General features: G+C 52.2%; 6 protein-coding genes and 1 long non-coding RNA gene across 16 annotated transcripts; 5 read left to right on the forward strand and 2 right to left on the reverse strand.

Moving 5' to 3' along the window:
- Positions 1–4,838: 4,838 nt before the first annotated feature.
- Positions 4,839–14,676, reverse strand: ECEL1 (endothelin converting enzyme like 1). 2 transcript variants are annotated; one of them, XM_002812990.5, is made up of 18 exons: positions 14,561–14,676; positions 12,705–13,591; positions 12,032–12,100; positions 11,814–11,924; positions 11,634–11,726; positions 11,304–11,428; positions 10,833–11,055; positions 10,249–10,347; positions 9,943–10,017; positions 9,689–9,792; positions 9,388–9,446; positions 9,256–9,307; positions 8,619–8,686; positions 8,343–8,467; positions 7,929–7,994; positions 7,558–7,653; positions 7,240–7,316; positions 4,846–7,093 (listed from the first exon to the last, which is right to left on the reverse strand). In XM_002812990.5, exons 2-18 carry the CDS (start codon positions 13,488–13,490, stop codon positions 6,994–6,996), a joined length of 2,328 nt encoding a protein of 775 aa, XP_002813036.2. In that variant the 5' UTR covers positions 13,491–13,591; positions 14,561–14,676; the 3' UTR covers positions 4,846–6,993. The 2 variants fall into 2 exon arrangements, with proteins under 2 accessions (XP_054405967.1, XP_002813036.2); XM_054549992.2 differs by lacking the exon at positions 7,929–7,994 and having other exon boundaries at positions 4,839–7,093; positions 14,561–14,658.
- A 32,508-nt stretch (positions 14,677–47,184) lies between these two features.
- PRSS56 (serine protease 56) lies at positions 47,185–52,837 on the forward strand. Of its 2 annotated transcripts, none has more exons than XM_002812991.5 (13): positions 47,185–47,559; positions 48,187–48,294; positions 48,678–48,728; positions 48,833–49,022; positions 49,376–49,475; positions 49,563–49,722; positions 49,921–50,063; positions 50,268–50,430; positions 50,626–50,799; positions 50,893–51,057; positions 51,161–51,223; positions 51,592–51,698; positions 52,088–52,837. In XM_002812991.5, exons 1-13 carry the CDS (start codon positions 47,463–47,465, stop codon positions 52,376–52,378), a joined length of 1,812 nt encoding a protein of 603 aa, XP_002813037.3. In that variant the 5' UTR covers positions 47,185–47,462; the 3' UTR covers positions 52,379–52,837. The 2 variants fall into 2 exon arrangements, with proteins under 2 accessions (XP_002813037.3, XP_054405968.1); XM_054549993.2 differs by having other exon boundaries at positions 47,186–47,559; positions 50,623–50,799.
- A 33-nt stretch (positions 52,838–52,870) lies between these two features.
- On the forward strand, positions 52,871–63,935 carry CHRND (cholinergic receptor nicotinic delta subunit). 2 transcript variants are annotated; one of them, XM_024243172.3, is made up of 12 exons: positions 52,871–53,138; positions 53,402–53,547; positions 54,309–54,353; positions 55,195–55,304; positions 55,434–55,589; positions 55,795–55,904; positions 56,881–57,081; positions 58,258–58,369; positions 58,449–58,563; positions 61,148–61,352; positions 61,441–61,559; positions 62,345–63,926. In XM_024243172.3, exons 1-12 carry the CDS (start codon positions 53,087–53,089, stop codon positions 62,525–62,527), a joined length of 1,554 nt encoding a protein of 517 aa, XP_024098940.1. In that variant the 5' UTR covers positions 52,871–53,086; the 3' UTR covers positions 62,528–63,926. The 2 variants fall into 2 exon arrangements, with proteins under 2 accessions (XP_024098940.1, XP_024098942.1); XM_024243174.3 differs by lacking the exons at positions 52,871–53,138; positions 53,402–53,547; positions 54,309–54,353; positions 55,795–55,904; positions 56,881–57,081 and having other exon boundaries at positions 55,223–55,304; positions 62,345–63,935.
- Positions 63,936–66,942: 3,007 nt separating this feature from the next.
- On the forward strand, positions 66,943–72,939 carry CHRNG (cholinergic receptor nicotinic gamma subunit). Its single transcript, XM_024243175.2, has 12 exons — positions 66,943–66,997; positions 67,183–67,322; positions 67,572–67,616; positions 67,793–67,902; positions 68,603–68,758; positions 69,649–69,746; positions 70,107–70,307; positions 70,512–70,626; positions 70,820–70,934; positions 71,605–71,818; positions 72,010–72,140; positions 72,766–72,939. The coding sequence occupies exons 1-12, from the start codon at positions 66,943–66,945 to the stop codon at positions 72,937–72,939; spliced, it is 1,554 nt and encodes a 517-aa protein (XP_024098943.1).
- Positions 72,940–75,299: 2,360 nt separating this feature from the next.
- On the reverse strand, positions 75,300–77,114 carry TIGD1 (tigger transposable element derived 1). Its single transcript, XM_054549995.2, has one exon. It carries the CDS (start codon positions 77,112–77,114, stop codon positions 75,339–75,341), a length of 1,776 nt encoding a protein of 591 aa, XP_054405970.1. The 3' UTR covers positions 75,300–75,338.
- Positions 77,115–77,775: 661 nt separating this feature from the next.
- EIF4E2 (eukaryotic translation initiation factor 4E family member 2) lies at positions 77,776–110,462 on the forward strand. Of its 7 annotated transcripts, NM_001133485.1 has the most exon segments (8): positions 77,898–77,975; positions 83,658–83,772; positions 85,124–85,258; positions 91,014–91,118; positions 93,600–93,752; positions 93,849–93,985; positions 101,041–101,119; positions 107,652–110,460. In NM_001133485.1, coding segments are annotated over 7 exon segments (711 nt in total). In that variant the 5' UTR covers positions 77,898–77,955; the 3' UTR covers positions 101,087–101,119; positions 107,652–110,460.
- Positions 110,463–133,930: 23,468 nt separating this feature from the next.
- Positions 133,931–138,170, forward strand: LOC129058166 (uncharacterized). The gene is made up of 3 exons (XR_008523113.2): positions 133,931–134,131; positions 136,855–136,919; positions 137,906–138,170. It is a non-coding gene; the product is annotated as an uncharacterized LOC129058166 (long non-coding RNA).
- The last annotated feature ends 553 nt before the right edge of the window (positions 138,171–138,723 follow it).

A 138,723-nucleotide genomic window follows, 5' to 3' on the forward strand; every position in this document is an offset into this window, starting at 1 on the left:
CCCTAGAGCTTGCGATGTACTACATCATGTTAGTACCTAATATCAGTAAGATGGCAGCCAAACTCTCTAGATGTAGCTGGAAAGGTTGGGTGTTGGATATGTATTCCAGTTCCTTCTATCTTTACAGTGAAGCTGAGTGCAGGCATTTGTCTCCCACTTTCTCTGCATTAATCTGGGGATAAAATCTGTGGCAAATGCCTGTACAGGCATTTGTACAGGCTGCTGTCTTTGATCCTGGGGAGATAGCTGCTGACATTGGGCCCACCTCTTTGTTTTTTGTGGTCTAGGGCCATTCAAGAATGCAAAGCCCCATTGAGTCCCAGAGCTGGTAATTAAAAACACAGTCCCTTAGCTGGGAGCTATAGAAGTTCTGGCACTTGGCACTTGGCCAAACTCCTTTCATGAAGAATGGGTAAGCCTGGATTTATCACCAGGGTGAGCCCGAGGGAAGGCTTATGAAGCACCAAGCTCTGGTTCCAGCTGTCAAAGGGATCCCAGCTGTCGAAGGGCTCCTGTTCTGTTCCATTGCCCAGTTAGCTGCTTTATGCAAGTTCATTTAGAAGGCAGACCATCAAGTAGCCACTGGAAGTGTGTGCCGAGAGCCTCTTCTGGAGAGCGAACGGGAACTGCACATTCCTACCTCTTTCTGCACTGCTCCAAGGGGGTGTACCCCATGGAAGTGTTTACACACTCATCTAAAACCACCACTTTGTTCTGTGATCAAGGAGACTCACATATACCTGGTCCCTTCTGTTCACAGAGCTAGGAGGTTTAGGATGGAGTCCTTTGGGAGGTAGCTGTAAAAGTTGGGGAACTCAATTTTTGGTATAAACCCTTTCCAGGGACAAAGAGGGGGCTGTGTTTTTTTAAGCCCCTTCTCTGTGCTGCTCCTGGGGGATGAAGACCTTGGAATTGTTTGTTGCACCTGTATAAAAATGCTGCTTTCTTCCTGTGGTCTAGAGAGACACATTCATGCCAGTCCCGTTTGCCCCCAGAGCTAGGAGGTTTAGGATGCAGTCTTTCAAGTGGAAGCTGTAAAAGTTGGGGTGCTCTGAGGGAGAAACAGGGGGCTGTTCTTTTTAAGCCCCTTCTCTGTACCGTTCCCAGAGGATAAAGCCACTGGAAGTGCTTGTATGCCCGTATGAAACTGCTGCTTTGTTCCTGTAGTCTAGAGAGACTCATATGCGTCTAATCTCTGCTCCCAGAGCTGGCGAAATAAGAGCCAAACTGTGGGGAACTTTAGAGTTAGGGTGCTATATTTAAGGCCCAAACCCTCCTCTCCACAGGGAGAAGGAAGCTGGGGTGATTTCTCCCCAGCTGGGTGGTGAGGTGCCCGGGGCCATGCCCGAATATGCCTCCACTCTCCTAACCATTCAAAGTGACTTTCTCCATTGCTCAATGGGTAGGAGTCTCAACTGGTCTCTGACTTTCTCTTGAGGAAACTGACCTGTGAATAGACCTATCTGGTGCATTTCTGGGTTGGGGGAGATTCAGGAGCTTCCTATTCCACCATGCTGCTTGGGGTTGGTTTATTTCTGCTACAGCAGAGTGCACCAGCTGTCAGGGAGCAGGGTGGCCTGAGTCAGTGACACAGAGTAAAATAAGCCACACTTGATAGTGGGGGAGTAGGAATGGCCAGGCGAACATGTGGGACAGCACCTCTAAGATGGGCTGCAAACAAGTGAGGGCTGAGAACCCCCAACCCAAGCAGATGGAAAGGAGGCCCCAGAGAGAAGCCCCAACATGAGCCACAACCCATGTCACATGAACAGCAGTAGGGACAAAAAGGGGTATTTGGCTTGGACAAGAGAAGGAACCTGTGGCTCACCTTGGACCATATGAAGAGGAGTCACAGGGGCAGGACCACACAGGAGTCACACCAGGACACTAGGGTGTGGATTCCTGCTCATTCTAAGGACTCTGCAGGAAAGGCCAGGTCAGGACACAGCTAAGGTTGTCCCCAAGGGGAAGGGGTCTTGAGAAGTGGCAGTTCCTGCCCCTCATGGTTTTCCAGGCAAAGCTGAGTGACCGCCTGATGGAGGCTGCAGAGAAGAGCTGCTCTTCTCAGATGGGGATGAAGTGCACAGCTGCCAAGGGCTCAGTCAGTTATGTGCCATCCATCGTGGACTCCAAAATGCAGTGATAAGTGAGCTTATAGAGCAAGGGCTTCCTTGGGGTGCATGGGCTGAGTTTTCCATTGTCCTGAAACCTTCTATAAGCAATAGGAAGGAACTATAGATAGCATGATCGGTGGCCTCGTTCTTCTCCATAAAATCCTCCCAATGACAGCCTCTTATAGATCAATTGCTGTGCAGTGACTCAGACCCGGGAGGGCCAGCTGCTGACTCCAAAGCCTAAAGGGTCTCAGCTTCTCAAGAAGCCCCCTTTGGCCAGGCACAGTGGCTCATGCCATAATCCCAGCACTTTGGGAGGCCGAGGCAGGAGGATCACCTGAGGTCAGGAGTTCAAGACCAGCCTGGCTAACATGGTGAAACCCTGTTTCTACTAAAAATACAAAAAATTAGCCAGGGTGCTGGTGGTGTGCACCTGTAATCCCAGCTACTCAGGGGGGCTGAGACAGGAGAATCCCTTGAACCCGGGAGGCAGAGGTTGCAGTGAGCCGAGATCACACCATTGCACTCCAGCTTGGGCAACGAGAGTGAAACTCCATCTCAAAAAAAAAAAAAGCTTTTTTTTAGGGAGCTGATGGAAGTGTCCTGTGGCCCCTTGCAAGGGGAGCAGGAAGGGGAACATGCTAATTGAAACAAAAACAGATTATAGTGCCTTCTGCTTCTTAATGGATGGTAGACAGTGAAATTCATATCTATAAAAATAACCCTCTGCAGTCTCACTGGTACAGAGGCTGTGGGGATGGGAGAAGGAACGCTGGACTCTTGAGCCCTGTCCTGCCCTGTCCTGCTGCTAAATGTCCTTGAGAGCCCACCTATGGGGACAGAGACAGTGCTCAGCCTCTGGACAAGCCCGGAGCAGGCAGGGGGAAAGGGAAACTACTCTTTATAATCAATCCTGGGAAAGTGGATTCCTCCAACCAGCTTCAGGGAGAGGGGAGGAGCTCAGCATAGGGAGGGAGGAGAGAAAGAGATAGCAGATCTCAGCAGGTGATGGGCCACACCCCCTGTGGCACCCCGAAACTTCAGCAAAGGCTGTGACCCACCCAGGATTGTGTGGGTGGGACCTGGGGAAGAAATGAATTAGGGTGCTGCCCCCGTGGGGGGCACGGAGGTGGGGGGCATGGAGGTGGGCCCCGTGGGCCCCGTGGGGCCCACCCAAGGGGCCATGTGGAGAAACCCGATCTCCCCTCCAGAACCTGCCCCCAGAGCCATTCGCATATGAAGGACTCTGGGCTTCCATCCTATTTGGAAATTTAAAATTTCTCAGCCATTTAAACATACTGTATCTATGGCACTTACCAGCTGAGCCCCCCCAGGGCCCTGGACATCAGGGCCAGCATAGAACAACCATAGGGATGGTGGGAACTTAAATCTGGGCTCCCTGGAGCTAGTCAGAATGACCTGGGGCTCAGGGCTGTTCAGTGGCACCAGATGCCATGAGCCCCTTCCTGGGTATCCCAGAAATCCCAGGGCCACTAAGCTGGAGCTGGGCTCAGCCCCCACATTCACCAATGTTCCCTCTTTGGCCCTAAGATGGGAAGCTTGGGCACAAACCCACCTCTCTGCTGGCTTCAAATCCTTCCTGAATCTGTACAGAGGTGGCACCCATAGGGCCCCCAGGGCTGAGGGGCACCCCCAACATCCTAGACCCTGAGAACTCTGAGGCAAGCTCGCAGCCAAGGTGGGGGAGCTGTGCAGATCTGGGGAGGAAACAGGGGGGCAGGCGTGCCGAGTCTTCATCGTGGCAGCTGCAAGCCAGCGCTTGGGCACCCCTCACCTCTCATCTGCTGATGGCAACACTGGAGACCATAGAGGGCTCCTCCCTTGCCAAGGTCACCAGGCAGTAACCCCTGGGCTCAAGGCCTGCTCACAAAGCTGTGGATGGCAGAACCAGGACCTGGTGCAGAGGCTAGCCCCTGAGGATACTGATGGGGACAGCATCGCCTGCTGAACTTTGGTACACAGGTGGATACCTGGAAGATTTTTTTTTTCTCAGGTTTTTGTTTGTTTGTTTGTTTGTTTGTTTTTTGAGGCAGGGTCTCACTCTCACCCAAGCTGGAGTGCAGTAGCACGACCATGGCTCTCTGTAACCTCTGCCTCCCAAGCTCAAGTGATCCTCCCACCTCAGCCTCCCAAGTAGGTGGGTCTTCAGGGGCATGCCACCATGCCCAGCTAATTTTTGTATTTTTTTCAGAGATGCGGTTTTGCCCATATTGGCTAGGCTGGTATCTAACTCCTGGACTCAAGCGATCCACCTGCCTCAGCCTCCCAAAGTCCTGGGATTACAGGCCTGAGCCACCTCTCTCGGCTGGATGCCTGGAAGTTTAAGCACAGCTGTAAATCATCCCAACTCCTTTATTTCCCTGCTCTTAAGTGCTTGGCCGAAGATTACTTTCTGTCATCCCAGTGAGCTGTGCCCTCTGTGTGGGAGAACCTGCCCTCAGGGATGGATGGAGCCAGCCCAGCAACAACCCACCCCTCAGCCACTTCTAGAATCACCCAGGAAGGGCCTTCACAGCCAGGCTGATGTCCCCTCATTGAACACAAGGGCAACGGAGGCCAGGTGGGTAGCTATGCTGAGCTCATTCACATTCCTCGACCCCAGTAGAATCACAGTCATCGACAGCCCAATGCGGATCCTAGGACGGGGCCTGGTAGACAAAGAAATGGCTGGGACTATGCCGCGTGCCTGGTCTCCCAGCGGAACACGTGATGCACCCATGCTGACACCTGCTGACACCCGAGCTCCACAAGACCCTGACATGAGCAGTGTGGCCTTGGGGGGGCATGTGGCCCATCTGTTAAAGGGGCTCCTGCCACTCTGTTCATCTCACTGGGTTACGGTGGGGATGCTCCTAGGGCCTGTCTGAAAAAGCAGTTTGGGAACTAGCGGGTGACACACAGTGCTGCTGGGCATCAGGCCACTTGCTCTGGACCAGCCTGGAAGCCAGGAACCTCATGTCTTGTCCGAGGCACCTCCCTGCACCCGTCCTCACTGCATCCTCAGCAGGGCACAGAGAGAAGGGGCCTGGCCCCAGGAGTGTCCCAGCCTCATTGCGTTTCCTGAGCTGGGCAGAAGGGACCCCTGTCTGTTGGCTTTGCTGGCTGCTCACCCCACAGGCGCCCCTGATGCTGAGGCCTCCCCTAAGCCGGTGTGGACAGAGGAGGCATTGGTGGTGGGTAAAGCTGGGAAACTGCAGGAGCCCGGGGTGAGGGTAAGAGGGCTGGGCCTGCAGATCCCAGTTCCAACCAGAATCCCAGATCAGAGGGGCGGGGTGGGCCTCGGGGTATGGAGGGTCCCGGACACCAGGCCCCACCCAGGAGGGTGGCAGGAAGAGGACTGTTGTACTGCTCCAGCTGCCTAAGGGACATGTGTGTGCCCAACTCAGGATGAAAGGTCTGGAAACGGCACCTGCATGGGGCCTGGGGTCCTCCAAGGAGCACGCTGTGAAGGAGCCCTTGACAGGCAGCTCTGAGCTGGGCTCAGTGCCCCGGACTGAGCCTCTGCAGTCTTCCCTGACACCTCGGAACCCAGTGTCAGCTGCCTGCAGACTGGGAGGAAGGGCCCCGCCCCATCCCGGACTGGCCACTCCTGTGGGTATCCTTCTCAGTTCCAGCCTCCTCCACAGGGCCACGCATGGTTGTCCTGCCCAAGGCTCAGATAACAAGGACTTTTTAAAGGTCTCTCAAGGCTGGGGACAGGGTGCAGGCAGGCATTGTCTGAGCAGAACGACAAGAGCTGGGCTGGCAAGAGATTCGCCACTTCCATTCATGAGGTGGGGATGGCCACACCGGGCAGTGCCCAGGGAGGGGTTAACCCCTCTAGGCCACCCCCCAAGGAAGAAAAACAGACCTGGGAGGAAGGGCAGGTGCCTGCTGGTCCCCCTCAATGCAGACTCGGGATCCTGAGTGGGGCTGCCCAACAGAATAATCCCCCCTCCCCCTGCTGCCCCTCCATGATCGGGCAGGGCCAGCCGGCAGCCTCCAGCCTGGGCAGCACTCCCTGCCTCTGTCCACCCTCCTCATGCCAGGAGCCTACCATTCCTACCAGTCCTCTCCTTTCTGCACCCCAGGAGCCTGTCTCCACACTGGAGGAGAGGCCGAGATGTCCTGTGGGTCGGCCTCACCTCCATGGAAGTGTGGATCACTATCCCCTTCTCCAGGGAGGCTGAGGCCAAGGGTCAGGCTAAGACAAGGCAGAAGCTTCTCCTACTTCAGACTTGCAGGGGGCATAAGTCCCAGCATCAGCCTGGAATGCGGGTCACCAGACCATGAGGCTGAACTTGGGGTGCCCCAGAACTGGGCAAGAATCCCTGGGCAAGGCTTTGGGGGAGGGCGGCTGGTCCAGGGAAGTATTGTCGGTTGGTGGAAAAGATAGAAGAGTCCAGGAAGGCTGGACACAGGCGGCCAAGCCAGGGCGACCAGGAGACAAGAAGGTCCTCTCCAGGGTCCCAGTTGTGCTAAGCGCCCTAGCCTCCCTGCAGAGGGCTCTCTCCAGCTCCGCCTGCCCTGGGGACCCGTGAAGAGGCCAAGGCAACAGTACAGTATTTATTGACCAGACTTTGCAGCAAGAACACAGCGAAGGTGGGGCCCATACAATCCAGCCTGGCAGAGGGTCTGGCCCCCTTAGAGCAGAATCTGGGGACCCCAGCATATTTCCCTCACAGCCCCCCGAAGTCCAGCCTCACCCCTGCTCCAGGCCCCTCCTGAAGTGAGGGGCAGCAGGGGGACCGGGTCCTGGAGGCCCTGGAAGGCAGGTGGTGCCCAGAGCGGGGCTGGCACCGGGTGCATGCCTGCCCCGGTAGCCAGCAGGAGGTGATTCGTGCGGGGGCAGTGGGGGCGTGCAGGCGGGCAGCCAGGCTCACCACACGGAACACTTGTGGACAGGGTTCATGGGTGAGTCCTTGGGACAGTGGAAAGCCCGGCCGAACTCCTCAAACTGGGACACACTGCCCAGCACCCTGGGGTGGGGAGAGACCCACACAGTGTGGGGCCCTGCAGCCACTCGAACCCCAGCAACCAGGGGTGACTTTTATTCCTTCCCATGCCCCCTGAGCCCACCCCAAACACAAGGAGTGGACGAGGCCAAGCGGGCAGGTGGGCATACCTGTAGTGCTCAGGGGCATGCTTGTCGGTCAGCACCTGCAGGTAGATGGACTGCGACCGCCGCTTGATGCACCAGTTCTGGGTCCAGGAGCGGGGTGGAGGGGAGGAGGGGGAGATGAAGCCAGGCATCCACCCCCTTGCCCCCATCCAGCACACAAGGCCGTAGGCCCCCTCAGCACCACAGGACCATCACCTCTGAGGGGACAGGTGATGAGAGACAGGCTGTCCATGCGAGGCCTGGTCAAGGCTGGGCTGGGACTGACTCTGGATGCCGTGTCCCCACCTGAAGGCTCCCAGTCCAATCCCCCACCCGGCCCACCTGGGCAAAGGCAATGAAGAAGAGCTGGTCGTGTGTGTACTTGAGCCGGGGCAGTGGGTGCTCTGGGCCGTGCTCCCGCACCCACTTCTGATAGGCCTGGGGACAGAGAGCATGGACCTGCTATGCCTGCCCACCCTGGGCACTGCTTCCTCTCTGTCCTCCATCTAGGTAGCCCTCCCTGCTCTCCCTGTGAAGGGGGGCCCGTGAATCCTTCCTCTTCCAGTGGACCGTGTCCCCAGCACATGCCCTGCCCCACTCCAGGCCAGAACTCAGCAGGGCGGGCAGGGAGAGGCAGCTCTGTCCCTCATCCGGAGTCCTCATCAGCCCCCGTCCCTCCCGCGGCAGGGGTGGAGCGCAGGCAGGCAGCTCACGTGGTAGGCCAGCTTGAGGCCACCCATATCTGCGATGTTCTCCCCAAGCGTGTGTTTCCCGTTCACCTGCCGGGAAGGGAAGAGGCCAGAGAGCTGCTTGGGGCCCAGCTGGCCTCCCTCAGGCATTGATACCCTGGGCCCCAGCCCCTAATTCCTACCACCTCCTCCTTCTCTTGCCCAGAGAGTTTGAGGGGGGGCTCCAACCCTACTCTTTCCCCTCAACCCCCTTGTCTTCCGTAAGTCTGTGGACACTCATTATGTGTCCACGTGAGTGTGCGTGGGAACCGAGTGTGTGTGCAGGGACCTGGGCACAGGTTTTGTTTGGACATGTGCATGTGCGCAAGGGTGTGCGTGATGCTCCTGGCCCGTGCCCCACCAGGCCTGAGGGGCACAAGGGGCAGGTGCGGGTCTCACCCGCTGGTTGTAGACAGTGAAGTTGTCATAGAGACGGACGATGCACTCAGCCTTTCGCAGGAAGCGGCTGTAGGAGGCCTCCGTCCACCAGTGCAGCAGGTTCCCTGAGCGGTCATACTGGCCCCCTGCAGGCAGTACAGCAGGCTGAGACCCAGCCTCACCTGAGCCCCCTCCCCTCCCCACCCACCAGCCCCAGTTAGCCCATCCCCTACCCTGCCTCTCCACTGCCTGTCCTGCCCCCTCCCGGCCATCCCCTCAGGCCCCAAGAGGCCTCACCCCAGTCGTCGTAGCCGTGGGTCAGCTCATGTCCAATGATGGTGCCGATACCCCCGTAGTTGAGAGACCTGGGCCCACAGCAGCAGCATCAGGTCCTAGCCCTCACCACCCTCTGAGAGCCCCATGCTGCTACCCAGGCCCCAGATGTCCCCTGGCCAGGCCAGGAGGTGGCCCAGGGAGGCCACAGAGGCATCCGTGCGGTCCAGGGGCACTTGTGCCTCAGCTTCCTCATGGGCTATGTGAATGCCAGTGGAACCTATCCAGCTGCTTTTAGGAAATCACATCTAACAGAGCTGGCTGGGCCATGAAACAGGGCTGGAGGAGACAGGAGGGAAACGGAGGCACCCACGTAGGGGTTTCTCCTCCTACCTCATCGTTAGTGTTGTGCCACCTTTGAAACATCAAAATGAGCTTCAAACAAGTAAGGAAGACCCCAGGAAGTTACAAATAACAAACCTACACATTTTTCTGAATAACCAAGGAAGCAGTGGGGAGCCAGGGTCCACAGCTGTCCTGACTCCTGAACCCAGCTGGGTCTGGGGCAATTGGAGCCACAGTACGCCGACACACACCTGGTAGACAAGGTCTGCATGCCAGCCCTGCCCTCAGCCACAAACAGGGCAAGCTATGTACTCACTGTGGGAAGTCAGGGTCGTACAGGGTGGGCTGCAGGATGCCCGCGGGGAACACTACAAGAAGGGGGTGCTCAGTGGGAAACACATCCACTTTTGGACCCTGCCCCGCCCGGCGTAGGGACACATTCCCTTACCCATCTGGTTTTTGTTGGGTAGATAGTAGGCATTGAGCGCCTGTGGGGGGAGCAGCCACCTGTGGAGGGACGCTGGGGTGAATGGGGGGCACACACTCCCTCCCCCACTACCTTCACATCACAGCTTCCTCATCAGCCATCTCCTGACAGTCTGGGGGTCACCCTGCCGGCCCCCACCCCATGCCCTGTGCTGGCCTGTGTGCCCCCCATATGTGCATGGCTGTGAGATGATTTGTCCCACCAGCTCCTGCCCTTTCCCCACAACCCTTCCCTGACCCCCAGCTCTGGGCCAGGCACCCACGTGGACTTGTCCACCTCCTGCCGAATCTTCTTAACTGAGAGCTGGATGCTGAAGCGGATGCTGTTCAAGATGTTCTTGAAGTAGGTCTTCTCATGGACCTCAAACTACAGGAGGCACGGGCGGCACTCAGCGGCAGGCCAGGGCAGGGCTACCTGCAGACTGGGCAACAACCTAGCCGTGCAGGCCACCTGCCCTCCTGAGTGCTGTTAGTGGAGGGGCTGTGGACAGGCTGGGCAGGCAGGGTCAGGGCCCACCTCATACTCCTTGTCCACAGCATCGGGTTTCAGCAGGAAGTCCGGGTAGCCGACCATCACCATCATGTACTGGAGCTGCGGGCCGAGGGCAGGTGAAGGTGGCACGGGGCCTCGGGAGACAGCCCCCCGCCCCCCGCCCTACCCACCAAGGAAGGGAGCACTAGGCCAGCCTGGGAGTGGGCTTCACAGTGGGGGAGGCAGGCCTGGTCAACTCCACGAAGGCCTCTTTGTCCCTTTTGTTCTCTTTCGCTGGCACACAGGTGCTCAATGTATATGGGACCAACCAATGACACTGGGTCCCCTCACCTTGGCCCGAGCAGCAGCCCTGGTCTCGGCGTCCATCCAGTCCAGCTCCTCCAGGCGCTGGCCCAGGATGTACTTGATGTCTTCCACCAGCTGCTGTACCTGCAGGGTCAGGGGTCAGGGAGCAAGGGTCAACCCAGCAGCCTGGTCCATCACTCCTGGCAGGAGGGTACCCCTGTCTTTAAGCACCGCTTTCTAAGCCCAAACCTCATTTCTGAACACCAAGAGGATACTTTGGAGGTGGGGATCCAGGCCCTGCACCCCCGAGGGCTCACAAGATAGAAGAGGAAACTGCCCCAGCAATGACCACAGACATCCCTAAGGCCACGCCTCCCAAGCATGCCTGAGCAGGTGGGCTGGGGCCTGGCAGGGAGGTCCGCCTGCAGTTGATAGTCCACACAAGCTTCCTGGAGGAGGAGGTCTGCGGAGGAGCAGCCTGGAGCCTCAGAATTGGCTGAGTACTTAACAGGGCCTGGTCCCCCTGCCTGCAGGGGACATGTGGGGCTCCCCATGTTAGGACCATGGCCTCGGGAGGGCTCCACCCACAGTTCAGCACCATCCTCCCCACCAAAACAAGGGCAACCCACCTTGGCTTTGCTGGCAGCTGAGAAGTGCTCGTGTACAAAGAGGGCGCCAAGCGCCATGCCAAAGTGGCGATTGGCCTGGCCCAAGCAGACCCGGGCCAGCTCCTGTGGCTTGTCGCTGCCCTCCATCTCCCGTGCCAGCTCGTGCAGTGCCTCACGGAATGGCGGGGACAGGTGCTCACTCAGGACCACCACCACGCGCCACACCAGGTAGTTGTGCAGGACCCTGGGGGCCAGGTGAAGCCAGTGGGTGTCCAGACGGACACGCATGTGGGCCACCAAGGGCACCATCCCCACCTGTGCCCGCCAACCTGAGGCTGGACCCAGGACCCAGACAGCCCCACAAAGAAGGGACAGGGGGTCATCCCAGTTATGCAGAGCAGAAAACGTAAAGCCCACCCAGCAGACAGGTCCAGGGTGCAGGGGAAGGACCTAGTGGCCTCTGGGCAGAAAATGACAGATCTGCAGCCATACCGGTGGGGTGTGGAGCGGATGAGCTGGGACACCTGCTGCATGTAGTCTGTTGCCAGCAGCACCACCTCCTCTTCCTCTGAGAAGTCCTCCTGGAAGATCTGGTCTAGCAGCCACTTCCACCGCAACTGTGAGGCCAAGGACAGGGACAGTGAGGCTGGGGGTGGCAGGGGCCACAGAAGACAGGGAGAGGGGCAGAGAGAGGCAGCGAAGGGACATGAGAGTCCATGGCCAAGGAAGGGTTTGCCCATCTCTGGGGAAAGATGACCCTGTAGTCCCAGCAGCAGCATTGCCCCCAACCCTGCCTGCCCACGAGGACTGGGCCACACTCACGTGGGGGGTGATCTTCTGCAGCTGCCCCAGCGTCACCTTGTTGTACACGGAGCTGACATCTCGCCGTAGGTCGTCATACTCTGACACAGTGATCTGTGGGGAGAGATCACAGCTGACCCAGCCCTGCTCCATGATGCCCTCCCTCAAGTCCAGGGCAGCCGCCAGCCCCAGTCTGCTCACGTTGGCCAGCCGCTGCTCCACCTGCAGGATCTCTTGGGCCTTCTGTTCCACAGCGTCTGCACCCAGGAGGCTGAGCACTCGCTCCATGAACACCCTGTATGCTGCTAGGATCTGCACCAGGGGAGGGGGCTCACCCAGGGACAGGGACAGGCCTAGCCTGGATCCACCCCTCCTGGGGCCCCAGGCCTTCCCTGCCTCCCCATCCCATGCCCCAGCACCTTCTCACTCTCCTCATCCTGAGCGAGGTACAGGGTCCTCTCTGGCAGGGTGAGCCCATCCTGGTCAATCTGGGGAGGGAGACAGGGGCCAGAGGTCAGAGGCCCACACCTCAGGTTCCCTAAACAGAGGGAATTCCCACTCCAATGCCCAGAGAGCAACCAGACATCCATGAGTACAGCCCCAGAAGCACGCAGACTGGGCCCAGCCCCTCTTTCCACTCAGATGAGATGGCCAAAGCCCCATCCCTGACTGTCCCAGCCTGCGGACGCCCAATCTTACCCCTGTACATCTGCACTTTCCTTATCTGTCCGGGGCATTCGTAGATCCCCCACTGACAGTTGGGACCCCTAGCTTTGGGGCCAGCTCCAGCCCTCGCAGAGATGTCAACCCAGCCCGCCAGCGCGCCCCTCCCTCCTGGCCCTCACTGCCTGCCAGAGGGCTGGGAAATTGCGGCTCCCGTGGCTCCTCTAAACACCGCAATTACCCCAGGGAAATTACTTGCGCCCTCCTCCCGCGCTCTGCCGCTGTGCGCTCCCCTCCCCTCCCCTCTCCTGCTCGCCTCTTCCCTCCTCTCCTCTCACGCACCCGCCTCCCGCGCGCAGGGACCCCTGGGCAAGGCCACTGCGCCCCGGATCCGCGGCCGCTGTCAGGGCGCTCAGGGGGCGCACTCACGCGGATGACGTAGCGCGAGGAATTCCTGTCGTCCAGGCTGACCGTGAGCGAGAAGAGCGCGGCGGCGCTGTACACGCCCTGCGCCTTGTACAGCAACCGGTTGAGGTCCCATCCCGCCGCGACTCCCGGACGCTCCTCCGCGCCGCCCAGGTCCCAGCCCCCGCAGTCCTCGATGACCTCCAGCATGGGTCGCGGGCCCAGTCGCTCGATCTCGCGCATGTCGAGGCACGAGCGGAAGAAGGCGCGCACCTTGCGCTGGGCCGCGCCGCCGGGCCCACCCCCGGGCCGCGCCAGCAGGCGCCGTAGGCGCTCCTCGTTCTGCTCGCCGATGGCCGCGATGGTGCCATAGGTGAGCTTGTCGTCGGGGATGGCGTGGCGCCGCAGCCAGCCGCCGCAGGCGAACGAGTAGAAGTCCTGGCATGGGTCGATGCTGGCGTCCAGGTTGGCGGCCAGGAAGCGAGCGGCGCGCGCGAAGGCCTTGCGCTCAGGGCAGCCCTCGGGACAGGCGCCGCCGCCGGCCGCGACCGGGCCCAGGTACTTGAGGGCCAGCATAGCCGCCAGGATGGCGCAGAGGCCGGCGGCGAACACCAGCCCCGACAGCAGGCACACCTCGCGCCGGTTCCAGCGCGGCAGCCCGGACCGAGCCCCGGCGGCGCTGCGCGCAGCGCCCAACGGGAAGCCCGGGGGCAGGGAGGCCCCGCGCGCGCCCCCCGCGCCGCAGCGGCTCACGTACTTGACCTCTTGGAACTCATCGTAGTGCGCCGTCAGCGAATACGGGGACTCCATGGCGCCAAGGCCGCCGCGGTGCAGACCTGGGCACCCTGGGCTACGGGATGCGCGTGGCCGCCAGCCTCCTCGTGGGCCTCCGCATGGCCCCGGGGCCGCAGCTGCGGGAGGGGCAGAAGCAGGCTCAGGAGGCGTCGCAGCCGGATGGGGCTCAGGGGCACCACGAGGAGGGACACAGGCCTGGGTGCAGAGGCCCCAGCCGCGGGCCTCATTCACTGCGGAAACCAGGGACTATGAGGGCTCGGCGGGGCCACCACCCCCGCGTGCACAGTGGAGCCTTCTCCCCTGTCCCCTCCCTGCACACACTTGAGGGCCGCAGGGTTGGGAGGGCTCTTATTGGAAGCAAGAGGCGCCAGGCAAGGGGCCTGGCACGTAGTGGGCCTCCATTGAAAGGCTGTCCCTCTTCCCTTCGCCTTTCTTTTCCACGACCTGCCCCAGCCAAGGCCGGGTGGAGTGGGGGAAGGAGCGGAGGCTGGAGTGAGGAGGTGCGGTCAGGGGCGCGTCTATGCGACACTTTCAGCTCTCCGCGCTGGACCCAGACAGACGCTCCGCAAAGCGGCCAAAGAACCAAACTTTGTCCTCGCGGAAGTCCGCGGGATCGACCACGCCAACCCCGCTCGCTGACTCCTTCTACTCGGTGGCCCGACGGCCCACTCGCCCCTTCCCTAGGGGCGCGCACCAACGCCCCAGGGTGGCGGACACACAACCCACCCCCTGGGCGGCCCTGATGGAGAACCCGAGACGGATTCCCTCCCCCCACTCTCACCATCTCTGTCCCCGCCCCGAGCCATTCCCGGCTTCAACAGGTTCTCCCCAGAACCCAAACTTGGGCGAAGTTTCACCCCCGGCGGGGAGCGAGCTGGCTGGCGACCCCCGCGCCCCGGCGCCGTGCCGCGCAGTCCGCGGAGCCCGAGAGCCGAGCCCGGGAGCCGCAGCCGCAGCCGCAGCCGCAGCCGGAGCCGCAGCCGAGAGGACGCAGACAAAGCCGGGAGGCTCCGCGCAGTGGCGGCGGCGGCGACGGAAGTGGCCGCGATGGTGGCCTCAGCGGCAGGGACTCGGGCGCCACTTACCCGGCAGGTGCGCGCCCGAGCCGGCGGTGACCGAGCGGGTCGGGCCAGAGCGGGGGCCTGAGCCGGAGCGCAGCCGATTGGGAGTCCGGTGTCTCCCAGCGCCCGCCGCCTCCTCTGCCGCCGCGCCGAGCCCGCCGCGCCGCCCGCCTGCCGGCCCGAGGGAGGGGGCGCGCCGGCGGCTCCACCCTCCTCCGCCCGCCCCGCGCGCCCCTCCTTCCTCCTGCGTCTCTCGGGCCACCTGGCAGCGGGGCGGCAGCGCGGACGTGGGTCGGCGGCCGCGGAGACAGGCTCCCGGGGGTCGTGCGCGGGCTGCGGTCGGGGACTCCGGGTCCAGTCGCGTTCCGAGACGAGTGAGGGCAGCGAGTACTCCCGTGAAGGGTAGTACTCCCGTGAAGGGACACTCCGATCCAGTGTCCCCACTCCCAGCCGCCCACCAGCCGGCTGGAAAGGGGCTGGAGCTGGAGATGAGGAGCCGAGGACTCCTCCGAAGGGCTGGGGGCGGTGTCAGTAGTGCCTGTGTCTGCCGGCACACTCCCTGACGCAGAGCGCACCTTCACTAACCGGCTTCTTTGTCCTCCTTGGAACCCCTGCCCTGGATGGGCTCTCCACTAGGGCTTCTGGTTGGCTTCGCTCCCTTCACCTAGTCCCTGGTGAAGGGAGCTCAGTGGGGACTCCTGCAAGAAGAGGGCTTGCCGCCCCCTTCCCCATCCTCCCCAGCCTTGGCTGGCCCTGGCACCACGGCTCAGGGAGTCCCTGGCCCAGGTAGGAAGAAAAGGCCGAGAAGAATGAGCGAAGTCTCCCTGCTGGAGCCAGGGAAGGCTGGAGCCTGACCCCTCTGGCCAGCAGCCCTAGGCCTCAGACAGGCCCTGAACCTCAAGACCCTGGTATGTGGACTGATGGGAGGGCAGGCTGGGTGCAGGGACTCTGAATTTACCCACCCCCTGCCTTCTTCCAGGTGAACTGGCTTTTTAAATGTGGGGCATCCCCACTGTCTGGAGGCAGAGCCCTCTTCTACCTGCCTGCCTGCCTTGGCCAGACAGCCTGGCCCTAATGGGACACAGAGAACTTGGGGCTCCTTGGAAGACTGATACTGTTTCTGGAATCTCTGCTTTCTCTGCCCTACCCTACCTCTGGTGTCTCTAGCAGGAGACCCCACAAAGCACCAGCCCTCCCAGGTCTGCCGGCTCCAGCCCGTAGGATTGGCCTAAATAATGTGTGAGAGCCATGGAGCGCCATCTGATAAAAATCGCAACAAGGTAGGGACTCTGATAACCTACCCATCATCCTGTTCTCCTCCTCAGGGGCTGTGCATCTGCCCAGCTCCTGAGCCTTGGCCCTGAGTGCCGACCTCTGCCCCTGTCTTGCCTCTCCTCTGCCTGTTCATCTCTCTACCTCTAAGCCCCCACTCTGGATACCCTGCCTCCATCTCTGGCCACCCCGGGGTTGTCCTCTGCCCCATGCATCCTTCTTGGGTCCTGTTAATTCTAAGGAGGAAAAATGGAATTACTTATAATGTGGTGATTCCATGAAGGGGGGAGGGGAGGGCAGGGAGGTGGCAAAGTGGCTCTTTGTGCTTTTAATCCGCATTTTTCCCTCAATGTTCCCGTCTCCAGGAGGATAATTTTCCAGCCTTTTCAGGCCCTGATTGGTATCATTTCTCCAGCAATGACAGCTTTTATTTTCCCCGAAATGAATGCCGTGAAATTTCCAAGAAATGTAAAAATGGATATTGTCTCAGAGAGCCGACTCTTCCGACAGAAAGGCACAGAGGCAAACACACTTCCCTAGGGACTCTTCTGCTCCAGTCCCGGGTGTGGGGTGGGGGGCAGCCCCCAGGCCCTCAGTCTCTCCTCCCTCCTTTTGTGCTCCCTCGTCCCTTCCTCCTCCCTCCCGGGTCAGCTCTGGGACCCCCCTTCCAGCCACCCTCTCCCAGACTCAGCTGCTATTGATCTGCTCATGGGCCTCCCGACTCCCTGCCAGGCGACCTGCCTGGCTCCACCTCACCTTTTCTGTTCACATCTCATCCCCCAGCCCCGGGCTGAGAGCAGCAACCAGGGCCTACAGGAGTTGACTTAGAATTGGGCCCTCTGACCCCTCAGTCCTGGCCACCCCACACAGACTGCCAATAAAGAGAAGTCAGAGGCCCACCTCCTTGACTCTCCGGCGCCTTCTCTGTAAGGGAAGCTGGCGCTGTAGGGGAGTAGGGCACCAGTGGTCTGGCCTGTAGCTTGCTCTCTTTTGGGGGATCTCTTCGTATCCCTAATTACCAAGGTGACCCCATGACTCATGAGCAAGAGAATGACAGGCCACAGTGGTGCCCAGCTAAACCCAGCCAAGCCCTGAGTGAGGCAACTGGGTGCCCAGCTTCAGGGAGCAGTTGGGTGCTGCCAGAGCTGCCTTGGAAGAAAAGGCCCGAGGGGATGCAAGGGGCAGAGATGAGGGGTTCAGAACCTGACTCTCTGTCTCCTCCTTAACCAAGGGTAGATCCCAGCAACCCTGCCGAACAGGGCATCACTTGGTTTGGGTTCTGGACATAGAGCCCTCCCTGAGGACAGTGTGCTGTCACCAATAGCTTGCATCTGTTGCACATTCACCATGTGGGCTGCTAAGTGCCTTGCTCTGAGGTGGGGCTGCCCACCTAATGCCGGGCCTGGCCCTGACTGGAGCCCATTTGTGGTCAGACCCGCTTCTCTCCTGCGGCCTGTATGTGGGTGGGGATGAACCCCTTGCCCTGCCTCGGTGTGCTGCAGCAGGGTGTCAGCTCCAGAACGTGCCCCACCAGCCTCCACCCTGTCCAACCAGGCCCTACTCCTCCCCTGCAGATCTGTGGTATCTTCTGAGCCCTAAAAACACGCCCCCAGCCAGCTTCCTGTCCTCCACCCGGCCTCTCGGGGCTCATCCCATCTATTATTCACAGCACAAAATGGATTTTTAATTTGAGAAATGAAATGACTCTCCCAAGTGGCCGGGGTGGCAGGGAGGGGGTGGAGGAAGGCCGGAGCCGCCGTGGCCGCCACAGCCGCCACGGTGCTGACTCAGGTTCGTCTTGGAAATCTCAGGGCCCACAGCCTAACTGAGAGAACTCAAAGGCCCAGTACCCCACCACTCTGCCCCAGGCCTCCACTCCTCCCCACTGCTGTGACCAGGTGGGGTGACGGGTGCCTGTTGGTTCTGCCTGAGCCTCCAGTGGGGCCCACCTCTGGCAGGGCGGTGCGGGGGACAGCTGGATCTGTCCTCCACTGGCTTTCAGATTCCTGTGCCTCAAGGGCAGCCCTTGGGCTCCCTGGCCTGGCCTATCACCTCCCCACACTCCCCGGCCCTCCTGGCCTGGCTTCCTCCACCCTGTCCAGACCTCTGGCTGAGCTCCTTTGCTAGGTCCTGACCCCACACTAGGCCCACTCCAGCCTGGACTGCTGGACACCTGGCCTCCACGCCGGAACCCCTCCTCACCCCTCACGGTGGAGCTCAGGCACCTTAGTGTGGCCCACGAGGCAGGGCCTCTTTCTGGCTTTTCTCTGTCTTTGTCCCTGTCTGTGTCCCCACCCCCATACCTCCCTCTTTCCTCTGGTCACTCTGATCTATTTCCATTTTCCAGAACATGGCTGGCTCTGTCATCCCTCAGGCCTTAGTACTTGCTGTTCCGGGTGCCTGGAACACCCTTCCTTCATCCCCTCTTACAGTGGCCAATTGCCAACCATCCTTCAGGGCCACCTGGAAGTGGCCTCTCCCATCTGGTCAGGTGCTGCCTCCACAGGCCCCTACTCCACTGGATGCAAAGTCTCTCCTATGGCAGCCCCTGTTCTTCCCCTCCAGGTAGCCCGCGGCCCCTTCTGGAGCCCAGGACAGGGGACGCATATGATAAACTCAGGTGACGGCCGTGATCAGTTCATGGAGATGCCCTGCGTGAAGTATCTCTCAGCGCCAAGCCATACACCAGGCACAGCACCCAGGCAAACCTGCCCAGGGTCTCGGATCCTGAACACCTTTCCTTTGCTCTGGAACCCACCAGATGACAAAGAGGGGGCCATTTTTCCACCCTCCTGCACCCCTCCTCTCCACTCTGAACCCCGTGGTAGGCTTTGTCCTCGCCATGCACAGACTCCTCTTGGGGTCACCTCCCAACCTCTAGAGCAATGCTGTTTTTGTACAAGAAACATGTAAATATTCTCTTGTTTTAAAATATTGAAGCCACACAAGTTTGTAGAGGAGAAACATGAAAGTCCTCCTTCACGCAGCCCCAGCCCTCCCAAGGTAAGGCCAGGTAGGCTCTGCGACCACTGCAGGGTGAGCATCTAGGCCCACCTTGGTATCTCTTTATCGTATTTTTTGTTGTTGTTTTAGAGATGACGTCTCATTGTGTTTCCCGGAGAGAGTGCAGTGGTGCAGTCATACCTCCCTGCAGCCTGGATGTCCTAAGCTCAAGTGATCCTCCCACCTTGGCCTCCGAAGTAGCTGGGACTGCAGGTGTCCCACCACACCCAGCTAATTTTGTTTTATTGTGTAGAGACTGGAGTCTCGCTATGTTGCCCAGGCTGATCTTGAACTCTGGGTGAGCCGCCTATCTCGGCCTCTCAAAGTGCTGGGATTGCAAGTGTGGGCCACTGTGACCAGCCCTTATTGATTTATTTTTAATAAATAGGACACAATAGGATGGATGGTTGAGTGCCTCTCTTCCCCATGTGGCCTGTGCTAGTGTTTCCAAGCCAGAGGTCCTCGGGGTCACCCTCCGTGACTGAGGGACACTTAGGTTGTCTCACTCACCCCTGTCTGGTCTCCAAATCCTAAGGCCTTGGCCCAGCGTTTTGCCTCGCACTCTCCCTCTCTGCCTGACCTGTCCCACCTTCCCTGCCTCCTGGCCTTCCTCCATCCCCTGGATGCTGTGTCCAGGTATTTGGCTCTGGTCCCAGGTCTCACCCACACCTGCTGGCGCTGGAAACTCACTGCACTCCAAACCCAGCCTTGGAAAGATTTCTCACCTCCTCCTCTCATTCCTATCCCTTTCCTGTCTCCAGCTCTGGCCCCTCCTCCTCCCTTTCTTAGTGGAGAACGGGGTCTCTCCCTCCTTGCCTACCTGGGTGCTGCTGCAGTTCTGCCCATTCCCAGCCACAGCCTCTGTGTAGCCATGGCCATTGTGGCTTCTGAGGCCTCCTGGGTGTGGTCCCCTCATGCTCCCCTGAGTGTCCCTCCTCTACCAGCATGGCATACTCACAGCGCAGCCTTTGTTCGAGCTGTCCCCTCTGCCCAAGTTCTGTGTCCCCAGACCTGTGTACCTCCTTTAGGTCCATCTCAAGCTTCTGGGATCCCCCTGACAGGCCCCCACCTGAGGAAGCTGCCCAAGGGCCCCTGCCAGGGAGGGATGCATGCCCCCCAGTGCCCAGCCCGGAGCCTGGCACATGACCCCAGAGCAGGGGTGCCCAGAGCCTGGGCCAGGCTGAATGGAGCAAGGCCCCGGCTCCAACCTGGACAGGCCTGTCACTGTCACATGCGGAGCGGCTCCCAAGCGCCATGCTCTGCGCCAAGCCCTCTATCTCCTCCACACTGAGCCTCACGCTGAGTAAGCCCACGAGGGAGCACTGTCATTGTCTCCAGTTTACAGAGGAAGAAACTGGGGTGCATAGAAGGAAAGGAAGTTGCCCAGGTTCATGCAGAGACTTAGTACTGAAACGGAGACTTGACCCTGTGTCTGCTGCATGCAGAGGCTCGGGGCCATGCATACTGCGAGCTGGAAGATGGAAGAACAGCTCTGCAGAGGGCAGCAGGGTACTCAGGAACCCAAGTGACGGCAGCTTGGAGCCAGGGGCCCAGCCTGGGACCTCAGGCCCAAAAACTGCGTTGGAGGTGCCAAAGGTGGCTTTACTCAGCGACCTCAGGAGGCATCTCAGGTTCTGCAGCCCGGACCTTGGCCTCCTTTCCGATGTTGCCACCTCCACGGGCCCTTCCTGGATTTCCCTATCTGAAGAGACCAGGCCGTTTTCTGTCTGTGGCTCTGGGTACATCCCATACCGCATTTGTCCCTACCTGACGTTATCTTGTGACTCGCTATTTTCACGACACCCTCTCTTCCTCAGCTCTACTGGAACCCTAGATTTTCCTATTGCCTTGTCCTTCCTACCCAACCTTTAAGTGGCAAGGCCTTGGCCACAAGGCAGGGAGTCAGGAGTGGGGGGTCAGATTTGCAAAGTCAGATGGTGGCCATGGGGGACAGGAAGGAGGGGGCGGTGGAGAGTCTCTGGCCAGTGGTCTCTAGCGCTGACAAGCAGGTCCCTTGGGCTCCCCATCTGATGGCCAGGCCACGACAGGAGCTCAGCTCCTGCTGCAAGAGGGATGCAAATGAGGCTGCAGGGGCTGGGGACACCCCTTCCTGTCAGGGTCTTCACGGCATATTGCCTGGGACTGCAAGGAAGGGCGAGCCTGGGACAGGCAGAAAAGCCTGAATGGCCTGAAGGGCCTCTTCCTTGGCTGCCAGGGTCCTGGGCCTGCGGCCCCCTCCCCCAGCACTCCATCATCATTTCAAGTGATTGGAGCTGAAGGGGATCGTTAGCTAATTAAAGCTGAGGCCACTAATTGTCCCTTTTGGAGAGAGAGCAGGGCTGTGCAGGGGAGGAGACAGAGGGTCTGGGGAGGGGAATATTGGCAGGCGGGGGGCTGGGAACAGGGCCCTGGCCCCTGGTGGGGCCTCCTTCCAGATTGTGTGTTTGAGGGGGTCAGGCATTGTCAGAGGCTCCTTAAAGTGGCTAAAGGACTAGAGAAGCAGATTTGGCGCTCTCGTGATTCACCCTGCGTCACTGTGAATATCAGTGCCCACCTCTGCCCCACCTCTGCCCACTGCCACCCACCCTGGGGCTGTGGGCTGGACAGCACATGGCGAGGCCTCCCACAGGCCTCCTCCTCTGTTGTGGTGACAGGTCAGATTGGAGGACGGGCAACTGGGTACAAGGTTCCCCCAACTCCAGCACGGCCCGGAGCAGGAAGCCTGGGTGCCAAGTTTCTGCCTTCCCTTCCACCTGTGACAGCCTCTTAGGGAGGTGCTCAGGCCCGCCAGGAGTAGCCAGCAGCAAGGTGCATATCCACATGTCACCAGAGAGTGCCAGCTATGCCTGGGGCTGCCCCTCAGCCTGGCACCAAGCTCCCCTCTTGGCAAGAGGTCCCAGAGCCTGTGACAGAACTACCAAAGAGGGTTATTAGTTTTGTATTTCTGCAAAACAAAGTAGCACAAACATAGCTACTTACAACAGCACCCTTTTATGACCTCACAGTTTCTGTAGTCAGTGGTCCAGGCACGGCATGCGATTCTCTGCCCATGTCCCCACTGCACCAAATTGAGATGTCGGCTGGGGATGCTGCGCTCATCTGGAGTTCAGGGGCCTCCTCTAAGCTCAGGGTTTGTGGCAGAATTCAGTTCCTTGAAGTGCCAGAATCAAGGTGTCCACTTTGGGGTTCTGCTGTCAGCTCCCAGAGGCCCCCTCCATTTCCACAGCCAGCAATGGAGAATTCCCTCCAGTGGAATCTTCCACTTGCTTCAAGTTTCTGTTTTCCTCACATTGACCAGCCCAGGAAACTCTCTGCTTTTCTTTCTTTATTTTTTAAGAGACGGGGTCTCACTGTATTGTTCAGGCGGGTCTCAAACTCCTGGGCTCAAGCAATCCTCCCACCTTGGCATCCCAGACTGCTAGGATCACAAGCGTGAGCCACTGCACTTGGCAAAATTCTCTGATTTTGAAGGGCTCATGTGCTTAGGTCGGGCCCACCCCAATAATCTCCTTACCTTAAGGTCAAGTCATTTGGAAACTTAATCACATCTGCAAAATCCCTTCACACCAGTCCCCAGATTTGTGTTCAGCTGAATAGTGGTGGGATGCACATGTGTACACCGGCGGCCCGGAATCTTGGGGGCATCTTAGGATTCTGCCTACCACAAGGATGTGGGTCAGAGAACAAAGACAGCACTGAAGACAGAAGCAGCTGACTTCCAGGCCAGGCCCTAGGCTTTAGTGCTGAATTATCTCATTCACTCCTCAGGACAATCCTAGGAGTAGGTGCTACTATTATCCCATTTTACAGAGGAAGCAGCTGAGGCCCTGAGAGATTAAGTGACTTTCACAGTCACACAGCTGGTAAGTGGCCATGCTGAGAGATGAGGGGTATGTGGGGTCTGATCCAGCCCTGGCTATGTGTTCTTAGGAAAGTCATGTACCCGCTCTGGGCCTCTGGGAAATGGATGCTGAGGTCTGTTCCACATAGACAAGTGGGTGAGACTTGGGGCCATGTTGCAGGGACTCACCAGGCTAATCTGTGCCCCCACCACAGGTAGCTGGCATCTGTGACACCCAGTGAGCTGGGGTCCCTGCTGTCAGCCGTCCATTCACTGCCAGTCTGACTTTTTTTTTTTTTTTTTGAGACAGAGTCTCACTCTTGTCACGCAGGCTGGTGTGCAGTGGTGGGATCTAGGCTCACTGCAACATCTGCCTCCCGGGTTCAAGTGATTCTTCTGCCTTGGCCTCCTGAGTAGCTGGGATTACAGGCACCCGCCACCATGCCCGGCTAATTTTTGTACTTTCAGTAGAGACGGGGTTTCACCATGTTGGCCAGGATGGTCTCAAACTCTTGACCTCAGGTGATCCACCCTCCTCGGCCTCCCAAAGTGCTGGGATTGCAGGCATGAGCCACCTCACCTGGCCCAGTCTGACTTCTACAACCCAGTGATGATATTCCCTGACATTGAGGCTGGGAGGCTTCACAGTACAGGAACCCCAAGATTAATGGCCAGGAAACTGCTGCTCCTCCATGGGGGTTGGGCCCCTAGACAACTGAGTGGAGGCTTACAGACCTTTGCCCAGGGGTGGTCGTGCATGTCTGTGGGGCGGGTCCCTCCTACCCCTGGGGCCTGGCTCTCCCCACTCATCTGGCTGCAGCTCTGGAAGGTAGGGGACTGCAGAGGTGTCAGTGGCTGCCCACTCCCCCTCCCATGAGAAAGGCTGTCAGCGCCCTATAGGCGGCCTCCTCACCAGCCTCCACCCCCATGCTTCAGCGGCCTCCCTCAGTAATGGGGCTTTATCATAGCGTGCATTAGCTAAGGCCTGCTGCCTGCAATTATCCCTTCAATCAGCCATCCACCACCCACCGCCCCCAGCCTCAGGCCACCCATGGGGACACCTCACCCGCCCTCCCTGCCCCATCCGCAAGTACAGCACAGGTGCCCAAGTCTCTGCAGATGGACAGAGCAGTGACCCCTGGCAGCAGGCGCCTGGGGCAGGGGCAGCCAGCGGACAGAGAGCTACTGCTCAGGGTCACAGGCAATTATTTTAAAAGCCTGTTGCAGGAGAATGCGCTGCCTGTCCAGCACAGCCTGCTCATCCTGAGGGTTGCACCGCCCCAGGTTGCTGCCAGGCTCACATGCACACACGGGTGTTCACACGTGCCAGCCATGCACACAGGGACGGGCACTGCCAGGACACACATGGTGTGGATGCAGAGCCCTGTGGTCTGCACACAGACCCCCAGAGAGATAGGGTCCTGGCCACCCTCGAGGTATGTGCAGAAGGAGGCCCCACTTGCCTAAGCAGCCCTTGTCATTTGGGGGCTTTCCCTATAGCCCCTGGTACCCTCCCACCCCCATCCCCAGCACAGACCACCTTCTGACCTTTGGCTCGCTCACTCCACGCCTGGGGTACAGGGATGGGGGCCTGAGCTGAATGGGAGGACTTCCTGTCACATCCAGCCTCATGCTGGGGTTGCGGGGAGAAATAGGCGAGAAGGCGGACCTGGCTGGGGGAGTGGAGGAGGGGACCGCTGTTGTGCTGTGATTCTCTCTAATTGCTGTTTTGCTGAGAGGTAATTAAAATCTCTTTTTATTTCACACGTCAGAGCCTTCGCCAGCCTGTGGAGAGGGCGCAGGGGGAGGCTGGGGGTGGGGGCAGTGGAGAGCTGGCGCATGGATGGGTCAGGGAGGTGAAGCATCTGAGCCCAGCCTGCCTGCCAGGAGCCCCCAGCCTGGCCTGGGCCTGGCCCATGACCATCCCGGGTGCAGCCCAGGCCAGGGTCTATGCAGCCCATCAGAGCCAATGAAGGTCATGGTAACAAAGTCAGTCAGCAATGTCTCTGGGGTGCCTCCCAGGTGCAGGTGTTCTGCTGACTGCCCAACCTGTGAAAAATACAATCATGACCCCATGTGTCGGGACAGAGATAAAGCTGAGACTTGGGGAGATTACGAAACAGCCAGGGTTTCTTAATCTATGGCTCGTCAGTGGTGGAACTGGATGTGAAGAGGTCTGACTCCAAACTCGGAAGCACCGCAGCCGCCTGCCCATCCAGCCCACATAACTGCCTCCTCCTGTGGACCCCACTTGAGGTCCTCAGAGCCCATGGGATGGGCCACAGCCTTGGGACTCCTGCTCAAGACCCATGCACCAGTCCATGCCTGCCACTCTGGACCCCATGATCACCTGCTGACAGGTCCTTTGGGTCTGGAGAACTAGGATTCACATCGGCCACCAGGACTTCTGGATGCTTCCCAAAGACCTGGGTGGGTCTAGGGGGCCACGGCGAGACCAGAGCCCGGACTAATGCCCAGTCAGGGTCAGGCAGGAAAGAAGAGAGACCTCTGCCTTCTCCTGGGCTGGCTGGAGGCAAGGGGGTTAACAGCAGGTGGGGTAGGCACAGGATCCACAGAGAAGCACCCTTCAGCTTCATACCCCTGCATCACCAAGCTTCCTATGTGCCTTGCTGTCTTTCTTCACTAGGCCTGAATTGCAGCACCCCATCCTTGTCATCCTCCCCTTTTCTACCACCATCAGCACCATCACCTTATCTAGATCATCCTTTTCGCCGAATTCCCCATCATCACCACCACCTCCATCGTCATCATCATCATCATCATCATCGTCATCATCATCATCATCATCCCTTTCAACAAAATCGTCACCACCATCATCGCCATCAGGACTCACCTTGTACCAGCACTATTGCATCTCACTGAATCCTTGCAACACCTCCCAAGGGGCAGGTACCATTATTATCCTCCCACTTTGCAAGGTGAGGAGACCACAGCTTACCATGAAGGGGCTTTTCCAAAGTCATGACCAGGAAGTGTCAGAGGTAGGACTTGAACCTAAACTGCTTGACATCAGAGCCCAAAGTCATAACCACTATACTTTACCACAGTCCGTCAAGGGCTTCTAAGGAATCAAGCTGCGGGAGCGGGGCAAGGGGGAAGGAAAGTGGAAGAGAGCAACTTGCCACTTGGACTACTCAGGAGCAGCAGCATCAGAGGCAGGCCCTCCCCGCAGCCAGCCTGTGCTCCACCCCCGTCGGTGTGTGGCAGTTGTGCCCGAGCCTCCCTGGCTGAGCTTTCTACCCTGCAGAGTTGCATAGAGGAGATGTTAAAAGGGACTATGTTGACTTGAGAAGCTGAATCCTAGTTTTGTCTCCAGTCAGATGGAGGCCAGCTTGCCCCACCTCCCTCAACATCCCCTCACTTCTGGGCCACGGCTGGCTCTGGGGGCGCTCATTCACTTCTCGCGGGTGGCGGCCAGGCTGAGGATGGACGGTGCATTCTTTTGGGCTGCTACAGCAAACATGATGGGCTGGGTGGCTTCGACAGGGCGCGTGTATCCTCACAGTCCTGGCGGCTGGGTGTCTGAGACCAGGGTGCCAGCACGGCTGGCTTCCGCTGGGGGCCTCCTGGTTTGCAGATGTTGTCCCCTGGTTGTTTCCTCCCATGGCAGAGAGCAGAGGGAGGAAGCAAGGTCTCTCTCATCTCTTCTTAGAAGGGCACACTTCCCATCATGAGGGATCCACCCTCACCCTCGTGGCCTAATCACCTCCCAGAGGCCGCCCCTCCAGATGCCATCCCACTAGGAATTAGGGCTTCAACATAGGAATTTGGGGGACACTAATATGCAGTCCACAATAGACAGTGAGGCCGGGGCCACGCGGCAGCCCAGCCGGACCCTTGGTGGTGTCTCAGGACAGGTTATGGCCAAGAGAAGGCTCTTTCCTCAGCCTGCCAGCCTCCCTCTCTTCAGCCTTCCCTGTCCCTAGCCACAGCCCAGGGCACTGGCCTTGAAGTGCTGTTCCCTTAGGGTGGTTGGAGTGGGCAGCCATATCCCCAGACACGAGCCATGTCCCTACTACCCAACTGATGGGGGTGCTGTGGTGGGAAATGGGGGCCCGGGGGACTGCAGAGCAAGAATTGGGGGTCCTGAGGCCCACTGGCAGGTGCTCACCTCTTACAGGCAGGGATGAGGACCCGTGTGTGCAGGCAGCTGGGTGGACTGACTCAGAGTTAAGCAGATCCAGGAAGCAAAGGACAGAGAGAGAGGGGAAGAGGCGAGGACTGCCGAGCAGCCCCGAGAGGAGAAGCAGGGGCTTCCTGGGACTGCAGGAGTGGGGTAGGGGCTGTCTCAGCTGTGTGCAGCAGCCTGGGCCCGGGGGCAGGAAAGCAGCTGGTTCATCTCTGCATCCCCAGTGCATAGCGCTGACACTAGGAGGTACTTCACATGTACGGAAGGAAAGAATGAATAAACACATTCTCAGGATTCAAACTGTTCTGATAGGACACGACACCCAGGGAGGTGCTCCCCATCATTGAAGCGAAAGGATTGAAAGCCCAGGCTCTGAAGTCAGAGTGATCTGGATTCAATCCCAGCGCCACCCTCCACTAGCTGTGGACAGGTTACTTAGCCTCTTTAGTCCTCAATTTCTTTGCCCCAAAATAGGGACAGTAATACCTACCCGGGCTAGATTTAAGTGAGATGACTTCCAAAGAGGGCAGAGAAGAGCCTTGTCCCCATGATAGGCAGCCAGGGAGTGGCCCAGTGTGGGCAGTCCTTGTCTAAGCCCACCCCTCCCTCCAGGAAGGAGGGAGGACAGCCAGAAGCCCTGAGCTTCCCTCCCCATCCTCCTCCAGGCACTGATCACTTCCCACACCCATCATTTCTCCCCACAAGGAGAAACTGGGCATGGCTGACCCCAGCGAGATGAAGTTCCCCAGCCAGCTGCTCCAGGGCAGTGAGAAGACCCCCAGGGCAGGGCCAGGAGGCAGGGATGAGGGCAGAGACTGCAGGATTAAGGATCATGGGGTGTTTGAGGCCACAGGGACATCTGGGAAGGGGCCCCACAGAGGCCAGTGGAGTCCCAGAGCAGAGGGTGAGTTTTCTCCCTGACACCTGCTCAGTGACCCTGCTTGAGCCCTTCTGGTCTCTGAGCCTCCATTTCCTCATGTGTAACATGGGAGTAATAACAGGACCAACCTCTCAGGGCTGTCATGGGGTTTATGAGGTGATGCTGTGAAAGCCTCAAGTGGTAGCATGTCTGGCACACAGCAGCGCCTCAGCCACACACCCACCCACACACATGCATACACATATATGTGCAGAAACACACACAGGGCTGGCTCTGGAGCCCCTTCCCCCTGCCCCTGGCACATCTGTGGTGGTGCTGCTTTCCGCTCTCCCCTCCTGTCAATGTTCCCTGCCAGCTAATGGACCAATTTTTTAGCATTACGGAGATTTGGCCAATTTGGCGGCCTTGACAGAAAGGCGCACAGAGAACCGTTGCCTGGGGGTGGGGCGGGTGTGGAAGCCGGGGTGGCGGACGGGGAGGAAGATGGGAAGGAGAGGGGCTGTGGGCTCCACCACCTTCGGCCTGCTGCCAGCCCAGCCCCTCCTAGTCCAGGCAAGGCGGGGTGGAGCCACTGCCGAGCTTACAAAGATAATTAGCCCTACTTATGGGCCCCTCCTGTGCACTGGGCCCTGTGCTGAGCACTTTGCATATATTTTCTCTTTTAATCCTCCAATAACCCTATGAAGTTGGTTCTATTATTTGCTCTATCCTTCCTGGTGTGGAAACTTAGACACAGGAGGCTCGGAGCTTGCCCAAGGTCACAGAGCCAGGAAGTAAGGGAGCTGGAATGGAAGCTGAGGCTTGAAGCCAGGCTTCTTAACCATAACTGAGCTCAGTTTTTAACTAAAGGCTGAAAATTAGGGCAGGACAACCTCCACCTATCCACTCAGCCCCTACCGCCCACCCCCACTCCACCTATCCATTCCTCCACCCCAACACACACAGTCTCCAGGAGCCTTGGCTGTGTCACCAGCCTCTCAGAGCTCCAAGGGCAGGGGATCCCTATCAGTGACACATGGGCCTCATTTCCTTCTCGGGCTGAGGATGCTGTCACACCTCAAAGACCCCCAGAGCCAGTTCCTTCTCTGCAGGGAAAGAGCCCTGGGCACCACAATTGCTGGGCATGGGCAGGGTTCCCAGCTCCTGGCTGGGCTCTCCCCTCCTGCCCCGGCTGTGGACTGAGGTGTCCTGGCCAGCTGTGGCTTTCAGGGCCCCTCCTGGGGTCAGTGCCAGGGTGGACATGGGTATCAGCTGTGCCCTCCATTAAACATTCAGGGCCCTTCTGGGAGCAAGGAGGCAGATCTGCCGGGGAAAGGGGGAGGGGCGGAAGGAGGGGGAGGGGAGGGCTGCCACGGGCACGGGGAGGGGGCTGCGGAGCTCCGTGCATTAAGCGATCAGAGAGCACAATATTTCATTGCCGGCAATCGCAGCCAAGACATCAACTACTTGGGGAAAGCAGCCTTAAAAGCCTTTTGATTTTATTTCTTCCACTTTAATTTTTTTTTCCTTTCCCTTGCTGGTGTCCTTGACAAGGCTTCCCTTCCCCCTATCCTGCCCCTTCCCCAGCCCCAGCTGTAATGCTCCTCAGGGGCCCAGAAACCTGGCTGGGGAGGGGCTGAGGCTATGGGCTCGGCTTCTCTAAGGCTGAGACGGTCCCCCTGGGGCCTGCAGCACCCCCAGCCAGACCCAGGACTGTGTGTGCGCACGCGTGTGTGCAGGTGTTTCTTAGAGACTCCTGTGCCCTTGCGTGCATGTATGTGTCCCTGGACACCACGGCGTGCATGTTTGAAGTATGCGCCTGCTGACACACACCTGTGTGCGCACAGGCCCCCGTGTGCACACGTGTGTGCATGCTTGGGTGTCAATGTTCACGCGTGTATGCGTGCGTCCTCACCGTGCATGCGCCCACAGAAAATACCACCGAAGTAAGAGACGGAAGAGACGCGAGGTTGGGGGGAGTGGAGGGGGGTGGTGTTGGGGGAGGAGAGGGGGGCGGGGAGGCAAGATCAGACGACAAAGAAAGGGAAGGCAGAGGCGGGGGCGGGAGGGAGGTTTATCCGTAGGAGTCAGCCCAGTTGGGTCAAACTAAGGACCCAGTGCAGACCCCGAGGCCCAGAGACACAGGTGTGCGCACAAACACGCACTCTGCGGAAGGCCGGGGCGCGCCGGGCCGCTGCGGGACTCCTGGCCCGGCGCCCTTGACGTCAGCGGCTGGGCCGTGACGTCACCTCACCGCCCCCGCCGCGCTCGCGCTCCCGCCCCCGCCCGCGGGCACTCACTCTCCGCTAATGGCAGGCGACGGGGAATGGCACATCTGTCTTGCCGGGAATTAGTTCATTGAATCAGGCGGCCCGAGCTGCGGCAGCGACCTTAGCCCTGGCCCCAGGGAGGGGTCTGGGCGGGCGGCGGTGGGGGAGGTTCAGGCTGGAGGGCTGAGTGCGGGGACGGGAGGAGGGGACTCACCTGGACTCGGGAGGGGGACTGAGCGCTCTCCAAATATAGGTCAATGTCCCGCTCAGCCTCCCTCCCCCAGCACCGTGAGGACCGAGGCCTGGGGCCTGGCGCCCGCCTGGTGGACCTTGGGGGCTGGCTGGGGACCAGGCCCTGCGGACGCGGCGCGGCAGGACGCTCCCCGCGCCTTTCTTTCTGCACCTGCCCCTCGGGGTGGGTCCCCCTCTTTTACCCTCGCTTCCCCCCGCGGGTGCCGATAAAGGCGGCTAATTCCCGAGCCCGGGGTAGAGGGAGGGGGTGACTGTTCCAGTCAACACTTGCCCGCGCTCTTCCCCGACCCTTCCAGAGCGTTCCCGCTGCTCAGGACGAGGAGCAGCTGCGGCCAGTTTGTCCCACCGGTTTATGAGGCAGGGAGGTTTCCTCCAGCCTGGAGCTCTGGTCGGGCCCTCGGGCCCCAACACCTTCCCGCTGAGACCGCGGGCGTTGTCCCTGGGCCTCTTTGCCTCCATTTCCCCCACCTCCATTCTGGTTACCCCTTCCCCACTCTTTCCTTCCTAACCCATGAGAGCACTGGAAAGATGCTAGAAAGTCGGGCTTCTGGAGCTCCAGCCCTGCCTCTTGTTCCTGCGAGACTGTGGGCAGGTAATTTAGCCTCTCAGCCCCTTTCATCTGACGCTGGGAAGTAATGAGGAGACCCCACTTCTCTGGGAAGTTCAATGATATGCGTAAAGGGCTTAGAATTAGCAGATTCTGGTAGCCAGTACGTTACGGTTTTTCACTGGAGAGGCAGAGCTGCCGCGGGAGTGTGGCTTCTCTAGAAAGATCCCCGGGCACTTCAGTGATGAAAGTACCACAGTGAGGATTGTGGTGATGCCAAAGTCGGAAGAGTCTGGTGGGGCTACCAAGTGGGCCAGGCTGGGGCCCCTCGAGATGGGGTCCCTTGAGATAGGGAGGCTCACCCACACCAGGGATCCCACCCCAAACTCAGGCTTTGCCTCCCTCTGCTCCTACCAGGTCGAGACACTGACCCACTGGGCTTTTCACATTACTTCCACACCTTTGCCTGGCCCTTCCCACTTTCACCCATTGGCAACTTAATTTTGAATGCTTAATCCATGAACAGTATCATCCCCATTTCACAGGAGAAGGTTCAAAGAGGCAGAGGTTCAGAGAGGTTAAGTGATTTGCCAAAGACCTCACAGCTATGACATGGCATAGCTGGGATTTGAACCCAGTGCTCTGGCCTCAAATGTCAACTACTCTCTAATACTCTGCCTCACCTCTGAGAACCATTTAGTTGCTAGGAGACAGCAAGCTGGCGGTTACTATGGAAACTGGGCTGATGTGGAAAGTGGAGAGTTGGTGTCCAGGCAGCAATGAGAAGGCTCCAGGTAGGTTCCACACCCGTCCCCTGCCCCTTGCATGAAGGCAGCCCTTGGCGTTCAGCTCTGGGTTCCAGATGGCACATGTCCTGATGGGACCTGAGGGAGGTGCAGTGATGGTGAGTTACGCTGGACACTGCCCTGGCAAACCAAGAGCCCTGGTGGAGGATATTGTCCCAAAGATGGGTCTGAGGGGTGAGACAGGCCAGAGAGACTCACGATCCTGATTCCCGGATATTTGCTGCAGTCACACCTGCCCTGCAGACACTAGTGCAGAGCAGATCCTTTCCTTGTGAAATAAGAAAAAGGGAAGGCAGGACCATGGTGGGGCACAGACCCATGCCAGAGTGTTCTGGACCCAGGGGAACACCTCAGTTCTCTCAACTGTAAAATGAGGATGATACCAGCCCCTCTCTCATAGCGTGCTGAGAAAATTGACAAAGATACAAAGCACTATGTCTGACACATAGACTTCACTGACTGTGTGACCTTGGACAAGTCACTTAGCCTCTCTGAGCCTCTGTAAAATGGGGATATTAATAGGACCTGCTTTATAGGGTTGCTGTAGGGATTCAACATGTGAATACAGGTAAAGTTCCTCCCAGGCTTTAAGGACTATCTACAGTGTTTGCTGTTCTGTTTTTGTTTTGTTTTGTTTTTTGAGATGGAGTCATGCTCTGTCGCCTAGGCTGGAGTGCAGTGGCACAATCTCGGTTTACTGCAACCTCCACCTTCCAGGTTCAAGTGATTCTCATGCCTCAGCCACCTGAGTAGCTGAAATTACAGGAGCGTGCCATCATACCCAGCTGATTTTTGTATTTTCAGTAGAGACGGGGTTTCACCATGTTGGCCAGGCTGGTCTCAAACTCAGCCACAAGTGATCCGCCAGCCTTGGCCAACCAAAGTGCTGAGATTACAGGCATGAGCCACCATGCCCGGCTGGCTGTTCTGTTTTTAGAGTAGATCTCCCCAGCCCCACGAGTCCAGGTCACTCTGAACCCCCATCCTTTTCTCTCTTCCTGTCTCAGGAGAAAAGCTTCCTCCTGCCCCTAACCTTTTGCCAGGTGCATGAGGAGGAGCTGAAGTGAGAAACAGGACACTCTGAGGCCCCAGGCCACCCTTACTCCAAGGCCTGAGGTCTCTGCCAGGCCACACTTCAGGGACCGGGAGACTGGGAGGCTGGGGCAGCAGGGAGTGAGGAGTGGGGGCGGCGCTGGCAGCTCCATTTGCTCCTGGCCAGCCTGTCAGTCCCTTAATCTGATCCCAGAGGAGCAGCGCAGAGGCTTCACTCTGGATGACAAACGAGGAGGGGAGAGTCCTGCTCTGCCTGGACTCCGGGTGAATAATGGCCTTGCATTAAGATATTAGCTCTGGGCGACAAGAAATGTGCCCTCCCCAGCATGGCTGTGAAGAGTCCAGAAAGGAAGGGAGGCTTCCTGAGGACTGAGCCCCTGGGAAGGGCCGGGGGTGCTGAGGGATTTCCGGAGAGGGCTTGGGAAGGGGGAGGGCAGGGTGAGGGACACAGAGACAGGCCACGGAGATGCCCAGAAACAGAGACACTGCTGGGAGAGAAGAAACAGAAAGGGAGGGTGACAGGGAGAGACAGAGCCTCCCTGAGAGACAGAAAGAGGAGCAGGGGTGTCAGAGGGAGGCACAGGCAGAGGCCCAGATGAAGGTGGTGGGGAGGGAAAGGGAAGGAGAGAGGAAAGAAGGACAGAGACAAACTTGGCGGGAGGGGAGCAGGGGGAGGGGGGAGGCCCTGTGCTCACACAGGGCAAGGATGTCTCCATCGGGGCTTCAGATTCCCACTGGGGGCTGTGTCCCTAGCCCTCCAGGGAGGGCCAGGCTGGAGACAGAACTTCAAGGCTGGCCCCTTGATGTCCCTCTACTTGATCCTGAGCCTCCTGGGTGGGGAGACACTGGCTGGGGATGACTGTCCTCTCAGAAGTGGCTCAGGCAAACGTGCCTGGCTTCCAACCACAGGGGCAGCACCCTTCTGTGGGCAGCCTGCTTCTGGAGGAGAAGGGTCCTGGTCCCCAGGGAGGGGGGACACAGGGGCCAGCACAGAGGGTGAGCCCCAGCTCTGGGCTCCTGCACTGTTCTGCAAGCCCCATATCCCCACGGCCTGAGTCCTGAGACGCAGGGCTGCCTGGGTCAGGGACCTCCGGAGATGAGCCAGGCCCAGAGCAAGGCGTGGGGAGAGCGAAGCCTGGAGAGAAGAGGCTGGGAGAGCAACTCAGGCATAGGGGATTCCTGACAGGCTCTGGGGGCAGCCTGCCTCTCTGTCACGACAGTTCAGCCTCCCTGGCCCCCACAGGCCCGGGTACAAATCCTAGCTCCATCCCTTTTTGTTCTGTGACCCGGTGCAGGTTGTGTGACTCACTGTGACTCACTCAGTGGCCCCGCGTGTAAAGGGGGATGATTATGATTATAGCCCCTCCTGCATGCAGCTTCTGTGGGGGTCACTGAGTCTGTACCTGGAGGATTCCCGGAGCCAGGCCTGCCATGGGCTAACGGTTCAGCGAACCCCACAAATCATCGTTCATCTTATTATTTCTCGACGCCCAGCCATGTCTATGTAAACAAGATGATACTGAAAACAAGTCCCTGCCCCTCCTTTTTCTTCCTTTCTCCCCAGCGGCTCTTGCCCAGACCTGAGAATCCTGACTCATCTTGCCAAGCCATCCACCTATCCACATCTCAATTGCCGCATCTGCAAAATGGGTACACTGTGAGACTCCATGGAAGTAGTGTGGGTAAGCACTGAATGAGGCCCACAGAAGCCTGGTTCAGATCCCCTCTGCTCTGAGGACCCCTCTCCTCCGGAAGCAGGTTGCCCAGGGAAGGGTGCTGCCCCTATGGTTGGAGGCCCAGCACATTTGCCTGAGCCACTTCTGACAGGACAGCCATCCCCAGCCACTGTCTCCCCACATGTGCACACAAATGGGGGAAGGACTGGGAGCCTCCCAGAGTGGAGATGCTCAGGCACAGCTGTCAGGTGAGGGAGACCCCCAAAACCAGGCCTAGGGGCCCCATGTGCTTGGGAGTAGAGGACCCCCTTCCCCTGCAGTGCTAGCCCCTCCTCATCAGGACCCCCTTCCCCTGCAGTGCTAGTCCCTGCCCTGCTCAGCTCACGGAGCTGCCCGCTGCAGATGGCCCCCACCTGGTGTCCCGCTGTGCTGTTGCCCCTGTGAATTGCTTAATAACTGTTGAACGAGGAGGCTGCAGCATTGGTAGTGGGCCCTGCACTGTGCTCACTTGGGATTGCACACGTGGGCAAAGCTGCCTGGCGGGCGGCTTGAACAGGGAGGGGTGATTTGGAAACAGGAAAGGCAGCTTTGGAGAAGGAGGAGGGCAGAGTGGAAAGATCATGGGGAGTCGGGAAAAACAGAAGGCTCACCTCCCTGAGCCCCAGAAAACTCTGAGGCAGAGAGGCTGTGTCCTTCTGCTGGGTAGGCTGAGGGAGGAGGGTTGGGCTTGTCATGGGGAGATGGGTACTGGGGCATCCACAGCCACTGAGATCTTCCTTCACCTGCCCCAAGATCTCCCCCTAAATCTCCCGGCTTGGACTCCTTGGTTTTATTTAGCTCCCAGCCCTTGTGGGGTCCTGGAATTTGGCCCAGGGCTACCCAGGACTTCCTAGTCCTTCGAGGCCTGTGACTCTCACTGAGCGCCACCAGGAGGCACCCCCACACCTGCTCACCCAGGTGGGCCCTGGGACCCTCCAGCCTGGCAGGTGGGGAGGAGGGTCTTCCTCAGGGTAGAGGTGGGGAGGGTCTTTGGGCCTTAGGCCTTGCGGCTCAGAATCCAGCGGTTCAGTGGGGAACCAGCATGTCCCCACAAGGTGATCATTTATCTCTCCTGACCTCCCAGTGCTTCTTGCCCTGACCACAGACCCCTGCCCCACAACCAGCTCACACACACACCCACAGCCACACTGGGTGAGTGACAGGTGTCCCACCAGAGACTCGCTTCCCAGTGCCACTGCAACTCCATCCACGGTCAGCTTTTCTGGTCACTCCCTCAGTCCCCACCCTCCAAGTCCTTGGCCTTAGTGTGGGTGGAGGACCAAGTCTGGGGCCCGGTTGGGCCACACCTGCTGCACACCCTCTTCTCTCTGAGCCTCCATTGCTTCCTGAAGGTTCCATGGACCAACTGTTCCCAAACATGGTTGGTTTGGACTCATCCGGCACTTTGATACTTTGATATTCATTCGGCACTGCCAGGCCACCTCAGGTTGAGGTAAGACCTGAAGTCACTGTGTTTATCCCTGAACCAGCTCCCTGCCCCAGCACCTCCAGTCATGTGCCCTCTGCCCTCCAGAAAGAAACAAAGTCCCTGAAATATCTTTACATTTTTTTCCTGTGGATAATACACCTATATAATTAAAAAATCAAAGCAATTCAAAGTGCCACTCCCATTCCTGTGCACCTGGTTTCCTCTTCCACCCCATAACCCCAGGGGGCTGCTTTAATTCTGTGTGTAGTCTAAAACAAATTAAAATATGTGCTTTTCTTTTTGTCCTTTCTCACACAAAAAGTAGAATGCCGTGTACACTGTTCCTCATTTTGTTTTCACTTTATCTTGACATTCTTGCCACAGCAACAGATTCCTTATTCCTTTTTCACAGCTGTATAGTATTTAATCTCTCTCTGTCACCCAGACTAGAGTGCAGTGGTACAATCATAACTCACTGCAACTTCAAATTCCTGGGTTCAAGCGATACTACCACTTCAGCCTCCTGAGTACGTAGGAGTACAGGTGCATGCCACCATGCCCAGCCTATTTATTTATCTTTATTTTTGAGACAGAGTCTTCCTCTTTCACCCAGGTTGGAGTGCAGTGGCACAATCTCGGCTTACTGGAACCTCCGCCTCCTGGGTTCAAGAAATTCTGGTGCCTCCGCCTCCTGAGTAGCTAGGACTACAGTCGTGCACCACCATGCCTGGCTAATTTTTGTATTTTTAGTAGAGATGGGGTTTCACCATGTTGGCCAGGCTGATCTTGAATTCCTGACCTCAAGTGATCCACCTGCCTCAGCCTCCCAAATTTCTGGGATTACAGGCATGAGCCACCGCAGCCAGCCAATGCCTAGCTAATTAAAAAAAAAAAATTTTTTTTGGCAGATATGGGGATCTCGCCATGTTGCCCAGGCTGGTCTCAAAACTCCTGGCCCCAAGCAGTTCCTACCTCAGCCTCCAAAAATGCTGGGATGACAGGCATGAGTCACCATTCCCAGTCTTGTACATAGTTTATTCAACTCAGTCCTTCCTCCATCACTACCTGAGTTGTTGCTACTTTTCTTTTTTGCTCTTTCTGACAATGTTGCAGTGAACATCTTTGTACATCTGTCATTTTATAACTGTGTTTTTGTACGTATCTGTAGGACAAAATGCTCTGAAGTGGGAGTACTAAAGAATAAGAATGCATGAGACCAGGCGCCATGGCATGACACTTTGGGAGGCCGAGGCATGAGGATTCTTGAGCTCAGGAGTTCAAGACCAGCCTGGGCAACACAGCTAGACCTCTTCTCTATTAAAAATTTTAAAAATTAGCTGGATATGGCGGCAAACGCCTGTGGTCCCAGCTCCTCAGGAGGCTGAGGCAGGAGGATCACTTGAGCCCAGGAGGTCGAGGCTACAGTGAGCCGTGGCCACGCTATTGCACTCCAGCCTGGGTGACAGAATGAGACCCTGTCTCATTTAAGAGAAAATAAAAATTAAAAGGAGAATAAGAGTGTGTGTACTGTGGGTAGGTATTTGTGTAGGCATTGTCAACTCTCACTGTGACTCTCCCAAAAGCAATGAATGAGACTGTTTCTCAACAGACTCACCAAAATCAAACTGTTGGATTTTTGCCATAAATTCACATGTGTTCAGTGCCCTCTCCCCCAGGAAGCCTGCCCTGACCTCCAGAGTGTAAGCAAGCCCCTTCCCCATCCCCAGCACTCAAGGCTTCTCCTACACAGTGCCGTGTGCATTTGAGATGACTTACATAGTCCTTACTATTTTTTTTCTGGTTTTTTTTTTTTTTTTTGAGACGGAATCTCGCTCTGTCACCCAGGCTGGAGTGCAGTGGTGCAATCTTGGCTCACTGCAAGCTCCGCCTCCCGGGCTCGTGTCATTCTCCCGCCTCAGCCTCCCGAGTAGCCCGGCTAAATTTTTGGTATTTTTAGTAGAGACAGGGTTTCACCGTGTTAGCCAGGTTGGTCTCGATCTCCTGACCTCGTGATCTGCCCACCTCAGCCTCCCAAAGTGCTGGAATTACAGGCGTGAGCCACCGCATCTGGCCAGTCCTTACTATTATTACTTCTTTACCATTACCATTTGTCTACCACCAGGCTATTAGCTCCATGAGGGCAGAGACTGTGCCCCATTTCTCAGCTCAGCATGGGCATGTCATAGATGCTGAGCACACCTTTGTCATCTGGGATAGCCCCCTGTGTGCCCAGCACCCTAGCAGGTGCTTTGGCTGGGTGGCCTGAGGTGAGCCCCTCAGCAATCTTTTGAGAGAGGCCCTGGTATTAGCTCCACTGAGCAGATGAGGAGATGGAGGCTCAGAGACAGGAGGTAATTTGCTCAAGGACTCACAGCTGGCCAGCTGGGAAGTCCTTACCCCTCACCCCCACCCCTCCTGCCAACATCCTGGCTTGATTTCTTCCCTGCTCTGGTCCATGGGGTCCCCAATCCCCAGGAGGCGTGGTCCGGCCCAGGTCACAGTAGCAAGCCCAGGATCGGCCCCTCCACACCACCTGCAGTGATGCAGAGCCAAGCTGGGGGCTAGCCTGAGTCCCCAGGGGCCTTGTCAGCCTGCACGGTCAGGTCCCCTGTGCAGTGGCAGTGGCAGGGACCACAGTGACCCTGGTAGCCATACAGTTGCTACAGCCCTTTCCCGGAGGCCCCGTGGCTGTGCTGGCTTTGTGCCCAACTGTCACTCTGTCCCCAGTGGCTCCTCATACTGGCTGCCTGCCTCCCTGCCTCCCATTAATCATGTGTGCAGGATTTATTTTCTCCAGCAATTTATTTCAGCAAATGCAATCTGGGTGTGCCCGCAGGTGGGCAGGATGCTCCGTTGCTGCCAGAGTCACAGAGCCCAGCTTTATTGTCAGGCTGACAGGCATGATTCACCAGCAAGCACCCCCACCGCAGATGCCAGGTCTAGCCAAGCCCTGGGGCAGGCAGGATGCTAAGGACCCCTGGGACTGTTCGCACCCCCACATCACTGTGAACCTCAAAGTCCCATAGGCCTGGGAGCCCAGCTTGCCCCACTCTCTTTACTGAGGTTTTGCTGCCCCTACCAATGCTAGCTGGCTAAAGGGGTGTAGGGGGAGATTAGCCCTCTCTGTCCTTGGCCTAAAACGGGCAGCCAGAGGTCTCTTCTGAAGATCCAGGTGGTGGCTCTTTTCAGTTTCCTGACCTGGGGAAGGAGGAGGTCCTTCCTCCGGAGCCCCCTCCTCCCCAGAACTGCTGGGCAGCCCAGCCCTGATTCCCATGACAGTCACGGAGGGAAACAATCAGCTAATGCAAACCCTGCCACCCCCATCACCATACCCGCAACACGCATCCTCCTTTCTGGGGCTCCCTTTCGTTCCTTAATCACCCCATGCCCCTCTCTCTAGGCCACCAAGTGTGGCCCCCCTGGGGCTAGGGAAAAGGACATGGCTTTCAGGCCAGGACAGGAGCAGTGGCTGCTCAGCTATGATTTCAGGTCCTGAGTCACTGCTGCTCCCAGTTATCTGGCCACTTACAGGCCTTGGAAGTAGAAAGGGAAAGAGCTGTGGGCAGGGACCCTCCACTTGGCCTGGCCCTCACCAAGCCCTTTGCAGCCTGCACCCACTCCCCCAAGCCCTGCAGTGTTTCCAGGGGCCCAGACCCTAGCCTGCGGGCACCTGCTTCCTCCCTTAGTATCCCCCAGGTTCATCCTGAGGCCCCGTCCGCAGCTTGCCCTGCCAGGCCAGGCTGCCTCTAATGCTGCAGATAATTTCTGCTGTCGCAAAGCCATTACCCTGCAAATGGGCTGGCTCCAGCATGTGTGCGCGTGTGTGTGTGTGTGTGTGTTCCCGTGTGTGTGCATGCGCACGTGTGTGCAGGGGAGGGGTGGCTGCCGCAGGCAAAGCGCCTTGTTTATGCCTCGCTCATCACTGTAATTGCCTCGGGGGATTTACTGGCTTTGTAAGCTCTCCCTGCACCCTACATGGCCTCCACCTGGCCCTGAGTGATGAGGCTGGGAGCTCTGGGCAGGGGGCCGGACATACCCAGCGGGAGGGTAAGTGAGGCCTTGCGGAGGGCCCCCTGACCTATGCACCCACCCCTTCCTGCTTCATGCCTGGTGGCTGGACACAGAAGGAAAGAGTAGCTGGGGCACCCCCACGAGGCCTCCCCAACCTCAGAGGCTCTGAGGAGGTTGCCAGTCTGGAGGTGCAAGATGGATGCAGAAGGGACACTGGAGGAACTTTGGTGGCACCCGTGTCTCTGGTTTCTCCTCTTCCTCTCCCGTTTAATTCCCTGGTCTTCCATCATCTCCTGGCCCCAACCCCACTCCTAGGTGTCTTCTCAGCTGTTCTGCCTCACCCACTCCTGCCTCACACAGCTGAGTCCCCTGCAAGGGGAGACAAAGCCTCGGCCCCAACCCTTTCATCCATTTCAAGAACCTTCAACCTTTGTGTGGCTACCTCAGCAAACCCCTGCAGGGTTAGCAGTCAGAAGGCACCTGTGGACTCCCGAGGCAGGGCTGGGCAGAGGTTGAGGGTGTGGCCTCTGGCAGCAGGCAGAACAGCCTTCCATCTCTTCTCCAGTTCCTAGCAGTGTGGTCTCAGCTAGGTCAATCAACTTCTCTGAGCCTCAGTGGCCTCATCTGTAAAATGGGTCTGAGGACACCCGCCTTAAACAGTTATTGTGAAGGTTTGATACATTGTAATACATCGAACTACATGAAATTCCCTTTACTCAACCAGCTTTTGACATTAATGAGTATTTACTCGGTGAAATACTATATCAATAAACTGTCTCATTGATAAGATTTCTACTTTGTGCCTGTCCTTTTCTTTTTCACTCTTGATGTTTTGTATTTATATAAATGCTACCTGCTGATTTTAAAGAATTCAAATAACACAGGAAAGCACACAGAAGAAAGTAAAAAGCAAAACACAATAAAATAAATCTCAATTTCAGAAATTAAGCCATCATTAATAAATAACCACCATTTCCAGAAATTTCTTTTTACATTGATGCAGATAAAAGTTTAGAGAGATAGATTGCTAGAAATTTGCTGTAAGGAGGGATCCTATTGAAAATTTTAATATGACTTATTAAATCTAATTTGAGTTTATGTTGGCAGCAGTAAATGACTGGAAGCAACCATGAAGAGAACCACATGACTCCAAGAAACATCTCTGCATCAGAGAGATGGTGTTTTCTAAAAAGATCATCTAGGGCTGGGCGCGGTGGCTCATGCCTGTAATCCCAGCACTTTGGGTGGCCGAGGCGGGTGGATCACTTGAGGTCAGGAATTTGAGACCAGCCTGGCCAACATGGCGAAACCCTGTCTCTACTAAAAATACAAAATTAGCCGGGCATGGTGGCGCACACCCATGCTACACAGGAGTCCCAGCTACTCGGGAGGCTGAGGCACGAGAAATTGCTTGAACCTGGGATGCAGAGTTTGCAGTGAGCCCAGATCATGCCACCGCACTCCAGCCTGGGTGACAAGGGCGAAACTCCATCTCAATAAAAAATCATCTAAGTTAACAAAAAGATTTGAAAGCAATAGCAATGGGAAATACTGATCAGGGAGAGTACTATGTAGGAGGAGGGGAAAATGTGAATAGTAGCATAGAAATTGAAGGTGTTAAATTAGCAAATTTCAAAGAAACACAGCTGTCAGCCAGACTGAAAAAAAGGAAAGGAAACTTATGGAGATCACAAGAAAAAAGACAAAAGACAAAAAAGAACAGGAGAGGAAACAAGCAAAATTGTGAAATGGTTTGCATTCTTTTATCACAGGATTGAACAGTGGTGTTCAGTGGCATCAGTGGTGGTCTGGATGTATCCGTGCCCAAAATATTGACTGAGGGGAGGGCGGGGAGGCCAGGGGTCTCACCTACTATGGAAAGCCCTGGATGCAGTTCCAGGATCACTCCATTCTCAGAGACCCACAGAGCCTGCAGGCGCCCCAGCTTCAGCAGTGCTCCCTCCTGGGCTAGACAGCACCTCTGCCTCTTCAGAGCCCTCTTAAAGTCAAATACAGGCCAGGCATGGTGGCTCATGCCTGTAATTCCAACACTTTGGGAGGTTGAAGCAGGAGGATTACTTGAACCTAGAAGTTCAAGACCAGCGTGGGCAATATAGCAACAAGTTGTCCCCCCCCCAAAAAAAGCCAAGTTCAGCCCATGGGGGATAGGGAAGGTCAGAACAGAAAGCAAAGCTGAAAAGCTGAGACAGGCAATCCGTGAGGAAGGCCCCATGGGGTGAAGCGAGCCCCTACTCAGACAAGCTAGGGCCCAGGCCACACACAACCTGGGGAGCCCCTGCCCCTTCTGCAGTTTAGCATCCCATCCTGTCTCATTCTCTGCGCTCCCACAGCTCCCTTGCTGTCTCCCAAGCTCAGGCCCTCCCTGCCCTGTCTATATTCATGCAGGGAAACAGCATTTATCGATTCTGTCACATTTACAAAGAGCTGACCTAGAGCAACAACCACAGTCCCTGGCAACGCTTTGCAGGAGGCCTAACTGTGTCAGCTCCTTTAATCCCCACCAACAAGATGGGGGTTACTAGCCCATTTCCCAGATGAGGACATGAGGTTGAGAGAGGAGAAGTATATTTGTTTCTGAGGGCTGCTGTTACAAGTTACCACAAACTGGGTGGCTTTAGACGACAGAAATTTATTCTTTCACAGTTTTGGAGGCAAGAAGTCTAAAAACAAGGTGTCAGTGGGGCCCTGCTCTCTTGAAGCCTCTCCAGGAGAACCTGTTCCATGCCCTTCTCATAGCTCCAGTTATTGCTAGCTGTCCTTGGCATTCCCCAGCTTGAATTGCATCCCTCCAGCCTCCGCCTCTCTTGTCACATGACATTCACTTGTGTGTCTCTGTCTCTGTGTCTTCTTGTAAGGACACCAGTCTATTGGATGAAGGGCCCGGTGTGACCTCATTATTAACTAACTACAACTGCAACAACCCTATTTCTGAATAAGGTCATAGTCTGAAGTACTGGTTGAACTTCCACATGTCTTTTTAGGGACACGATTCCGCCCATAACAGGAAGAGATTCACCCAAAGTCACATGGAGGTGCAATTGAATCTCCATGCCAAGCTCCGAATCATGTTCTCAGGCCAAGAAGACCTTACCTCAACCTCCCCTCACACCTTCATGGAGCAGCCGCACTGTAGTCAGCAGAGCTGGCCTAGCTGCAGGTCCCACCCTCCCATCTAGGGACACGGCCCCAAAGGCAGCCTGCTCAGCTGCTGCTCCCACTCTGCCTTTTTTTTTTTTTCTTGAGACAGTGTCTTGCTCTGTCTCCCATGTTGCAGTGCAGTGGCACATTCTTGGCTCACTGCAACCTCTACCTGCCAGGCTTAAGTGATCCTCCCACCTCAGCCTCCCTGAGTAGCTGGGACCACAGGTGCACGTGAACATGCCCAGCTAATGTTTGTATTTTTTCTTTTTTTTTTTTTGTAGAGACGGGGTTTCACCATGTGGCCCAGGTTCCTACTGTGCTTTTGTCCACTTCATTGGAGAGGCCTAGGAGGTCAGGGGAGTTTGGGAAGGAGGGAAGGACAAGCACCTCCATGACATGGAGGGTCTTCAAGAGCTTGGAAGAGGAAGGCCCTTCCCCAAAGGACAACTGCAGAGATGCTGCATCATAGGCGGGTGCCCTTCCAGGTGCCAGCTGTCTCCTTTCCATTTCCAGAGGCCCAGCCCTTCCCACATTCATTCCTCCTCTGAGGAGGCTGCAGGACTGACTCATATCACCTGAGCCCACTGGAACCTCCTGACAGGAGCCTGCTGGGGTTTTCCAGAGATAACAGTGACAAGGTCCAAAGTTCTTTCCCTGTCTCTTCTTGAAATGGGAAGGTTGAGACCAAGGCTTGCCTCTGCCTGTGGAAGGATGGAGATGGAGCGGCTGTGACCTCGGAGGTCACCCAGGTGTGGAGAGAGGGCCTGCAAGTGACAGACCAGGACCTCTCTCCTCCCAGGGAAGAGATGTGGAAGCCTGGAGTGGAGGCAGTGAGGGAGGAAGAGGAGAACTAGGGGCTTTCCTGGTCATCTTTGCATCCTTCCTGCAACCTGGTCACCAGGCCCCACCCAAAAGGAGAAGAAAGAGGGAGAGCCTGGGACAGCAGGGGTGGGGGTGAGCTCTGCACCTCTCTGAGCCACATTCTCTCCCTGTATCTGGAAATAGCTGCCTTAAATTCCCCTCAGAAAACGTTGCTTCTCTTTGCCTGACCCAAACTCGAGAGAAGAGGAACTGCTGGGCCTGCCAGAGGAGGGCAACCGGGACTGAACAGGCTAGGTGCGGCTGTGAGAGCAAGGGCAGCAGAGCATGGACAGGGAGCTGGCAGGGGAGGGGAGACCCCAGCACTGCTTTGGGCAGGTTGAGATTGAAGTGCTAGGAGGCAAGAGATGCAGCCCTGGAGCAGGGGAGGGGCCAGCGCTGATCTTTTTTTTTTTCTTTTTTTTTTTTGAGATGGAGTCTTGCCCTGTCGCCCAGGCTGGAGTGCAGTAGTGCGATCTCGGCTCACTGCAACCTCCGCCTCCTGGGTTCAAGCAATCTCATGCCTCAGCCTCCCAAGTAGCTGGGGTTATAGGCGCCCACCACCACGCCAGCTAATTTTTGTATTTTTAGTAGAGATGGGGTTTCACCATGTTGGCCAGGCTGGTCTCAAACTCCTGATGTCAAGTGATCCGCCTGCCTCGGCCTCCCAGAGTGCTGGGATTACAGGCATGAGCCACCGCATCTGGCCTTCAGGGCTGATCGTTCATTCATTTAGCACATGCGTGAGTCGGACTCTGGTCTAGATGCTGGGACAGCACGGAGCCGGACAGACAAGCCCTGCACCCTGCCCTCCAGCTGGGCACTGAAATGCGAGCCTCTCCCTCTTACCAGCTTCCTCGATTCCTGATCAAGGAATTCAAATTCCATGATTCCTCCTGGGACCTCACCTGTCCTTTCCAGCTTGGCTGGGGAAGTGAGGGAAGCTGCTGTGCTGCGCCAAGGCCCGTCTCCCCTGTCCTGTTTTCCTATTCACTCGGGGAAGGGGCCATAGAGGGTGGCATGGATTTTGGCAGGTCCCTGGCATTGAGCTGCTCACTGGGAGGAGGTCTAGGGCCAACTGCTGGTACCCTTTTGACTAGACTATGGGAGACTGAGCCCCTTATAACAGCCAAGAACCCCCATCAACATCCTGCAACGTAGGAATAAATACTCTAAAGAAAATATAAAGTCCGGGGCCAGGTGCAGTGGCTCATGCCTGTAATCCCAGCACTTTGGGAGGCTGAGGTGGGCAGATCACTTGAGCCCTGGAGTTCCAGACCAGCCCGGGCAACATAGGGAGACCCTGTCCCTACAAAAAATTTAAAAATTAGCCGGCATGGTGGTGTATGCCTGTGGTCCCAGCACTTTGGGAGGCTGAGGTGGGCAGATCACTTGAGCCCTGGAGTTCCAGACCAGCCCGGGCAACATAGCAAGACCCTGTCTCTACAAAAAATTTAAAAATTAGCCGGCATGGTAGTGTATGCCTGTGGTCCCAGCTACTCAGGAGGCAGGAGGATCACTTGACCCCAGGAAGTCAAAGCTGCAGTGAGCCGTGACTTGTGCCACTGCACTCCAGCCTGGGTGACAGAGTGAGACCCTGCCTCAAATATAAAGAAAGAAAGAAAAATACAGAAAATAGAAGAGGGTTGTGTTATAGAGAATGAGACTGCAGGAATAGAGGCCTGGAAGTCTCTCCATCGCATTCCAGTGGAGGAAGCAGACAGGGAGTGAGTGCACGCTTAAACAATAATAAACAAAGTAATTCTATGAGGTGGAATTTTAATGTGGTTTCTAAGAGGTAACCTGTGGGAGCGGATGAAATTGAGCCAGACTTGGTTGGGTGGGTCCATACAGAAGAGAGGAGAGGGCTCGGGACCCAGCTGTGGGCACAGGAACCAGAGAACAGGAGAATGGGGTTGAGCAGAATTGCAGTCCACGCAGAAAGATCCCTCCATTTTCTTTGGCAGTGGCTGGATTCTCACCCTGCCTCCCACCTGAAGACCAGAGGCAGGAGGGAGGCCCAGGGGCTCTGTGTGGGCTTGCTGTGGCCTGGCCTGCGTGACTCGGCAAGAATGGGCAGGACATACCTTCCTGGAGGGATTCCCTAGGGGAAGTGTCCATAGAGCTGCCTGGGGGGCTGGCTCCATCCCCTTATCCCCTCAGCTTGGATGCAGTAACCTGCAGGGCAGAAGCTCTGTCAAAGCTCTGTCGAATCCTCACAGAGGCCTGTGAGGATTTCCCACCCACCTTCTCTGCTCCTGGGTCCCCTGCTTTGGTGGCTCTTACTGGGAACCACAGGCAATCTTCCTTTGGACACTTTCTCTGTTTATGCTAAAATTCAAGCTGTGTTGAGCTAATGCCCTGTCTGCCAAGATTTTGGAGGTCATGGATTAAAAGATACCCTGCAAGATGGATAGATACTCTGGTGAATAGAGTCCTTTCCAACTTCACCAAATTCACTCACCAGAATCATCCGCAGACAGTATTTTCAGAGCATTCCTGAAGTAGAGGTATTGTCATGGTGAGGTGCGGTGGTAACTGGGGAAAGGGGTCCTTAGCATGGTGTGCTGGTGACTGTGGAACAGCTGGCTCTCCAGGGGGAAAGAGCCCTGGGTCATAGCATTTGCTGATAAATATTCCCACCAGTTCACCTCACATGAATTGGGGAGCCTGGGCAGCGCAGACGGGCACTACCCTACCCCAGGTGGTAACTCAATCCCAGGAGAACTGCGTGGCCCTGCCCATGAGACTCCGGAGTACTCCAGAAGAATCCCACTGCCAGATCAGGGTCACAGAACAATGTCGGACAGGCAGAGCGGGCACCGTGCAGGGCCAGGGGGTCTGGGAGAGCGTCAGAAGCTGCTAGGGCCTGTCCTCCCGGAACTGGGCCACTGTGGGCCTTTCATCTCCCGCCTCCCTTTCTGCGCCACTCCTGCGGCTGCCTGCCTCTGCCCCTTCCCACCCCACCACCCCCAGTGCAGCAATTACGGCGCTAATTAGGCTGCTTTGATCATCTTTAGAAATGGCCACATTGGGGAGGGACTCTGCCAAGCAATTAGGGGCAGAGGGGTGGGGAGCTCCAGGGCTTCCTCAGGGGGTGGGGCTGCTGAGAAACCCCAGACACCCCCTGCCCTCCTCCCTCCAGGAGTGTCTGCCCCGTCATAGCTGTAAGCTCCTCAGGGGGTAGAGGCAGATGGGGATCCCCCCCCATCCCAGCCCTGGAGCCAGGGCCCGCCCCCACCCAGCAGCCCCCCTCTGCCTGGCCTGCAGCCCAACCGTCAGCTCTTCTTCCCTGTCTTGGCCCCTTTGATGGAGCCGCAGAAACAAGGGCTCCTTTGACAGAAGGGGGGCTCAGAGCTGGGATGATGAGACTTCAAAGGTGAAGGTCAAGCCCACTACCCCACTCCTCCCCCAATCTTGGCCACCTTCCTGTGCACCCCTCCCCCAGGCTGTCCTCTATAAAGACCCCGCAGCCCCATTCCCCTGTGGGCTCCTAGGAGTTAAGGGCCAGGTGAGGGCTGACCAGGGAGGCGGGTAATTTTGATGTAAGAGAACGGGGTCAGATGATTTGAGGGACAAGAATTCAGTGCCTGGGGGCCGAAAGGCAGCAGAAGGCGGGCACCAAAGGATAGGCGCCCGGAAGGTGGACTCCGAGGAGGAGAGAGGACAGGGGTCTCTCACCCCAGCTCCTGGTCACCATGCTGCTGGCTGTGCTGCTGCTGCTACCCCTCCCAAGCTCATGGTTTGCCCACGGGCACCCACTGTACACGCGCCTGCCCCCCAGCACCCTGCAAGGTAAGTCCAGGCTGGCCTGAGAGCCGCGGAGTCGGGAGGAACGTAGAGGAAGTGGGACCCTGGGCGGGCGGGAACAGAAGAGCTTGTCACCCCCACTCATAAGGACCTTTGGCCCCTTCTGCCCACCCTGCTGCGAGAAGGGGCCAAGAACTGAGATATAGGTGGGAGAGGAGGGGTGTGGCGGGAAAGGGAAGGGGAGCTGTTGAGCATGCCGAAAGGAATGGAGAGAAGGCCCCATGAAGCAGAGAGAAACGGCCCGGGGCAGCACTACACCCTTGGCTGTCCCGGCCGAAGGTGGGCCACTCAAACACAGCTACTTTCAGTCAATAAAGCTGAGTTCTGCGATGTCTGTATCTTTGGGGTGGTGTCTTTACAAAAAGATTGTTAAGGAAAAGCACCTTTCAAAGATTCCAGTCCAGCTCAGTTGAATTAGGGAGACATCTTGGGCTGAGAACCTGGGACCACAGGCTCTGAGTGCTGGGGCCCAGCGTCCCCGGGGCTCACTTGCCTCCTCATTCTGTCCCAGGCTCGTGGGTCTCCCGAGGCAGGGCTCAGGGCTGGGGCCAGGAGGATGAGGCTGAGGCTCTTCCCCAACCACGCATGATTGTGTGCCCCCTGTCCCAGCAGTTCTGTCTGCCCAGGGGACTCAGGCGTTGCAGGCAGCCCAGAGGAGCGCCCAGTGGGCAATAAACCGAGTGGCGATGGAGATCCAGCACAGATCGCACGAGTGCCGAGGTGCCCACCCTGCCCCCCGTGCCCCAGTGAGCTTGCTGCCTACCCTGGGCCCATTCTGCTGCCTCTGTCCCTTCCTTCAGTCTTCACTCCCTCTTGGGGGCAGAGACTGTGTTGGGCCGCAACCCAGACTACGTTTGTGAAGGTCTGTCTCTCCGAGTGGAAAGGACACGCTAGGCTTGGGGCATGGCCTGTGCAAAGGCAGGGAGGCGGAAACACTCTGGGCTCCTGTGGTGACCAGGAGAAGTTCATGGTTGCTGAAATAGAACCTGTGTGGGCTGGAGGGCTGAGCGCAAAAGGAGAGATGGGGAGAGAGAGGCTTGGCCCAGCCTGGGGTGAGGACAGGCGAGAGGGCAGCAGTGAGACTCAAAGGTGTTTCTCCGCAGGATCTGGGCGCCCGAGGCCTCAAGCTCCCCTCCAGGACCCACCTGAGCCAGGTGAGGCTGAAAAGGCTCGAGGGGGCAGGCCTGAGAGCCGAGTGGGCCTCGAAGGCGAGGATGGCCAGAACATGTCCCTCGTGACACTCCTTGCCCCTTTCTAGGGCCGTGCGGCGAGAGGCGCCCGAGCACTGCCAACGTGACGCGGGCCCACGGCCGCATCGTGGGGGGCAGCGCGGCGCCGCCCGGGGCCTGGCCTTGGCTGGTGAGGCTGCAGCTCGGCGGGCAGCCTCTGTGCGGCGGCGTCCTGGTAGCTGCGTCCTGGGTGCTCACGGCAGCGCACTGCTTTGTAGGGTAAGTAGGACCCCCAGGCCCTGCCCAGCTGGGGTCCCCGGCGCTGGGCCCCGCACCTGCCGCGTTTTCCGGCGGGCGACGTGCGGGAAAGGTGGTCTCTGCTGCCCCCTGGCGGCCGCCGGCCCCGGGCTTCCCTTCTCAAGGCGCCGCGCCCGCCCCGCCAGGATGCCAGCCCGGAGGGGGTGGCATCGCTGGGCGAGTTCGCCCCCTCTGGGGCGGGACCCCTCCCCGGCCCGCCCTCCCTGCCCCCAGGTGGAGAAAGCCCGGCATGCGAGCGGAGGGGCAGGGTCTCCGAGGGGCCTGCGGCGTGTGCCCCTGTCCTTCCTGCGTCTCAGCTGCCGCCCGACCCGCAGCGCCCCGAATGAGCTTCTGTGGACTGTGACGCTAGCCGAGGGGTCCCGGGGGGAGCAAGCGGAGGAGGTGCCAGTGAACCGCATCCTGCCTCACCCCAAGGTGAGAAGGCAGTCCCCAGGCCCCCAAGGCTGGGCACCGCACCCCCACCCGTGCCTCCTTGACCCTGCGCCGCCTCCCCCTCCTCAGTTTGACCCGCGGACCTTCCACAACGACCTGGCCCTGGTGCAGCTGTGGACGCCGGTGAGCCCGGGGGGACCGGCGCGCCCCGTGTGCCTGCCCCAGGAGCCCCAGGAGCCCCCTGCCGGAACCGCCTGCGCCATCGCGGGCTGGGGGGCCCTCTTCGAAGGTACTGGGCGTGGGTGAGCCGGCGCGTGGTGGGAAGAATTGGGGGTCCGAGGTAATAGAGTGTGGGGAGGCCGGGTTGCCTTGGAAAAATGCTGCCTGCTCTTTCAAAGGGGGAGGAATCAAGGAGGGGGGTGGGAAGGGGACCCTCCAGGCGGGGCTCTTGCCCTCCAAACCTGAGCCTTCCACCACTTCCCTGCAGACGGGCCTGAGGCTGAAGCAGTGAGAGAGGCCCGTGTTCCCCTGCTCAGCACCGACACCTGCCGAAGGGCCCTAGGGCCCGGGCTGCGCCCCAGCACGATGCTCTGCGCCGGGTACCTGGCGGGTGGCATTGACTCGTGCCAGGTACGAACCCAGTCTGATAAGAAAAGGCCGGCTGAGCCTCCCCAGGGCCACTACGGCCTCTTCCTTCCACGTCTGTCTGTCACTCGACTTCTCTGAGCCTCTCTGTCCTCATCCCTAAAATGGACACAAGCGGCAAGCTCGCACCTGCCAGGCAGGCGTCATAGGGGGCAGGTGAATGCAGCGTCCTCTCTCTTGGCCCCGCAGGGTGACTCGGGAGGCCCCCTGACCTGTTCTGAGCCTGGCCCCCGCCCTAGAGAGGTCCTGTTCGGAGTCACCTCCTGGGGGGACGGCTGCGGGGAGCCAGGGAAGCCCGGGGTCTACACCCGCGTGGCGGTGTTCAAGGACTGGCTCCAGGAGCAGATGAGCGGTGAGCGCCCTCTTTTCCAATGCCCCGTTCCCAGTGTCCCAACGGACAACCGTGGGACAAGCCCGTTTCCACCCGGCCCATGCCCATTCCCAGCTCCCTTCTGCCTCGGGAAAGCCTGTCTCCTTCCGGGGAAGGAGTGCGGGGGCTAGGGGCCCCAAACAGAGGGTGAGCTGACCCCTGTCCCGCCCGCAGCAGCCTCCTCCAGCCGCGAGCCCAGCTGCAGGGAGCTTCTGGCCTGGGACCCCCCCCAGGAGCTGCAGGCAGACGCCGCCCGGCTCTGCGCCTTCTATGCCCGCCTGTGCCCGGGGTCCCAGGGCGCCTGTGCGCGCCTGGCGCACCAGCAGTGCCTGCAGCGCCGGCGGCGATGCGGTCAGTTCTGTTCACCAGGACCCGGACGGGGGGCGGAGAGAAGGGGGCCTGGCCAGCCTCTGACCGCTGCTCCGACTCCTGTCCGGTCTGCAGAGCTGCGCTCGCTGGCGCACACGCTGCTGGGCCTGCTACGGAACGCCCAAGAGCTGCTCGGCCCGCGTCCGGGGCTGCGGCGCCTGGCCCCTGCCCTGGCTCGCCCCGCTCCAGCGCTCAGGGAGTCTCCCCTGCAACCCGCCCGCGAGCTGCGGCTGCACTCAGGTATCCCGCGCCCTCCAGCCCAGCCCAGCCCTGGCCCGGCCCCACCCGCGCGGCAGAGCCACTTTCTCCGCCGAGGCGGTCCCCTAACCCTGTGCCTCCCCAGGATCGCGGGCTGCAGGCACTCGGTTCCCGAAGCGGAGGCCGGAGCCGCGCGGAGAAGCCAACGGTAATGACGCCCCCTGCCGACCTTCCGGAGGGGATAGGCTGAGGGCCTGGACCAGGTTGGAAGCGCTTCTACTGCAGCTCCGGGAAGCGCTTACCCCGTGGGGCAACAGGGTGGACTCGCTCTCCCCTCCCCGCCATAGAGCATATGACTCTTTTGGAGTACTTGTGGTTTTAGCTCTCATCAGTGTCAAACAGAGATGCTTTGCCTGGTGTTACTGCTTAACTTCTCAGAGCCTCAGTTTCCCCATCTATAGCATAAGCGGATAAGTGTGTCCCCTGGGAGGCCATCCTGAGGTGCTGGTGGGAGCGCCACCCCCGGTTCCATACCGCAACGGTTCATTATTCCCGGGGCCTCTCCTCTTCCTCCAGGCTGCCCTGGGCTGGAGCCCCTGCGACAGAAGTTGGCTGCCCTGCAGGGGGCCCATGCCTGGATCCTACAGGTCCCCTCGGAGCACCTGGCCATGAACTTTCATGAGGTAGGTTCCCAGGCTTCCAGACTCCTTCACGGTGGCCTGGGAAGGCTGAGACCCAGCCCAGGGAAGATGCAGAGGGCTCAGCCCCGATACCCTCCCAGCAGCCTGGGGTCGCCTCTGCCCCAGCTCTGGGGGGAGGTAGAGGGTCCGAGGGAAGGGAGTGGGGCCTGCGGAGTGTGAGCCAGGCCACTGGGGGTGGTGGTGGGGAGAGTGAGTAGAGGGGTGGGTGGGAGTGTCCACGTGAGCGGGAAATGAGCAGGGTTTCCGGGAGAAAGGGAGGAGCACGGGTCTAGGTGAGAGTTTCTGGGGCCCAGGGGGAGAGGGGGTGACCTCTGGGGTTTCAACTCAGGAGTGAGTTTCTGGGCCCCTGATCCCCACTCCTCCCTCTGTAGGTCCTGGCAGATCTGGGCTCCAAGACACTGACCGGGCTCTTCAGAGCCTGGGTGCGGGCAGGCTTGGGGGGTCGGCATGTGGCCTTCAGCGGCCTGGTGGGCCTGGAGCCGGCCACACTGGCTCGCAGCCTCCCCCGGCTGCTGGTGCAGGCCCTGCAGGCCTTCCGCGTGGCTGCCCTGGCAGAAGGGGAGCCCGAGGGACCCTGGATGGATGTAGGGCAGGGGCCTAGGCTGGAGAGGAAGGGGCACCACCCACTCAACCCTCAGGTACCCCCCGCCAGGCAACCCTGAGCCATGTCTGGGCCCCCAGCCCCTGGGGAGGACCTACTGCTCCCAGGGGCTGAGAGGGGTTCAGGAGCATAATGACAAACTGTCGCTGCCACAGTGGCTGGGTGTGTGTGGGTGGGATGGGGTGGGGGTCCTGGGCCCCCCGTGTCTTCCCAGGTTTACAATCAGAGAATCACAGCTGCTTTAATAAATGTTATTTATAATACACGGAAACAACTCTGGAGCTTTCTTGGGGTGGGACCTGGTGGGTGGACATTCAGTCTCAGGGGTGGGGCCCAGGCAGGGCTGCCTCTGGAAGCAGTTGGCAAGGGTAACAGAGGCTGGAAAGGGGCTGTGAGGCCCCCATCTGAGCCTATCTCCTGCCTCCTGAGAAGCAGCAGCAGCTGGCCTGCCTGTTGCCCCGCCCCCGTGCATGGCTGCCCAGCACTGGCCCCAGTGCCCTGTGTCTCCGCCCAGCGCCTCCCGGCCCTCCCTCCCCACCCCCCACCTCTGAGATGCGGGGAGTCCCAGCCTGGGATCTTTGCCCCATGTCCTTGGGCTCCTGCCCTGGCTGGCCCGTCCCCCACCGCCATGAGGTGTCAGATTGCGTTTCCGGCTGCCTCTTCCCGTTGACCCCCTCCTCCCCCAACACCTGTCCCCTCTCCCGCCCACCCTCATTCCACAGCCCTGTAGACGGGAGGGGCAGATGCACGTCCCAGTCAGAGGGATGGGATGGAAGGGCCAGTGCTGTCACTGGGGCTGCTGGCTGCCCTGGCGGTGTGTGGTAAGGGAAGACATCCTCCCCACCCTGGGGTCCCCCGTGATGCCCACCCAGGCCCCACACCGCATGGCTCCTCTCACTCACTGCACTCCCACTCTGCCATCTCTCCCTGTGCGGGGCCGCCTTCTGGGGTCCCCACTCCCAGGGAGTGGTTGGATTCCCCAGTGCTCATCCCAACCTCATGGTCCAGCAGGACCTCAGGGCAGCTTCCTTCCTGAGTCCCCTGCCCAGTGCCCCATTCAGTCCTTGTCCCTGACCCTCCCCAGGCAGCTGGGGGCTGAACGAGGAGGAGCGGCTGATCCGGCACCTGTTTCAAGAGAAGGGCTACAACAAGGAGCTCCGGCCCGTGGCACACAAAGAGGAGAGCGTGGACGTTGCCCTGGCCCTCACACTCTCCAACCTCATCTCCCTGGTGAGAGGCCCTCCGTGGGTCGGGAGGGAGGGCGGGGACGGCTTTCCAGGACCAGGATAGCCATGGACGAAGCTAGAAGCCCCCACCTGGCCTATGGCCGCTCCCTTGCTGCGGCTGCTCTGTGCCCTGAGAGGCTGCTGTCCTGCCCCTCCAGTGTCAGCTCTGGGGTGTCCCCCATTCACACCCATAGCATGCCCCATCTGTGACACACTTCAGAGGCAACCGGTCCTCTCTGCTCCCTGGCTGCCCACCCACTCCTGACTGTGAGTGATCAGGGCCCAGATGCCATGGTTTCCCTGGCTGCCCACCCACTCCTGACTGTGAGTGATCAGGGCCCAGATGCCATGGTTTCCCTGGTTGCCAGTTGAGGGTGGGTGAATGTAGGCCGGGTGCAGTGACTCATGCCTGTAATCCCAGCACTTTGGGAGGCCGAGGTGGGCGGATCACCTGAGGTCAGGAGTTCGAGACCAGCCTGGCCAACATAGTAAAACCTGATCTCTACTAAAAATACAAAAATTAGCCGGGTGTGATGGTGTGCGCCTGTAATCCCAGCTACTAGGAAGGCTGAGGCAGGAGAATCGCTCGAACCCAGGAGGCAGAGGTTGCAGGTTGCAGTGAGCCGAGATCGTGCCACTGCACTCCATCCTGGGCAATTGAGCAAGACTCCGGAAAAAAAAAAAGAGAGAGAGAGAGAGTGGGTGAATGTGTGCGGATAAAAGAATGATATGGCCCTGAACGATGGCCCTACCGTCTAATTACAGAAAGAAGTTGAGGAGACCCTCACTACCAACGTGTGGATAGAGCACGTAAGAATGCCCCTCCCAGCCGGGCACGGTGGCTCACGCCTGTAATCCCAGCACTTTGGGAGGCCGAGGGGGGTGGATCACGAGGTCAGGAGATTGAGACCATCTTGGCTAACACGGTGAAACCCCGTCTCTACTAAAAACACAAAAAATTAGCCAGGTGTGGTGGTGGGTACCTGTAGTCCCAGCTACTCAGGAAGCTGAGGCAGGAGAATGGTGTGAACCCAGGAGGCGGAGCTTGCAGCGAGCTGAGATTGCGCCACTGCACTCCAGCCTGGGTGACAGAACAAGACTCCGTCTCAAAAAAAAAAAAAAAAAAAAAAAAAAAAAAAAAAGAGAATGCCCCTCCGAGAGCCGGTGGAGTGGGGGAGGGAATGCAGGGCACCAGGTTGCTTCCGCTTGGAGATCCCATCTGCCTTGGACACTGTTCTCCAGGAGGGGTTGGTGCCTCCCTACAGGGAAGCCCCAGGCCCAACCGTCCTTCCCCCACCTAGTGCCCTCACCAGCCCTGATGTCACCTTCAAGTGGATTAGGATTCACGTGTTGGAAAATTGCCACTTTATCTTGATGTTTATTAGAAAACATTCTCCTCCTGCCTGTCAAAAGTTCACAATACGGACACAAATCTTCTATGCTCACAGTAGAAATAATGCTCCCTTATTGTGCAGTGAGCATCCTGCACAGCTGTCCATGACAGACCTGAATCCACACTCTGTACCTGCCTTCCCCAAACCTCTTTTGTCACAGCTCTCAGACCCTGTTCAGTCTTCTCTCAGGGAAGTGGGGGGAGCCAGGAGCCTGGATGGCTGCAGAGTGCACTGGTGACATGCCTTTGGGATTCCAGGGCTGGACAGACAACCGGCTGAAGTGGAATGCTGAAGAATTTGGAAACATCAGTGTCCTGCGCCTCCCCCCGGACATGGTGTGGCTCCCAGAGATTGTGCTGGAGAACAAGTTGAGCCAAGCCCTCCCTGACCTCCCCTCTGTCACCCTGCCTCCTTTCCTTAAGCCTCCTCTGCCTCCCTCAACTCTGCCAGTCCTGAGTGGCCAGAGCTCACTATGGTTCTTATCCCTGTCCCCCAGCAATGACGGCTCCTTCCAGATCTCCTACTCCTGCAACGTGCTTGTCTACAACTATGGCTTCGTGTACTGGCTGCCACCTGCCATCTTCCGCTCCTCCTGCCCCATCTCTGTCACCTATTTCCCCTTTGACTGGCAGAACTGCTCCCTCAAGTTCAGGTGTGCCCATTTCTCCAGCCACCCATCACCCCAAAGCACCCTGCCAGAGGCCAAAGAAGGTGACTGAAGCACCCTCAGACAGAGGCCCCTGCCCTGTCTGGATTAGTGCTGCGCTCCCCACAATGGTCCTCTCTTACCAGCCCTTCCCCACTCTGTGGCCCCAGTCACTGGCCGAGTGTCACTCTCTGCCCATTGCCCTCCCCAGTTCCCTCAGGTACACAGCCAAAGAGATCACCCTGAGCCTGAAACAGGATGCCGAAAAGAACCGCACCTACCCCGTGGAGTGGATCATCATTGACCCTGAAGGCTTCACAGGTGCTGGAAGCAGACACCAGTGGGTGGGCAGGTCCCTCAGACACACACACACACAGACACACTGGCACTGCCCACCCCAGAGATACAAACGTGCACACACACACGCACTTAGGATACCGATACACAGCTACTCACACACGCAGCTAGACACAGAAGGGCAGACACATGCCCACCCACAGAGGAGCACACAGACACTCACACTTCCTGAATGCAAAGCTATCCCAAAGGCAGAGAGAGAAGGTGCCAGGGCCCTCCCCACGCCCCTGCCCAGGCCGGGAAGTCATGCTTCTCCCACATGAGATGCCTGTGGCTGACAGGGGTTTAGTCTTTCCTGTGCCTGGTGAGCCCAGGGGTGTGGTTGGCATGAGGGCTGTGTCATCCTGATGGGGGTGTCTGCCACCCCTCCTGACATCCTCATCCCTGATCTGTACCCAGGCTCGGATCCTCCATGGGGCCTACCACTCGCCCCGTCCATCAGAAGGGACCCTGTCTCACTGTCTCAGGCTGGCACATCATGGCAGGGATAGTTTTACTGTCACTGTCTCATCATCCCCAAGGCCCAGGCCGAGAAGGAGTGGCTCAATTAATGTCCAGGAGGGTTTTCTTTGTTACTTAGAAAGACAGGCTCAATGTCTGAAAGCATTTGTTTGACTTGGTGTCTTAATCTGCAATACCTATTTTTGGCTCGTGTATCTTTTGAGCCAAAAGATACTCCTTATTTGAGTCCTGTATGGCCTCAGCTTCTATTTTTTCTGAAAAGATAAAAAAGAAATCAGTCACAGAGGAAGATTTCCCCTCACAGATGGAAACTTCCATCCCGACCCCCCAGGGAATGACACCCACCAGCGGGACCCCGTAGACAGCCCATCCGCGTCTCTGGACTGGCTTGCCCTGCCCAGCCCCTCATTCTGTCCCCAGGCCCTGCCCAGCTCCCTTGGCCTGGCCTGACCCTAAGATGTCCATGTGCCGCCCTCAGAGAACGGGGAGTGGGAGATAGTCCACCGACCGGCCAAGGTCAACGTGGACCCCAGAGCCCCTCTGGACAGCCCCAGCCGCCAGGACGTCACCTTCTACCTCATCATCCGCCGCAAGCCCCTCTTCTACATCATCAACATCCTGGTGCCCTGCGTGCTCATCTCCTTCATGGTCAACCTGGTCTTCTACCTACCAGCCGACAGTGAGCCTCCAGGCCCCATCCCCTGCTCCCCCTCCCCAAGCCCACCTGAGCATAGCCAGCCCCAGTCCTGCCCCCTCACTTCCTCCTGGGAGCCACCTGGGGTCTCCATTCCTGGAGCTCCCTGCCTGGGTCCAGGTGTGACGGCCAGGTGGCCACCCAGAGGGAGGGCTGTATGATTCTGGGCAACATCCCCAAATGGACAGGGCAGGGCATCTCCAAGATGCTACTTCCCATGGACTCTCAGAAGAACTGCTAAACTGTCCCTCTGTCAGGGCAGAGACCAAGTCCCTTATGGTCACCAGTATGTGACCGTGGGCCTGGCACACAGGAGGTCCTCAAATGTTGAACCAGTGGGTGAATAACAGGGTCTCTAGGACAGTAGGGTGTGAGGCAGAAAACCCATCTATGCTCACCTGACTCTATGAGGCAGTGGTTTACAAGTTCAGAATATTTACTATGAGCAGGGCATAGTGAGTCCCAGGGTCAAAGGCCACCCAGCCCCTGCCCCTGGCAGGACTTGAGGAGGGAGAAAGGGGGCACCTTCCATCTGCAGTGGGGTTGGGAGGGCTCCTAGAGGAGGTGGAGTTTGAATGGACTTGAGCAGCATTGGGTGGGGCTACCACAGGCAGGAGGAGCAATGCCAATAAGGAGGGGGCCAGGCAGGGGCTGAGGGGACCTCAGCAGGGGAGCCCCCCTTCCCGCCCTTGCCATCACGTGCAGGAGCTCAGGTGGGAAGAGCAAGACAGCACTGGCCTGGGGTCTCTGAGTGAGGGGCTGACAGTTGGGGTGTTATCCTGGTTCTACAAGGACAACCTGGTGCTTTCTAAGCAGGGAGTAAGCACGCAGGTCTGTGCTCCAGGAAGGTTCAGTGGCGTGGGTGGGTTGTGACAGCTGATTTTCATGAGCACTTACCCAGTGCCAGGCAGAGTCATGTGTGTTAAACACACTCTCTCACCACATTTAACAGTTGAGAAAACTGATGCACAGAGAGGTTGGGCTACTTGCCCAAGGTCACCCAGCTAGTAAGTGGCAGAGCTGAGATTTGCACCCAGGCACTCGAGCTCCATAACCCGTAATTTTCATCAGGGTACGATGGTACTACAGAGGTGCCAGGGGCCACAGTGGGACCCTCTAGGACTGGTGCCCCAAGGTCACAGCTAAGTCTGGCTTCCCCAGGTGGCGAGAAGACATCAGTGGCCATCTCGGTGCTCCTGGCTCAGTCTGTCTTCCTGCTGCTCATCTCCAAGCGTCTGCCCGCCACATCCATGGCCATCCCCCTTATCGGCAAGTGAGTGACGCCCAAGCCCAGCCCCACCCTGCTTGCCCAGCCCAGCCCTGGGGGCTCCAAGCTAAGTGTTTGCCCACAGGTTCCTGCTCTTCGGCATGGTGCTGGTCACCATGGTTGTGGTGATCTGTGTCATCGTGCTAAATATCCACTTCCGAACACCCAGCACCCATGTGCTGTCTGAGGGGGTCAAGAAGGTGAGTACTTGGCCTGGTGCAAAGGCTCACCACTATAATCCGGGCACTTCAGGAGGCTGAGGCGGGAGAATCTCTTGAGCCCAGGAGTTGGAGACCAGCCTGGGCAACATAGAGACACCCCTGTCTCTACAAACAATCAAAAAAATTAGCCAGGTATGATGGTGCATGCTTGTAGTCCCAGCTACTCAAGAGGCTGAGGTGGATCACTTGAGCCTGGGAGGTCAAAGCTGCCGTGAGCTGTGATCGTGCCAGGGCACTCCAGCCTGGGCAACAGAGTGAAATCGTGTCTCAAAAAAAAAAAAGGAAATGAGCACTCTCAATAGCCAAAAGCTGGAGATTGAGCCAGGTACAGTGGCTCACACCTGGAGTCTCAGCTACTCGGGAGGCTGAGGTGGGAGGATCCCGGGAACCCAGGAGTTGGAGGTTGCAATGTGCTATGATCACATCATTGCACCCCAGTCTGGGCAACAGATCGAGACCCCATCTCTAAAAAAAAACAAAAACAAAAACAAAGCAGGGGCTGGGCATGGTAGCTCACACCTGTAATCCCAGCACTTTGGGAGGCTGAGGTGGGTGGATTACCTGAGGTCAGGAGTTCGAGACCACCCTAGCCAACATAGTGAAACCCCGTCTCTACTAAAAATACAAAAATTAGCCGGGCGTGATAGCGTGCACTTGTAATCCCAGCTACTCGGGGGGCTGAGGTACAAGAATCACTTGAACCTGGGAGGTGGAGGTTGCAGTGAGCTGAGATCCCACCACTGCACTCCAGCCTGGGCGACAAGAGACAAGAGCGAAACTCTGTCTCCAAAAAAAAAAAATCTGGAAGTTGTCCAAAGGCCATCTGTAGAACGGGTAAAGACACTGGACGTATACTCCCACGGGAGTGCTGCTCAGCAGTGCAGAAGCACCCGTGGCTGCTGCACCCCTGCACGTGTAGTGTAGGGGTGAACCTACACTGGCACAGTGTTCTGTGAAAGAAACCAGATGCAGCAGCACCTGCTGCAGGCCTCACTTTGTAAGAAGTTCAAGAACAGGCCAAATCAATGTTTGGTGATGGAAGTCAGAATGGTGGCTATCTCTGGGGCTGGGAGGGAACTGAGTGGGGGCAGGTGTGAGGGAGACTTTTGGGGATGGTGTTCACTATCTCATCACTGGTGATTTACCCAGTGGAAAGCATCTGTAAAAATTCATCTAGCGGCCAGGCGTGGTGGCTCACGCCTGTAATCCCAGCACTTCGGGAGGCTGAGATGGGCGGATCACGAGGTCAGGAAATCGAGACCATCCTTACTAACACGGTGAAACCCCATCTCTACTAAAAATACAAAAAATTAGCCGGGCGTGGTTGCAGGCGCCTGTAGTCCCAGCTACTCGAGAGGCTGAGGCAGGAGAATAGCATGAACCCAGGAGGCGGAGCTTGCAGTAAGCGGAGATCGCGCCACCGCAGTCCAGCCTGGGTGACAGAGCGAGACTCTGTCTCAAAAAAAAAAAAAAAAAAATTCATCTAGCTATATACTTAAGATGTGCTCATTCCACTGTATGCTGCAACTCAGAAGGAAGAAGGGGAGGACTGAGTGCAGGGTGCTCAGGAGGGGGCTGCCCTTGCCTCTCGGCTACTGCAGAGCCGGCTGGCTGTTCTGGGACAGCTGAAGGCAGTTTAGCAACTCTCTTTTTTTTTTTTTTTTGAGATGGAGTCTCCCTCTGTTGCCCAGGCTGGAGTGCAGTGGTTCGATCTCAGCTCACTGCAACCTCTGTCTCCCAGGTTCAAGTGATTTTCATGCCTCAGCCTCCTAAGTAGCTGGGATTACAGGCGCCCGCCACCATGCCCGGCTAATTTTTGTATTTTTAGTAGAGATGTGTTTCATCACGTTGGCCATGCTGGTCTCGAACTCCTGACCTCAAGTGATCCACCCGCCTCGGCTTCCCAAAGAGCTGGGACTATAGGCGTGAGCCACTGTGCCCGGCCTTAGCAACTCTTTTTGTCTTTCAGCATTTGATGGGGGAGACTCTAGCATTTGGAGCATTTACCTTAGTTTTTGGTCTTTAATCATTTTTAGCGAATGGGTTCTGCTCCACACCATGGGTGATGTGGGAGAGCTGGAAGCAACCTGCACGTGCATCAGTAGGAGATCGGGGAATCAATGACAGAGTCAGACGGGGGAGCACTTTGTGGCAGCCAGGAATGAAGTCACAGATGTTAGGATGTGTAAAGGTCACCCCATGCTTGTAAAATGGCCTTTCTTGGCCAGGCACAGTGCCTCACACCTGTAATCCCAGCACTTTGGGAGGCCAAGTCAGGCGGATCACGAGGTCAGGAGAGCAAGACCATCCTGGCCAACATGGTGAAACCCCATCTCTACTAAAAATACAAAAATTAGCTGGGCATGGTGGCACGTGCCTGTAGTCCCAACTACTTGGGAGGCTGAGGCAGAAGAATCACTTGAACCTGGGAGGTGGAGGTTGCAGTGAGCCGAGATCGCGCCACTGCACTCCAGCCTGGTGACAGAATGAGACTCCGTCTCAAAAACAAAAAACAAAAAACGAAAAACAACGCCTTTCTTGTGGCCCCTTGACATGGCCCCAGCTCTTCCTGGAGACCCTGCCGGAGCTCCTGCACATGTCCCGCCCAGCAGAGGATGGACCCAGCCCTGGGGCCCTGGTGCGGAGGAGCAGCTCCCTGGGATACATCTCCAAGGCCGAGGAGTACTTCTTGCTCAAGTCCCGCAGTGACCTCATGTTCGAAAAGCAGTCAGAGCGGCACGGGCTGGCCAGGCGCCTCACCACTGCACGTGGGTCCCCCCTAGTCTTGGTTTTCAGCCCATCTGTGGGAGGTGGGTGGAGGCAGGCCTCATACCCTCTCTGGCCCCTTGTCCGTAGGCCGGCCCCCAGCAAGCTCTGAGCAGGCCCAGCAGGAACTCTTCAATGAGCTGAAGCCAGCTGTGGATGGGGCAAACTTCATTGTTAACCACATGAGGGACCAGAACAATTACAATGAGGTAAGGGACCACAGGATTGCCATGTACAGGTGTTCAAGTAGGGCACTGATTAAGTGTATTCTATCTTAAGAGGGCAGGGTTCCCCTTAGAGACACATACCAACTTAGATGAGGGAGTTAATGTGATACAGATTCCAGGCCCCCCCAGGGAGAGAGAACTCCTGCCTGGCACCCTATAGCAGCACTGGGGCCAGGCACACACACATAGGCACACAGCTCCACCCTGTCCAGGCCACACTCTGAGCATCCCTTAGGGTCCCTTCTTTCTCCCAGCTGCCAATCATCTTCTATCCCTACTCAGTTCCAAGCCTGATACTCCAGACAGAACCAGACATTTTAAAGGTAGCCATATATGGTTATTCAACATTATACAACTTCTAAAAATTCTCTCTTGAGAAAGGGCACCTTTTCCCAGTTCACATATGGGCTGGCAGCAGCCCTGACTTGCTGGGATGGGGGAGAAGAAGAGAGGGGTCTATCCACCTTCCTAAGCCCCTAGGAGAGACCCCTGGGCCTCAGTTTCTCTCTAGCCCCAGAGCCCTGTGCTACAGCAGAGAGGGAGGCTATGGTCTGTTCTCTGCCTCCTCAACAGAGTGATCAGCCCTGCCTGTGGCCAGAGGGGCCTGGGACCTTGCTGGGGACAAGCCGGCATTATCCTGCAAGCCCGAGGCAGCCTCTGCAGGCACACTGAGCCGCCCTCTGCCTCCATGGCTGGGTCCCAGCTTGGGGGTGGGACTTTGTGGCCTGAGGCCCTCTTCACCCCACTCTCTCTGCCCCTACCCACAGGAGAAAGACAGCTGGAACCGAGTGGCCCGCACAGTGGACCGCCTCTGCCTGTTTGTGGTGACGCCTGTCATGGTGGTGGGCACAGCCTGTATCTTCCTGCAGGGCGTTTACAACCAGCCACCACCCCAGCCTTTTCCCGGGGACCCCTACTCCTACAACGTGCAGGACAAGCGCTTCATCTAGGGCGGGCCTGTGGGGGAGCCAGGAGACAGCAGGGTCTGAGAGAGGAGCCACGGTCCCTAATGACACCCACTCCTAGCCCTGAGGCTCACACCCCTCAGACTGGGGAAGAGTCCAAGGAAGGGAGGGAGCAGCCACTCCTCAATGCTCAATGGCTCCCCTGAAATCAAGACAGGGGCCACCTGAGACAGTCTGAGGGTGGACATCGGCTACAGCGGGTGGGCAGGACAATTTTGGGGGAGGCCTAAGGCTGGTTCAGGGGCCAGGGAGGAGGCCACTCAGGGTGGCCTCAGGGGGAGAGCTCTGATAGGGGTGAGACAGATAGGGCCCCTTCTCTGCTCCTCCTCCCCCAAGGTGTGGGGTAGAGCAGGCAGGAATCTGCGCCTTCACTCTCTGGCCCCTCCAGCCTCCCTCTTTCCACCTACCCTTCAACCTCAGGCTTCTGAGGCCTCAACTGGGAGTGAGGCTGAGGACACCTCCCTCCCTCCAGACCCCAGAGTATCCTTTCCTAGCTCTTTCTGCGTTGACCACTCTGCCTAGGACCCTTTGGGAAGTTGAGGACTAGAGTGGAAAGGTCAGGATTGACATCCACAAAGACTTGGGGTCAGCCTGAGGTTGCACACAAAATCCTAGAGGACCAGAACGCAGCACCTCTACCCAAAAGGCCCCTGCCCTCCAGCACCTACTTCTCTCCTAAGTAGGGTTGCCATGCATTATTTGGGGCATACATATTCCAAAAAATCATTCATTGTTTCTCTGAAATTTGTCTCGTATTTTTATTTGCTAAATCTAGCAACCCTATCCCAAAGGCAGCCTCCACTCAATCCTATCCTGAGGGCCAAAGGCCAAGGCTGCAGGAATTGAGAGACAAGGGTCTGTTTGTATGGCGGCCCACCTCCAAGATGGCCCCAGTGATGCCCAGTATTCACACCCTTGTGCAGTCCCCTCACTCTGCACCAGGGTGGGTCTGGGCAACCAATAGAATGAGGCAGAAGTGATGGTACCTCACTTCCCAGATTCAGTTAGGAAAGACTATGGCCTCTTTCTTGCTCATTAGCCCTCATTCTCACATCAGTTGGATCTCTCACTTTGGGGAAGCCAGCCGGCATGTTGAGGAGCCCTATGGAGAGGCCCACATGGCAAGGAACTAAGGCCTCCTGCCAACAGCCACGTGAGTGAATGTGGAAATGGATCCTCTGCCCCAGTAGGGCCTTCGGATGAGATCACAGCCCAGTAGACATCTTATGTGCAGCCCCCTGAAAGTCCCTAAGCCAGAACCACCAGCTAAGTGGCTCCTGGATTCCTGACCCCCAGAAACTGTGTTGAGATAATAAATGTGTGTTGTTTTAAGTGACAAAGTTTTGGTGTCTTTTGTTAAACCAGCAATGTGACCTTGAGTAAGCCGCTCCTCATCTCTTACCTTCCATTTTCTAATCTGCAAAATGTGTGTCTAGTAAGTCCTAGTCATGGGGTGTTGTGAAAATTGAATTTCTAGTAGGAGCATTTTCATGTGACCTGCACATTTAATGGGTGGTGATTTAACCCATTTTCCTCAAGGGAGAATTGGTGACCTCATTAACTCAGATATACAGAAGGTGAGATTTTTAGTGTTTAGATGTAACCAAGGAAAAAGAAAAACCATTTAAAACCAAAACTTCTGCCTTCCAGCATGAACTATTCACAAAATTCAAGGTACAAATCTTTAATTTTCCTGTCTAAATAGGAAAGCCTGTCTAAATAGGAAAGCTCACACCTGTCAGGTGAGCAGGAAGTCTGAGACTTCCCCAGGAATAGTCCATCAACTCAGGGAGGGTCCGTCTTGTGCACAGAGATGAGAGTCTAGGGCCCTCAGCCACAGTTTTTGCTTCTCTCTGCCTCATGGTGGCGCTGCTGGCTGCAGGTCTTGGTTCAACAACCAGGTGAGTCCTCAGTTCTATTAGGCCGTGCTCAAGTGGCTGTGGACTTCCAGAGAAGACAACCCCAAAATGTCACACAAAACCGGGGGGGTGCCTCCTGCACAGACTCTCAGGTCACCACAGTTTCCACCAGAGGCACCCGCTCCCCCAGCACGGTGGTGCTGTCAGGACTGGTCCACTCTGACTGACATGGAACTCCATCTTCTGTCCCCAGGAAGCCATGCTCACAGGCGCAGCTTTCCGGGAAGCCAGAGAGTGTTCCTTACTCTCTCCAGACCAACAGGGCTACCTGCTCTCTTTCAATGGACAACGAATCAGTAATACACTGGCCTGCAAGGAACAGAAAGCTCAAGGAATTGTAGCTTAAACACATACGGTTTCCTTTTTCTCACATAATAATAATAGGGAGGCGGAGGTGATCACGTTGGCTCAGCTGTCTAACAAAGCTATCAGGGACCCAGGCATTTTGCCATCTGCACAGCCCTGCCTCCATGGCAAGTTGGCTTCTGTCCTCAGACCTGTTGGCCCCAGTTTGTGAGCTGACAGCCACAGCTGCACACTTAGCACCTATGTTCAGGCAGAAAAGGGCCAGCCATTTCTGACCCCTTTCATCAAGAAGCAAAACTTTTCCACAGGTCGGGCACAGTGGCTCACGCCTGTAATCACAGCACTTTGGGAGGCCGAGGCGGCTGGATCACCTGAGGTCAGGAGTTCAAGACCAGCCTGACGAACATGGTGAAACCCCCTCTCTACTAAAAATACAAAAATTAGATAGGCGTAGTGGCGCCCGCCTGTAATCCCAGCTACTCAGGAGGCTGAGGCAAGAGAATTGCTTGAACCCAGGAGGCAGAGGTTGCAGTGAGCCGAGATCAAGCCATTGTACTCCAGCCTTGGCGACAAGAGTGAAACTCCGTCTCAAAGAAAAAAAAACACATTTCCATAAAGCTCCAGTAGACATCCCGCAGGTCAAAACATCACATGGCTAGCCTATCTGAAGGGAGACTAGGAAATGAGTATCTTGCTCTACCAGCCATTATAACAGAGGGTGGCAAAGGAGAAGTAGTGTTAGACAATTCTACAGATGATTTTCTGTGAATGGGTCCTGTCCCTGCACACGTAACCCCTCCAAGAAACTTCCATTCTTCATTGATGATTTACCCTTCGGAGAACACCAAGAAGCCTTCTAGGCCGTCTCTCCCAGAGCATAGAGAGAGAGAAAACAGGAGGGTGGGGGGTAGGGGATGCAGGGACAGGTGGTCCACTGTTTGGCAGTGCTTCCTGATCATGGAGACCATTGATGAATTTGGTAAAGTGTGGGCATGGAGGAGAGTAAAGAGGTGGAGAGAAACTGGTCTGCAAAAGAGGATAAGAAAACTGCATCTAGGGGGACCAGAGGGCAAAATGGAAAGGCAAGGGTCTCAGAAGTGAGAAGGAAACAAGGGCTTTGTAAATTCCAGGAAAAGTGGGCCACACAGAGAGAAGCTCAGTGGGGGTGATGCCCAGGGAGGGGGAAGCTCAGGGACGGGGAAGCTCAGGGAGGAGGAAGCTCAGGGAAAGGGAACCCCAGTGAGGGGGAAGCTTAGAGAGGGAGAAGCTCAGGGAGGGGGAAGCTCTGGGAGGAGGAAGCTCAGGGAAAGGGAAGCCCAGTGAGGGGGAAGCTCAGCGAGGGGGAAGTTCAGGGAGAGGGATGCTGAGTGAGGGGGATGCCGAGTGAGGGGGAGGCCGAGCGAGGGGGATGCACAGTGAGGGGGATGCCAAGTGGCAGGCCAAGATGGGCGGATCACTTCAGTTCAGGAGTTCAAGACTGGCCTGGCCAACATGGTGAAACCCCGTCTCTACTAAAAATATAAAAAAAAAAGAAGAAGAAGAAGAAAAAATTAGCCAGGCGTGTTGGCGCGTGCCAGTAGTCCCAGCTACTCAGAAGGCTGAAGTAGAAGAACCGAGGTGGAGGTTGTAGTGAGCCAAGATCGCACCACTGCACTCCAGCAAAAAACAAACAAACAAAAAAACAAAAAAACCCTCACATGCCTACCCAACAGCCTTCAACCCACGCAAATCCTGACTCCCTGGAGGGAGTAGGAGGGAGTCCACCTCAGCCCTCTCTGGAGCCGCTGTCAGGTTCCTCGGCGACCTGCCTTCCCTACCACACCCAGCTGGCCCTGGCTGTCCTTGGCCCCCATGTAGAACATGGAGGTGGGGCTGGGACAAATGAGCCCGAGTTGGGGCTGGAAGGTGGATGTCTCTTTTGGGGCAGACGGGGCCCCTGTTTCCCCTCTCCAGCCCAGGTAACCTGAGCCCAGCATTGTGTCCATCCTGGAACAGCTGACAAGGCTGTGGTCAGACAGCTGATGGGGCTGGGCCAGGCTGGCCGGGCTGGCTGGGCTGGCTGGGCTGGCTGGAGTGGGAGAGTAGGCTGTTACATGACACCCAGAGCCCATCTCTCTCTGCCCCAGACCTTGGAGCTGTTGTCCCACCCCTGTCACTGCAAAGAGCTGACGCGCCATGCATGGGGGCCAGGGGCCGCTGCTCCTCCTGCTGCTGCTGGCTGTCTGCCTGGGTGGGACACAAAGGAATCTCAGCCTGGGGAGTCCCAGAGCTGGGGTCCACAGCCTCAGGGGATGGAGGGTCTGAGGGCTATTGGGGCCCTGGACCCAGTTCCCTGAGTCCCCACTTCACACCCCTAGGGCCTCCCCGCTCTTTCCGCCTCCAAACTCCTGCTAGGCTCACACCTGTCTATTGCAGGGGCCCAGGGCCGGAACCAGGAGGAGCGCCTGCTCGCAGACCTGATGCAAAACTACGACCCCAACCTGCGGCCCGCGGAACGAGACTCGGATGTGGTCAATGTCAGCCTGAAGCTAACCCTCACCAACCTCATCTCCCTGGTAAGCCGCAGGACGGAGGAGGGGTCAGCGCACCAGGCCCTGGGGCCTGCTGGGGATAGCATGGGGTGGCTCCAGCCACCAAGAGGTTGGAGGGCCCTGCAGCAGACAGGCTGGGGTCTGGAAAACCCCCATGGTTGTGGGGGGAGTACTATCAGGAGGCTGGGGGATGCTTGGCCCCATTTGTGGCCTGTGGGGACTGGCACTGAAGTCGGGGGCTGAGCCCTCCATACTGCACCCTTGCACCCCCAGAATGAGCGAGAGGAAGCCCTCACTACCAATGTCTGGATAGAGATGGTAAGAGGCCACCCTGCCACCCTCCTTCCATCAGGGGTCCCACCCCACCACCCCAAGGCTTCCTGAGAGTTGCCTGCCCCGTTCCTGCCTCTTCTGTCCTCTTGGGCTGGATGCCCACTCCTAGGGGTGTGCTGCAGCAGAGGGCAGAGGCCTAGCAACTGCCCCTCCCCCTGCAGCAGTGGTGCGACTATCGCCTGCGCTGGGATCCGCGAGACTACGAAGGCCTGTGGGTGCTGAGGATGCCGTCCACCATGGTGTGGCGGCCGGATATCGTGCTGGAGAACAAGTGAGGAGGGGGCGCAGGCAGGGGTGTGGGGGACAAAGGACACAGGGTCTGGGCCCAGCAGAACAAGGGGGCTCTGGGAAAAGAGAAAGATGAGCAGAGGGTGCAAATCGGGCACCTGTGGGGTTAGGGAAGAACTGGATGGAGCAGGTGCCGAGGGCAGGGCCCTGGGTATGGCCTCTGACCCCATGGCCAGCAGACCAGACCCTACGCCAGGCTCCATCTCCTCTGGGCTGGGCCACCTGGGTGGGCTGCTCCCTTCCCTGTAACATGGGGCCACTGACGGGTCCTATAGAAGCTGGCAGGAGTCAAGAAGACAGGCATGAAAAGTGCATCACTCGGGGGCTGGCAGGAGTCAAGAAGACAGGCATGAAAAGTGCATCACTCGGGGGCTGGCACATGGTGTGGGCTTAATACGTTAGTCGCTATTATGACTATTATTATTATTATTATTAAAACAAGAGAGAGAAAGAGAAGCAGAAATTAGGAGGTGGTGCCTGAGGAAGTCTGTCTGGGGTGGGGGTGGCAGGAGGATTGCTGAGGGGACCTAGTGGTCCGGGTGGGAACCAGTCAGGGGGTGACAGGTTGGTAGGGACTGGTGTCCCCCGGCCCCTATCCACATGGGGCACAAGGGCTGGTCTGGGGCTGGGGTGTCGGGGGCTGAGCCCACAGCCTCATGGCCTGGCCTGTTCTGTGCACACAGCGTGGACGGTGTCTTCGAGGTGGCCCTCTACTGCAATGTGCTCGTGTCCCCTGACGGCTGTATCTACTGGCTGCCGCCTGCCATCTTCCGTTCCGCCTGCTCTATCTCAGTCACCTACTTCCCCTTCGACTGGCAGAACTGCTCCCTTATCTTCCAGTGAGTCCATTTATTGGGGAGGATTAAGAGAGCCGCTCTCAGAGGGGCCTGGACAGTGGTGGGGTAAGGCCTGGGCAAGGCTTCTGGCCTTGGCTCTGGCAGCACCTAGAGGCCTGGCTCCATCTCCCGAGCCTCTGTGCCCATCTCAGGCTAAGACGCCTGAAGGTGCCCAAGCTCTCCCTGCTAAGCCCGAGTCCCCTCACTCATCCTCCTTTACTGCCTCACTTTCCTCGCCTGTGCCCCAAGGGGAGACATTCACGCCTGGGGTGCGTGGGTGAGAAGGCACACACGCACACAAGATGCATGTCTGTGCACGTACGAAACCACTGCACACTCCAGGCCCACAGGGAGGCAGGGCTGTCCTGGGAGAGAGGGGCCCTGGCAGGGAATCCAGCGGAAGCATGTATGCAACCAAGCCACCCCTGGGGGTCTCTGGGTCTGTTTCCTCAAACCTAAGTGTGGGGAGGAGGGCCTGGGGGAGGGTTCTCCTGTATCTTAGAGGAGCAGTCTTTCCACAAGCAAACCTGGCAGGGAGACTCCCCTCTGTAGACACAGGGGTCCTCCTTAGGTAGGCATGTATTTTCTACATTGCCATCATCAGCCCCTCCTGCTAGACAGCAGTGGGAGAGACAAATGCAGTGACCCTGGGCTCATCAGCCAGGTGAGGGCCCTGCAGCCTCCTGGGCCTTCAACTCAATCTTCCTGACCCCAAAGAGCCCAAGGTGCCCCTGCTCTCCATCTCACCACTGGGGTTTTATAAAGAACTCAGAAGCATGGGGCTGCATTTCGTTGAAGCAAAACTGCCCACACTTGTCCCCAGATGGTCATCCCCATGCAGTCATGGCAGGTCTACCCACTCACATTTAGCCTCTTTCCTCGGTGACTCCCAGGTCCCAGACTTACAGCACCAATGAGATTGATCTGCAGCTGAGTCAGGAAGATGGCCAGACCATCGAGTGGATTTTCATTGACCCTGAGGCCTTCACAGGTAACCCCCACCCAAGGGCTCCCCAGGCAGCCTCATCCACGGCTCCTGCTGGACCCAGCTGTGGTCAAGGCTGGACCAAGGTCAAATCCCTCCCATGTAACTCAAAATGAAAACTACAGCAAACCGTAAAATATGCTTTTTAAAACATCCAACAAAGCTCTGACTTTCCTCATGATAATGACTCCAATTTTAGAAGAGGCTCGAGTATCCAATCTCCCACACCACTTCCGTCCCTCAAGGGTGCCTCCCCTGCTGGTGCTCCTTAGGGCACATGCTTCCTTGCAGCTGGGTCACTCGGCTGCAGGGATCTGCCTAGCTCACACTTCCTGTGCCCATTCCTGCCTGCCTGCCTGCCCGCAGAGAATGGGGAGTGGGCCATCCAGCATCGACCAGCCAAGATGCTCCTGGACCCAGCGGCGCCAGCCCAGGAGGCAGGCCACCAGAAGGTGGTGTTCTACCTGCTCATCCAGCGCAAGCCCCTCTTCTACGTCATCAACATCATCGCCCCCTGTGTGCTCATCTCCTCTGTCGCCATCCTCATCTACTTCCTTCCTGCCAAGGGTACCTGGAGCCTGTGGGAAGGAGCCGTCCAGTAGCACAGGGGATACCTGGGAGGTCGGGGTGGGCCCTGCCTGGGCACAGAGTGCCCGGGCAGAGTGGCATTACGACCCAGGACAGAGGCAGCGGGCTACTTCTGGGGTAAGGGGTTCCTCTGTGGGTGGGGGAGGTAGGAACCTGCTCTGAGAGCCTCTCGGTCACGGGTAGCTGGGGGCCAGAAGTGTACCGTCGCCATCAACGTGCTCCTGGCCCAGACTGTCTTCCTCTTCCTTGTGGCCAAGAAGGTGCCTGAAACCTCCCAGGCGGTGCCACTCATCAGCAAGTAAGGCTGGTCTTCATGCTCACCCGCCTACCCCACTCTCCCTTCTTGGGAGCATGATGGCCTCCTGCCTTGCCCTGTTGCCCTCCATCCACCCCACCATCCTCAATTCAGGAGGCCTGAGGGGGGCAGCCACTAAGGGTGGGGGTGGCATCATGGTATGGGCTGCCAGCTCCTGCCCACCCCACCCTGACAGGTACCTGACCTTCCTCCTGGCGGTGACCATCCTCATTGTCGTGAATGCTGTGGTTGTGCTCAACGTCTCCTTGCGGTCTCCACACACACACTCCATGGCCCGAGGGGTCCGCAAGGCAAGGACCCTCCCTGTCCACTTCAACATCCCGCTGCCCACTCCCTTACGCCTCCCTCTCGCACGCCCCGGCCGTACTCCTCACCTGTGGTATTCCACAGCACACCCATCCTGGGTGTATCTGGAAGCATGGACCAAAATCGATTATAGTAATACAGTAATGAAATTGCTTCCTAGGTGCCAGGGATATTACAAATGTTAATGTATTTCATCTTCGTAAAACCCATATCATCTCCAATTACAGATGAGGACATTGAGGCGCAGAGAGGTTAAGTAACCTGCCCAAGAAAGTGCACTACAAAGTCGAAAAACCAGGAGTCTGCCAGGGCAGTCTGATTCCAGTCTGTGTGATCTGTAGCCCACCTGCAGCCTTCAGCTTGGGCCCTTGTTGCACATGCAGATTCCCAGGCCTGCCCCAGGCATTCGAGGCCAGAATAGCATGAGGGTTGGGGGCAGGAATCTGTGTTTGTAACAAGTGCCCTGGTGATTCTGATGTGCACTGAAGTCTGGAGACCCAGGCTCATGTCCAGTATAGAAAGCTTTACCAAGGCCACGTCACTGCCCCGGTATGCTGCCTCCATGGTCCCTAGCAGCACAAGCCCTTCACGCCAACCTCTGGCTTCTGCTCTGAAGCTCGGCCTGCTGCCCTAGTGAAGCCACCCCCTCTCTAGGTGTTCCTGAGGCTCTTGCCCCAGCTGCTGAGGATGCACGTTCGCCCGCTGGCCCCGGCAGCTGTGCAGGACACCCAGTCCCGGCTACAGAATGGCTCCTCGGGATGGTCGATCACAACTGGGGAGGAGGTGGCCCTCTGCCTGCCTCGCAGTGAACTCCTCTTCCAGCAGTGGCAGCGGCAAGGGCTGGTGGCGGCAGCGCTGGAGAAGCTAGGTGAGACACAGCAGGTGTGCCTGGGGACAATCCTCCCCTGGGACCCCAGCTGGGGAGCCAGGCACAGCAGATGAGTGCTGGAGAAGTGCTCAGGTCAGGGAGAGAGGAGCTGGGGTCCCTAAGGAGAGGCCATCTTCTCTGCCTGTTTCTCCTCCATTCTACTCCCAAACCTTATCCTTTCTCTTTATCAGAGAAAGGCCCGGAGTTAGGGCCGAGCCAGTTCTGTGGCAGCCTGAAGCAGGCTGCCCCAGCCATCCAGGCCTGTGTGGAAGCCTGCAACCTCATTGCCTGTGCCCGGCACCAGCAGAGTCACTTTGACAATGTAAGCTGAGTCAGGGTGGGGTGGAGGTGGAGTGAGTACCTGGGCTTGGACCTGTGATACAGACAGGATGAGTGGGGTGGCCAAGATAGGGCAGTGGGATGGAAAAACAGGAGGCCGGGCGTGGTGGCTCACATCTGTAATCCCAGCACTTTGGGAGGCCGAGGCGGGTGGATCACCTGAGGTCAGGAGTTTGAGACCAGCCTGGCCAACATGGCAAAACCCTATCTCTACCAAAAATACCAAAAATTAGCTGGGTGTGGTGGCGGGCACCTGTATTCCCAGCTACTCAGGAGGCTGAGGCAGGAGAATTGCTTGAACCTGGGAGGCGGAGGTTGCAGTGAGCCGAGCCAAGATTGCACCACTGCACTCTGGCCTGGGTGAAAGAGTGAGACGTGAGACCCCATCTCAAAAAAAAAAAAAGAAAGAAAGAAAAAGCAACAGGGGCAGGGGGGACACCTCAGGGCCAGGGGGCCATGGAATTAGCCACCAGTTGGGACCTGGACATAGGTAAGAAGGGCCCCAGGAAATGGAGACATGGGCCTGCTCGAAGCCCAAGGATGAGAATAGGACCCAGGGAAGACCTGGTGCCACCGCTGGTTATCCCACACCTGCCTCCCACCCTCAGGGGAATGAGGAGTGGTTCCTGGTGGGCCGAGTGCTGGACCGCGTCTGCTTCCTGGCCATGCTCTCGCTCTTCGTCTGTGGCACGGCTGGCATCTTCCTCATGGCCCACTACAACCGGGTGCCGGCCCTGCCATTCCCTGGAGATCCACGCCCCTACCTGCCCTCACCAGACTGAGCCAACCAACCACTGCGGGGCATGTGGGAGTCACACACGTGGGTCACACTGAGTCTTATCAGCCACGTTCTCCTACTGAGGTCCTAAGTGTGCCCTTTGGGAAGTGCCTTTCAGGGCTGTGTGAGCCAAACAGCCCTGAGAAAAGCTGGGGAAAGAGTATGAGCTGGAGTCCGGGAGTGGTTGGGGGTGGGCTGTGGTTAGAGTGTGCTGCTGCAGTTAGCACACATGTGGGATTGGCTAGCTCATCCTGGCACCAGCCTCCCCTCCACTCAGTGCACTCCCCTCACTTAGGCAAAGCATTATTCATTCCCATCAGTCTGAAGCCCGAAGGACTGTTTTGTATAATACCTTCGGGCTTGGGACTGGCTCCCCTTTTACAAGTTCTCCCTGAAAGAGGGCAGTCACGAGAGGTGTGAAGAGTAAGCAGCCGATGCTCTCTCCAAAGCAGGGCAGCAGCCCATGCCAGCTGGCATCTCCCCCCTGTGCCTTCTGGGTACAATAAGCACCCAATTCTCAACAGCCCCAGTGGCCTTTCCATTCATGTGCATTTTTCTGCCACTGACCACAAGACGATTTCCTGAGTTTTGTAATCCTCTTTTTTTTTTAAATTTTTGATATGTTGTTGTTGTTGTTTTGTTTAGTTTTGAGACAGAGCCTCACTCTTGTCATGCAAGCTGGCTGGAGTGGAGTGGCATGATCACGGCTCACTGCAGCCTCAACCTCCGGGGCTCAAGCAATGCTCCTGCCTCAGCCTCCCAAGTAGCTGGCACCACAGGCATGCACCACTACACCCAGCTACTTTTAAATTTTTAGTAGAGATGAGGTTTTACTATGTTGCCTAGGTTGGTCTTGAACTCCTGAGCTCAAGTGATCCTCCCACTTGAGTCTTGGGATTACAGGCATAAGCCACTGTACCTGGCCTCCTTTTTAATTAAGAGCTCCTCACCGCAGTATGAACAAGCGAGAGTCATTATTCCCCGTGTTATACAGGCAAATTGAGCCTAGAGTAAGAGGGACTCCACACAACAGTGGTGGTTAAACAAGGTTTGAAGTCCAGAATTCCTGACTCTGACCCAATCTGACACTCTAAGATTCTACGGCCTGAAAAACAGGCCCTTCTTCCCAAAGGATGGTTAAGACAAGGAAGAGCTAGGCAAGAGGAGGCGTGGAGTTAACAGAGAGCCACTGAGCTCTTCATTCCAGGAGGAGACTTTGACTGGCCTCTCTTGACCCCACTAATCAGGTAGTAAGGCAATAAGCTGGGGTTATCCTGGGGGAGAGGCAAGGTCCTGCTCTGAGATTACAGCCGGCACACGAGTTCGGCTGGTAACCAGGGGACACCCTTGGGCAAGTCACCTATGCTCCCTGAGGCTGTTCCCTCATCTGTAAATAAGGTGCAAAAAATAATCCATTCCTGGCCAGGTGTGGTGGCTCACGCCTGCAATCCCAGCACCTTGGGAGGACAAGGTGGGTGGATTGCTTGAGCTTAGGAGCCCAGGAACCCAGGAACCCAGACTGGGCAACATGGGGACACCCGGTCTCTACCAAAAAATACAAAACTTAGCTGGGCGTGGTGATGCATGCCTGTAGTCCCAGTTACTCAGGAGGCTGAGGTGGAAGGACTGCTTGAGCCCAGGAGGTCTAGGCTGCAGTGAGCTGTGATCATGTGACTGCACTCCAGCCTGATGACATAGTAAGACCCTGTCTCAAAAAAAAAAAAAAAATTACAAAACTAAAAAAAAAAAAAGTGAAAGTGCCACATAAAGGCCTGACAACAGGATATGCTGGCAGGAGGGGACCTTGGAAATATGCCCTCCCTCCAAGCACAGGATTGCTGTCTTTGGGATTCAATCATCAGCAAATTCGTATTATTTACTCCAGTGTGAGTCTGTGTCTGTGCATGCACAGTGTGTTTGAAGCAAGAGCAGAGTCAGAGCTCTAGAGTCCTAGAGGAGTTAGGGAGAGCGGGGGAGGATTTCAATCAGGGAAGGAATCTGACGACAGTGGGGCCATTTCAGGTTCCCATCAGCCCCTTACTAGTTGTGTATCTGGCACAAGTCTCTCAACCTCTCTGAAAGCCTCAGAGGGCAGAGGATTAGCTCCTTGTACACAATAAGCACTCAAAGGTTAACATTAGCTGCCATTACTATAGGTTACTGTCTCATGGGATCCATACAGCAACCTAAGAAGGTAGGTCGAGGCACACCTCAAAGATATTGCAGGTTCAGTTCTAGACCAACACAAGAAAGCAAATCACATGAATGTTTTTGGTTTCCCAATGCATATAAAAGTTATGTTTACACTATACTGTAGACCAGCAAGAGTGCAATAGCATTGTCTAATAAAACAATATACATACCTAAATTTAAAAATACTTTATTGCTAAAAAATGCTGATTATCAATCTGAGCCTTTGGTGAGTCGTACTCTTTTTGCTGGTGGAGGGTCTTGCCTTGAGGTTGATGGCTGCTGACTGGTCAGGGTGGTGGCTGCTGAAGGTTGGGGTGGCTGTGGCAATTTCCTAAGATAAGACATCACTGAAGTTTTTCGCATCAGTTGACTCTTCCTTTCATGAAAGATTTCTCTGTAGCATGCGATGCTGTTTGATAGCATTTTGCCCACAGTAGAGCTTCTTTCAAAATTGGAGTCAATCCTCTCAAACCCTGCTGCTGCTTTATCAACTAAGTTTATGTAATATTCTAAATCCTTTGTTGTCATTTCAACAATCTTCACAGCATCTTCACCAGGTGTAGATTCCATCTCAAGAAACCACTTTCTTTGTGCATCCATAAGAAACAACTCCTCATCTGTTAAAGTTTTATCATGAGATTGCAGCAATTCAGTTACATCCTCAGGCTCTACTTCTAATTCTAGTTCTTTTGCTATTTCCACCACATCTGCACTTACTTCCTCCACTGAAGTCTTGAACCCCTCATAGTCATCAATGAGGGTGGGAATCAACTTCTTCCAAACTCCTGTTAATGTTGACAATTTGACCTCCTCCCATGACTCACAGATGTTTTTAATGGCATCTAAAATGGTGAATCCTTTCCAGAAGGTTTTCAATTTGCTGTGCCCAGATCCATCAGAGATATCACTATCCATGGCAGCTAGAGCCTTATGAAATGTATTTCTCAAATAATAAGACTTGAAGGTCGAAATTACCCCTTGATCCATGGGCTGCAGAATGGATGTTGTGTTAGCAGGCATGAAAACAACATTAATCTCCTTGTATATCTCCATCAGAGCTCTTGGATGACTAGGGGCATTGTCAATGAGCAGTAATATTTTGAAAGGAATCTTCTTTTCTGAGCAGTAGGTCTCAACAGTGGGTTTAAAATATTCGGTAAACCATGCTGTAAACAGATGTGCTGTCATCTGGGCTTTGCTGTTCCATTTATATAGCACAGGTAAAGTAGATTTAGTATAATTCTTAAGGGCCCTAGGATTTTCAGAATGGTAAATAAGCATTGGCTTCAACTTAAAGTCACCAGCTGCATTAGCCCCTAACAAGAGAGTCAGCCTGTCCTTTGAAGCTTTGAAGCCAGGCACTGACTTCTCCTCTCTAGCTATGAAAGTCCTAGATGGCATCTTCTTCCAATAGAAGGCTGTTTCATCTACATTGAAAATCTGTTGTTTAGTGTAGCCACCTTCGTCAATGATCTTAGCTAAAGCTTCTGGATAACTTGCTGCAGCTTCTACATCAGCACTTGCTGCTTCACCTTGTGCTTTTATGTTATGGAAATGGCTTCTTTCCTTAAACCTCATGAACCAACCTCTGCTAGCTTCAAACTTTTCTTCTGCGGCTTTGACACCTCTCTCAGCTTTCATAGAGTTGAAGAGAGTTAGGGCTTTGTTCTGGATTAGGCTTTGGCTTAAGGGAATGTTGCGGCTGGTCTGATCTTCTATCCAGACCACTAAAACTTTCTCCATATCAGCAATAAGGCTGTTTCGCTTTCTTATCATGCGTGTGTTCATTGGAGTAGCACTTTTAACTTCCTTCAAGAACTTTTCCTTTGCATTTACAACTTGGCTAACTGTTTGCCGCAGGAGGCCTAGCCTTCGGCCTATCTCAGCTTTTGACACACCTTCCTCACTCAGTTTAATCATTTCTAGTTTTTGATTTAAAGTGAGAGACGTGCGACTCTTCCTTTCACTTGAGCACTTAGAGGCCATTGCAGAGTTATTAATTGGCCTAATCTCAATATTGTTGTGTCTCAGGGAATAGGGAGGCCCAAGAAGAGGGAGAGAGATGGGGAACAGTCTGTGGGTGGAGCAGTCAGAACACACACAACATTAAGTTCGACGTCTTATAAAAGACGCTGTATGTGGCACCCCAAAACAATGACAATAGCAACATCAAACATCACTGATCATAGATCACCATAACAGACACAGAAATCATGAAAAAGTTTGAAATATTTTGAGAATTACCAAAATGTAACACAGAGTAACGAAGTGAGCACATGCTGTCGGAAAAATGGCGCTGATACAATTGCTGGACTCAGGGCTGCCACAAACCCTCCATGTGTCTTCAGAAAGCCCTATCTGCGAAGCGTAATAAAACGAGGTATGCCATAGTACAGTGGCGGGCCACCGACAAAGGAAAGCCTGGGGGAGGTCAAGAGAGATACCGCAGAGTGCGTCCCGCACTGGAGGAAGAGGAAGGTTTTTACCAAGCAGCAAGTCCAGAGCCCGCGCTGTCAACGACGTGGTGCTGCCTTTTTTCCGAGCCGCTGCGGGAGGGGGCCAGGACACGCTCCCTTAGGAGAGCCGGCGGGTCACAAGGACCTGGACAGAGACAGAGCTGAGGCCAGCAGCCAACTCCGCCGCTGAGGCCAGCCCTCTGCGCAGCCGCCCTGGGCTGGCGTCCCGAGATAGCCGCTCCCAAACCGGGCCTGCGCGCCGACGTTCCGCTGCGCCCCGCGCAAAACCGGAAGTACCCGGGCCCAAGGCTGAGGGACTCGGTGGAGCGGAAGTCACTCCCTGAGGCAGTGGCGACAGCGGCGGCGAGAGGATGAACAACAAGTTCGACGCGTGAGTGGCTCGTGGCCGCCCCCGGGGCCCCTTCCCCGAACAGTTCCCCCGCGCCCGCCCCCGCTGCGGCTGGGGCGGCGCAAACCCTGCGGCACCGGCTTCCTTGCTGGGATCCGGCTGCGGCCGGACCTGGACTGGGCTGGCGGGGAGGAGGGGGCTGGGGAGCAATGGATACCGGGGTCCCGGAGACCCCAGGGCCGTCCGAACCGAGGGCGAAGAGCTGGGCCCCGGGGAGGGGTGGCTGTGCCGCCCGGTAGGGAAGATTTTCGGACGCCCCGCCCTGGTGGATGCGGATTGCCTGCGACGTGAGGGGTGGGGACCTCGGCGGTTTGGGTGTTTCCGCAGTCTGGCCGCGCTGCCTCTGAATCCAGCTTTCCCCACACACTCCCTCTCCCCTCTGAGCCTCAGTTTTCTCATCTGCAGAGTGGGGACAGTAACACCCTTTGTCGTAGAGTTTGAGGATGCAATGAGGTAGTGTGGCTGCTGCCCTCGACGGGGTGGAAGGCTGGCTTAGGAATTATCTTCCTGAGACTCTTCCTACTTTCTTTCTCCTCCCCTTCCTGTTCCCGTCTTCCAACACACTCGCCAAGACCTAGGTATACTGGTTGCCCTCTCCTGCCCGCTCCGGTTTCTAGTTTCAGCATCAAACAGTTTGAAGGTACAGAGAGAAAATGCAGATGTATTTTTACTTATCCCCCTCCAAGGATTGTATCTTGAGGTAGAATATGTTCCTTGCTCTCTTCTAGTAGTCTAGTAAATCCACTGTCTCTTCATCCGAAAACCTGGATTTCTAGTCCCAGATTCACCACTTACCATCTGTTTGACTGTAGAAAAGTTACCCAGCCTCTAAGCCATTGTTGCTCAAAGCAACATTAGTGGCTAGTACCCTGTTGCCACACCGGGGTGTGATAAGGGTCAAATCACACTCAGCAATGCTTAAAGATACTTGTGAACGTTGCTAACTATTGCGATAGAAACGTAAAGTGGAGTTACTATTAGTTTAGATTGTGACCTGGTGCTTTTGATGGGAAATTGGCGTTTTTCCAATACAGAGAGTACTGTGCAAATTCAGGGAATACTGGATTTCCAACACTCCAGGCAGGTAGGTCCTCAGGAATGTTTTCTGGTTGCTGAGAGGTCTCTGCAACTTGAGAAAGTCTTTGCCCGACCTCTTCTCTATCCTGCTGTTTAACTGAGCCTATCCCTCTACGAACCTCTCCCCCGCTGCCGCCCCATTTCATCTCTATTGTAAACCCTGCAACAACCAGCTCCAGATCCAAATCCTGCCTCAGTGGAGCTTTCTGGAACCCTTATACCCCTTCCTCCACTGATTTGAACAAATCAAATTTCATCCTAAGAAGACATCTTATGGGTCATCTAGCTCAAGCTCAAGCCTACCCAAATCATTTGGGAGTCTGCAGTAAGAATGGTAATAATGGACTTCCACAGGGATCTTGCTAGGTATTTTTCATATATATATATATTTTTGAGATAGGGTCTCGCTGTGTCACCCTGGCTGGAGTGCAGTGGTGTGATCACAGCTCATGGCCCACTCGACCTCCCGGGCACCAGCAATCCTCCCATCTCAGCCTCCAGAGTAGCCGGACTACAGGCATGTGCCACCCTACCTTGCTAATTTTTTTGTATTTTTTGTAGAGACGGGGTTTCACCATGTTGCCCAGGCTGATCTCGAACTCGGGCTCAAGAGATCCACCCACCTTGCCTCCTAAAGTGCTGGGATTACAGGCATGAGCCCCCACCCCCAGCCTCATGTGTTGTTTCTACTCTAACAATTCTGTGAAGGGGATCTTGTTATCTCCTTTTACAGATGAAGAAAGGCATTACTCTGAGGTTAAGTAATGCCCAAGACAAAGGAAGGGCTATCCCAGGTTTGTTATGTAACCTTGGTTCAAGCACCTTTTGAGAAAAATTAAACTTGCCCTCTTTTTTTTTCTTACCTCTTCTATGATTGAAGAACCTGGGTCATTTTAATTACTTTGAATTATTAACTATTGTATTGAGCCAGAATCTTTTAACATCTGCCCTCTAGCATTGCAGGGGAAAAAAAGAAAAACAAGCTTTCTTTCATTTGAAATTAGCAATTGAAAACAGCACTCCTGCCCCTAGTTTTATTTTTTTATGTTGTTTTTCATTCAGAAATTCTGTGGTGTTTAGGCCATTGCTGCATATTTGGAGTCTTTACCACATTGCTCTCTCTACTAATTTGCACTCTTTACCACATTGCTCTTAAGGACGTGTTCCAGTTTGCCAGAATCCTTCCAGATGTCCAGTGGCTGGAGCTGAGTACAGTAGTATGTAATCTAATGGGCTCATATTAAAGATTAGCTCTAATCTCCATTACTGTATGGACTCAACTTCTCTGAATGAAACCTTTGATTGTAATTGCTTTTGTGGAGAGGGGGCAGACCTATCAAGTCCTTAGATCTCATTGCCATTGATCCTATTGATATGTAAAACCCTAAGATGCTTTCACAAAAACTGCAGTCCTGACTTAAACATAGTTTTCAGATCTAGACAACTGTACTTGATTTTGTCCGTATTCTACATCATTTGCTTTTTATTCTATATCGTTAACTTTGGGCCCATTCCTAACTATTGTCTAAACTACTTATTTGGCACTCATTGCTTTGATTCTATAGACCCATTCATTAAACGGAGATTTGTTTTATGCCACTGTCTGATGGTGACGGTATAAAGATGAATTGAACCAAGGTCCTGCCCACAAGGTATTGGTCTAGTTCAGAGGGTGAGGAAGTATGTGGGCAGAAGCTTAGCAAGCTAACTAAAGTGCCTCTCAGTCTGGACAGCCTCAGAGTTGCTAACTGCCAGAGTTTAGGGAGCACTGATTTTTCAGTCTGAGTTGTATCTTGACTCAAATCCAGCTTGAAGCTGGGAAGAGTAGCTTGTAAGATTTGCCTTAAATATAGGCTTAGAGGGCAGAGTGGTTGGTTAGTTCCACCCTCAGGTAATAAAAGCACTAGATATAGGTCCATTAGGATTCCCATTTACTGTGTTAGAAAGGAGCCCTAAGTTGTCCAGGGATCACAGGAGCATTGTTTCTTCTCTGACAATTATTTTTGTTTCCTGGTAGTGATCAGCAGCAAAACCACTAAAAAGAAAGGAATGTATGTACTTTTCTTGGGGCTAGCAAAAACAAGATGCTAGGATGACTGTAGCCCTCTTCAACCAAGATCTAAATGCAAGGGACCCCAGAGGCTATAGTGGGAGTTGGAAGCTAAGAAGAGAGGAAAAGGGTTTGCATCCCAGGGGTGTGCCCTAAAGAAGAGAGTTGTCCTGGGCCTAAGCAGAAGAACCTTTGAGATGTTTTTGATCAGGAGACAGAACTGGCCATGAGAGTATAGCTGGAACAAGTGCAAACATTTATATGGGGAAGTTCAGAAGAGGAGACCCCAACTCAGCCTAGGTTGGAAGAGGTTAGGAAATGTATCCAAGAGAAAGTGGCCCTCGATCTGAGTCCTGTAGGACAAGTTAACTAGGCAAAGAAGGACTTCTTGAGGAGAGACCACATGATGAACATAACAGAAGGATAAAATGGGGGCACCAAAATTAGGGTGATACAACTAGAGTGAAAAGAGTTTGTTGGGACCAGAAAGGAGATGATATTGGGACATGTGAGCAGAGCAGGGGCCTTTGCACCATGCTGAGGCGTGGGTATGTCTGTGTACCTTTTCTCCTCAGCTAGGTTCTTGGGGACAAGCACTCTGGTAGCTCATACACACCATAGATGCTTGGTAGATGTTGGTAATTTTTAATCTGTAGATCTTGTGTGCTGGACAGGTTCCTTTTGAAAAGGAAACCAAATGTTGAATAAAGGGGCAGTTGAATAAAGGGGAAGGGAATATCATAAGCACAGATGATGGTCTCCTGGAAGTCCAGGGAGGCTGAATAAAAGCCAGAGAGATGGTAGCATTAGCAACGAAATGAAACTCCCCTCCATTTTCTCTGCTCATCTGCTCCATTCTCTTATCTCATACTGGCTTTCTCTGTTTTTGCTCATTGTCTTAATTCTCTCAGGGCTTTTCTTGCATGGGGCCCATATGGCTGCCCCAGCTCCTGAGTCTGTGATCTTTCATCTCCTGGATGAAATGCTGAGGGAGGAATCTGCTCATATTTTTGAGCAAGGCTCTGGGGCATAGGTTATTGCCCAGGCTGGACTGCCCTTTGGTCAGGCTCCCTTCCTAGTTGTGTCTTGACCAGGGTAGGGATGGGAAGGTTCATGGCACAGGGCATAACCTCCTGAGTATATCCTACAGCTAGGGCTGTGAAATGGGCAGAGCAGGCACCCCAACATGTGACTAGCTCATTCATTCTAATATTTATTGGGTACTTTTAATGTACTAGGCACTGGGGATTCATGGGCAAAAAAAACCAGACCACAAATACAAAGTACCCTGCAACATGTTTATGTATCAGCATAGGGTAGTATCTGAATTATAATTGGAGCATTTCTAGTACCATTTTTGAGAACTGCCTAATTTCATTTGACCACACATACAGTTATTGGGTTGAGAAAGATGATTGGAGAGAAGATCTGTGATGAGTTAATGGTCCAGCCCTAGAATAAATGGCTTTCGTATTGTCTTTGCAAACTCACCTTCCATTTATCTTTTTGTCTGGATCCGGTGATTTTTAGGTGTACCTGAAAGCCTTGGGGTAGTTTCACTGCTCATGAAAGGGTAATCCCTAAAGTTCGTTTGACTCTGTGCTTATGAAGCAAGAACACATTTATTCTTTCTTTCAGTCATTTATTTTTCCTTCTGGTTTACCATTTATTCAGCATCTTCTAGTGCCGCATGTTAAGGTAACATCGTACCTTGGGTGCTGGAGATACCGAGATGAAATAAGACACTGCTCTAAGGGAACTCTCTCTCTATTAGGAAAAGCAGACATGGGAGGAATGGTGTGACAGACCAAAGGGGTGGTGTTTGCAAATGGCACCGATACGGCAATATAGATTGCTAGAGGAGGAGGATCCTGGCTGGCAGGAGTCAGATTCTAGAGGATCTTACATTTTGTTGTACTTGATCTTAGAGGATAGGCATCAAAAAGCGAGGGACAGTTGAAAGTTTAAAGCATGGAAGTTAAATGTCAGATTTGCACTTAAAAAGATAATGCTAGTGAAAGGATGGATAGAGAGTGAGAGATTTGTGTCAGGAAGACCACTGCGGAATTTATTATATGATTGACGTGTCTGGAGAAGAGGGCCTAAACTAAAGTAGTGACAGTGAGTGTAGAAGAGCTGGTAAGGAGAAGTGGCAAAGCAGATAGTACGTTTTTAACCTTCATTTGAAATGCCAAAGCATTAGAGACTCTTCTCATTTTTTACTCCATTTTTGGCAGGGAAAACAATCCCTTAAACTATATACCTTAAACATTCCCTTTAACTGGTTATTTGTGTGGCTTTTTAGAAAACTGAAAGACAGTGCTTTGTGGAGTTCACAAGTTAGCTGATGAGTGTTTCGTTTTTGTTTAATCCTCCTGATTTGCCTGTCTGTGTTATTTTGCTCTTCTCACATCTCAGGGCCTGAATTTGAGTGACTTTGGGTTGTTTACATGGTAGTTCATATGACCTGGTGGCTTTGTTAGATAAGCAAGAATTGACTTCATCACAGAATTGTATTGTGTTGCCTTTCCATTCAGTTTGAAAGATGATGACAGTGGGGACCATGATCAGAATGAAGAAAACAGCACACAGAAAGATGGTGAGAAGGAAAAAACGGAACGAGACAAGAATCAGAGCAGTAGCAAGAGAAAGGTGAGTGTTGGCTGCACAGATGTAGTTGCCTTTGAACTTGAGACTTTATTATCTTGTGGAATATGTTTATCTGGAAGATACCAGATTAACTTGGTGGCATCCTGTGTTGGAATATCTGACTTTGTTCTCAGAAAAACATTGTGCAATCATTGACATTCATTTTCGGACCTAGAACTTTTCTCTTGCCACAGAATCTTGAGATGCTGCCTTGCTTTCAACATTCTTCTAGCCTGAGATGGAGATTAGTCCTGGAGCTTAACAAGGCTGTTAGCTGCTACATAAGCCACGGCTGAGTGTTTCAAATCCTACATACCCCTTGAAATTTTAGACAGTTTAGTCAGCAATAGTCTAAGGTGAAAGTGACTTGGAAAAGGGAAAACTTAGGGAATGAGAGAGAGAGAGATCAATTTTTTCCTTGAAATATCAAAGCAGGTGGGTGCTGTGGCTCATGCTTGTAATCCTAGAACTTTGGAAGGCCAGGGTGGGCAGATCACTAGGTCAAGAGATTGAGACCATCCTGGCTAACATGGTAAAACCCCATCTCTACTAAAAATACAAAAATTAGCTGGATGCTGTGGCGCATGCCTGAAGTCCCAGCTACTGGGGAGGCTGAGGCAGGAGAATCGCTTGAACCCAGGAGGCAGAGGTTGCAGTGAGCTGAGATCGCGCCACTACACTCCAGCCTGGGCGACAGAGTGAGACTCCATTTCAAAAAAACAAACAAAAAAAGAAATATCAAAGCAATCACTAATTCATTTATTCTACAATATTGAGTAACCCTCCAAGGGCAAGCCATTTTATGCTAGATGCTAAGAGGACACAAAGGCGAATGAGACTGTGGAAGGGGCTTACCTTTAATAGTACCAATAATAATACTGACATCTGTTGTGCACGTACTCTGTGCCAGGCACTGTGCTCAGCATTGTATATCCACTGATGGATTTGATCCTCTCAGCAGTATTGTGAGATGGTTGTTATTATTTTCCTCATTTTGCAGGTAAGAAGATGAGGCGCAAACAGGTTAAGTAACTTGACAGTGATGAATCTCATAGAGGAGGCAGTCATGGACTGGGCATATGCTGAGATAAGATACAAACATGAATACCTATTATATGAGGGAGAAAGTTACAAAGGCCATAAGAACACAGGTAAAGTGTTACAGGAATTTAGAATCAGTTAACCACTGAGGAAATGTATTGTGTAAGCAGCATCTTGGGCACATTGCAGATAGTTGAGGTTGTATATCCTTTTTTAATTGTGGAGGTGGTAGGGATTGACACTGCAGAATGTTCTCTCAGTCTCAGACCATGTGACAAATGCCCAGGACTAACACACCTTCTTTGCTTCCCAGGCTGTTGTCCCTGGACCGGCAGAGCATCCCCTGCAGTACAACTACACTTTTTGGTACTCCAGGAGAACCCCCGGCCGTCCCACGAGCTCACAGAGCTATGAACAGAATATCAAACAGATTGGCACCTTTGCCTCTGTGAGTTCTTGGTGAATTAATGGAGTATGCCTTGATAGTTCATTCATGCCTGTATTGATATGATGTTTATTTACCTTCCTAGTAACCTATTTAAGATTCTGGTTTTCTTAATTGACTGACCTGAGTCTCCGGAGTCAGATTTGTTCATTCTTAGGTTTCTCACTAGATATCCATGGTTAGCATGTAGATATCAACAAATATGAGAATGGTAGAGTTGATCAGAAGGGCATAATACAAAAGAACAGATTTGGGTTTTTTTATTTTTATTTTTATTTTTTAATTGAGACAGAGTCTCTTGCTCTGTCTCCCAGGCTGGAATGCAGTGGTATGATCTCGGCTCATTGCAACCTCCGCTTCCTGGGTTCAAGCAATCCTCCTGCCTCAGTCTCCTGAGTAGCTGAGATTACAGGCGTGTGCCACCATGCCCAGCTAATTTTTGTATTTTTAGTAGAAACAGGGTTCCACCATGTTGGCCAGGCTGGTCTGGAACTCCTGACCTTAGGTAATCCACCCGCCTTGGCCTCCCAAAATGCTGGATTACAGGAGTGAGCCGCTGCACCTGGCCCTGTTTTTTTTTGTTTGTTTTGTTTGCTTGTTTGTTTGTTTGTTTTTTAAGTATATATTTATGGAGTCCTTACTAAGTTCAAAGTGTCATGGATACAGAAGTTTATAATACGTGGTGTCTATGTTCATGAAGTTTGACAGTAAAGGGAAAAATTTTGAAAGTTTTGTATTTAAGAACCTCCCATTAGGGTTTTGGCTGTGTTAATGATTATGCATAAAATATCTTTTTCCTGTGTTCAGAAAGAAAATGAAATCTCTAATAATTGATTTTGGGGGTACTGTCAGAGAGCCCAGACTGTCTCATCTCTCTCCCAGGTGACTTGGTTTGTGTACCCCAAGAATCCATCTGCAACTAACACCACTCTAGTTGAACAAAGGTTATTATGTACCCAGTGTGTGCTGTACATTCAGTCTCTGGGCAGAATCAAATGTAGGGTTTGTCATTTTCTTGAAATTGGTGAAGTATTAGTTCTGTTTAAAATGCAGAAACTAGAAAAGAATACTCCAGTAGGAAATAACTACAACAAACTGCAAAGGAGGAAGGACATATAATACGTACTTTATTTGTATAATTTCCTTCCAACATTATGATAGCCCTATGAGGTCGGTGATATTATCCATATTTTACAAATGAGGAAAGTAAAACTTGGGTTTAAGTATCTGATCTAAAGTCTCAAGTTTTGGTGGGGCACGGTGGCTCATGCCTGTAATCCCACCACTTTGGGAGGCTGAGGTGGGAAGATTGTTTGAGCCCAGCAGTTTGAGACCAGCCTAGGCAACGTGATGAGACCCTGCCTCTACAAAAAAAATTTAAAATTAGCTGGCTTGGAGAAAAGGGGAGCATTAAAAAAAAAAAAAAAAAAAAAAAAGGCTGGCCATGTTGGTATGCACCTGTGGTCCCAACTACTCAGGAGGCTGAGGCAGGAGGATCAGTTGAGCCCAGGAGGGTAAGACTACAGTGAGCCATTTTTGTGCCACTGCACTCTAGCCTGGGCAACAGAGATAGACCCTGTCTAAAAAAATTTTTAAATTCTCGAGTCGGTCATAATTCACTGGATTAAGTCGAGGAGCCAGTATAATTGAAACTCAGGTACAGAAGCTTCCGGATAGCTGAACACATGGAGGTGCCTGGAGGGTGGTGCGCCTAGAGGGGACATAGAAGTTCCCTGAACCTTCCCCCATACCTTGCCCTACACATCTCTTCGTCTGTGTCCTTTGTTTATAATAAATCAGTAATGTAAGGTACCAAGACAATAACTGGGGAAAGAATCGTCTTTTCAACAAACAGTGCTGAGATAACTGGATTTCCAAGTGCAGAAGAATGAATTTGCATTCCTTCCTGACACCATACACAAAAAGTAACTAAAAATGGATCATAGACCTAAATGTAAGAGCTAAAATTATAAAATTCTTAGAATATTAGTAAATCTTAGTGACCTTAGGTTAGGCAAAGCCTTCTTAAGTAACACACTAAATGCACAAGCAGCAAAAGATTAAATACTTGGCTGGGCGTGGTGGCTCACGCCTGTAATCGTAATACTTTGGGAGTGCAAGGCAGGAGGATGATTTGAGCTCAAGAGTTTGAGACCAGCCTGGGCAACATAGTGAGACCCCATCTCTATAGGATTTCATCAAAATTCAAAACTTTTCTGCTTCAAAGGACACTATCAAGAAAATGAAAAGATAGCCTACAAAATGGGAGAAAATATTGCAAATCATATCTAATACTTGTATCTAGAATACTCTTACAACTCAGTTATAATCTGCTTAATATGAAATCAACATCATTACTATGCTGAGCTGATAAAATTTCAGCCTAAAGCAAAGAACTTGTTTAGTTCACCAGTGCTATCTTAGAATTGGCAAACTTAGGGGTTTTTGAAATAATAAACTAGCTTGTGCACTGGTTCACATTTGGTTCAATAAATGCTTGTTGAATGAATTCAAGACCCTAGTAGGCTTCTAAAAGGAATGAAGGCACAGATCCTATCCTTGGGCAAATAAGATGTGCCCAGGAATTTCTAATACAGGGTAGACAATAAGTGATACTATGGGAAAGGCATGTAGAGTGCTCTTGGAGTTTGGAGGAAAGAAGGAATTGATTCCAGTTTGCGGAATACTGCCTTGGAAGAGATGGGTTTAAGATTGATTTTAAAGAATTTGGCCAGGCCTGGTAGCTGATGCCTGTAATCCCAGCACTTTGGGAGGCCGAGGTGGGAGGATCGATTGAAGTCAGGAGTTCAAAACCAGCCTGGGCAACATAGTGAGATCTTATCTCAAAAAAAAGATTTTTTTGGAGTAATTATGCATACTTCTTGCATTTTTATTTCCCTCTTGTGAAAAAAAAAAAAAGCATATAAGAATTTACCCAAATTGTACAAGGAGGGTTTTTCTTTTGTTTCAGTGTATATGTTAAGGAGTGGTTTATCATCAGGACTATCTTGGGTTAAGGCTTCATCCATGCTCACTGGATGTGTGACAGTATTTAAAGTCTGTTATTTTGACTCTGTAGGTCTGGACCTGAAAAATAGAAATAAAGTCTGTCGTGTAATTCAGGTCATTAGGAAATGGCTCACAATATTAAATGCATCACAGATAAATAATTACATTATGAATCCTTTTATCAAATTGAAAGCAGTGTTTCCCAGTGATTCTTAGCCTAATCATTAACAACATTTAAAAGTTCTTGAAGTCAGGGTGACTAGGAAGGCATCATCTTGAAATGGAAAGAGCACTGGACTTGGTAATCAGAGCTCACCTATTCTGATGCTTGACCCTCTTGGTTAGAGCAACTCAGTCCTGAAACTTTTCTCAACTATAAAGCAAGTTGTTGAGATGATTTCTGAGGTCCTTTCGGCACCTCATATTCTGAGTCTGTGAATGCTTATTTTTTTTGGTTTCAATTAGAACTGTCAAATCTTTTAAAGTTTAATAATATTTCTCAGGCCAGGCACAGTAGCTAATGCCTGTAGTCCCAGCACTCTGGGAGGCCAAGGAGGGAGGATCACTTGAATCCAGGACTTCAAGACCAGCCTGGCAACAGGGTTAGACCTCATCTCTACAAAAAAAGTAAAAAAATAGCTGGGCATGGTGGTGCCCACTTGTGGTCCCAGCTACTCAGGAGGCTGAGGCAGGAGGATTGCTTGAGCCTGGGAAGTCGAGGCTGCAGTGAGCCATGATCACACTGCTGCACTCCAGCCTGGGTAACAGAGCAAGACCCCATCTCAAATGATGAATGAATGAATGAATGAATGATAGTCTCGAGCTGTTTAACTTCATCTCTCTTATGGTTTGCCTATAAGATTGTGCAGTGGGGCTGGGCACAGTGGCTCACTCCTGTAATCCTAACACTTTGGAAGGCCGAGGCGGGTGGATCACCTGAGGTCAGGAGTTTGAGACCAGCCTGGCTAACATGGTGAATGGTGAAACCCCATCTACCAAAAATACAAAAATTAGCCGGGCGTGGTGGTGTGTGCCTGTAGTCCCAGCTACTCGGGAGGCTGAGGCAGGAGAATCGCTTGAACCCAGAAGGCAGAGGTTGCAGTGAGCTGAGGCAAGGCTGCACCATTGCACTCCAGCCTGGACAAAAAGAGCGAAACTCCATCTCAAAAAAACAAAACAAAAAAAAGATTGTGCAGTGTAGTTGTAAGATTGGGGAGACCAAACTGTTAAAGTGATTATTGACTGGGGAACTGGGGATGGTTGGCATACTTTGTCCTCACCAAGCCCCTTTCAGTTCCTTATTCACAATGAGCCACTAGTGGGTGTACTTGGTTCTAGTGGGTATATGTGGTTTTATTCAACTATGTTAGGGTGGATAAAGGTTTAGATTATTGCCGATTGTATTCATATGACCATTTACTATTCGAAGTCACTACATGCAGCTAAGCTTAGCAGTTGCTGAGTGTAAAGCACTGCCTTGAAGCCCTATAGATGGCGTTAGTTCTGACTTCTTTTTAACATGTAAGATGCATCACATGTTCTTGTGCCAGAGAGGAACTAAAGGGACAGCCATTTCACACAGTGTAAGGTTGATTTCTCCTTAGGTGCTCCCCATATCTAGAAGTGTGACCTGAATCTTTGTCTACTCAATACCCATTGTCAGCTCCATAGTTGTGGTATCTTGCTGTATGTTGATTTAGAGCCTGCTCAGCAGTTTGGCAGATACCAACTATTTCTCATCGGAATGTTCCATGTTTTCTCTTTCCTCCTAAAGTGTGCCTCTTCACTGGCCAGTACTTACTAGGTATCCTCTGCGAATAAGGAAATAATCTTTCCTATCAAGACATTAGTGAACCTGTAGTCCCAGCTACTTGGGAGGCTAAGATGGGAGGACCCCTTGACACCAGGAGTTAGAGGCTGTGATGAGCTATGATCATACTGCTGCACAGACCCTGTCTCTTTTTTTTTTCTTTTTTCTAAGGAGGGAGGGTGACACTAATGAGAAAAATTGTGATGAATACAAATAAGCATATACTTGATGGAAAAATATCTAGTTTTCTCACGGGATTGTGAAGGAGCGGCAAGGAGAAACATAATTTTTCTAGCTAAGAAGAGGGCCTTAAACCCTAGCTATGAGAAGCTAAGTCCTGTATGATTTTGGATTGGCCTGGACTTAGCAACAGCACCATGATGTAGAGTGGTATGTGTGGTACATGTGGTTGATTCTATCACTTATGCTTAGTAACTAAAGAGGTCTAAGAGGTATTTCATTCAGCAAATGCCATATTTGCCAGTTAAACAATCTTTGATCGGTAAGTGATTTGGTTCTAAAAAATGCATTCAGGCTGAGGCTGTGTGACACTTAACATACCTCAAGGCTAAAGAGTTTCCATTGTGCAAAAACCTGGTCCTCTTACTGCACGTGATGACTACCCTGCAGCTTGAGTGGGAGAGGGCGTATTAACATGGTTTCACCAACTAAAGCTCCTGTGTGAGGCTTGCATTTCTCACCAAAGATTTTATTCTTGAATTGCCAATGTTACATTTTTTATTTTGTCAAACTAGATGATATGCTTTTCCTCTGATATGTCTTCCCTCACAATACCACACATGAAAATGAGTCCCCTGAAAAGGACAGCCCGTAGTATAGTGTCTTTCATGCTTGTGTTCTTAGCTAAATCTCAACCTCGGGATGCATTCAAAGAAAAATAAAAGACATCTTTTTTACTCTGGGGTCTTCTCTCTGCAGGTGGAGCAGTTCTGGAGGTTTTATAGCCACATGGTACGTCCCGGGGACCTGACAGGCCACAGTGACTTCCATCTCTTCAAAGAAGGAATTAAACCCATGTGGGAGGTAAGGGCTAATGGCTTCTGACTGCTTTTTTGAGCAAGTTTGGGTATTTTTGTTTTGTCTCTTAGCCCTGCCAAGGTTAAAAGTATTTTATTTTATTTATGTATTTATTTTTTTTGAGACGGAGTGTCGCTCTGTCACCCAGGCTGGAGTGCAGTGGCGCGATCTCGGCTCACTGCAAGCTCCACCTCCCGGGTTCATGCCATTCTCTTGCCTCAGCCTCCCGAGTAGCTGGGACTACAGGCGCCCACCACCACGCCCAGCTAATTTTTTGTATTTTTTAGTAGAGACAGAGTTTCACCATGTTAGCCAGGATGGTCTCGATCTCCTGACCTCGGGATCCGCCCGCCTCGGACTCCCAAAGTGCTGGGATTACAGGCGTGAGCCACCGCGCCCGGCCGGTTAAAAGTATTTTAAAGTCTTCTCTCAAAACTGCATCACTCTCCAGTATATCCTCGGAACCCAAGCCTTTAGAGAAATGCACTGATGCCATTTTTTGTCTGTGTGGGTTGGTGCTGGGTGTTTTTTAAAGACTGTTTTGTGACTAAAATGGTATTAGAACATTAAAGGATTTTTGTTTTCAGTTACCTTTATCCTTATAGAACTTGTTTGTGCGTGTGTGTAGTATTTTTACATAGTACACATATGATTAAAGTGGGTAAGAAAATAAGTTTAAAGGCAGTAACTGGAGACCTAGAACTGTTTGCAGAGCCAGTATTCGGCTGCGCCCTGGTGTAATGCATCTTCTATTCTGATGCCATGGCATTTTTCGAGAAGACAAATGTGGTCACATCCACGCCACCCATCTTACACCGCTCCTCATTGCTCACATGATCTTGCACCTCATTTACCTTTCAAGCCTCATCTTCCATCATCTCTACATCTTCCCTTCCCTGCAGGTGGACCCTCCTGTCAGTTTATGCACAGACATGTTCTTCCTAGTGCCCGCAGTGCCCTTCAGCTGCTTTTCCTGACTCACTCCTGTTGCCCTTAAGACCCACTTCTTGGCAGGGCATGGTGGCCCATGACTGTAATCCCAGCACTTTGGGAGGTCGAGGTAGACAGATCACCTGAGGTCAGGAGTTTGAGACCAGCCTGGCCAACATGGTGAAACCCCATCTCTACTAAAAATACAAAAATTAGCCAGGTGTGGTGGCACACGCCTGTAATCCCAGCTACTCGGGAGGCTGAGACAGGAGAATCACTTGAACCCAGGAGGTGGAAGTTGCACTGAGCCGAGATTGTGCCACTGCACTCCAGCCTGGGTGACAGAGTGAGACTCCATCTCAAAAAAAGAAAAGAAAAAAAAAAAAAAAAGACCCACTTCTTGACTGTTTCCAACTGTCTTGTTCTTCCTTAACATAGTGTGCATATCTGTTAACAGCAGCACTTATAATTACAGTATCATTGCTATAATTAATATCCTTGGCTGTCTCTTCTACTGGACTGGATCTGAGTAGAGATTGGGGCTTCAGCCAGGCGCAGTGGCTCACTCCTGTAATCCCAGCACTTTGGGAGTCCGAGGCAGACAGATCACGAGGTCAAGAGTTCGAGACCAGCCTGGCCAATATGGTGAAACCCTGTCTCTACTAAAAATACAATAATTAGCCGAGTGTGGTGGCAGGTGCCTATAGTCCCAGCTGCTCAGGAGGCAGAGACAGGAGAATCGCTTGAACCCGAGAGGCAGAAGTGGCAGTGAGCCGATATCGCACCACTGCACTCCAGCCTGGGTAACAGATGGAGACTCCATCTCAAAAAAGAAAAAAAAAAAACTAGATTGGGGCTTCATGTCTGTGTACTTGGTATGTAGTGACAGTCAGTACTTTTTTTTTTTTTTTTTTTTTTTTTTTTTTTTTTTGAGACCGAGTCTTGCTGTGTTTCCCAGGCCGGAGTGCAGTGGCACGATCTCGGCTCACTGTAAGCTCTGCCTCCCGAGTTCACGCCATTCTCCCGCCTCAGCCTCCCGAGTAGCTGGGACTACAGGCGCCCACCACCATGCCCGGCTAATTTTGTTTTTGTATTTTTAGTAGAGACGCGGTTTCACCATGTCAGCCAGGATGGTCTCGATCTCCTGACCTCGTGATTCACCCACCTCGGCCTTCCAAAGTGTTGGAATTACAGGCATGAGCCACTGCGCCCAGCAGACATTCAGTACTTTTAGCAAGTAAAGGGATGATCTGTGCTTGAAATACGACATCATTTCATTTTAATTCCTAAAGTATTTCCAGTAAAGGGGATTATTTTTAAAAGGTCTGTTTAGCCATTTTAATAAATGGCTTATGCCAAGGATCCCAGCCTTGTTTTTCTTTTTTTCCCCATTTCTTCTCTCCCTAGTCCTACCATCAGTTTTTCTATAGAGTTGAATAATTGGAAAGTGATATGACTTCTTAGTGTTTAAGAGATTATTGGCTTTTTACTGCCTTCATACAAAAAAAAAAGCTGTGAAACCATATTTTCACTTCAGTGCTTTCTGTCTTTTTACAGGATGATGCAAATAAAAATGGTGGCAAGTGGATTATTCGGCTGCGGAAGGGCTTGGCCTCCCGTTGCTGGGAGAATCTCATTTTGGCCATGCTGGGGGAACAGTTCATGGTTGGGGAGGAGATCTGTGGGGCTGTGGTGTCTGTCCGCTTTCAGGTAAGCCACCCATGGGCCAGGCTGGTTTCTTGTGTTGCCTTTGCTCTCCTCGCTGCCTCTGATTTGCTTTGATGATTCCTTCTGTTCCTCTGGTAGGAGGACATTATTTCAATATGGAATAAGACTGCCAGTGACCAAGCAACCACAGCCCGAATCCGGGACACACTTCGACGAGTGCTTAACCTACCTCCCAACACCATTATGGAATACAAAACTCACACCGACAGCATCAAGTATGTGTTGGGGGTTTATGGGAGGACGTGTCCCTAAGCTTAGTATAAGTAGATCTGTAGTTGGGCCCAGAGGAATATGGCTGGACAGGAGACTTACTTGTGGAGAAGGGACAGACTAGGCCTTCCCTCTAGGGCTTCTGGCTACTTGCTGCAGTTCTTTGTCAGCGAGGCTCCCTGCCACCTATACTACCAGGTGCTTTGTAGCAGAGCGAGCCCGTCTGCAGAAACCCAGTTGCACTACCTGGGCTTGCTTAATTTCTACAGGCTGTCTTGTCTTTCATATGCTAACCACTATCTTAAAATGAAAGACAAGTGCTTTTCTTTTTCTTGCTGTTTTTTAAGATAATTTCACCCTGCCCGCCCTCACCCCACTTCTGCATGTCTTTTTAACTTGTTAGCTTCAGTCTGTTTTCTTTGTCCTGGGATACTGACTACTTATCAGGAATGACTTCATTTCCTTGTGTATAGAGCTGACTCATAGAAGAAGGGGGATAGTGTGTGTGTGAGAGAGCAGAATCAAAGCGAAGCATGAAGGCCACAGGGAAAATAAGCTTTGCAATCTCCCTAGGACTCAGGGAAATAGAGCTCTCTGTCCACAGTGAGAATCACTGTTAGGCTTGCTCCTCAGTGATTGAGTGTCAGAAGTAAGCTCAGGCTGTTGTGAAAAAGTGTGGGGAGTGGCTGTCAGATTGTCTCAAAGCTGGAGGAAGAGCTAGCCAGCTAAGAGTTAGGACTCTTAGGTTTAGTTCTCTCCTATGGCCCCATACCAATATGTGCCTTTGACAAGTGTCTTTGCAACTTTGCTTCAGTTTCTCCATCTGTAAAGTGGGAGACAATACTTTATCTAACAAGGCTATTGTGAGGCTGATTTAATCTTTAACTGAGGGTCTTCAGATGGAGAATGCTCTTACAGGGCCAAGTAGTAGTATTGCTATCATCATCATCATCATTAGTAAGAATATCATCATGTTGTTATTATTGAAGGCTAGTAGTGAGCCCAGCAATTATGTTCAGCAGACAGACCATTTGGGAATCTCTTTCCCATGCATTCACAGATAATGTTGAGTGGAGTTGGCTTAAACCAGCTAAGCGCCAGTTTTTAAGTGGGAACACTGCTATGGGAGTTGGTCCATGATCAAACGGCTGGCATGACTCATCATAGTCACCAACAGTTATTAGCCAGCCATGGCCCTGGTTGCTTGTCTTAGCAGTCCTGTGTTAGCTTTGTTTTTCTCTAGGCACATTTTTCTTATTCTCTATTCTGGGATAGAAGTAGTTTCTGACCTCTAGCCACGTTCAGTCCAGGCTGGAGAGATCTACACCTGTTTCTAGGATTCTTCTTTTCAAGGTTTCTAAATATCCCCTACTCCCACTCACCCCCAAAATAAGCTTTTTACCTGGATAGGAGAGGGAAAGAGGTATTTTTCATCAATTCTCCCCTTCTCTGCTCTTCTCCCTTTCTAATACCATAAGGCAGTTCTTCGTGACTTTTAAAGAAACATATGTACGCGTCCTTACAGAGTTTAGGAGAGCCTGTGGGCTTTTTGCCTTAGTCTGCTAGAAAGACTGGCCTGCTGCTCTCTGCTTTATCCAGAGGTCTGCCTCTGGGACTTTAGCCCTGTAGCTGTAGAGACCAGAAGACCAACCCTCTTTGAGACCCAGATGCTACTTTCCCTTGCGTCCCCCTCTCTTTCCTCTCCCAATGAGCCAACCTTTTGCACTTCCACTAGAATGCCAGGCAGGCTGGGCCCCCAAAGGCTCCTTTTTCAAAACCTCTGGAAGCCGCGGTTGAATGTGCCATGACCCTCTCCCTCTCTGGATGGCACCATCATTGAAGCTGGCGTCATCGGAGTCTCTTGTTCTGTTGGCGTGCTACCTGGAAGATCCTTCTGTCCTGGACAAGAGGAATTGGAAGAGCATTTTATGTTTTAAGAACAGGCTGACACGCAGCAGCTACAACAACAGCTAAGATCACTTAATAAATGGTGCTAAACTAGCTTGTCTCATGCTCTTGCTCTTTATGGTGCATCAAAGATGTGGCCTTTCGGACTGACTGTCACCATATTAAGGGATGGCACAGACTTTCCATGGAGGGCCATCCGGGGAATGCAGCCTCATTTCCATAAGCCCATTGTGTAGTGTCATGTGGTATAATGTTCCAGGACTGCTGAGGCCTGACATAATAAGGTGACATCTAGCTTAGAAAATAAGACCCCATTTTCTGGTACTTAAATTTGAGTTCCCATCTAGTCACACCGATGACCAGAACAGAGTGATTTCTGATATAGAATTCAGCTTGTAAGTCTGTTCAGGTTGGAAAGGGGGATCCTTGGCCTTTGCTTCGCTGACTTCCATTTGCCTTTACTTCAAAGAAATCTCTTGCTTGGAGGTAAATCCCTGCTTCCGTCTGTGTGGCTGTGTGTATATAGCTTCCTTGCTTTGTGCTAATGGAGTTTTCTCGCTGGTGCCAAAGCTGCCCAAGCCACAGCTCTTTTCCAGCCTTCTCCCCTCTGCTTTCCCTTTAGAGCCAGGTCATCTTCCTCTTTGAGTCAGCCCTGCTTGCAAGATCTCAGGGTTACAGCCCTTCCCTTTCTCCTGGGCCCGGTGTTAACTGCACATCAGGATCTGGGGTAGGGAAACGTCTTCATCCCGTGTGAGTTTGCTCTGTAGGATGTCTGACCGTAGCACATTCGGACCCCTTGTATGCTTTGTGGCTTTGGCTTGTATGTGCTGCAGCTTGGCCTTTAGGCCCCTAACCTGCATGTAGAGTTTCAGCAAGCCTCATGCTACTTTAGGTTTTCTTAGGAGCTACCACCAAAAACATAATAAACAATCATTTTTTTGCAAACACTGGGTCAGTGTGCCTGAGAGGATCTGTGAAAGTGGCTGTGGACTTAAGGTTGAGTTTTCCAGAGTGGCTGTTCCACTTTGGCAGTGATACCGTGTGCTTGTACCATCCTGACTTACCTCTGATCTCCATGTGGCCCAAGATCCTGCATAACACCTATTAGGATTAGCAGTGTGGGCTCAGTATTCTAGGGGTGTTTGTGTTATTGCATCTTTGTTTATTACATATCCAAAATTGGTTGAAATACCTATAAAATGAGAGATTTGCTGGAATATGGAAAGGCCCATTCTCTGCGTTTTTAGTATTTGTCAAAGAATTACCTTCTCTGGCCCTTTCCCTCTTGCCTTCAAAAATTGTTACATACATTAACCTTAATTTCAGCTGTATTGTACGGCTCCAGGGGCTAGGCTTGATGTCACCTCCCAGAGTAAGAGTTGATTAGAAAGCACCAAACTGACCTCGAGACCCTTCTGATCCTTGTCAATGTGAACAAAAGTCAGAACTATTTCTGCTTTCTTCTATTCCTTGTGGCTCTTCCATGGATATGGCTTTGAGCCAAGGAACAGCTGCTACTGAGACTTAAGAATTCCAAGGAGGCTGGGCGAGGTGGCTCACGCCTGTAATCCTAGCACTTTGGGAGCTTGAGGTGGGCAGATCACAAGGTCAGGAGACCAGCCTGGCCAGCATGGTGAAACCCCATCTCTACCAAAAATACAAAATTAGCCGGGCCTAGTGGCAGGTGCCTATAATCTCAGCTACTCGGGGAGGCTGAGGCAGGAGAATTGCTTGAACCCAGGAGGTGGAGGTTGCAGGGAGCTGAGATTGCACCACTGCACTCCAGCCTGGGCAACCAGAGCAAAACTCCATCCCAAAAAGCAAAAAAGAATTCCAAGGAAAATGAAGGAAGAAGGAGCCAACATTCGTTTTCCTCCGAGTACTCTGGAGATAGGGCTGCTGGTGGTGAGGGGAGTTTTTTAGGAGTAGCTTATATTTTTCAGTCAGGTGTTCCTGATTCCTGCTTGCTATTTTTGGCCTAGTTCCCAATGTCATTCTTCAACCATTGGGTTTTTCCAGCCTTTCCCCAATCACACTGCTTGTGGCCTTTTCCTGCTGCTCCCCTCAGTGTGCTACAAGGCACTGCCTGCCGCACAGAGCAGGTGGGTGATGAGCTGCTGTGCTGCAGAGGGCTCCTGCTCTTGTTTATTGCTGACAGTTCACCCCTAAGACGTGGGCAACTTGTTAAACTGAGTTCTTGCTCAGGTTATAGCTCCTTTTAATGAGGCCAACTTGTAGTCGAGTTTTCATAGATGTGGGTTCCCCATATTCTCTGCTTTGAGGAGAAATCTCATAATACAGTCAGAATCGTGGGGCTACCAGGATAAAACTGGGCTCGGAGCCATATGAAACTGCAATGTCTTTTGTGAAGAAACTCCTCTTTGGATTAGTCCCACTGATTCCTTTTGTGCATCTAGCCTGGAATGGAAAAGGAAAACAGGCCAAATTCCTATAATGGGCTACAGTACTGGGAAAGACTGGCCCAACTTCTCTGCAGGAGTGGAGGGTGGGTGATTCTCTTTATTCCTTTATCTTAGAGGAGAGACAGGTCAAATTGTGGGGACTTTCCCACATCTAGATATCATTGTATTTCAACACTGAACTTTTATAGGCAAGGACCAACCCATTCCCTTCTCCTGGCATGGCTAAATCATAGTCCAGTAGCACCAGGTTACCCCAGCTTAATTGCTGGCCTGGCTTTGCATCTGTGATATGTACCACCAAACTGGTAGTCAAAGCGAAGAGAGCCCAGATTAGCAGGAGGCTGAGCCCCTGCTCAGCCTCACTGTATAGAGAGCCAGTGAGTGCAAGGCTACGAACCTTGCAGCCTTTGGGTGGAGGTAGGGGGAAGTGTAGAATTGCACAGGATTTGCTTTCTGGTACGTGAGATGGGACAAGAGTGGTCTTAAAAGAGCTCTTTGTTCCTCTGTCTTTTGAATCCATTCAGAATTCCTTGTTGGCTCTATTAATCTCAGTAATTTTTTTCGGTTTTTAGAAACTCCAGTCATATGACACTTTTTACATTTAACTTGTTCTTTCTTTACCTTTAAAAGAAGAAAGTTTTAATATTACCCAGTATGCCTGGAATGCCAGATGGAAAATAGCTAGACTACTCACACCTAGTTTTAGGTGGTAGATTTGCCTCTTGGCCAAGCTGTGGGCCTGTGAGAATAAGAGTGATTATACCAAAGATTATGGCCCACTATTTTATTTCCACTGAATCCATGTGAAGAAATTTCTTTTTTTGTTTTGTTTTTGTTTTTTTTTTTTTCTGAGATGGAGTCTCACTCTGTCACCCAGGCTGGAGTGCAGTGGCACGATCTCTGCTCACTGCAACCTCTGCCTCCTGGGTTCAAGTGATTCTCTTGCCTCAGCCTCCTGAGTAGCTGGGATTACAGGTGCCCGCCACCATGCTTGGCTAATTTTTTGTATTTTTAGTAGAGACGGGGTTTCACCATGTTTGCCAGGCTGGTCTCGAACTCCTGAACTCAGGTGATCCGCCTGCCTCAGCCTCCCAAAGTGATTACAGGCGTGAGCCATGGTGCCCGACTGTGAGGAAATTTCTTAACCCAGGTTCTTCATGTTGAGGTTTAACATATAGTGAAGATACTAATGAAGAAACTGGGAGGGGAATGTAATACTGGAATGGAGTAGGAGGGAGCTGTGAAGTCCGTATTTCTTCAGGTTCTTGACAGAGAGAACTGCTCGGTGTAGGCTAGTGTAAGGATGGCCCTTCCTGGAAATAAAAGGATAAATGACATGAAGCTTCAACACAGCCATGTAATTTCTTGTTGACACCTAAGTGGTTTAAAAAGGAATTTAAATCTCACCATTACAGTGAGGGGTTTCCCTGGGTCATTGCCAAAGCATTGGATTTTGCTTTGCCCTTGTCTTCATTTGGAGTAAAGAGTCAAATTGCCTTCTGATGTCACTCAGGGATTCACAAAGTACATCGCATCACCATCTTTCCAGAAAGAGCTCTGAAACAGGTGTCTTGCTGTGGACACTGAGTTTGGGAATTGACAAAGACTGGCACACTTGTTTGGCAGTCTTACGTTTTTCCTTAATTTAGTTAGCACGTACACTAGGAGCTTTGGTAATAATTCTCTGAAGAAGCCATGAACTGCAGATCTACCTCCTCTAAGAGGTAGATGGTTAACTTATAAATGTAGTGTATTGTCACCCTGGGTACTGTGTCACCAAATTAAACCAAGAATGGAGTAACAATAATGAGGAACTTCAGACTTAGAAGCACCATATTTTATATATAATTCCCAAGGAACTCATCATTTTGGGGCTGAAAAGTGGCTAGGACTTAGGTAGGAAATCAGCTCCCCTGAGAAAACTTGAGTTTGAGCCTCCAGAAGCATAGGGGGTCTGATTTTCTCCTGTGACTAGTCCAGCAGTCACCAAGAGTCTTTTCTCTGTGGAGCGAAAGGCCACGTACCCCTTCTGTCACATTTCTCATCCCTTCCCAACCCTAATTTTGGAGTTAAGCTAGTCAGCATGAAAATTGTAATGAAATTTTTCCCTGGAAATTTTGAACTGCCGTGACTTTAAATTTTCAGATAGTAGTTACATAAGCACTTAAGAAACAGGTGGAAGCTGACACATTGAAGGTCTGAGTGTAGAAGGGTTAGAAGGTCGGAAATATGAAAGCAGGGAAAGTGTATACTTTCCTCCTTGCATCTTTAGACATCATAATGCTGTTGGGAACTGGCCTTTACCCTCAGTGAGGCCTGATGAAGAAAAATTGTTTCTACCACCTGTGCACACATAGCCAAGGCAGAAAGGACAGGGAGTGCCACTGTAAATTGGAAGTGTTTTTGGTGACAGTTGAGCATCAGTTCTGACCTTACTGGCCTCCCCTGGAGCCTTGTTGAAGGAACACTGGTGCAAATCCTTGAGGGAACAGGGGCAGACTTCTCAAGTGAAGCAAGCAGGAGTGCCCGCTGGCCCTGAAAGGGTAGGCTGCTCTGCTCCTCGGAAAGGAAAGTCCAGTGGGACCTCGCTGCTCTGCTCCCAGGTACCTGTGGTTCCACTCGGCTTGGAGGGCATCTGAAGGGGGATGTGGGGTTATTGTGTCTGCTCTCTGTGTTCAAAAGCTTTTGATCTGAATGTGCTATTGTGTTTTTTGTCTCTGGTTTGCCAGGGCCTGGGAGGAGTTTCATGGCCTGGTGAACAGCAGCGGCCGCTGATCGGACGCTCCCCCTCTGTCTCTCACACTCAGGGTAGGGCCTTGTCTATCTTCTCTGTAACCCTGTGACATACCTCTCATCCATAGGACCGCTCTTCCCATTTACCCCCAAACTTGCCTCTGCCAACATTGAGCCTCAGAGAAAAACATAAGTCCCAAACCACTGGATTCTCGTCCTCCCTAGATCCCATGTCTCCTGGTGAACCCCTGAGCAGGCTACTTCCCCTTATTATGCCTCTATTTTCTCATCTGGAAAATGAGGCTCCATGGATGAACAAGTCTCTGAGATCTCTTTTGATGCTAACATTTCGTGATGGTAAATGTCCACAGATGCTTTTTCTTTTTGCTCAAATGTGGCCATTTTTAAGCCATCTGGCAATGTCCTGTGACTAAAAGGGCTGTTCCACAGCCCCCAACATGAATTACATGAGAGGTATGTCTCCTGTTTGCTGGTGTCATGTGTCAGTTGTGAGGAGACAGTAATATAAATTCAGCGTTTCAGCAATGTCAGTAACGGGGCTGGATTTCAGGGCTGTGTGACTAGCAGTTGTTCCAAGCTGTACTTTCACTAGACCAGCACAACTGTACTAGTAGGGAGAGGCACTGAGACACAAAGACTGGGCCAACTAAAGCATTGACTTTGGGAATATTTGTATTTCAGTTAAGAGAGTATCAAGTCCCTGTTTGTCTCTGTAGCAGAGGGAGCTGGGTCAATTTATTATGAATGAGAGGAATGGATGAAAGGCCAATATCTGCATGTGCTGGAGATGACAGCCTTTTCCTGGACATCAAACTACCCCTGCCACTAACATCCCTAAGAAATAGAGTATTTCTAAAATTGGAACAGAACATGTCAACTGTAGTAGCTACCTCAAAATCCCCCCTTCCCTAGAAGGAGATGAGCGTTTTCCAGAAAAGGAGACCTGCATCCCTCACGTGGGCTAGAAGAGACAAGATGACACTCTGAGGGACAGCAGCAGGTGGCCAGGGGCCTGAGACATGTGCTAGAAGAGACAGGATGACACTCTGAGGGACAGCAGCAGGTGGCCAGGGGCCTGAGAGCTTGGGGGTGTAGGTATGATATACAGATAAAACACAGTTGCAGAGTTCCTGCACACACAAGTGATGCCACCCATACCTTTTTTGTTTCGATAGTTTGATTTCTTTATTATAAATTCAGTCTTCTGGTGGTTTAAAATTCAAAATGATTCTCTTTAAGATATAGTCAACATTAGTGCCTGGTATCATGGCACATGCCTATTGTCCCAGCTACTTGGAGGCTGTGGTGGGAGAATAGTAAGACCCTGTTTCTAAATATATGTCTGTGTATGTGTGCATATATATAAGTGTCTGTATATATAGTCAACATAGAATTCCAGGAGTGCTGCTAGTATACACAAAGAGGGAGGAAAAAGGTACCAGCTTTAATAGTAGATAAATCATTGATTTTTAGGCTAAAAAGTATTAAATATTTGAAATAAGATATTAAGTTAAATTTTCAGAAGCCAGGTGCTATAATGGAGCTGTTTTTAAAATACTACCATATTTAATTATTTCTAAGATTTTTTTGGCTTTTAATATTTTTTTTCAATCCTGTTCCTTCTGTAAGGCGTTTAATATTCTTAAAATTGGGGTGCTTGGCTGGGCGTGGTGTCTCACGCCTGTAATCCCAGCACTTTGGGAGGCCAAGGCAGGCAGATCACGAGGTCAAGAAATCGAGACCATCCTGGCCAACATGGTGAAACCCCGTCTCTACTAAAAATACAAAAATTAGCTGGGCGTGGTGGCACACACCTGTTATCCCAGCTACTTGGGAGGCTGAGGCAGGAGAATCGCTTGAACTCAGGAGGCAGAGGTTGCAGTGAGCCAAGATCAAGCCACTGTACTCCAGCCTGGCAACAGAGCGAGACTCCCATCTCAAAAAATAAAAAATTGGGGATGCTTACAGTGAATGTGATTTAAAAGGGTTATGTCATAGTTTAATGGGTAGTGTTTACTTCTTAAAGTACATAAAATGATGTACCTTTAAAAATTGATGGCATCTGAGGTTCAGTGAAAAGTCTTTAAAATGAAAGCGGAATAGTCAGAATGGAAGAAAACTCAAAATAGCTCCCACCCCTCTTGGCAGATTTAATCCCCCAGGAAAAATATCTTTGAATTGCTGTTAAAAAGTCATATATTTGCATAATTGCCATTTTGTGGTCTCTTTGTGGCCCCCGTGTCTTTTTTATACAGTGTGGGAGGCAGACGAAGAGAACACTCGTGGTTCAGGTATTTTCCTTAAAGCACAGGCTTGGAAGTCCGTGAGGAGTGTTTGAATTTAAACCAAAAATTATTCTGAAAGTAGGGGGAAGAAATGAATTTACACAGCAACAACAAAAAATCCACTCACTTCATTGTCTTAATAGACTTGAAAAGGACTTCATGTTGCATCTCTATTGATTTAACCTCTCTGTAAGTGAAAGAGATGTTCGAGAAGATATACATCCCTAGCTTACGTTTGTTGGGTCTGCCATTTTAGAGGCCCCTTAACATTTTAGCCCTCTCTCCCTTTTCTTTTTCCTCCAAATAGATCGTGATCTATAAAGAAATTTGGCAGAAAAACTGCTATTTAAATAATTCTTCATGAATCACAAATATTTTTCCTCAATTCGTCTGCTATTTTATGTCATTACCTGTGACTGCTAGTATTTTAGGACAATTTCATTTGACTCCTGTTGCAAATAAGTATTGCCCTTTTAACTATGACTTAAGTAAAACCCTCAGTGAGCTGACAGGAAAGGATTCTGATTACTTAGCCGTCTGGGCTGGTATACACAGAGCAGTGAGTCTATATTGTTGGGAAATGAAGTTGGAATAAAATAAAGTTGAAGACGAGAGACTGGAATTTGCCTCACTGAAACTAGAAGGAGTTTGCAGCTTTACTGAATATGCAGGGAGAGAAGCGGAAGCCAGAACTGGCCTGGGGTGGACAGCTAATGGCCAAAGAATGTTCTCCTGAAGACCATGTGCACTTAGGTCTTGGGATTGGGACCCCTCGGAGCCAATCTTCAGAGCAGAGACATAGGTAGCCTTCCTCCTTGGATGACTCCCAGCTTTCACTTGAGAACCCAGAATCACTCAGGTGCCTTTGCCAGGCACCAGCACAGTGGCAGGTAACTCCAAGAGAGGGGAGGACATTCTGAATGACCACTTTGCCCCCCTGTCATCCATTTTCAGGAGTTAATCTCTGCCGTAGCTCATTGTTTTCAGAGTTGGAACTTGTCCATTTCTCTAAAAGTACTAAAAGATGACCATTTTAAGGTAGAGCAGATTGGAAAGCTGTTTCAGAATATTTGGACAACGATTTTCCCCAGGATACCTGGGAATGTGAAGTTGGAAGCCAGTCTGAATGGGGCTCTCGGATATTTCTGAGACATCATCAGGACAAAGGAACATCCGGTAGAGAAAGAATTCTTTTTTTTTCTTCCAGCATTGTGGGACTGTCAGCTTCTGTGTCCTCTTTGGTGTCCTAAGCATAGCCCATGCGCTGTCACAGCTTTGCCAGATTGCTAGAGGGGCTAGCTTTCAGGAGCTCACTGTGGATTTGCTAAATTTTAGTTTGCTTTTAAAGGAACAGAAGCACATTGTTTTTTAAAGGGTCGCCTGTGGCCTCTGCCCCTTCCTTTCTACATTCTCCCTTTCCCTGCCTCCTAATCTCTCTGCGCTGAGCCCAGGGTGAGGGATGTGATGGAGTATCACTTCCCAGCTGGCTTGAGGTGAACACATTCCTCAGACCAAATTTGGCATCAAGCTGTTCTCAACCCACTTTTTTAAAGAAGGCTGGACCAAAGCCATAGGGCCTCACTGCCACCAGCCTGTGTTAGTCTGTCACTGTCAGGAGCAGGCCACCCCTATTTGCTGTTCTGTTTTCCTCTTAAATCAACTGGAAAAACTCAGTTGGATTCTCCTGGCTTTTCCTTTACTCTTCTCCTCCCCTTTTTCACTTTGCAAGTGGACCTTAGAATATGATTTCTTAGGTTTTCTGACTATAAAATGGTCTATAATAACAAAAATATTAAGTATCTGAATGAGGCTGGGCACGGTGGCTCACGCCTGTAATCCCAGCACTTTGGGAGGCTGAGGCGGGCAAATCATGAGGTCCAGAGATCAAGACCATCCTGGCCAACATGGTGAAACCCTGTCTCTACTAAAAATACAAAAATTAGCTGGGCGTGGTGGTGCACGCCTATAGTTCCAGCTACTTGGGAGGCTGAGGCAGGAGAATCGCTTGAACCCAGGAGGCGGAGGATGCAGTGAGCTGAGATTGTGCCACTGCACTACAACCTGGTGACACTCCATCTCAAAAAAAAAAAAAAAAAAAATCTGAATGAGAAAGTGTTTTTAGAGCTCTCCAGTTTATCTGCTACAGAGAAAGAATTTATTTCTGGCCCACCTAGTACAATAGAGAAATTCTTCCAAAAGATAAGATGACCTGCTTATGGTAATGATTACCCTGAAAATCCTTTTTCCGTCACTAAACAGCTGAAAGAGTTGGGGCCAGACACTTGCCTGCCATCTCCTTTACTCCAAGATAGATAATAGCCCAAGTCAGCAAATTCTCTGCTCCTACCTTCCCATATCCCTGCCTTTCTAGTTTCTTTTAATAAGAAGAGCAGAATCCCTCCTGATAGACTTGTGGTGTCCTATGATTAGATGGGCATAGACGTGCCTGTAAAAGGGAAGAAATGGAACAGAGCCATCTGTTCCTGTGAAATCACTTTCTTTAGTATTAAGTGTAGATACAAAAAAAGTGTCTTTTGTAATGCATCTCTGTAACACAGCACATTTTCCCTAAGAGAACTCAGAAATAACACACAGACACACACACACACACACACCAGTTATGCTTGCTTTTCTCTGTGTTATGATCAGATATGTTCCTTATCCTTTGCTAGCTACTTGTGGCATCTCAGAGGGGTCTATCCTTTTGAAAAGAATTTTTTAAAAATACCATTAGCCTTTTAAAAAGATGACCACCCTATTAACTTTGTTTTCAACCTTCAGTTTTTTAGTTGAAGATAGTTGAAGTGCTAAGTAGCCATTGATAAATGAACCCCATGGTCATGCATGCCAGCTATAAAATACCAGTGGACTTTTGAGATAACATCAGTTTATTCCCAGCCTGAGTTCACCTATACCAGCTCCAGTTTTTCTTCTCAGTTCTTGTCTGCAGTCATTCTCTTTGTCACTGTCAGCTGACCGCCATCATGGAGGAGGGTCTGTTAGCCAGTAACAGAAACTGCTGTTTGGCTAGGCTGAGCATATTCTTTCCTTAGCACATATTTTACTCTGAACCAATTGCCATATGTCCCATTAATTATAACAATTTTAAGATAGGTCAGGCTGGGCTTGTAATCCCAGCATTTTGGGAGACCATGACAGGAGGGTCACTTGAGCTCAAGAGTTCAAGACCAACCTGGGCAACATAGTGAGATACTAGGTCAGTTAAAACCAGAGCTTCTAGAATGTCCCTTTAAAATCAAAGAGAAATAATGACTCCAGAATCCAGGTAAAATTTTCTGACAAATTGAAGTCCAAAGCACTGGGCAAGGGCAGCAACTTTAAAGTCCCTGCCAGCCTGAAATGTTGAGACTCAGATGGTGACAGGACCTGCTAAGATGTCATTAGATTTCTAGGGTGGGACAGGAAAGGTCACTAGTGGCTGGTCAAGCCTGTCTGCATCCAATAAAAGGCAACTAAGAGGACACATATTGGGATCCCCCACATGCATACCACACACACACACACACACACACACTTTCAAGAATTAGAGCCATGTTTCTAAAGGAAAGTGAAAGGTACCCAGATTTTACTTCCTGGAATATCCTTTCCTTCTGTAAGCAGCTCTAAGTTTTAAACTGAGGATTCTTATTTAGTTGGTTGGTTGGTTGGTTGGTTTTTTGTTCATATAAGACCACGTGAATCATACAATGTTTTCCAAAGTGTGTGTTAGATAAAAAGAAAGGGGGGGAGAGAGAACGTCTCCTTCTCAGGCTTCTTCCATCTGCCCGGTTTCTAGTGTGCCCCTTCCACCTCCACTGCCCCAGGTAACCACCGTTGCTGGTTTCCTGTGTAGCCTTGCAAAGTTTCGTAATGTATATATGAGCAAATATGAACCTATAACTTCGTTTCCCTACCCCCATTTACACAGAAGGTAGTATACCGTGTGTACACACTACACCTTAAGCTATCAGTTTATCTTGGAACCCCTTCCACAGCAGTAGAGAGCTTCCTTGCTTTATTTCTACGAATGTGCCCTAGCATTAGTATTTAACCAGTCCTCTCTTGATCGGCATTTGAATTGTTTCTAATCTTTTGCTGTTGCAAAAAATTGACTGGAAGTTTTGCAAGGGACTTGGGAGGTGGGTTGCCATTTTGGCATTAGATTGGCAAGTGAAGAAGGCCCCGGGATATGTCATGGAGACCCCGAGGGCTGATGAGTCAGCTTCCCCCTGTATATGTGTGCTTCTGTATAGATGATCCTTGTATTGAACACTCTATTTTCTCCCATTTTTTTCTTTCAGGGACAATTCAAGCTTTCGAAATACAAAAATCACATTGTGAGAGTACACAAGCTGGCAATAATCCTTTTCTGTATGTGTGTGTTTGTCCGAAATGGATGGGAGGCCTCCAGCCAGTCCTTCCATTGCTCACTGAAGGGACGTCCCTGAGCCGCGCGCTCCCCTTTTGCACTCATTCCTGGAGGACGGATTCCGCTAGACACCCTCCAGCATCGCTGACTTTATAAAGCGGAAAAATGGAAAACGTGACTTTGTAATAGACAAATATTGTTTTTTAATGGGGTTCCGTGGGGGGGGCGTTCAGCCTTTCTGTTTGCTGTGTGCTGTCCAGATGCCTCTTGGGCGTCCTGTTGTTCTCATCCCGTGTTGTATGAAGGGTACCGTGGCCACGTGTACATGCCAGAGCTGTTGATGAGAGTTACCAGTATTATGAATGTCTGTGCATCCAGGAAAAGCGTTCTGTTGGAGAGTCCCAGAATAGCTGTAAATGCTCTCTTCTAGCTCTGCCATTAAATTATTGGGACATTTTGTTTCTTTCTCTCCCCTCCTCCAAGCCCACCACTTTCTGAAGCTGTGTTACTGATGTGATGACTGTCCAGGATTTTGTATCATCCCCTGCCTTATGCCCTCCAGTCTCCTCTCCTGTGGGACTCTCTCCTTCTTAGGCACAGCTGCACTTAGAATTGTAATCCAGTGGCTCTTACTGGTTTCACTGAGGCAGCTTAGAGGGAATGCCTTAGTAAACTGAACTGGAGCAGAATCTAGTTTGATTAGGAGCTAGATTATAATCTAGGTTCCAAGTATAGAATTTGGAGCTAAGGACGGTGACTGAAATCATTTTCCCATATAAGCAGACCCTGTGTGTCAGGCCTGTTTCCCATATGAGCAGAGCCTGTGTATCAGGCCAGGCCTGTTTCCCATATGAGCAGAGCCTGTGTGCAAGTCTGTTTCTGGCATGTCCCTCATTGAGGAAGGGAAGCAAAAGCTGGTTATTGCCAGGCCTATTAACACTTAATATGCAAATTCTATCATCCTGAAACTGGGGCATCTGAGGAAAAGGTGACCTTGCTGGATGGCTTTATTTGCATGGCTCTGCCTGTCTGCAGTGGTTGAGTCCTCATCACCTGGTATGTGTATGAGCAAATGTGTGCTGATTGTGATGCCCAGGCAGAAACTTCTTGAAGACTGCTGCAGGCATGCTTTAAAAATGACCAGTCACTCATCAGAGAAGCTGGGTGATCTGACTCCAGAAGGACTGAAGTCAGAGAGGTCAAAAGAGCATCTAGGATTAAAATAAATAGAGTCAGAGTCCTATAGCAACCTCCAAGTAGCACCGTCTTACTTGGCTCTTGTGAGCAAAGACTGCAGTACCTTAAATTAAGGCCTGTCTTTAAAACATATCCTTGAAGACTAGGGGATCCTTGGCCACCTGGTCTCAGAGAAATCATATGAGAGTAACAGGCATTTCCTTATTGTATTTGTATTACACTCTTCCTACTTTTCCATTCCTGAACACCCTCTAATTACCACTGTTTTGGGGATGCTTTTTTCCTGAAAGAACAGGGAGTACAGGGGCCAAAAGGGAGTGCTTCTATTACAGGTCAAGTTAGATCAGATAAGAAGATCTAGCAGTGATTTAAACTCCAGGAATATGAAGAGTGCATTCTGGTGTCCAGACAGTTGTGAAGGGCTCGGCAAATATAAGAGCACCATTGGCTACATGGAGAGCAAAGGCTGTCTTTGAAGACCCCAGGGAGGTCTTCACTTTTGCCTAAATTCAGATTTGCCATGAAAATTCCAAAGAGAGCAGATATTTGGATTTGCCCTCCTTTGGGCATCTACCTGACTGTTGTGTGTGTGGGAAAGTCAGTGTGTATGTGTACAGTGTGCTTAGGAGTGAGTGAGTGGTCAGGCCTACTAGTTAGGTGTGTTGTCCATAGTTTTTTTTTTTGTTGTTGTTGTTGTTCAGAGTTTTGAATCTTATGTTTTCTAGAGCTGCTCATGTTTTCCCTTCCTCTTTGTCGTTGTAGTATTTGACAGTTGTCTTTTCCATCAAAAATATACTGGCCCTAGGCTGGTTAGAGCAAGGCGTTATGCCTGTTAGGCAGCATCTTACACCCAGTGTTCTCCCAGATATTCTGCCTAACAGGTTTAAGTGGGAGATTAAATAGTCAGTTTATCTAAACCCTCTATTTTTCCAAACTAGCTTGAGAGGTCCTTTCATCTGTTTTTACTCCATGGGCCTCTGATATCCTGAGATGTGACATGGTTATGATTATGGTATCACCTGTTACAGAGACAAAGGGATAAAGGTCTACCAGGGCCAACGTAACCAGAATGTGAGGAGAGTGAAGAGTTGGTCTCCGCTTTGCACAGTACCAGAATGTGAGGTTGCCACTGGAGAGTGGAGAGTCGGTCTCCACTTTGCACAGTTGGAGCTGTTCTCCTCTAACCCCTTTGCTGGGTTTGCTGGGTTTGCTGTTTGAAATTGGCCCCTACTCCTCTCCAGCCCTTTGCTGGGTTTTCTGTTTGAAATTGGCCCCTACTCCTCTCCAGCGTCTGCTTTTTGAATCCTTCTGTTTGTGTGTGTGTGTGTGTGTGTGTGTGTGTGTGTGTGTGTGTGTGTTCCCTGTGATACTGGCAGTGGCAATAATTTTCCACCCAGAGAGAAGCTTGTGGTCCACAATGCTTGAAGAATGAATTTCCAAGTATTTGCCAGTGGAAACGGAGCAGAGGCTATGACAAGAGTGATTTAGTGTTGCACTTTCAGAGCAATTATCTACTGCAGTAATAAATGGAAAATATCAGCAAGAACCAGGTCGTGGACTTGTCAATACAAGGGAACCGGGGGTACTGTTACTAATTCTACCCTTCAGTGTATGAGTCCCAATCTTAGCTGCGTTCCAAAACAAAATATGTGGAATAGTCCACGCAATGTCAATCTCAATGACACAAATTTATTGTGAAAATATTCTCCAATTGATATTAATCATTGCCACAACTCAGTTTACATTTTTATTATCAAAATGTAGTTGGTAACGCTCCTTAACTTGGGGTAAGGAATATTGGAATAGAAGAAAGTTTAAAGAATTTGATTTTGATGTAAGAAATCACTCGGCCTAAGCTTGGAATGTGTTAGTTATATTAAGTAGCTTAGCCTAAAGAGGGACACATGGGGCATGCTGATGGCTGGTGCCCACATGAAACACTGAGGGAGAAAGAGGCTTTGCCAAGCCTGTTATTGTTGACAAAGGATTTAAAATAATAGTCTTGAGACTTAGTTTCTGTAGTTAGAAATCTCTCTGTGTCTATCAGTCATGGTCCAAATAGGAGACAGAAACCATGCCAGTTATTTCAACAATGTGATAAACAGAATTACTGACACAGTAACCAAAAAAGCAAAAAACCCACACAAGAATTAAGGAAGTAGCAACTTCCAGAAGCGCTCTGAGGATGGGTGTTGCTCACCTGGTCCTGGGTCTTTGAGCCCATCATGAAGCTGGTTCTGAGCAGGTCAGAAATGGCAACTGTGATCACATGCGCTATGAGAGCAAACTGCTGCAGCAGTGCTGACAGGAACGGGAAGGAGCACGCCCCTTCTTCCTGCAGCATGGAAGCTTCCCTCTACTGGAAAAATCCAACAGGATGCCAGCTGCGAAGCAGAGATGTTTGCAGAGTTCTATCCCTGGTATCGCAAAAGCAGAGCTAAAAAGAGCGGGTGTGGAACTGAGAGACAAGAGCTTCCTAACTGGCACAGCCCCTGTTAGCCACTCAGAATCTGCGCACAGCCCTACACCTTTGAACTTCTGTCCCACCACAAAAGCAATTCTTTGTGCCCAAGAAGATGTAATTAATTGGAAGCTGTTACCCTCTCTCACAAATAAGGACATGTAAAGCCCCCCAGTCACTGTCAATCTCTGAGCTGTGTTGACTCTTCTAATTCAGTTTCAATCCCATCTGAATAGAATACAGAACAAGAGAATGGTACCTAAACACTAAAGGATAAAGTTTACTTCCAGCAAAAATTGCATGAAATAATGAGAAGAAGATTGTGCACATAACAAGCAAGAATATGTACATCAGCCGGGCGCGGTGGCTCACGCCTGTAATCCCAGCACTTTGGGAGGCCGAGGTGGGTGGATCATGAGGTCAGGAGTTCGAGACCAGCCTGGCCAATATGGTGAAACCCCATCTGTACTAAAAATACAAAAACTAGGTGGGCATGGTGGCGCGCGCCGGTAGTCCCAGCTGCTCAGGAGGCTGAGGCAGGAGAATCGCCTGAACCCAGGAAGAGGAGGTTGCAGTGAGCCGAGATAGCGCCACTGTACTCCAGCCTGGGCGACAGTGAGACTCCGTCTCAAAAAAAAGAACAAAAAAGAATATGTATCATCTGTAATGATCATGAGGCTGTAGTTATGTATCACTTTCTTTTCCACTGCCTATTCTGTGTTTCCTTTGCCCTCAGCCAGGATCTCCGCTGGTCAGGATTCTTTTTTTGGTATGGTTGATCCAAACCTTTATTCCTAGGGTGTCTGAATTAGTTGTCCTTCCTTTGTTACAGTCTTTCGTTTTTGCTGTTTTGTAAGAGGGACCCCAGAAAAGTATGGGTTCTAGACAGTTCTCCCTGCCTCTAGTATGCAGCAGCATTTGTTTCCCCTTGGTAATACACCCGAGTCAGTAAACCCCTTATTTGCTTGTTGGTTCAGTGCCCAGAAGGGCCCAAAACAGCAGGTGAGCCTCAATGTACAATTCAGTGAGCCATTGTCTTGTGTTCCTCGGAAGCATTCCTCCTGTAAAAACCAAGCCCTCCAAACCAGCAGAACTCCAGTTGAGGGGACAGGTGAGAGGAACCACTCCTACTTCTATCCCTTGATTCCCGGACCCATGAATCCTGGTTATAGGAGAGACAACACATGCAAAGCAGAACCTTGGGGGCAGCACCCAAAGGTTGTCTCCCAAGTGGTGCTGTAACGGAGTCTTCAAGAGGCCGTTTCACTCTAATGTTTGTCCAGCTGCTTCCTCCTGCTGAGATACGTGGTATGACTGTGATTACCCGGTCACAAGCCCATTGCCTCACTTTCTTTGCTGTGGAATTTGTTTCTTGATTAAAAGCAATATGGAATACCATGCTGGTGAATAAGGCATTCCATTAGTCCATGGGTGATCATGCTGGGAGAAGCAGGAAACGCAAATTCACATCTAGAATATGCATCTATTTACATGGTTTGCCAAACGGCAATGGAACTAATCCAGCACCATCCAATGGAACCTCCAGTTCCTCCAATGGAGCTAATCCAGCACCACTCTCACTTTTTTGGAGCTGTGTCCCCCGGCTACCTGGATGATCACATTCTTTGGTATTTCTCATCTCATGTGATTGCCCGTGGGCCCCAGGTCTGTTTTCCCTTGATTGCAGTCTTGTCTGATGTCAGTTGAAAGCCTCAGCCAAATCCTGTCCCCCAGGCCTATTTCCATGAGACCTCTAACAGTGAGCTTCCCGTCAAGATCATTTTGACTCAAACAAATATCCTGAAAAAAAAAAAAAACCTGTCTCCATTCCAACAATTTGTAGAAGTATAGCGCACTGATGGGTCAGCTGCAAGAGAGCAGGGTCCACAGGAGGCCTCTGCAGCCCTCAGAATGTCCAGTACACTGTTACCTCCCATCCAGTGGGCTGGCCAGTGTGGCAGGTCAGGTGAGTGCGAGATGAATAGGAAGCTATAGGCTGTTCCCTTGAGGAGCTCGCAGTCCAAAGGGGAGAAGAAGGAATGCAGCAAATAGAGGCAAGAAGGCCTCCGAGAGGATTGGTGGCTCAGGTGTAGTCCATGTGGGCCAAGTCCAGTGGGCAGGTGACCTTTGCTCACCTGGACTCCAGAAGTACAGACATGAGGCCAGTGGGCTTCATGCTGGAGATGTTGCCTATGGGTGAGAGTAGTATCATATGTAGTAAAGTGTACCATTTATTGAAAACTGCTAGACACTTAAAATTACATGCATATTTCATTTAAATCTCACAAGAGCCCCGTGGGTTCCCCATTTCACAAAAGAAGAAACAGGCAGAGGTTAAGTAACACAGAAAGTCACTCACCATGTAAGGGCAGAGATGGGATTTGACTTAGAATTCCAGAGCTCTTAAGCCTGCGACACTGATAGATTATAGCTCACCTAGTCTGCAAGTCATTATTTCGATTGCTGGGAAAGAGGGCTTCGGATCAGATGAGGGCCCGTAGCTCCAAAATGACTCCTGCTGCTGCAGAGTGATCCTAGTAGATCAGAGGCCCCACCCCACTGGCCAAGGAGGATCGAGAGCCATGAGCAAGGCAGCTTCCCCTGGGGCTCTGGGAATGACCAAGAGGGCACAGGGATTTGGAGCAAGGTGACATTTTCTGTCCTTTCCCCTAATCCCACACCCTCCTCCTGGCCTGAGTATTGGCCTTACCCTGAATCATGGCGTGTAGGTTCCAGGCGTCTCTTCCCTATTTCCACAACCAGACTTCCTTAAAGTCCCTCCCTCTGCATCAACCCCCGGCCTTTTTTTTTTTTTTTTTCTTTTTTTTTTTTTTTTGCATTGTTTATGGAGGTCCCTGGCGGGGTTTATGGAGGTCCCTGGCGGGGTTTTGCATTGTTCCCCAGACTGGTCTTGAACTTGAACTCCTGGCCTCAAGTGATTCTCCTGCCTCAAGCTCCCAAAGCTGGGGTTACAGGCATGAGGCACTGTGCCTGGCCTCATTTAAAAAAGAAAAAATTTAAGGTGAGGTCTTGGTGTGTAGCCCAGGCTGTATTTGAGTGATCCTCCGGCATCAGCCTGCTGATTCGTGGGGATTATAGGCACATGCTGCTATGCCTGGCTCTGCCCAAATTATTCTCTCCACATTTGTCCAGTGGGCCCTGTCAGACCCTCTCCGTGAACTGTATGGGTAGTAAAATTCCCACGCTGAGAGCAAAACTTCCCTTTCTCCATCTCACCCAGCCTCTTCCTTGTAGTAAACACAGACAATACTATTTCACACCAGGGCCTGCCCTCTACCCTGATGTCTCTGTGAGGAGGCAGGGGAGGAATGCTCAGAGCACCTTCTACCTGCCATCCTCCACCGTTTCAGTCAGGACCCTGAATGGACAGAGAAAGGGGCATCAAGGTCTTGTCCCCTGTGAGCCCAAGAAGGCAGGTAGGTCAATCCAACATCCCCCTCCAGGTGACTTTCCTCCTGTCCCTGACAAGAGGACTGTTAATGTTGATGACCCCAGAGCCAGAACCCTGCCCTGTGGCCTCGTGTACTCTTCACAGGGTCCTAGCCCCCGACCCCCCTTAGGATGCTTCCAGAACATAGTAAGAGCCCCTGCAGAGGCTGAGCTCGTCTGTGGCCGGACTGGCCGGGCACCACCCAGCACCAGGCTCCTGGAAGGGCTTGGGGGTCCAGCCTCCCACCCCATGCTCTCTGGCTCGCAGCGCCCACCATGCCCTGGCTCCAGCCACCCCGGCTGACTCTGCCAGGCTCCTTTGCTGTCATCAGTTCCACTGCAGGTTCACCTCAGCTCACTCCCATCCCACCCACAGGCGCACGCACACCTCTGTCTCCTGACCAGTTCCCACTTTATCTCTGAGTGATGTCCAAGACCCTTTCACAGAGGACAGGTGGCTGGTCCCTCCTATGTGACAGAATGGCCAGAGGCCCTCGGAGGAGACCCTGCTCCTCATCTTAGCACAGTGCTTCTTGGGAGGTTCTAATGGGCAGCCCAGGTCAGGACTATGATTTTGGAGAGACCCTCCTTCGTTACTGCCCCTGGACCTATGCCCTAGCCTCCTTGGACAACCTCACACACACACATCCCTAGTATCTTCCCCACATCTAATCAATGTGCTCCTGCCCCTGCAACATCCTCGCCAGCCCCAGCCCATGTCGTGCTCACGCCATTGAGCCTGGCACTGTTGAAGGACCTCGCATGCTTCTTCATTGAAAGCCCTGCCACATCAGTTTTGACTAGATTTCCCGGGGTTCTGCAGATACATCCTTGTCCCCTGCTGTCATGCCATTCGTTCCTTGCTGTAGAAGGCCCTCACTCCACCCTTCACCCTGCCCACCTCCATCACCCTTCACATATTGCCTCTTCCAGGGAGCCCCTGGTCCCCTCCCGCCCTAATCATGGGCACCTCCTATTTTCCCACGGCACTAGGCCCAAGAGACTGGAACTGCAGGTGTCCTTGTCTGTTCTGGCTGCTGGGGTAGGTTCCAGGAAGGCAGGGGCCACACCTCCCTCATCTCTGAACAGGCCTGGCATGGATGCTGGCTACGGAGAAATTCCTGCCCAAAGCACATTTATAAAATGCCTTAGTCATCGTGTGCTGTTCCACCCAGCACTGCCTCTCACTGAAGAACTCATTTCACAGCAAATGAAGTGCAGCAGTGGGCTTGAAGGAAACCTAAATATTTCTCTCTAAAATACTGAGTATTACATAAGTGTAAAACACTACATAAATAAACTAATTAAATTACTGCCGGCCAGGCGCGGTGGCTCATACCTGTAATCCCAGCACTTTAAGAGGCTGAGATGGGCAGATCATGAGGTCAGGAGTTTGAGACCAGCCTGGCCTGTTCATGGTGAAACTCCGTCTCTCCTAAAAAAATACAAAAATTAGCTGGGCGTGATGGCACACACCTGTAATCCTAGCTACTCAGGAGACTGAGGCAGGAGAATCGCTTGAACCCGGGAGGTGGAGGTTGCAGTGAGCCAAGGTCCCGCCATTGCACTCCAGCCTGGGCAACAAGACAGAAACTCTGTCTCAAAAAAAAAAAGAAGAAGAAGAAGAGAAGATTTAAAAGTTGTATGGAAGAGTATATGGATGTACCATCTTTTTGTAACCTAATTTTTCTTAAGAGATGAGATCGAGGTCTCGCTAGTGTTGCCCAGGCTGGAGTACAGTGGCTATTCACGGGCATGACCATCGTGCAGTGCAGCATTGAACTCCCAGACTCTAGCAATATTCCCACCTCAGTCTCCCAAGTAGTTAGGATTACAGGGATTCCCCTTTGTGCCTGGTCCCGTCTACTGATTTCATGAACATTTCGATTGTTTCCAGTATTTTGCTGAAAGAAGTGAATGGCTTTGTATATATACCCGTCATTTTGCATGCGTAGAACCATATTTGTAGGATCAGTTCTAGAACTGGAATTGTTGGGCTGTGTGATGGTTAATTTCATGTGTTAACTTTACTGGGCCAAGGAATGACCACATAGCTGGTAAAACACGATTTCTGGGTGTGTCTGTGAGGATGTTTCTGGAGGAGATGAAGATTGGAGTTGATAGACTAAGTAAAGATTCACCCTCACCAGTGTAGGTGGGCATCATCCATCCATTGAGAGCTGAACAGAACAAAAAGGCAGAGTAGGGACAAACTTGCTTTCTCTTCTTGAGCTGGGATATCCATCTTCTCCTGCTCTCCAACATTGGAGCTCTTGGTTCTCGATCCTGGTTCTCAGGTTTTAAGACTCAGACTGCATTTCCCAGGCCCTCCAGCTTGCAGGCGGCAGATGGTGGGACTTCTCAGCCTCCATAATCACCTGAGCCAATTCCCATAATAAATCTCCTCATATATATACATATATGCTGGGTCAAATAGTACATGATATTTGATTTGATAAATATTGCCAAATTGCTCCCCAGGTTACGCTCTCACCAGCAATGCATGTGTTTTATCTCAGCTCCACAAAGAGAATATATTATAAAATTTAGATTTTTGCTAATCCGATAGGTAAAAAATGGTATTTCAATGTCATTCTTTTTATGAGTGAGATTGAGTTTCTTTTCATATATTTAAGGACAATTTGTGTTGGGTTTTCTGTTCATAACTTGACAATTTTTCTATTGAGTTGATGGTCTTTTTCTTATTGACTAACAGGAGTTTTTTCATATATTAGGGAGATTATCCCTTTGTTTGTAATATGAGCTTGACCAGAGCAGGAACCAACACAATCAAATGAGGAGTCCAGGATGGCTTACCCAATGTTGTAGGATGAGGCCTTTACCGTGCTGGTGGCTAAGAGTGGGCAAGAGAGTCAAAGATGAGTTGTATCTGAACAGGAAAACCTGTTGTTCTGCAGGCAAGCTTGGCTCTAAAGTGGCTGCCTATATAACTTATTTTGGAGCCTCCAGGATATAAGCAGCAGCCCAGGTACCAAGAAGGTGATGTAAGCATTTTGCCTCTCCTCCTAGTGGGAGGAGTTCCAGCTGCCTCCTGCTGGTGGGGACTGATGACCTGTCCAGCTCCACTGTCTCTTGTCCCTCTGGACTGGGTGAATGAGGATTCTGGCCGTGAATTGCTGATTTGCTTAGTTCTGTCCTCTGTCTAATGGTCATTATCTTCTATGGACAGTCCTTTGCTCTGGTCTGCTGGGATGTCGGGTGATTTTATTTGCTCTCCTTGAAATCACTGACCAGCAGCACTGCAAGTGTTTTTTCTAAGCTTGTCTTGTTTTGCCCAACGTGTTTTTGCATCCAAAGCCTTGTTGCTATGTATTTGAATGAATCAGTCTTTCTTTTTATGGCTTCTGGAGATTGACTCATACTTGAAAGCCCTTTCCTGTAAAACCTGGATCTATTTATAGAGAAGACTAAAGGTTTGAAAGAGCCGTAGGGCAGTGGGTGGGGAGATGGAAACCCACTACACCTGCACACAAGGATGCTCAGGGAGTGCCGAGGGCATGGATTGGTGGCTCAAACCAGGAAAGAACTAATCCAGTCTGGATCCCCAGGTTCAGGAATTGGCAGAGCTGGTGGGCTGGAAACAGAGGGCACAAGCTGGAGAAGGCCCCAGTCACGGTACCTTAAGTGATTGGCCAAGGGGCCTCAGCAGGCGAGGGAGGTTATGGCAGAGTAACAGGGAGGGTTAGGGGTTCTGGGGGCCCTAGTGAGGCAAACAGCAGGTAGCGTAAGAGTCAGAGAAGAAGACGACTAGAAGGAAAGTCATTTCAGAAAGAGAAATTTCAGGTGATGGCAAAGGCCAGAGGACAAGCACGGGAGAGGGCAGCTGGTAGGCCGGATGCTTTAGGCCAAGGAACCACAAAGACGGGGAGGTGTGGGTCCGGGATGTCTCCCAGGATGATGACGTGTTGAAGCTCAAAGGAAGACCAAAGCCAGGGTTAAAGCCCGCCATCACCATCGCTTAGCTCAGCACATCTTAGTCCTGATTGTGCCTTATAATCAGGAGGGTCTGGACCCGGCACCCATGATTCCAGTGTCAGCTGCAGTTATAAATTGCTGTCCTAACTTATGTCCCTGTTAAGCTTTCCACTGAAGTAGGGAGCATGAATTAAATGCAAGAGACCCTGTCAGTTCATCTTAGTCCTAACCACATGGACTTCCTAGCCTTTTCCTGGTGCCTTAACAATCACAGGGCAGCCCAGTGCAGGTGCGGTGCTAGCAGCCCAGACCCGATTTCCTAGTCCCCGCTCTGTTTCTGCTTAGTTGACATCACTTGCAGCCTCAGGGCAGATCCAGGATGAGCTTGGGCGCAGAAGGGTCATTCTAGCAGCACATCAGCTCATCCTGATGAGTCCAGTGTCAAGCAGCAAAATGTCTGCCAGGTCAAGGGTACGTGGAGATGAAAGACTCTGAAGTCACCAGGGATAATTGCCATTTACTGTAGCCTCCCAGCAACCTACATTTACCGCCACCATCACAGCCTTCAAAATTGCATGAGACTAGAGTGAACCATGTAATGCTGGATTAGAGTAGAACGTAGCCTACAATCATGTTTAATAGACACACACACAGATAGATACAGACATATAGATATGTGTGTATATGTGGGTTAATATAGGTAGACATGTTCCCTAGATTTGTCCTCTGAGACAGACTAGAGGCAGTGACACCCAGTAGCAATGAGTACACCTTACACCCAGATCTTCAGACGGGGGTCTCTCTCGCTCTGTCGCCCAGGCTGGAGTGCAGTAGCGTGATTTTGGCTCACTGCAACCTCTGCTTCCTGGACTCAAGTGATTCTCCTGCTGCAGCCTCCCAAGTAGCTGAAACTACAAGCACATATCACCGTGCCTGGCTAATTTTTGTATTTTTTGTAGAGATGGCGTTTTGCCATGTTACCCCGGCTGGTCTTGAACTCCTGAGCTCAGGTGATCTGCCCGCCTCAGCTTCCCAACGTGCTGGGATTACAGGCATGAGCCACTGCACCTGGCCCTAGATCTTGATTTCTAAATACAGTTATCCAATACAAGGAACCAGACTCCTTGGTGAAAGAGCTGATTATAGGGCTGGGCAAGAAAAATATAAGATAAGCCTGGAGCATTTTATAGAGCCGGAAAGTTAAGGAGTGCTAAGAACAAGGTCCAGCGCAGTGGCTCACTCTTGTAATCCCAGCACTTTGGGAGGCCAAGGTGGGCAGATCACCTGAAGCCAGGATTTCGAGACCAGCCTGGCCAACATGGTGAAACCCCATCTCTACTAAAAATACAAAAATTAGCTGGGTGTAGGTGGCACGTGCCTGTAATCCCAGCTACTCCAGAGGCTGAGGCAGAAGAATCGCTTGAACCCGGGAGGCAGAGAGGTTACAGTGACCGAGATTGCGCCGCTGCACTCCAGCCTGGGCCACAGAGTGAGACTCTGTCCACCTCCCCGCCCCCCCACCCGCAAAAAAGTGCTAAAAACAAAAACCAGCAAAGAAACCACATTGATGGGACATGTCAAAGGGACACAGGAGCCACCTGAAAGTGCCAAACGGCCAAAGCTGAAACAATTGAGCAACCAAGTAAAAAGTGGTATTGGATTATAGCCCAAAGGATAAAATAAATGTCTTTGAATGCGTACTGATGTAAAATAAATAGGAAGAGCAGACAAATCATCTGTGGAGAATTCTAAATCCTGTGTGGAATAACTTCATTCCTTCAGTGTTGGCTGCATACAATGACTCCCTTCCAGCGAGTGCAGCGTGGAAAGGATATCACAAGTGTAAAGCTGAGAATGGAGGAAGCTGAGCAATCCTGCCTCAGCCAGGTGGCCAGGTCAGCAGCGACAGGGAGAAGTCACATGGTGGTGTGTACCCTGGACACGGTGTGATGAGTGGGGCACTTTACTTCGGTGGTCTTCTTTCTAAACACGCCCAACCCCAGTCTAATCATGAGAAAAACGTTAGACGAATTCCAGTAGCGAGAGAGACGTTCTACAGAACACTGACTGTACTCCTCAAAGCTTGAGCAGCCATTGCAATAAGGAAAGTCTGAGAAACTGTCCCAGCCAGGAGGAGCCTCCGAAGACAGGACAACCGGGTGTCATGTGGTATCTGGATGGGACCCTGGAGCAGAAAAAGGACATCAGGTAATAACTAAGGAAATCTGAATAAAGTATGGACTTTTTATTTTTTAAGAGACAGGGGTCTTACTATGTTGCTCAGGCTGGAGTGCAGTGGCTATTCCAGGCGTGATTATAGCACACTATAGCCTCAGATTCTTGGTTTAATGGGATCCTCCCGCCTCAGCCTCCTGAGTAGCTGGGACTAGGTGCATGCCACCACACCTGGCTCAGAACACCTTATTTATTTATTTATTTGTTTATTTATTTATTTTTGAGAGGGAGTCTCACTCTGTTGCCCAGGCTGGCGTACAGTGGCACAATCTTGGCTCACTGCAACTTTCGCCTCCCGGACTCAAGCGATTCTCCTGCCTCAGCCTCCCAAATAGCCGGGATTACGGGTGCACACCACCATGCCTGGCTAATTTGTGTGTGTTTTTTAGTAAAGACCGGGTTTCACCATGTTGGCCAGGCTGGTCTCGAATTCCCAATCTCAGGTGATCCACCTGCTTTGGCCTCCCAAAGTGCTGGGATCACAGGCCTGAGCCACTGTGCCCAGCCAGAACACCTTATTAATAAATGTTACAGGCAAGATCTGCAAATGAATGCTAAAAATAGTGAGTAAGACTTCAAGGAGAAACAGGATATTTCCCATAGCCTCCAAGTATCTCCCCTGAAAATATTTCTAATTACAGTGATGGTTTGAATGTATGTTTACAAATATTTGATATTCCTCATTCCAGGAGAGGGAGCTTAATTCCCCTCCCCTTAAATATGTGCTGCTGGAGCCATAAAAAAGGATGAATTCATTTCCTTTGTAGGGACATGGATGAAGCTGGAAACCATCATTCTCAGCAAACTATCACAAGGACAGAAAACCAAACACTGCATGTTCTCACTCATAGGTGGGAATTGTACAATGAGAACACTTGGACACAGGAAGGGGAACATCACACACCAGGGCCTGTCGTGGGGTGAGGGGAGAGGGGAGGGATAGCATTAGGAGATATACCTAATGTAAATGATGAGTTAATGGGTGCAGCACACCAACATGGCACATGTATATATATGTAACAAAACTGCACGTTGTGCACATGTACCCTAGAACTTAAAATATAATAATAAAAAAAATATGTGCTGCTGGATTGGTGACTTGCTTCTAATGAACGAGAGCAGAAAGGGAAAAGCAGTAATTTAATAGTGGAGGAAACTGGCAGACACCACCTTTGCCAAGTGGTCAGAGTCAACAGCATCAGCGAGGCACGTTGACATGGCATGCCTCGGGAGGATGTGCTGAGAGAGGCAGTCACCTGTGAAGTCTTCTTCCCCCGAATCCATAACCTTAGTCTACTCATGAGACAATGTCAGACATACCCACACCAAGGGACATTTTACAAAATGCCAAAATACCTGACCAGCACTATTCAAAAGTGTGAATGTCATAAAAGACAAGGAAAGACCTAGAAACTGTCACAGATGAGTGAGGAGACCTGATGACTATCATCTGGAATCTTGGATAGGATTCTGGAACAGAAGAAGGTCAACCAGGGAAATCGAGTTTGAGACCACCCTGGGCAACATAGCAAGACCCCATCTCTTAGAAATTTCATTAAAATTAGCCAGGCATAGTGGTGTGTGGCTGTAGTCCCAGCTACTCAGGAGGCTGAGGTGGGAGGATTGTTTGAGCCCAGGAATTTGAGGCTGCAGTAAGCTATGATCAAGCCCCTGCACTCCAGCCTGGAGTATCTTTTAATTGATGATCAGAGCATAAAAGAACAAGAGGCAATTGACATGAGATTAACACAGGCAGACAAATTGCATTCCCTGTTGGAAAATGGGTCATCAGTGTAGAAAGGGTGGGCTGCTCAGCATGGGTGCAGGTGAGAAGTCATGCCTGGGAAATCATGGGTCCCAGCACTAACCCAGGCGGGAAAAGCTACACCCAATTCTCAGAAGCGGGGAGGGAGTGTCAGCTACCTCTCCAGGGGCTGCTGCTCAGTGCTCCAGCGGAAGATCTGAGGTCTCGGAGGCACCCCACCAGTACCACCCACAGCACAGCTGAGGCCCTGAACCCCTGTAGCCCTGAGAAGGGAACAGTGCCAGAGGAATGGTTTCAAATATCTAAATGATCAATCATGGAAAATAGCCTTGTGTGTGGAACTAGCATCTCTGGGTAGAAGTTACAGTGATGAGGCTTTAGGTTTAAGAAAAGCTCCCTGACCATTTGAGCTGTCTAAAAATGGAGTGGCTGGCTCAGGCACTGCAGGTGAAGAAGCAGAGCCCGGAAGGCCACCTGTTAGGGGATTTGCTGAGATGCCAGTGGTAGACCCAAGGGTAGGCCAGATGACCTTTAAGGCCCCATTCAGTCATGAGATCTGAGGGTCTCAGAACTGAGACTGGGGAGAACTTAACAGCCCCCTCTCTGGCAGCTACCCCACCCCTGGGAATGCAGTGGTGTCAAAGGGGCTATTACAGCTGGTGACTTAGGCCCTGGCACCAGTGGCAACCTGGCAGACTGCCGGTTTGGCCTGGAAGGTGCTAAAGATCCCAGCTCTGAGCCCCTGGCCTCCTGGGAAATGTGAGCAGCTTATGGATAAAAGGATAGTTCTGTCTAGCTTCCCAGACTGCAGCTGCCAGGATGGGGCCGAAAGGGGTGATTTGACCCTCCACAAGCTAGACAGGAAATCCCTCAAGACACGGGTCAATATGAAGGGACATCAGATCCCAGCGGCTCCTGCACCTGTCACACCCTGCCCTATCTCCCAGGACCCAGGGCTCTAGCTGAGCACCTCCTGCGGCCACCATCCTTCTGCAGCCCTCTCCCCCAGGCAGCCCGGCGCCTTGCCCCCTCCCACGGAATGTCCTGCTCTACTCACTTCCCCACCTCACCAGGCGGCCCCAGTGCCGGCATTCAATGCCTCCTCTCCCTGCAAAACCTATTTTTTTGAGATGGAGTCTCGCTCTGTTGCCCAGGCTGGAGTGCAGTGGTGTAATCTTGGCTCAATGCAACCTCTGCCTCCCAATTCAAGCGATTCTCCTGCCTCAGCCTCCCGAATAGCTGTGATTACAGGTGGGCACCACCACGCCCAGCTAATTTTTGTATTTTTAGTAGAGAGGGGGTTTCGCCATGTTGGCCAGGCTGGTCTTGAACTCCTGACCTCAGATGATCTGCCGTCCTCAGCCTCCCAAAGTGCTAGGATTACAGGCATGAGCCACCACTCCTGACCAACTTTTTTTTCCTTTCTAAATGAAGGACTTTTTTCCTATTTCAAAAACAAGACAAAAATTAGACAAACTAAAAATTAGGCAAACTATGATACATTCATACAATGGAATATTATTCAGTGATTAAAAAGAAATGAGCTATCAAGCTATAAAAGGAAGGGGAGGAAATGTAAATGCATAATGCTAAGTGAAAAAAGCCTGAAAAGGCCCCATGCTGTATGACTCCAACTGTGACATTCTGAAAAACATAAAACTATGGAGACACTATGATCAAGTGGTTGCTGGAAATTGGGGAGAGGGAGAGAGAGATGAATAGGTAAAGCACTAGATTTTTAGGGCAGTGAAACTATTATTCTGTACACAACTGTAAGGGTGGGTACATGTCATTGTCCATTTCTCAAAACTCACAGAATGTACAATGCAAGCAGTGAAGCCTCGTGTAAACTAGGGGCTTTAGTTAGTGATCGAGCATCAGCACTGGCGAACCTGGAGAGGACGTGGAGTTTCCGTGTTTCTTCTCGCATGCCTCGCCCTGTGCATCTCTTCATCCTTTGTGACATCTTTTATAATAAACCAGCAAACTGATTTCCCTGAGTTATGTGAGCTGCTCTAGCAGATTTTTTTTTCTGAGACAGAGTCTCGCTCTGTCATCCAGGCTGGAGTGCAGTGGCGTGATCTTGGCTCACTGCAACCTCCACCTCCCGGGTTCAAGCGATTCTCCTGCCTCAGCCTCCTGAGTAGCTGGGATTGCAGACATATGCTACCGCGCCCTGCTAATTTTTGTATTTTTATTTATTTATTTATTTGAGATGGAGTTTCGCTCTTATCACCCAGGCTAGAGTGCAATGGCGCAATCTTGGCTCACTGCAACCTCCGCCTCCCAGTTCAAGGGATTCTCCTGCTTCAGCCTCCCAAGTGGCTGGGATTACAGGCATATGCCACTACGCCTGGCTAATTTTGTATTCTTAGTAGAGACAGAGTTTCTCCATATTGGTCAGGATGGTTTCGAACTCCTGACCTCAGGTGATCCGCTCGCCTCAGCCTCCCAAAGTGCTGGGATTACAGGCGTGAGCCACCACACCAGGCCAGTTTTTGTATTTTTAGTAGAGATGGGGTTTCACCATATTGGCCAGGCTGGTCTTGAACTCCTGACCTCAGGTGAGCCGCCCGCCTTGGCCTCCCAAAATGCTGGGATTACAGGCGTGAGCTACTGTACCCAGCCTGCTCTAAAAATTAATCAAACCTAGGAGGGGTTCGTAAGAACCCCGATTTATATCCAGATGTTCAGAATCAGGTAAAAGAACCACGAGTTTGCAATTGGCATTGGAAGTGAGGGACAGCCTTATGGGACTGAGCCCTCAACCTGTGGGATCTGAAACTGTCTCCAGATAGTGTCAGAATTTCATTGAATTAAGGGCCTCCTGCGGTGGTTCACATCTGTAATCTCAGCACTTCGGGAGGCCGAGGCAGGCGGATCACTTGAGGCCAGTAGTTCAAGACCAGCCTGGCTAACATGGAGAAACCTCGTCTTTATTTTTTATTATTTTTTTAATGTTAAAAAAAAAAAGGAAGAATGTAATCGAATTAGAGGACACTCAGTTGGTGTTCGCTGCAGAATTGATTGATTGGTTTTTGTGTTTGTTTGAGACAGGATCTCGCTCTGGCACCCAGGCTGGAGTGCAGTGGCTCATTGCAGCCTCAACTTACTGGGATGAAGCAATCCTCCTGCCTCAGCCTCCCAACTAGCTAGGACTGACTACAGGCGCATGCCACCATACCTGGCTAGTTTTCCTGTTTGTTTGTTTTTTGAGATGGAGTCTCGCACTGTCCCCCAGGCTGGAGTGCAGTGGCATGATCTCGGCTCACTGCAACCTCCGCCTCCCAGGTTCAAGTGATTCTCCTGCCTCAGCCTCCCAAGTGGCTGGGACTACAGGCACATGCCACCACACCCAGCTAATTTTTTGTATTTTTAGTAGAGACAGGGTTTCACCGTGTTAGCCAGGATGGTCTTGAACTCCTGACCTTGTGGTCCGCCCACCTCAGCCTCCCAAAGTGCTGGCATCACAGGCGTGAGCCACCACACCCTACCACTGGCTGGTTTTTAAAAAAAATTTTTTGTAGAGATGGGGTCTCACTTTGTTGCCCAGGCTGGTCTGGGAACTCCTGGGTCAAGAGCTCCTCCCACCTCGGCCTCCCAAATGCTGGAATTACAGCTGTGAGCTGCTGCACTTGGAATAGTTTCTTCCTACTGTACTCTCAACAACAGAAAATCTTCTATGACCTTGGGTTATCAAGAAATGTGTGTGAATTTCTCCCCACCAAAAACCAATCAATTGGCTGGGTGTGGCAGCTCACCCCTGTAATCCCAGCATTTTGGGAGGCTGAGGTGGGAGGATCGTTTGAACCCAGAAGCTTGAGACCAGCCTGGGCAACAAAGTGAGACCCTATCTCTATTAAAAAAAAAAAAAAAAAAGAAGAAGAAAGAAGAAGAATAAGAGGAGGAGGAGGTGGAAGGAGGAAGGAGGAAGGAAGAAGAAGAGGAGGAAGAAAGAAGGAAGAGGAAGAAGAAAAGCAGAAAGAAGGAAGAGGAGGAAGAGGAGGAGGAGCAGGAGGAAGAGGAGGAAGAGCAGAAGGAGGAAGAGGAGGAGGAGAAGGAGGAAGAGGAGGAAGAGAAGGAGGAAGAGGAGGAGGAGGAGGAGGAGGAGAAGGAGGAAGAGGAGGAGGAGGAGAAGGAGGAAGAGGAGGAGGAGGAGAAGGAGGAAGAGGAGAAGAAAAAACTACTAACTTTTCTTCCCCCTCGCTCTCCTCGGATGACAGTGTTTTGGCTTTTGTGAGCCTTTTGTTTTATTTCGTTTTGTGGAGAGGATGGTGGCTCTTTGGGTTTTTCAGCTTTAAATCATGAGAGTTGTCGCCTCTCCCTTTCCCAGCCATCATGCTACTTTATTTTCGTGTGTCATTACATTGGCCACAATATCCAGAAAAAAATGTCAAATGATTGCAGTGCCACTGGGATTTATTCCTTGTTGATTGAACTTCAGTGCTTCTAGGATTTCCTACAGCTACCTAGAGAGGATTCTTCTTCATATTCACTCAAGGAATCATTCTACTGCTAATTTACCAAAAGTTTCTATCGGGGTGGATGTTGACCTTCATCAGATGCTTCTTCATAGATACCAAATGATCTTTTCCTTTAAAAAGACCGTTTCCTATCTCCTTCTATCTTTTATTCATCTTACCCTTCACTGATTTCTCCTTTCTCAGCTAAAAACAGCTGCTCATGGCCACCTCTTTCCTTCTTGATTTTCTTCCCTCTCCAGCCTCTGAAATGAACGCTCTGGGCCAGCAGACACCACTCTTTTGCCACCGCTCTCTCCTGGAGCCTCCAGCCCACCCTGCCCGGTTCTGCATTCTCCCTGGCCTGGAGAACACCCTTCTCACTCTCATTTCAGGGTGGGTCTCCTGATCTCCTGCCTGGGCCGTGGGTCAGATCCTCCCCTCTCTGCTCCTCCATCTCATGCCAACAAGACCTCAGGTGGTCGTCCTCTGTGGTACCCAGGCTCTTGTCTCTCTCCCTACCTGCCCAGTAGACACGAGACTTCACTGTCACCCCACACTCAACATTCAGGGTCTGAAACACGGCTCATCCTCTTCCCTTCTCTTGCAGCTTCCCACTTCCTACAGCTCAGCAAGACAGGGAAACACACATGCCTGGGGCCAGGAGCCTGCGGCCTCTTTCTCTCCCTAAGTCCTGGCGCTGGCGCCACTTCCCACAGTGCCCTTCCGCTTCAGGCCCAGCAGGCTCTTCCGAGTACATAAGCTCATTCAAGCCTTCCCAGCCCTGATAGCCAGATCACTGTGGTCCCATTTTACAGATAAGGAAGCACCTTACCAGCCTAGGCTTCTAGTAGGCGCAGAGGCCAGAAAGGAGGTGCCCCAGCCGACCCTGCCTCCAGGGCTGGCCGGTTCCAGCGTTTTCTCACCACCTTCACTTTCTTCCCCAGCGGAGATGGAGTTGGACACCCAGATGCTATGCCAGAGCCCCCTGTCTTGGTGGGATGTTAAAGAACGAGGGGCCAGGCCGCGTGTGGTGGCTCACATCTGTAATCCCAGCATTTTGGGAGGCTGAGGCGGGTGGATCATCTGAGGTCAGGAGTTCGAGACCAGCCCGGCCAATATGGTGAAACCCTGTCTCTACTAAAAATACAAAAAAATTAGCCAGGCGTGCCGGTACGCACTTGTAATCCCAGCTACTCGGGAAACTGAGGCAGGAGAATCTCTTGAACCTGGGAGGCAGAGGTTGCAAATGAGCCGAGATCATGCCACTGCACTCTAGCCTGGGCGACAGAGTGAGACTCCGTCAAAAAAAAAAAAGAGGCCGGGTGCGGTGGCTCACGGCTGTAATCCCAACACTTTGGGAGGCCAAGGTGGAAGGATCACTTGAGATCAGGAATTCGAGACCAGCTTGGCCAACATGGTGAAATCCCATTTCTACTAAAAATACAAAAATGAGCTGGGTGTTGTGGTACACGCTTGTAATCCCAGCTACTCGGGAGGCTGAGGCAGGATAATCGCTTGAACACGGGAGGCGTAGGTTGCACTGAACCGAGATTGCGCCACTGCACTCCAGCCTGGGCGACAGAGCGAGACTCCATACAAAAAAAAAAAAAAAAAAAAAATCGGTTCTGAGCAAATTTCGAGTCACCGACAAGGCTGCGGTATCCAGCAGAGCGCGCGCCAGGTGCCAGCACCAGGCCCGAGGACGCCTGGCTCAGCCCCAGGCCGGCTTCGGAGAGCCCCGCTAAGTGCAGGGGGATACCCCGGCCTTGGCGGCTGCTTGCCTTTCTCCGTACTGTCCCTGTGAAGGCCAAGATCTATAACGTTGAGATTCCCCAGACATACGATGGGAGAGTTGCAGTAAGTGCTCTTTAAATCCCCTTTCACCCTTGAGAGTCTACGATTTTCGACGTTTTCCAGGCGATTTTTACTCTGGTCCAGAATAGGTGCGCGGTAATTCCTGGCTTTCGCCACCGGAGGGCACTCCCGGCCCTCGCTTCCCTGCCCCGCGCACGGTCTGCAATTGGCTGGGCTTTTAATCCTTTCTCTGCTCAGGCTGCTCTCCCAGAGAATCTAAACCCAAAACGCTTGAGAGACACCCCAGCCTGCAGCAATCCCAGGGTGTGCTGAAGTCCCCATCGTCCTCCCCTGGAATGTCAGTGAATGAGGAAGCTTTCTTTTTTTACTCACCGCCATCCTCCGCTCCCAGTCGTGGGGAGACCCGGTGCTGGGGCTGGGGGTCCCTGAGCAGGTTCCTCACCTGCCCGACCCTCATCTTTAAAGTTGAGGTGCGCGGAATGGGCCTCAGTGGCACACCCCAATCTGGGGACACATCAGAACTTTTTTTTTTCTTGTTATGTTGTTTATATTGAGACGGTCTGGCTCTGTCGCCCAGGCTGCAGTGCCGCGATACAACCTCCACGCCCCGGGCTAAAGCGATTCTCCCACCTCAGCCTTCCGAAGTGCTGGGACTACAGGTCCAGGCCACTACGTCTGGCCCATTTTATTTCTGAATGGCTCACGCCTGTAATTCCAGCACTTTGGTAAGCCAGGGCAGCCGGATCACTTGAGCGCAGGATTTTGACACCAGCTTGGGCAACATAGTGAGACCTTATCTGTACAAAAGATTTAAAAATTAGCCAGTCGGGCTGGGCGCGGTGGCTCAGGCCTGTAATCCCAGCACTTTGGGGGGCCGAGGAGGGTGGGGATCACCTGAGGTCAGGAGTTCAAGACCTGCCTGGCCAACATGGGGAAGCCCCGTCTCTCCTAAAAATAAAAAATAAATAAATAAATAAAAAAAAGTAGCCGGGCGTGGTAGCAGGCAACTGTTACCCCAGATACTCGGGAGGCTGAGGCAGGAGAGTCACTTGAACCTGGGAGGCAGAGGCTGCACTTAGCCGAGATCGCACCACTGCACTCCAGCCTGGGCAACAGAGCAAGACCCTATCTCAAAAAAAAAAAAAAAAAAAGGAAAGAAAATATAGGCTACATTTTTTTTTTTTTTTTTGATTTAAGGTTAGGGCCAGGCGTGGTGGCTCACGCCTATGATCTCAGCACTTTGAGAGGCCAAGTCGGGAGGACTGCTTGAGACCAGGAGTTCTAGACCAGCCTAGGCAACATAGCAAGACCCTGTCTCTATTTTTTTTAATTAATTAATTAAAAGTCAAATAAAATTAATTGAAGATAACCACTAACAAGATAATATGGAACTACAGGCCTCAGTATCTGAGGAGGCACTGGTTTTAGGACTCCCATACCAAATCCATGGAATCAAGTCCCTTATGTAAATTGGTGTTGGCTGGACACAGTGGCTCATGCCTGTAATCCCAGCACTTTGGGAGGCCGAGGCAGGTGGTTCACTTGAAGTCAGGAGTTCAAGACCAGCCTGGCCAACATGGTGAAACCCCATCTCTACTAAAAATACAAAAATTAGCCTGGCATGGTGGTGCACATCTGTAATCCCAGCTACTTAGGAGGCTGAGGTGGGAGAATCACTTGAACCTGGGAGGCGGAGGTTGCAGTGAGTCAAGACTGGGCCACTGCACTCCAGCCTGAGCGAGACTTCATCTCAAAATGAATAATAAATGAATTGGTGTAGTATTTGCATATAACCTACATATACTTAAATCATCTTTAGATTACTTATAATACCTAATACAATGTAAATGTTATGTAGATAGTTGTCCTGCTGTATTGTTTTTTATTTGTGTGATTTTTATTGTTATATTTTTTCCTGAATATTTTTGATCTATGGTTGGTTGAATCCCATGGGAATGGAGGGCCAATTGTACTTGGGAAAAAGAGAAAAAAACACTTGATCGGTATTGCAAAGAAAGGGAAAGAAAAACCAGAAAACAGCCGGGCCCAGTGGCTCATGCCTGTAATGCCAGCACTTTGAGAGGCGGAGGCGGGCGGAAAATGAGATCAGGAGTTCAAGACCAGCCTGGCCAATATGGTGAAACCCCGTCTATACTAAAAAATACAAAAATTAGCTGGGTGTGGTGGCTCATGCCGGTGGTTCCAGCTACTCAGGAGGCTGAGGCAGGAAAATCGCTTGAACCCAGGAGGTGGAGGTTGCAGTAAGCCGGGATCGCGCCACTGCACTCCAGCCTGGCAACAGAGCGAGACTCCATCTCAAAAAATAAAATAAAATACAATGAAAAAGCATTTTGAAGCATATCACTATCACAATACATTTGAATGGATGAATCTCTTCTATTACAAGACCAAAAAAATGTTTAAAACATGAGATGCATAAGTTCTTTTTTTTTTTTTTTTTTTAGATGGAGTCTCGCTCTGTCACCCAGGCTGGAGTGCAGTGGTGCAATCTTGGCTCACTGCACCCTCTGCCTCCTGGGTTCAGGTGATTCTCCTGTCTCAGCCTCCCGAGTTGTTGGGATTACAGGCGCCCACCACCATGCCCGGCTAATTTTTTATATTTTTAGTAGAGACAGGGTTTCGCCATGTTGGCCAGGCTGGTCTTGAACTCCTGACCTCAGGTGATCCGCCCGCATCGGCCTCCCAAGGTGCTGGGATTACAGGCATGAGCCACTGCACCCAGCCAAGATGCATGAGTTCTTAAAGTGAAAATGAAGTGTTTGCAAACATAGTCTGATCAGGGAAGGCAAGGTTAAGTGAAATATAAATTTTCACTTCAATTATTCATTAGTTCCTTCCTTTATCATTTTGTTGCAGTGCCTAAGTGTGCCAGGTGTGGTGTTGGGTACCAGGGGTTCGGAGATGAATTGACTACAGCCCCCCTAAGTGGCCCCGCAGTAGGAAGGATATCTGTCTTGACCAGAGTTAAACCCAGAGACAGCCGAGGAGGAAGTCTCAGCCTCCTCACCTGAGCCACACTCAGCCTCTTCCACTCCCAAAGGCCTCCTGCTCCTTCACCTTCAGCCCAGCCAAGGCATCTCCCTTGATGCAAGACTCACCCAAGATGAGACGGAAACAGTCCCGACACACAATCAATCTTCACCTTTCTGACCTTCCCTTTTGGCATATAACACAAAAACTCCAGGTGTGGCCTGAGGCATCTGCAGGGACCCGGCCAGGGGAGTGGTGGCTGAGGCTCCTCCAGGTCTACTTTCTCAGAGGAGAGAGTAACGTGGGAGAAGCACCGTTTGCCTTTGATACTTACCAGCGTGACTGTGGTAGCTCCCTGTGGAATGACAGGGGCAGTGTCCCCAAAACACTGGCTCCTTCTCCAACCCTCACACAGGCATTAAACCCCAAAGGTGAAAGGAGAGGGCTCAGGGCACAGGCCCGTCCCGCCACATACCAGGAGGGGCTGGGTAGTCCTTGTGGGTTCTCCAAAGCCCGAGTTGGGGAAATGGGGACTCTTCAGACAGGGTTGCCTGTGTCTGTCCCTGTTCGTTTATATCAGAGCAGGTTTGTTCTGCCAGGCTGAGGCCCCAGGCCCACCTGCCATCAGCTCCTTGTGGAGGTTGGGTGTGGGAGTGGCCCTCTGGGGACAGAAAGCCCTCCCATCCCTGAGGCTGGGCCTATCTGGGGAGTGGGGTCAGGCGAGCTCCCCCAGCCACTGAGGAGAGAGGGCCTGGTCAGGGCCCTGCCCCTGTTATTCCACAGGGAGCAACACACAGGTCTCTAATAAAAACACAAAATTCGCCAGGTGTGGTGGCGCATGCCTGTAATCCCAGCTACTCAGGAGGCTGAGGCAAGAGAATCACTTGAACCCGGGAGGCAGAGCTTGCAATGAGATCGCACCACTGCACTCCAGCCTGGACGACAGAGTGAGACTCCGTCCCCCCGCCCCAAAAAAATATACTGGGCTGGCAGGGCATGGTGGCTCACGCCTGTAATCCCAGCACTTTGGGAACCTGAGGCAGGTGGATTGCTTGTGCTCAGGAGTGCGAGACCACCCTGGGCAACATGGCAAAACTACATTTCTGTAAAAATTTTAAAATTACCTGGGTGTGGTGTCATGCGCCTGTAGTCGCAGCTAATCAGGAGGCTGAGGTGGGAGGATCATCTGAGCCTGGGGATGTCAAGGCTGCTGTGAGGCATGATCGCACCACTACACTCCAGCCTGGGTGACAGAGCAAGACCTGACAAAAAGAAAATACTGACATTAAGCTGGGCACAGTGGCTCACGCCTGTAATCTCAGCACTTTGGGAGGCAGAGGCGGAAAGATCGCTCAAGGTCATGAGTTCGAGATCAGCCTGGGAAACATAATGAGACCTCATCTCTACAAATTTTATTTTTACTTAGCCAGGCGTGGTGGTGTGCACCCATCGTCCTAGATACTCAGGAGGCTGAGATGAGGGGATCCCTTGAGCCCAGGAGGTTGAGGCTACAGTGAACTATGATTGTATTACTGCACTCCAGCCTGGGCAACAGCGTGAGACCATGTTGCCCAGGCTGGTCTTGAACTCCTGGCCTTGAGAGATCCTCCCACCTAGGCCTCCCAAAGTGTGGGATTACAAGCGTGAGTCCCTGCGCCCGGCCTCCAGGGGCTTCTTGATAGAACAACCATCCTGGGGGTGCGGGGGGCGGTGGACCATCCCAATTAGATAGTGTCCCTCCTGAGTCTCTCTGAAGCCCTAAAGCCAAGTGAAGACCCCAGCTCTGCATCTTGGCCCACAGTGGAGTTCTCATCATCGATGAGACGTTCTATCACTGGAGGACCCCAGTCACCTGAAAAATGAAGAAATGGGTCCGAGGACTCGACAGGGATGGGTGGGCCAGCGGTGCCCCCAGCTCTGCACCGCGTCATGGAGCCTCTTTTGCATTTGCAGCTCCCTCCCCCGGGGCAGAACAGTTCTGTTTGTCTTCCCAAACCTCAGAGATTCCAAGAATGAACGAAATCTGATACCCCTAAGGCAAGAACTGTTCCAGCCCTATTCTGCCAACAGGAGGCTTTTGCCCACGCCCAAGAGAGAGGGTAAGTGAGAGGCCCCAGGGTTCCCACCAACCTTCCAGGGGACATCAGGAGCCATCTGCCATGTGGTTCCCGCAGCAGCCAGCAGGGGGCAGCCTGTCAAAGACTTCGTGGGGCCATGTTGCTGCGACTTGTGCAGGTTCCCACAGGCCAGCACCCAGTGTGGAAAACAGCATGTGCTAGCAGGGGGTTAGGTGTCTGGCATGAACCAGGCTGGCCTTTACCTTTTGGGCGCTTTTCCTGTCTACCCCGCCCAAAATGTGGAAACCTTAACAGCAGACATGGGTTATGATGTCAGAGTTTGGGTTTTCTTAGAAGGGGTCTTGTTATGTTGCCCAGGCTGATCTCCAACTCCTGAGCCCAAGTGATCCTCCCACCTGAGCCTCTTAAGTAGCTGGGACTACAGGCACCTGCCACTGTGCCCAGCTTGATGTCAGTTTGTAGCATTGCAACTTTGCTCTATCCTAATTTCTGAGCAATGCCCAATCAGCTAGGCCTGGAGCACCATCTCCACACTGAATTTCTCCCTCTTTTGAATATTTTATGGACATTAAAAGCAAGCATGGGCTTCAAAAGACACCCACAAGCTAGGAGAAAATATTTTAAAAGACAAACCACAGACTGGGAGAAAATATTCACAATCTATGTATCTGGTAAAAGACTTGTATCCAGAATATATAAAGTACTTTTACAACTCACTAAATAATAAGACAAATATCTCAACAGAAATGGGCAAAAGATTTGAATCAGCATTTCATCAAAGAAGGTATGTGGTAAGTCACTAGATACATGAAAAACAGACCCCATCATCAGACATAGGGGAAATGCTCCTTGAAACCACAATGAGATGATACCATTTCCACCCCATTGGAGTGGCTGCAGTCCGAAAGGCTGACCACACCAAGGCTTGGGAGGATATGGAGCAAGGCAGGCTCTCATGCGCTGCTATTGGAAATAGAAAATAGTACAGCTATTTTGGAAAACAGTTTGGTAGTTTCTTTTTTTTTTTTTTTTTGAGATGGAGTCACACTCTATTGCCCAGGCTGGAGTGCAGTGGCGTGATCTCGGCTCACTACAACCTCCACCTTCTGGGTTCAAGCAATTCTCTTGCCTCAGCCTCCCGAGTAGGTGGGACTACAGGGATACACCACCACGTCCAGCTAATTTTTGTATTTTTAGTAGAGATGGGGTTTCGCCATGTTAGCCAGGCTGGTCTCGAACTCCTGACCTCAGGTGATCCACCCACTTTAGCCTCCCAAAGTGCTGGGATTACAGGTGTGAGCAACTGTACCCGGCCAGTTTCTTAAAAAAATTGAAATGTAACATTTAGAGCATACACTATCCCATTCCTAGGTAATTAGCCACCCCCTGCCCCCCACCAAAAAATATATGAAAGCATATGTCCAGGCCAGGCGTGGTGGCTCATATCTGTAAGCCCAGCACTTTGGGAGGCCAAGGTGGGTGGATCACTTGAGCCTGGGAGTTCGAGACCAGCCTGACTAATATGGTGAAATCCTGTCTCTACTAAAAATACAAAAATGAGCTGGGCATGGTGGCAGCCACCTGAAATCCCAGCTACCCCAGAGGCTGAGGCAGGAGAATCACTTGAACCTGGGAGGCAGAGGTTGCAGTGAGCCGAGATCACGCCACTGCACTGCAGCCTGGGCAACAGAGCAAGACTCCGTCTCAAGAAAGAAGCATATGTCCACACAAAGACTCAAACACAGAGACGAAAATTTCCACAGCAGCTTTACTAGTAACAGCCCCAAAATTGAAAACAACCCCAATGCTCACCATGAATAATGAGTAGATAAGCAAATTGTGGACTATCCATCCAATGAACTACTGCACAGGGACAAAGAGGAACCCCCCCCCCCCCCACACACACACACATACACACCCACACCCACAAATACACACAAATATACACACACATACAAATATACACACACACACAAATATACACACACACACAAATATACACACACACAAATATACACACACATACACACAAATATGCACACACATACACACACAAATATGCACACACATACACACATATACACACACAAAAATATACACACATATACACACAAATACACACACACACAAATATATACACACATACACAAATATACACACATATACACACAAACACACATACAAATATACACACACACAAATATACACACACAAATATATACACATACACATATACACAAATATACACACACATATATACACATGAATATACACACACACACACATATACACACATACACATATGCACATACACATATACACATAAATACACACACATACACACACAAATATACATACACACAAATATACACACATACATACACAGATGCACACACACAAATATACACACATGCACACACATTATACACACATATATACACACATACACACGTATTGTACACATATACACATACATATATACACACATACATATACACACACATATTTACACATATATACAAACACACACACCTATACACACACACACATATATATTTCTAAATACAGTTGGCCCTTGAGCAACACAGGTTTGAACTGCATGCCTCAACTTATACTCAGATTTTTTTTCAATAAAAGTGACCCTGAGCGTGCCTGCCTCTCCTGCCTCTCCCCCTACCTCCTCCACCTCTTACCCCTCTGCCTTCTCTGAGACAGCGAGACCAACCCCTCCCCTTCCTCCTCAGCCTCCTCAAGGTGGAGACAACCAGGATGAAGACCTTTACAATGATCCACTCCCACTTAATGAATGGTAAATAGAGCTTCTCTTCCTTACAATTTCCTTGATAACGTTTTGTCTTCTGTAGCTGACTTTATTGTAGGAAAGCAGTGTGTAGTATACAGAACCCACCAAATACGTCTGCTTTCTAATCCCGTCAAGAATTAGAATGAGTGGATTGTTTGGCAATTGTGGAGTCCCAGGTTCCGGCAAAGGAGCTGAGTGGTCTTTTAAAATGTTTTTATTTTTAGTTTTAAAAATCATTTGGCCAGGCGCAGTGGCTAATGCCTGTAATCCTAGCAATTTGGGTGGCTGAGCCAGGTGGATTGTTTGAGCCCTGGAGTTTGAGACCAGCCTGGGCAACATGGTGAAACCCTGTCTCTACAAAAAATACAAAAATAAGCCAGGTATGGTGGTGCACACCTGTAGTCCCAGCTACTCGAGAGGCTGAGGCAGGAGGATTGCTCGAGCCCAGGAGATGAAGGCTGCAGTGAGCCGGGATCGTGCCACTGCACTCCAGTCTGGGTGACAGAGTGACACTGTGTCTCAAAAAAGAAAAGTGATTTGTATTTATTTATTAAAGATGGGTCTCTCTTTGACACCCAGGCTGGAGTTGCTGTGGCAGGATTATGGCTCACTGCAGTCTCCACCTCCTGGGCTCAAGCAATCCTCCCACCTTAGTCTCCCAAGTAGAGGGGACTACATGCACCCACCACCACTTACAGCTCGAAATATGTGTTAACTGACTGTTTACGCTATAGGCAAGACTTAATAGCAGGCTATTTGCAGTTAACTGTTGGGGAATGAAAAGTTATATTTGGATTTTTTACTGTTGGGGGGGCATTCCTAACCCTCTGCATTGTTCAAGGGTCAACTATAGTGTGTGTGTGTGTGTGTGTGTGTGTGTGTGTGTGTGTGTGTATTTACATATTTTTTCTTAGAAGGTCAAGGTCGATACTGTATATACGCACCAGAGTAACCATAATTCTCCCTCTTCTTTCGCCTTTACTTTTAAATAGATTTGGTGCTCACCTCGACCTTCTGCAGCTTTTCCCTGCCGGCTCTTGTTTATGTGGATTGACCTCTGGATGGTACTGTCAGGCACAGAGGGGTTTTGTTTCTTCAAGAGATCATGGGCCTGCACGCTCTGAGAGTCTGCAGGACACCTGACCTTTGAAGGAAGGCTTTGCTGAGTAACACTTTTTAAAAAATAGTGTAGTCATTTTTAAAATACATTTTCTTTTTCTTTTCTTTTCTTTTTTTTTTTTTTTTTTTTTTTTTTGAGACGGGATTTCGCTCTTATTGCCCAGGCTGGAGTGCAATGGTGCAATCTCAGCCCACCACAACCTCCATCTCTGGGGTTCAAGTGATTCTCCTGCCTCAGTCTCCCGAGTAGCTGGGATTACAGGCATGCGCCACCAGGCCCAGCTAATTTTGTATTTTTAGTAGAGATGGGGTTTCTTCTTGTTGGTCAGGCTGGTCTTGAATTCCTGACCTCAGGTGATCCGCCCACCTCGGCTTCCCAAAGTGCTGGGATTATAGGCGTGAGCCACTGCGCCCAGCCCCTAAAATACATTTTTATTGAGGCGCAACATTGTTCCAGCCATTCGTTGTGGTGTAACAACACCTAGAATCAAAATTTTAGTGGTGTGCCATGTTCATAGCCGAATTACTCACACAGCCAAAAGGTGGAAACCATCCAAGTGTCTGTCGACAGATGAATGGAGAAATCAAACATGGGGTACAGAGAAAACACAGTATTATTCAGCCTTCAACAGGGAGGAAATTCTGACACCTGAGACAACGTGGATGAACCTTGAGACATGCTCAGTGAAAT

The sequence above is a fragment of the Pongo abelii genome, chromosome 11 (assembly GCF_028885655.2).
Source record: "Pongo abelii isolate AG06213 chromosome 11, NHGRI_mPonAbe1-v2.0_pri, whole genome shotgun sequence".
Lineage (NCBI taxonomy): Eukaryota > Metazoa > Chordata > Mammalia > Primates > Hominidae > Pongo > Pongo abelii.

What these genes read in the sequence shown, in the direction of transcription:
- ECEL1 (XM_002812990.5), bottom strand. Translation starts at nt 13,490, where the DNA reads ATGGAGTCCCCGTATTCGCTGACGGCGCACTACGATGAGTTCCAAGAG. An exon ending in TACGACCCTGACTTCCCACA is followed by an intron (nt 8,687 to 9,255) that starts GTGAGTACATAG and finishes CTGTGGGCCCAG; the next exon opens with GTCTCTCAACTACGGGGGTA. An exon ending in GCCTCAAGCTGGCCTACCAC is followed by an intron (nt 7,654 to 7,928) that starts GTGAGCTGCCTG and finishes CTCTGTCCCCAG; the next exon opens with GCCTATCAGAAGTGGGTGCG.
- PRSS56 (XM_054549993.2), top strand. Translation starts at nt 47,463, where the DNA reads ATGCTGCTGGCTGTGCTGCTGCTGCTACCCCTCCCAAGCTCATGGTTT. An exon ending in GCCCCCCAGCACCCTGCAAG is followed by an intron (nt 47,560 to 48,186) that starts GTAAGTCCAGGC and finishes CTGTCCCAGCAG; the next exon opens with TTCTGTCTGCCCAGGGGACT. An exon ending in GCCGCGCGGAGAAGCCAACG is followed by an intron (nt 51,224 to 51,591) that starts GTAATGACGCCC and finishes CTCTTCCTCCAG; the next exon opens with GCTGCCCTGGGCTGGAGCCC.
- CHRND (XM_024243172.3), top strand. Translation starts at nt 53,087, where the DNA reads ATGGAAGGGCCAGTGCTGTCACTGGGGCTGCTGGCTGCCCTGGCGGTG. An exon ending in TCTCCAACCTCATCTCCCTG is followed by an intron (nt 53,548 to 54,308) that starts GTGAGAGGCCCT and finishes GTCTAATTACAG; the next exon opens with AAAGAAGTTGAGGAGACCCT. An exon ending in CCAACGTGTGGATAGAGCAC is followed by an intron (nt 54,354 to 55,194) that starts GTAAGAATGCCC and finishes TTGGGATTCCAG; the next exon opens with GGCTGGACAGACAACCGGCT.
- CHRNG (XM_024243175.2), top strand. Translation starts at nt 66,943, where the DNA reads ATGCATGGGGGCCAGGGGCCGCTGCTCCTCCTGCTGCTGCTGGCTGTC. An exon ending in TCACCAACCTCATCTCCCTG is followed by an intron (nt 67,323 to 67,571) that starts GTAAGCCGCAGG and finishes TTGCACCCCCAG; the next exon opens with AATGAGCGAGAGGAAGCCCT. An exon ending in CTACTTCCTTCCTGCCAAGG is followed by an intron (nt 70,308 to 70,511) that starts GTACCTGGAGCC and finishes GGTCACGGGTAG; the next exon opens with CTGGGGGCCAGAAGTGTACC.
- TIGD1 (XM_054549995.2), bottom strand. Translation starts at nt 77,114, where the DNA reads ATGGCCTCTAAGTGCTCAAGTGAAAGGAAGAGTCGCACGTCTCTCACT.
- EIF4E2 (XM_009238221.3), top strand. Translation starts at nt 77,956, where the DNA reads ATGAACAACAAGTTCGACGC. An exon ending in AGATTGGCACCTTTGCCTCT is followed by an intron (nt 85,259 to 91,013) that starts GTGAGTTCTTGG and finishes TTCTCTCTGCAG; the next exon opens with GTGGAGCAGTTCTGGAGGTT. An exon ending in GAATTAAACCCATGTGGGAG is followed by an intron (nt 91,119 to 93,599) that starts GTAAGGGCTAAT and finishes GTCTTTTTACAG; the next exon opens with GATGATGCAAATAAAAATGG.